Raw genomic sequence first — 144,179 nt, 5'->3', positions numbered from 1 at the left:
ACCAGAGACTGTCCCGCTACCCCCTATCCCTTCCGAGACTCATTGAGCCCGTGCTCTCCTTGTACATATTTGCAGTGCTAACCTGTTTGATAAAGATTGATTCCTAAGGACACACGGTGTGGTGTTTCTGTGTCGTGTGGTGCCAGAAGTACGATCCTCGATACGAGATTTCTCCTCCTGAGGAGTCTCCCGCCAGTGCCCGGCTACGATACTTTGAGGGTGGGTCTCAGGGTAGTCAGGACCCCCTTTCCGGGCTCCTCTGAGATCACCGTCTAACATTGGTGGCAAGCGACGGGATTCGGGCCCATCACCGAGAGATCGTACCGTGAACGACGGACGCACTACCGACAAAGATGGCAGAAGGAAACGCCATGATCCCCGCAGAAACCAACGCCAACAGGGTGTTCCAGGTGGAACAACTAGAAGAATACACACACAAAGAACTAAAGCAATTCTGCAAAGAACTTAGAATCGCTACCACCGGTCTCAACACCAAGGAAGATTTGCAGAAAGCACTGAAAGCCTGGGTGGAGGCCGGGGCCTCCCACCCGGAAGACACGGGGGAGCGCCCGACGAGGCCGAACCTCCCCAAGGCGAAAGCAGCAGCAATCAGGTGCGAGGCATCGTACCAGACGGGGGCCTATCCCCGGAAGAACTTGCGGACAGAGAGAGAAGCCGCAATCACGAACTCGAGTTAGCTAAACTCAAAATCGAAGGCTAATTAAAGTTTGCGGAGAAAAAGCTAGCAGTAGAGCAAATGCGCGTGCAAGGCGAGCTAGAAGAGAAGAAGCTCCAACGGGAACACGAAGGAAGGAAGCTCCAACTAGAGCACGAACGCAGCTTGAAAGAAATCGAGCTCAAGGCCAGAAGCGAGGAAGGGAGGCCCCCGGGAAACCGAGAGGCGACCTCCCCAGCGGAGCAGAAGGTCCACATCCCCAAGGACGTGGTCAAGGAATATTATAAAAACGATGACATTCAACAATGGTTCAGGGCCTACGAGGTCGCCATGACCTCCCATCGGGTCCCGCAGAAGGACTGGGGGGCAGGGTTGTGGGGACGGTTCCTGAGCGAAGGAAGGGACACCCTGCTTGACCTACCCCTCTCTCTGCAGACCTCCTACAGCCACATGAAAGAGGCTCTACTCACAAGGTACGGTCTCACCCCCGAGATGTACCGTCAGCGATTCCGGGACTGCAGGAAAATCCCGGGCACCACCTGGGTGGAATATGTAAACTTTTTTAGTCGGGCCTTCGATGGGTGGGTCAAGGGCAGCAAAGTCACCACCCTTGAGGAACTCACCGACCTCCTGTTGTGGGAACACCTGGCTGCGAACTGCTTTGTGGAACTACGCCAGCATCTGCTTGACAGCAAACTCACCGATCCCAGGAAGCTGGCAGTGGAAGCAGACCGCCGGACCAACACCCGGGTCACCCGGGGCATGGTAGGAGAATACCCCCGAGCCAGTCACGGACCACCCCGCCAGAGAGGAGGGGGGAACCAGGGAGGCCAGAGAGAGTCCCAGCCTAGCCCCCCAAAGACCCAACCTCCACCTTTCCCAGCGCCCCCCCCACCAGTAACCGGACCCCCCGGGAGACGGGGACACAGGGTAACCGTCACTTGTTTCCGTTGCCAGAAGCCCGGGCACTACGCCAATGACCCAGAATGCCCCATGGCCACCCAAAACACCCCTCCAAGACAGATAGCCAACATAGCTCTGGGGGAGGAGGTTGAGGAAACCGGGGAGTGGGAACCCGCAGCCATGGCCCTAGTATCCCTGGGAGATAGGGAGATGGTCCCTGGTGGCCTCCTGCCCTCCAACACGAAGAAATACGGGCAGCTCGTCAAGATCAATGGCCACCAAATAGAGGCCCTGCGGGACACCGGGGCCAGCATCACCGGTGTCCTCAGGCACTTAGTCCCCGAGGAGCAGATCCTCCCCAACGTCTTTTGCCCGGTAATTTCCGCAGATAATAGAGAGAGTATGTGTCAGGTAGCTCTGGTGCCGTTTGAGTGGGGTGGAGTGATAGGTAAACTGAGGGTGGCCGTAAGAACCTCCCAGCCGGTCGACTGCCTCTTAGGGAACGACCTGGAGAGTTCTCCCTGGTAGCACGTCGAGCGCAAGGCCCCCCTAGAGATGATGGGGCTCCCAGAGTGGGTGTGCGCCACCACCCGATCTATGTCAGCTCGACTTCCCCCCCTGGGAGAAGTCGAAGACGCCCCGACCGAAGAAGTCAGAGCAGTAACCACCGAGGGTCCTCCCGTCCCCCCATCGGAAGGGCCCGTCGCCAGCGATGAACCCTCACTGTCCGACACCGCCCCGGTCCCCGAGTTGGGCGATCTACCCGAGTTAGCCCAATGGCGCCACGAGGGCGGGCCCACCCAGGAGGAGTTTTGCCGGGAGCAAGCCACTTGTCCTTCCCTGGTTGGACTACGGCGCCAGGCCGAGGGCCAAGCCGCAGGCGACCAAACTGGAACGCACCGAATTTATTGGGAGAATAACATTTTATACAGTGAGCAGAAGTCGGTGGAGCTGGGATCCGGACGGGTGCTGGTGGTACCCCTCCGCTTCCGAGACTTCCTCCTGGGCTTAGCCCACGACGTCCCCCTCGCCGGCCACCTGGGTCAAGACAAGACCTACAGCCGTCTCGTGACCCATTTTTACTGGCCTAGAATGAGAGCAGCTGTAGAGCCCCACTGCAAGTCCTGTCCCACGTGCCAAGCTAGTGGGAAGAGTGGGGGGAAGCGCAAGGCTCCCCTCCAACCCTTCCCGGTCGTCAGTACCCCCTTCGAACGAGTCGGGATCGACATCGTGGGGCCACTGGACCCCCCCACCTCCCAAGGTCACCGTTTCATCCTGGTCCTGGTGGATCACGCCACCCGATACCCTGAGGCGATCCCCCTACGCACCGTCACGGCCCCCGTAGTGGGCCGGGCCCTGATGGGGATCTTTTCCCGGGTAGGTTTTCCCCGCGAGGTCGTGAGCAATCGCGGCACTAATTTTATCTCGAAGTACATGACGTCCCTGTGGCAACAATGTGGAGTGTCCTACAAATTCACCACCCCGTACCATCCCCAAGGGAACGGCCTAGTAGAGAGGTTTAACAGGACTCTGAAAGGGATGATCACCGGCCTAGAAGAGCCCCTCTGGCGTAAGTGGGACGTCCTGCTCCCCTGCCTCTTGTTCGCATACCGAGAGGTCCCCCAGAAGTCCCTAGGGTTCAGCCCGTTTGAGTTGCTCTATGGACATCCCGTCCGAGGCCCCCTCAGCTTGGTTAAGGAAGGGTGGGAGGCGGCACCCCAGACCACCCCACGAGATGTGTTCCACTATGTTCTGACCCTCCGGAACCAGACCAGGAAGTTCCGAGCACTGGCCGAGGCCAACCTAGAGACAAGCCAAGAAGAGATGAAGCGCTGGTACGACCAGAATGACACTCTGGTCGAGTTCCAGCCGGGCCAACAAGTATGGGTCATGGCCCCGGTGAAGCCAGGCACCCTCCAGGACAGGTGGACCGGGCCCTACAAAGTGATTGAGCGGAAGGGTCAAGTCACATACTTGGTGGACGTCCAGTCGCCTCGGGATCCCCTTCGGGTCCTTCACGTGAACCGCCTCAAGCCTCACTTCGTGCGGACAGAACTAAGCCTCCTGCTGGCCACCGATGACCGGGCCGAAGATGAGTCCGATCCCCTCCCGGACCTCCTGTGTGTCAAGGAGCAGGATGGCTCCGTGGAGGGAGTGAACCTCTCCCCAGCTCTCACTGCCCAGCAACAAGAGGACTGCCGCCAGCTACTAGGACAATTTGCCGACCTCTTCTCCCTGATCCCCCGAGTCACCGACTGGTGCGTCCATGACGTGGACACCGGGGACAGCCCGCCGGTGAGACACCGAGCAAACCGGGTCCCAGACCGGGTCCGGTCCTGCATTCAAGCTGAAGTCTCAAAGATGTTGACCATGGGGGTGATCGAGCCATCTGACAGTCCCTGGGCCAGCCCCGTGGTCCTGGTCCCGAAGGCAGCGGCCCCCGGTGTCGCCCCCGAGCTCCGGTTCTGCGTGGACTACCGGGGGCTCAATGACGTCACCCGAGCCGATGCCCACCCCATTCCACGAGCCGACGAGCTCATTGACCGACTCGGGGCAGCCCGGTTCCTCAGCACCTTCGACCTCACCTGCGGATACTGGCAGATTGCGCTCACCGAGGGAGCCAAGGAGCGGTCCGCCTTCTCCACCCCAGATGGGCATTACCGCTTCCGCGTAATGCCCTTCGGAATGAAAAATGCCCCGGCCACCTTCCAGCGACTGGTGAATAGAGTCCTGGCCGGGCTGGAACAGTTCAGCGCAGCCTATCTAGACGACATCGCTGTTTTCAGTTCCGAATGGAGTGAGCACCTCCAGCACCTCCGGAGGGTGCTAACCGCCCTGCGCCAGGCAGGCCTCACTGTAAAAGCCAGCAAGTGCCAAATTGGGCAAGGATCAGTAGTCTACCTGAGGCACCAGGTCGGGAGTGGCCAGGTCGCCCCTCTACAGCCGAAGATCGACGCCATCGTGGCCTGGGAACCCCCCACCACCCAAACGGAGGTCCGAGCCTTTCTGGGCCTCACTGGCTACTACCGAAGATTCATCAAGGGGTATGGCAGCCTTGTCGGCCCCCTCACGGAACTCACATCCAAAAAACAGCCAAAGAAGGTGCAGTGGACGACCGCCTGCCAGGAGGCGTTCGATGCCCTAAAGAAGGCCATGTGCACGGCCCCCGTCCTCCAGGCCCCCGACTACTCCAGGGAGTTTGTAGTCCAAACCGATGCCTCCGAGCATGGCATTGGGGCCGTCCTGTCCCAGGTGAATGACCAAGGCCTAGATCAGCCCGTCGCCTTCCTCAGCCGGCGGCTGTTGCCCAGAGAACAGCGATGGAGCACCATTGAGCGCGAAGCCTTTGCCGTGGTCTGGGCACTCAAGAAACTACGCCCCTACCTGTTCGGCACCCATTTCAAAGTCCAAACCGACCATCGGCCCTTGCGATGGCTCATGCAGATGCAGGGAGAAAACCCCAAGCTACTGCGGTGGTCAATCTCCCTCCAGGGGATGGATTTCACCGTAGAACATCGCCCTGGTACGGACCACGCCAACGCTGACGGCCTCTCCCGGTTCTTCCGCCTCAGCGAAGAGAACCCCCCAAGATGATGGGCAGTTCTCTCCGGCTTTCAGCTGGGGGGGACGCGTGTTGGACCCGGCCTCGTAGCATGGCTCTACTTGTCCCCGCACCACCTCACCTGGTACCTGCAGCCCCGAGCTCCCGGCCTAACCGATCCTTTCCACCAGAACACACGCACCCGACCCGGACATCCTCGTCCATGGCCTCTCCCCCTTCGGCCACCCCGGGCCCGCGTGCCCACTTCATGCACCAAGATGGCCGCCCGGCCCCAGCGCGACCCGGGCCTAGAGGCGCCACTCCGGCTGGAGGACATCACGCTTCCAGGGGATGAGAGAGGGAGGAGCAGTTTCTGTCGCACCTCTGAACTCCCCTGGGGCGACGGGTTTCGATCGGCCCTCCGGCCTCCCTGAGAGCTGGCTCCATGCCTGCTGGGTGTCTGGGACTCCTCCCGACCCGGCCCAGGAAAGATCACAAGACAATGGCAAGAAACCCCGACAAGCGACCCCCAGGTGACAAGACCCCTGCCTGCACAGACTCCGGACATCAAAGGGGGGGTCGACCTATAACAAGGGGTGCTCTGGGACTGTCCGGCAGATTCGACGCTGGAACAACGAGAGCCTGCTGACGCGGTCGCGGCTCCTGGAACTTAGAACCACCTGAGCCCTGCTGAGTCACTCGCGGCTCCCTGAAGATCGTAAGACCTCCGAACTGTACCTGAGCCCTGCTGAGTGACTCGCGGCACCCTGAAGATCGTAAGACCTCCGAACTCGTACCTGAGCCCTGCTGAGTGACTCGCGGCTCCCTGAAGATCGTAAGACCTCCGAACTTGTACCTGAGCCCTGCTGAGTGACTCGCGGCTCCCCGAAGATCGTAAGACCTCCGAACTTGTACCTGAGCCCTGCTGAGTGACTCGCGGCTCCCCGAAGATCGTAAGACCTCCGAACTTGTACCTGAGCCCGCTGAGTGACTCGCGGTTTCCACAGACTCCACCGGTCCCGCCGGACCCCACGATAACCAGCCTACCCCCCAGCTCGAGGATTGTGAGCTGTGCGCTGGGTACGTCCTTGCCTTGAACCTTTTACCAGAGACTGTCCCGCTACCCCCTATCCCTTCCGAGACTCATTGAGCCCGTGCTCTCCTTGTACATATTTGCAGTGCTAACCTGTTTGATAAAGATTGATTCCTAAGGACACACGGTGTGGTGTTTCTGTGTCGTGTGGTGCCAGAAGTACGATCCTCGATACGAGATTTCTCCTCCTGAGGAGTCTCCCGCCAGTGCCCGGCTACGATACTTTGAGGGTGGGTCTCAGGGTAGTCAGGACCCCCTTTCCGGGCTCCTCTGAGATCACCGTCTAACAGTATTCTCTAAGCTTGTCTGAAGGACTGGGCAGAGGTAAGCTGCTTGGTTAACGTGTGTTATAATTCTGTAGTAGGGCAGATTGTTCGCTGTTCTCGGGAAAGCAGGATTCTGTGTGTATGTACTACATTTTCTTGTATGAATGTGTGTGAATGTATGAGTATTTAATTGATTTTAAAACTCTTTGGAGCAGTCCTAGAGGAAATAGTTAATGAATACATGCTAGAAGGGCAGAGTAGAGGATGTGCTACTGTGTCAATGAAAGTATTAATTCCGTACTGAAACAGAAGTGAGTGAAAGATGGGATTCTTGTGAAATAGATTTTCTTTACTATTCTGTGGTTAGCGAAGCAGACAATGGAGATGTTTATATGTTGTAACTAATAGATTTTGTAGAATTTGACACGAAGTCTACTGAGAAGGTTTTGTAAAGGAGGGGTAGACGAGTGACAGGAGACAGGAGACAAGAGCGACTGCAGTGACTGCTGACGTCATACAGACCGCGCTCTCATTGGATAGTGGATCAGTACAGTGCTCGCGCTAGGATTGGTGCATTGGTGTGAGCCGCGCAAGGATTGGAAGGGATACAGAGTGACGTAGACGCTCCAGGATTGGTGCGTTAGTGTGAGTCGCGCTGTTATTGGACAAAACATCGTACTAGTTAGTTGTAATACGGAAGGGATTAGAAAGGTTTGGTAAACGTTAAAATGTATTACCAAGAAGAGAAAAAGAAAAAAACCTTGTTCGGAAAAATCAAAAAATGGTTTGACAAGGATAAAGATGTTAAAACAAGAGAGGGTGAATTGTTACCTCCATCAAAAACGACTGCATCCTTCATGGCTGCGAAATATGGGTATCATACCTGTATATGGTTGGAGAATTGGGTTAGGTATACTAAAGAAGATGGTGTCTTAGCATTCCCAGAACATGGTTCATTTAATCTGGCCGTGTTGAAAAATGTACGGGAAAAGATGTTGTGTCTTGACCCAAGACCAAAGCCGACACAGTTTGAGGCTCTAGTGGAATGGGAAGAGGAAGTACATGAGCGAGAAAAGCAGAGGTCTGGAGGAAGTTACAGATACATGTTTGGAAGGAGACATGATCGTGAAACTCATCATGATCGAATGAAGAGATGGCGGGATGCTAGTATGTCAGAGGGATTATATCCTATGAGAACAGTTGAGGAAAGGGTTCCTGAGGCAGAAGTGAAAAGATATGGAGTTAATGAATATGAGGATGAGGTCTTGAATGACAGGATTTACAAGAGACCACCTCCATATAGACCAGAACCAGAGGAGATCAAGAGGATAAGAAAACCTAACCAGAAGTATAGGTCACCGGAATGGACGTACGTGGCACTGTCTGAAGGTGAAGAGACAGAAAGTCAGGGAAATCCAGAGGAGGCCATACGTGAAGTGGTTGAAGAAGGTACAGGTGAAATCCTGAAAGTAATCTTGACTGACATTGGAGAAAAGTCGGATACTGAGGATGATGTTGGAGATCTAATACAATTTGATGTTGAAGAAGTTGAAGTGAAGAATGACAAGTATCCAAATTGAGTGAACAGAAGAATTCACTTGAATTGAGTGAACAGAAGAATTCACTTGGAGAAAAGTGAAAAGAAGAAAGTCTGAAAATTAATTGTTTGAAAAATCCAGAGTTCAAGAAATTTTAGTAGTGGAGTAGTAGAGGCTAAGTCAAAAGACAAGGTCAAAGTAGTAAAATTGCTAACATAGAAAATAATCAAAGTAGATGTGCCTTCTTGAAAAGATGGTGTAGAATGTGCTGTTGCTGTACTGCATTATTAATGCTGTTATGGGGTGTATTAGCTTTGTTAGTTACTTTTAGAGTTACAATAGGTACATTTGAGATGCATACAGAGAATGTGACTGATGTAGGGAAGAGTTCACAAAGAGTAGTTCCAACTAGAGTTAGTAATACTTTCATACATAAAGATAGGTCAATTAATGATTTTTCTAGTAATGTTTTTTCAAAATTGTTATACGAATATGTGAAAACAATGGAAGTTAGGGATTGCTACGTATGTATGCAGTTACCTGCATCCGTTTCAGAGGGTGTTACTTATCACCATTTACCAGCTACGTATGGAATTTCATGTAGTGTATTAAGTAGTGTTTTTTATTTGTTAGGGAAAATAGATTATGAGATGTCTAACAAAGATAGTATTTTTGGGCACTTGCCTATGAACAAAAAACTGAATCCAGCTAAAGAAGCTAACATTTTTGGTGAGATTTTTATTGAGAAAGAAGAATTAACATTAGATTACATTTTTAAGAATAATTTAACTTGCAGTCTGAAAGAAGAGGAGAAAGCTTTCCTAAACATGGTAGAGGAAAGGAGAATGAGCATGCATGAGAAAGCAGGGAAATACAAAGTGAGTGAGACAATTTGGGACATTGAGATGGGAAACGAATTGAGAAATGGAGCTAGTCCAACTTTAGCTCTAGATGCACCACAGAAGGGTAAGCTGTGCATTACAAGAAGGAAATCCCAATATGATACATATTTTGTTGGGACTAGTGAGTGTCATGATACATACTTCATTGCAACAGGATGGGGTTTCAGAGGTGGAGAAGATACAGTTTTATTTCTTTGAATGCTTATGGAATTCGGAAACTGTCAACAATGGTGGATCGCTTATCGACAAATACCGCTGGAGGGTTTCTTTTGGTGAATACGGAATTGATTGCCGTACGTGCCATGTCTATGCAAAATCGACTTGCCCTTGATATTCTATTGGCTAAGGAGGGTGGAGTTTGTGGAATGCTGAAAGTTCAACATTGTTGCACTTACATTCCTGACGAAAGCAAAGACCTGAAGGTCTATATTAAAAATATTACTGATTTGCATGAAGAATTAGTACCACTAGAAGCTGAAAGTATTTGGACTAAAATAGCTAATAAAATAGTTGCTGTTAAGAATTTTATTGCAAAAATAGGTAGTGCTATTATAGGTAAGATATTGTTTCCTTTGACTTGTATAATTGTTGCTTTATTGATACTAAGATTGGTGTGTGTGTGTTGTAAAAACAACGGAGGGAAAAAGAAATTAATTAAAGGAAATAATGAAAAGAGAAATAAGAGGTTGAAAAGAGAACCACAAGAGATAGAATTAGAAGAATTGAGGGAGAGTGTTTATTTGGAAATAAAGAGGGATGATGAAAGGGAGTCTGGTGTCTAGTGTTGTGAAAAAGAAAAAAGACATTTCCAGTTTCTCCTAAAAATTGGGATTAAATTTTACAAAAATGTTTTTTTTTTTGGGTTGTTTATTTGGTGATAAAATCACCAAAGGGGGGATTGCTGGAGCAGAGTTTTCTGTTGAAAATCTATTGGGTTTTTAAAGCTCTGGTTTGTCTATTGTCGAGAAAAAACTAAAATTATTAATTTGTAATTACTAATTATTTGTTTTGTGTAAATGTTCTGATTAATCAATACGTACTAATAAGAGAAAACTACACGTGGGGATGCGTTTGTGTGCTTACTAATAATGTGCATGTTTATTAAATAAATGTTGCTGAGTGCTGTTTATTTTAAAGCACAAAACGGTTTTTAAATGTCGTGTACTAATGCTTTTCTTGTGTTGCAAAGGCTAGATAATTACATACACATAAGGGTATTAGTGGGGTCAACACTGTTTAATCACTATGCTGTGGTAACGTTGTTTTTGTCTCTTTTAATTAAGATGGTCTGTTTTGGCCTATCGAAAAATGGCTGCTGTTTAAAGCCTACATTCGAGTGATGAAATTTTGATGAGAAGGCCTTGCTGAACATGGTCGAGAGTCATCTGACCACAGTCTTCGCCTGGTTTAAAATTTTCCGTGAGGACAGCAGCTCTGGGCGAACATCCAAGTGCATCCGAGTGTCCTTGGAGGACAAGGGAGCCACAATGAACTTTGTGATCACAATGCTGGTTCCGAGGAAATGCGAATGTAAAAAGAAACATTTTCAAATTTGAGTTTTCTTCTTCCGTCTTTTTATTTTTGTGATTTTTTCTGAGCGGAGATTTTCCAAATGTAGCGATGCTACATCCTTTCCTGCTCGCTCTGCTCAGCGGTTCAGCGGATATCTAAAACATTTTATGTTGCCTTCTTTTGTTAGATTTATTATAAATATACTAGACTAGAGAGGGTCTGTGTCATTGCGTTTTGAATTTGGTTGCCACTTCTTCCCAAACTTGCGTTGGTGAGGATCGATGCTGTGAGGACGGCGACTCAGGAGACTTCTACTGAGAGACTTGTCCTGATCCATTTTGACATTTAGCTAGAATAGGTAATTATGAGAATAATGATTTATTTTGAATTGATTTTCTATTTGAACTAATTTTTAGATAAAGTACTATTATTTTAAAATACAGTGTTGGTGGTTATTTCTTGTCAATTATTGAGTACTCTATTTTGATTATTGTTGTTTAGATTGTTGTTTAAATCATGACTCAAGACAGTACCAATTAGGTCTTATCGACCTTGATGCAGATGCAGGGTGTTTAGAAGGGTTTTCTTTCAACAGGTTTAGTGGTAATAGAGTAATTGAGTGTATGTTAGTGAAATGGGCCCAAGTGTATGGTGAGTGTATGTGCGTGTAACTGTGAATTTACTCTATCCGTGGAAGTAAGGATGATTTGTATACCCTGATCTGGATCATCATACTTACACTGTTGGGGTGGGGGTACGCTCCATGCATTCGAGGTGAGGGTACGGGTCGTACTTACACTGTTGGGGTGGGGGTACGCTCCATACGTACGTGGGTGGGGGTACGTGTCGTACTTACACTGTTGGGGTGGGGGTACGCTCCATGCATACGGGGTGGGGGTAGGGTCCGTACATATCCGTCCCCACGCTATGTGATGCTTTTGCGGCCCGTACCCAGGCCTTTGCCACGTGGGTACGAGCCGTCCCACCATTGTTGGGGTGACGTGGGTGTGGGCGTGGTACGACTCGTACCCACGCTCTTCAGGCGTGGGTACGGGACGTACCTGTCTGGTTGTGTTGCCGGTTCGCGTCGTGACGGACTTCCGTTGTGGCGGTCGCTGGCTTAGCTGGACACGCCCCCACCCCCTCGTAGTGACCAGGGCATGGGAGTCAGGTATGTCCAGGGCATGTATGCTGTGTGACTTTGGTGGGGGGTTTCTGGCCTGCCTTGGTCCTGCCACCCCCACCCCACCCCACATTCCCCCCTCCCTTAGTTGTTCTGACCTTCTGCGGCGTCTGCGTCCGAACCTGTAGATTAGGTCGACTGCTATGGGGGCCGGGATGACAAGTAGGTTCGGGTCCATGTCTGTCCGTCGCGTATGGGTCCTCCTTGTTTGCGTCGTCCTGTCTGTCCGTCCCGTACTTGTACTCCTTGTTTGCGTCGTCCTGTCTGTCCGTCGCGTACTGGTCCTCCTTGTTTGCGTCGTCCTGTCTGTCCGTCGCGTACTGGTACTCCTTGTTCGCGTCGTCCTGATTTCCCGGCAGTTTTTGGCAGCCGGAAAATATTCACCGTGCGGGATGACGTCGGTGCGAATCGTGATTCCTGGTTCGTGAATGGCAGGCTGCGAGCGTCCCGACGTCAGGTCGGCGCTTTTCCGGATCGCATTTGTAGGTTTATTTTGTTCGGTCGGGGTTTTTTACGATTCGTACGGAAATGGTGTTCCCGTGCGAATCGTAATTCCATGTTTGTATATTTTGACGACCGGGTACGCGTCGGACGGAGAATATGCTCCGTCCGACGGTTCGTACCCGGTTTTTACAGGATCGTGATCTGCGCCATATGTTTATCTGTTTGCCTCTCATTGTTACCTTAAATGTTAACGTTTTCTCCTCAGTACATGATGCTGGTGAACTCTGAAAGTGGAGAGCCAAAAATAACTATCCTAGCTGGCTTCATTTGGCTTCTCCCAGCTAACTTTTTAAAAAAAAACAAATTAGTGTGAAAATGTGCTTTTTACTGGTTCATTCTGTCATAAGAATATTTTTTGTTTTACCTATAGAATACATTATTTAAAATGTCAACAGAAAAGCGTTTTTCACTCTCCTCTACCATTAGATCCCATAAGCAATTCAAAAGGCCTGTACAAGACTGCAAAGATTCACACTTGCATGCTTGCATTGCAGTCTGACACGCACGTATTTAAAGGCAATGTCTCATTTGAGGATATGGGGTTAAAAGGCTAAGAATTTCCAACTTTTGACATTGGTCTCGGTGGAGTAGCCCATTGAGAAGTGGACTGCATAGGCAATTTAAGAAATGTGTGAAATTTATATAATTTGCTTTCCTGTAATTACATGCAATTTTAGGGAAATTGTTAAAAATTGCCTGTAATCATTAGGCCTGGGCGAAGCACTACGCTACGCTCGCGTAGTTTGCGAAGTTCGCGCTACTTCGCACTACGCGAACTGCACGTAGCACAGTGCGAACACGCGTAGCGTAGTGTTGCGTAGTGCTGCGGTCATTTTTTGCTTGCTCGCGGTCCTCAACGTCAAGTTGGCGACCGCGAGCAAGCAAAATGACATCCTGGCGAGACTTTTTCCTTGTTCGCGATCGCGAGCATGGAAAATAAACCTCCCGGCGAGATTCACAACGCGAGAAGGTCAGGTTTCTCATTGCGAGGGGTCGCGTATGCTCGCGACCGCTCGCGATGAGAAACTACCAGTTCGCGTTGAGAAAGCTGCAGCTCGAGGAAAAATCTACTTGAGCAGCAGAAAACTACAGCTCGCACTGTGCAAGATGCTATTTTCAATGATTGCACAGTGCCGGTTGCTTGTCCGCACTGTGCAATCATTGAAAACAACATCTTGCACAGTGCGAACATGTTACTTCGCAGTTCGCGAAGTGCCACGCGTAGCTCGCGTAGTGCGAACTTCACTTTGCGTAGCTTCGCGAAGTGCTACTTCGCGAACTACGCCCACCCTTAGTAATCATGAAAAATGTGAATCTGCCAATTAGCGCTATATTTTAGCGCCAAAAAAAAACAAATTTGCAAACAAAAGCTGCTTGCATTCTGGTTGTTTGTGTGTTCACGTGTTATAATTTTCCACAAATGGAGGTATAATCATGCGACATGGCATAATTACACCTCTGGGAACAGCTTTGCCACTGGAAGATAGATAATAATAATGGATTATAATTTTGATGAACTGCAGTACACTAATCTACTTCCTCCAACTCGTTACTTAGAAGATCTGTTGTATAAAGTCTATAACCATGTGGAAATCCTCTTACTTTTGAAGGAAAATAACATTAATAAGTGTGAACTGGAGTGTGATAGTGGTAATACAATTCTCTGAAGCTTTTGCTACTTGGTATTAGTCAACAGTACAAGCAAAATATGACTTCTAACCACAGGCTCAGCTCCTCATCTCCTAAAAGCAGGAAAGATCCCGGAATAAGCAAGAGCTAAAATGAAAAAATATTTCAAAATCTAAACATCAAAAACAGCCTCATCAAGAAGCCTACCCCAAACTTCAAGCAAGTTCAGTATTGACACTAAGGAAGAACACTTAATTCTCTCCACTTAAAAAAAATCCCAAAATAATTTTGTGAACAAATATGTTAAGTATAATTAATCAGCAATCCGTAAATATTATGGAAATGAGGACCCTGTTTCAGATGAAAACTTGATCCGAAATCATGATAATATAGTATATTCTCGGCAGGCTATCTCAATCAAAGTCATGGGTAGTAAGAGCATACTTTTTTGAGGTATCCTCTCTCAATCTCATTGGACAGTAGCACCTTGTTGCTCTTCATGCCCTCATCTGGCTTGCCTTGGGAAGATATCTCCATTATTAGAAGAACAAGAATATTTGCTGGTTAGCCAACTGGTATATAGAAAAGAGAAACTCAAGAGAACAAGTTGGTCAGCTACCACAGAGATAACAATGAATTCAGGCCCTTCCTCAGCATCCTCAATGCTTGATGCAAAGAAAAATACAAGGGAACTTATAAAACCCTAATAAGTGTTAATATAAGTCAAGTTACTCAATCTGATTACCCCAAAAATATTTTCTTAGAACTGAATGTAAATATAATTCTCCCCAACTTGTAAATACCAGTCAAACAGGGACCTGTGAATGATACCACAGGAAGGGAGCAAATGCTCAGACAAGGCTCAGGCTGATGCAGGGGCACTCAAGATCATCCTTCAGCTTCATCTTCCTCAGTTTGTGTCCCATTGTCCGATTCCAATAAAAAAAGAGGTTTTGGATACTTTGTTAATACAGGAAACTATACAGCTATACATTTAGACATTTTGAAAGAAGAAAAAACAATGTAAAAATAATAAACAACATGTTAGAACCGGGGGTCTCTAGTTGGCTGAGGCAGTTGCATTAGTCCAAATAGGGACCCTTGCTTCTAGTCAGGGAAAGGAGGGACACCCTCTTAGATAACCCCTGCTCAGCCCCTGGTAGCTTGGCATGGGCAGCCAGGCTTATATTCAAGGCAATGTTTAAAGTATTTGCAATCACGCTCCCAGTGACACAGTGATAACATCACAAATGGACACCACACTAATGTATGAAAATAGCGGTATCATTATCAAGAAGAAAAATACGGTAAGACCACACGATAAAAATCCAACATATGCGTATTCGTAATATTTCACTTTGCCGGTTATTAGGCCAACAAACACTTGTAGGTTCTTGCGGTATTAATTTACAGTTCAAGATGTTCAAATGCAGTCCTAATGCAATGCTGTGCAGTTCGCAATGCAGTTCGTATCTTCAGACTAATTCAGTTCTTAATGCAGGAATAATGCATTCCTCAATGCAAATAATCAGGCAGTTCGCAATGCTAGAATAATGCAATCCTCAATGCACGTGATTAGGAAGTTCGTAGTGCAAGAATAATGCAATCCTCAATGCACGTAATCAGGCAGTTCGTAATGCAAGTATAATGCAATCCTCAATGCAAGTAATACGGCAGTTCGTAATGCAGGTATAACGCACTCCTTAATGCAAGTAATAAGGCATTTTGTAATGCGAGAATAATTCAATCCTCAATGCATGTAATCAGGCAGTTCATCATACAGGAATAATACAATCCTTAATGCAAGTAATACGGCAGTTCGTAATGCAAGTATAACGCACTCCTTAATGCAAGTAATACAGTAGTTCGTAATGCAGGAATAATGCCAGGCAAATCGACGCGATTAACGCGGGCGCTCCAACCACAGACGGGCAGGTCTGGGCCACTCGAGGGAGGTGTAAAAAGAGGCGTGGCCTCGGACCACCTCCCTGCAATGCAGCTCTGTGGCACTGACTGGAGGTACCTGGTGGGTAGTTGGCCCCAAGGACCCTCAGGATTCAAGGGCATGTTTGGACAGTGGTATAGGGAGGGGGCGGGGCCTTATATAAGAAGTTAGCAATCCTGTGGGACTTACTGGTGGTAATAAAAGGGATAGTTGGCCCCCAAGGTTGATTTTGGGGCTTAACTACTCCTCCTGTTACCTCCAGCAAATCCCACGCAGTGGGATTGCTAAGAGATGTTTCGGAGGCCATGCTCATCTTTCTCCACAACTATGGAAATGGGACTGGTATGTTATAGTTAGAAATTAGCATTTAAAAAACCTTAGAAATTCACTGAAAACAACAGTAAATCTGAGTGTGATTGATTCTTTGCCTGACTGACTAGGTGTGTGAGTAACTCCATGGATGAGTGGCGGTGTGTGAGTGTCTGTATAGGTGTTTGAGTGCATATGATAGTGTTGTATTGATGAGTGACTGTATGTATGAGTGATTGAATGGGTGAATGAGTGGATGTGTGTGTAGACCTAGGAATCAGTGAGTGCGTATGTAGTAACTGGTATTGGTTTGTCGATGGTTTTGAAAATGGTAGTCTGTATTTTACAGTGGGTGTATCAAAGGTTATATTAGAGTGTGAGGAGGTGCATCAGATTTTCACGTGGATGATGTCATCAGTCACTGACCATATCATGAATGATGTAATATGTGACGTCATCAGCAGTGCATTGCGGGGGCGCGAGTTATAGTTAGCTGAACTAACTATAACGGCAGAATTTCTATGGTTTTGTAAGAGTGAAATGTCCAACTAACTATAACGTCCCTGAAACCTATGTTTTTTTCAGTGAATTTCTAAGGTTTTTCAAATGCTAATTGCTAACTATAACATGCCTGAAACCTATGGTTTTTTCAGTGAATATATATATATATTTGTAATTTGTTCTATAATTGTAAAATCATAAAATAAATTAAAATTAATAGTTTATTAATTGTTTTTAATTAAATATATATATCTATTTATATATGGATATTAATTATTATGTACGTGTGTTTAACTTTTTTAATTATGTTTATTTGTTATATTTGTTAAAATGTATATCAAATCAAATTTTTTAAAATCAATATTACTATTTATTATTTTTAATATTTATTATTTTATTTCATATATATAAAAAATCAATATATTGTACAATTATTTTTTGACATCGATTTTGTTTTCTGATATTTGTGTACATACCTGTTTAAGTACAGGGAGTCAATATTTTTGTATTCTATATTTTTAACTCGATATTTTTGACTTCTATATTTATTAGGTCAATATACTGTCAGTGAACCAAACAAGGTTCAAAGTCAAAAGATAGTGGTCAGTTTCAGAGGATAGATTCTGCAAAAGCACTATAGTCTTTATCCACTACACTCCAGAGATGTTGTTAGTGACGCTTTAGAGTTTTAGCAAATAAGGTCAGCTGATTAGTGCATTGGAAAAGAGTTATTGGTTTCCACTATTATTTCCTATAGGAGACAGAGGACCACGATCATTGAATACAAGTCAGTGCTCGTTTTTTTCAACCAGATTATATAGTGAAAGTCCACATTTCAGACAGAACATTAAATATCTTTTTTATCTTTATTTTTAAAGTGAACCTGCTGTTGCATGCTGTGCGGTAGCACATATTCTTAAAACACAAGCATGATTTCTAAATGTAAGTGTAAGAGAATTTCTCAAAAAAGTATTTGGCTAAGATTAAATTCTTGAATGCAACTTGTGGCATATTACTGTGGAACTAATGACTGCTGGTTCCATGGACATGCTGAGTTAAAGTGCATGTTTATTAATTTAGCTGTTCCTGCTTGGTTTCTAACTCTCAATTGTGCTGAGTATGCTGGGGGTAATATTTACAACTTTTTGAGAGAAGCAAACTCAAATATTGCTGGTAGCTATGTGAAAACACCTGGAGAATTGTGTTTCATTAATCAAGCAAATGTCTGCAGGTACTTCAATCACAGATTTCAAGTAAAACATGTATTTATCTGTAATAAAAAATAATCCTCTATTTGTGAGGTTGTTGACTACTTCTGGGGGAAGGAATTCCAAGCAAGAGAAGGCCCACACTTTCAAATGTTATTGTAGGTAAAAGATGCAGCAACATTTTGAAAAGACAGAGAGGAATCTGTTTTGTCATTTATCGAGCAATATGTAACTTTTAACTTTACAATTCAGTCTTATATTTAAAGTCTAAGACAACAGGTGTAGCGATTTCGGCCACTCAAGACAGAACAAAATGGGACATAATACATCATATATTGTGTTGGTTTACCCAGACCTGTCATTTCTAAAGACAGAGTAAACAGATTCATGTCTGCTGTCAGATATTGTGCCTGATTCCGATCTCGTCGGAAAGCAAACCCAATGACTCGTGTTTGGAATGCTTTCTGTATAACTCATGTCAGGGGAGTCCAACCGATCAAGTACAATGCATTTGAGTGCATCCATATACGATTTGGTCGGACTCCCATTGACTTCAATGGAAGCCTGTGTACCAAACGCATACACAGGCTCCCATTGACAAAAGGGGTGGTTGGGGATCATCATGCAACCTGTGGCGGGCACCCCTTGGTGCCTGCCACACTGTGCATGGTCTGACAGGGGGGACCCATGGATACGCCCACGTGCATGATTCAGAGGGCCCCGGGTGACGGGGGGACTGCAACAGGCCCCCAAAGACCGATTCTGGCAGCCTTTTCGATCCAGGCAAAATTATTCTTGAAGGCTGTCGGAATCGCTCATTGCACTTGCTCGCTTGGAAACCCCACTCCATAGAGCTGTACGATTCAGCTCCGGGGGGTTCTATCCTCCGTATGCCTTCCGGAACCGCTTCGGTAAGCGCTAAGGGTTTCCAGGCATCATACTTGGTCGCTCGGAATTAGGAACGAGTCGGTCGGAAACAAGGACTCTGAATCGGAGCCCTTCCGATCGGAATCGGTCCCATAGTGTTACCAGTAAATCACCACTAATTACATATAATATTAAATGTAGTGAGGCTTCCAAACTTATCAATGGATAAAACCCTTTCATTTTATCTTTGTAGAATGCAGATATCGGCAAGTTTTTTGCATATAATTCCATTGCTTTTAAACAGTATGTAAATTCACATATAATAAAGTCTAAAAAGACAGAAATTAAATAGGTTTGGGCTAGGATCACTGCAGAAAATTCTTCATTCAAGAAATTGTACAACATTATCATGAATATGCTCTCAAATACAGATTGTCTCATAAGAATTATATGATCACTTTAGTGATTCAAGTTCATATAGTAAGAACAAGAGCATGCTTTGGTTGAGTTATGTCCAGTAGCAACACTAAAAAGAGTCTTAAAGTAGTTTGCAGAGATACAGGTTCTCACTCATGCAGGCACTGACAGTAATGAAATAGTTCAAACTGACATGTTGGACACTTATTACCCCAAACAAAGTGTACACTTAGATAACATATGTCTTTATAAAGTGCTTCAGTTCTATAATATAGAAACAATACTGAATACAATTTAGAAGCAGGTCACTTTGTAGTTTCAGGCTGCTATGGTACTAAACTAAGTTGTAAAACATTAACAAAAAGAGTTTTTCTACATTGCTTTTTTTGCAACTGTTGAAACCATGGCTTAATGAGGAGGAACTGTTAGCTCTGTACAAGTATTATCAAGATGCTTTTAATGTAATGATAGACAATATTCAGCATCTAGTCTTGCCCAATTATATGAAAATGCTGCATGATGAAGATCAATAGGAGGAGATGATTTCAGCTCAAGTTGACAAAGAGAATTCTGAAGGAAGTTAAAGTTCAGACATAGGTAGTCAGGGTTAAGTGGTCAATCAATTGCTGAAAATGAGGCAGCAATAGATGCAAATAAAGTAGAAAATGTTATGGATCGGGTCATAAATTATTCAATTGATTAGATAATCATATGTCACAAATTAATTAAAAACAGGTTAATATTTTCAGAAACAATACAACTATTGATCATGAGACTGTGTATGAGACATCTGAATGTACCTGTATCCACAAAAGGACAACTTTTTATGTATTGTAACAGCACCAGTGTATGACTGGATGTGTAGGATTGTCTATATCTCTATAACTGGATCTGGAACTGGCTGGATTGGTAAGTGAGTAGGTGCATGAGTGTGAGTATATGAGTTAGTGGTTCTTTTAGTGGCTCTATGGGTGAGTTTACGTGTAATTTGCTGAATGGATGAGTAAAGTCATGTGTGAGTGTTTGTATGGGTTCTGTGAATGTGTTTATTAGTGATTGTGTGGGAGTGGGCGTATGACATTTTTTATGGGTGTAAGTGGGTGTGTCAGTGTTTCTCTGGATGATGTCATCAGAAATGTAATTTGAGATGTCATCAGTGATGTAATTTGAGATGTCACAAGTGATGTCACTGACCATGTCATGAGTGATGCAATCTGTGAGGTCATAAGCAGTGCATTTTGGGGGTGGGAGTTATAGTTACCTCAGCTACCTATAACTGCTGATTTTCTCTGGTTTAGTACTAGTGAAATGTTAGCCTAACTATAATGTCCCTGTATCCTTTTTCCAGTGAAATTCCAAGTTTAAAAAAAAATTCTATTTCCTAACTAAAACATGCCTGTAACCTTAGGCTTTTTCGGCCAATTTCTAAGGTTTTTTAAATGCTTATTCCTATCTATGACTTTGCTATAACTTTTGGTTATTTCAGTAAAATTCTAACTTTTATTATTTGACTTCATAGCTTAAACTTCCCTGTATTTTTTTCTATAATTAGATAGCAAACATTACATCTGCATGTTGCACCACTTATTGTTGTTTTCATCATCTATTTATTTAAAAAGTACATTAATCATCTTATTTCAAGATATTTTTGATTTTCACAATGATGTTGTGATTCCCAAGGACACAATCGCAAAGTGCAAAACACGTATATAGTCATATTTTACAAAAAGTTTCAGTGTAGCTGTTAAGTAAGATACTAAATTAATTTCCCCTTTGTATTCGTTTGTCAAAAAAAACCCCATCAAAAATGGATTTTCTTAGAGGCGCAAATCCGATCTTATGGTCAAGCTACACGGCACAATGCACAACCGACTAACTAGAAGCTATGAGTGCTGCCGGTGGGAGGGGGAGGGACACACAGATGGGTTATCGCACAGTATGTTGCATTGTTTTGTCTTCTAATTCTCAGACAAAATGCCATGGTAATGCTCAGGTATATACTAACATTTGTATGTTGGCTTTATGGTCATTGCTGTGGCAGGAAACTTAATAATGTTTGTAGTGAAAAAAATGCATTTTCCTTCTTCACAGCAACACTGGAGGTACCGATGATATCAGTAGTCATGAGGGCAAATGACACAGTGTAAAACAGACAAATAAACATATTTAACACAAAGTTTGAGTCTACTACTAACATACAGCCTCATGCATCAACCCAAAATCCAGTCGGTAAAATACCGATTCGGTAATAGCTCCCGGTATTAAGTAAAAAATACCCAATCCCAATGCATCAACCCAAAAGCAGAAATCGCTATTTAAGGAATCCTTAAATAGCGATTCTTTAAATAGGGATTCCTTAAATACCGATTCCTTAAATAGCGATTGCATTTAAGGAATCCCAAAGTGAGATTCCTTAAATGCAATGCATCAAAGTTAAAAAATTAGCGATTTCGCTAATAGGGGGAGCAAATTACCATGAAGATGAACTGCATGGTAATTTGCAAAAACTTTGAAAAATGCACTTTTGTGCATTTTTCAAAGTTTCATGTTGCGCACACACATGCCCTTAGAGCATGTGTGTGTGCAACATATGTGCACATATCATTTTCAGGGGTGCAACAGGGTGTCCTTTTGACACCCTGGCACCCTTGAAAGTGCTCCCGCTATTAGCGATTCGGTAATACCGAATCGCTAATACAGACTGGCTTTACATTCATTCCTATGGGCCTCCAAGCCCATAGGAATGAATGGGTAGGTATTCCTTATTACCGATTCGGTATTACCGATTCGGTAATAAGGAATATTAAGGAATCGCTATTTGAATAGCGATTCCTACATGCATAGCCTTTTGCTATTCCTTATTAGCGATTCCTTATTTTTCGCTAATAAGGAATCGCAAATGGCATTGTTGATGCATAGGCCCCATAATGGTTTAACTTTGAGTTAACAAAACCTTTGTAAAAAACAATAACTTTTAACATCGGAACTCAGGAATAGGCCATAACTACCAGACACCCATCCAACTACCCATTGTCACCCAAACTGACTTTGAAAATTGTGCTGGTTTATAACTTCTTTTGGCTATTTCTATAAAAAATAAATGACATCAGAAGGACCAGAGGAAGATTTACAGCTGGTTGAAGTTCACATGAACAGTCTTCTAATGAAGAACCAGCAATGTAGAAACAAAGCATATCTTGGGATTTTTTTCTCAATTCCATTTGGTAAATCGAAGACCACAAGTAAATTGGTGAGGAGCAGCATATGTGAGAAGACATTTTTTCAGGTCACGTCAAAAAAATATTCAGGTGGTACAAGAAGCATGTCGTAACACTTGAAAACATGCCAGAAGAAGCACCTTAAAATTGCACAGATGAAAACAAGGAGAGAGATCATCAGTCTGCAGACATCCAGTCCTTGCTCTTGACAACAAATTTCCAGATTAAGTGGAGAGAAAATGCAGTAAATTATCACCGGAACTAAAGCATGTTGCTGCCTTCTGCAGTCTATAGATGTAATTTTGCGGAATATGAAAAACTATACTTGTTATTTTTTTTCCATTTTTATTGCAGCAGTTCAAGCACTGTGAAAAAGTGTCAACAAAAAAAATGAACATTACGCAACTAAAACAAGATACAATGGTGAAGTGGAGAAGAGGCTTCTTAGATGCAACTTAACTCCTTCCCTGATCATGATGGAACCACTCCGTCATGAGCCACGGGCGCCGTGTGCTCATGACGGAGCGGTTCCGTCATGCTGCGGCCGTTGGCGGCCGCTCCGCCCACGCGGGACTGATTCCCCGCCTGTGCGGGCGATCAATGCAAGTGGGCGGAGTCGTGGCGGAACCACTCCGTCATGAGCACAGCGCGCCCGTGGCTCATGACGGAGTGGTTCCGTCACGAGCATGGCGGCGCCGCAAACCCCCCAAACCCCCCAGCGCCGCGGCAAAATTCGGGCCGCGGCGAAGGGATTAAGGCTGCTGGTATTATAGTACCTCCATTTAGTTTTTATCTGTAGTAACAGGATGTAGTCTTATAATGCTTTATAAATTTCTTATCTCTGGTTAAGAAAAGTCTTTCATTTATAACAACTTGCTGTAGACAATACCCCTAATAGGCCGAACAAAATCTCAGAAACACATAGTTCATATACATGTCAGCACAATACCAAATTTTGTTATTTTAAATTATCCTTAGAACATCAGTTCTAGAAATAGCAGATATGGGTTTGGTAACTTTTTTCGTAGTCTTGATTTAAAAGACACTTCTATGCCATTGCACTCTGTCCATCCTCTTTGACATCTTAAATATATTGTATAGTGTGTAGAGGTTATATGAATTCTTCATGAAATATGAATGCTGTAGTTGTGAAACTTCTTTTTGAAATGGAAATGTGTCCAGCTACAAAGTTTGTACTTTCAGTATTAATGTAGTACCATCCACCCTGCATTGTTGTAGCATGACTATGATATATTTCCCATACCATTGTAGTAACAATATACACCCAAGTTCTGATCTGTAGTTTGGACATGTCATACGTTGATTGGCATTTTTGGTTACATTTTCAAAGCCCACAGCTTTACCATCTGGTAACGTCAAGTAGAGGAATTGTTTCAAATTAGTTTCAGTGCTAGAGGTGAATTCACAATGTTCACTGTTATGGTTACCATTTATAAGTTAAACCAAATAATTCATTGATATGCACACCCTCTTCCTCTAATAGTCCTAGCATTAACATAAAAATGATTGATCACCCTGCTAAACATTTTGAGAAAACACTACTAATCCAGTACATTACTCTACCTTTTAGCACGTTCTGCAGCTCTGTTGGTGGTATATTGCCTGTGTTTGCTTCCATATTGACTATAGCCTGAAATGGAAATATACTTTAGAGAAGAGTTGACTCATAACCTTTTAAACCTTGAGGTGGTTCTCGAAAGGGAACCACTACTAACTTGTTATGCACATTTCTAGCAGGCCTTTTAGTATCCTATAATTTATTGAAACAGTATTTACATATAACTTTCTGTATGGACAAGACAAGTGTTCCTCTACAAATTAGTATGCACCAAACCTTTTTGAGTTATCATTATTTTCTTTTTTCCCTTTTTAAATACAAGTCAACAGTCCGTGTTTCAATTTTTTATTGAGTCTGTCAACAACAAATTGTACATACTCTGGAGTTTTAAGAACACAAGGTGTTACATTTTGTAATCACTTCTTCAAAGCTATCATCTTTAAAACCTGTGGTCTGTTCTATAGCTGCTCCTGTTATCAACTCTTCTTTTTCTGTAGTATCCTGTTCTAGACATAAGAATCATCACAAACTTTTTCTACCACTGCCACAGTACCATGCAAAAGTGCTCTATTCATTTCTCCTAAAAACAAAGCAGGAGTTTTTACATAGTACAGCCTCCTAACCAAAGTTCATATTGTTGAGAGGTGTACAGCTTAAATCCTGAAATGATGAAAGGTGCTACAAGGTAGTGAGTGTCCCTCCAAATATGTATGCATCCTAACCTTGCAAGGATCCAATCTTTGTACTTATTTTGTGTTTTAAACTTCAACTTGGAAAGACATGTAGAGATTTTCTTAGTATAACAATGGATTGGTGTTGAATACTACATACACTACCACAATTCCATTTATATACAGGGCCTGACTACGCCTTTCTTGTACCTCTTCTGCAATAACGTGTTCTACATTTCTAGATACCATCACCTTTATCACTATAGGAATGCCATTGTTCATTTCTTAACATCATCCTCTTTCAATAATAGCGTTAACTCGTGTTTTATCATGGAGATAGCTTTCTTCATTAAAGAGAAGGCTCTGCACTAGACGTATGTATCAATTCTCCACTAAAAAATGTACAAAAGTTACTTCTATTCACTAATCATCTGGTTGTGTCGCCTCATGTACAACACCATTTTGTGAAGATTCTTCATTCTATTTATAATCAAAATGAATAGCTTCCTCTTCAAATAAAGGCCTTTCCAACTACTCCCTCAACTTGTTTATTCTGTCTCTTCTTCTTCTATACTTCTTCATATTTCTCAGTAGATTTACAACCACTTTGCTACAAAACATCCGGGCTCTGATTTCCTTAACGCTAAACTCATATTCTTTCACATAGTTTTCTTTTTATATTCATCATTTTGTAATCTTTAGAGGTGTCCAAATATATTTTTAAGAAATTACTTTGACCTCTTACCAGTAGCTCTTTTTCTTTCAACACTTTTTCTGCATTTTCCCCCTTTTGTGTCTCATTAATGCAGAGATACTGTAGATGTTTCTGTTGCCTTTTTCTTCTGAGATTTAGTAGGCATTCTAACTGTCTATAGTTATATAGGCATTGTTCTGTAAAAAAAAAGTATATTTTAATTGTTACTCTAGCCTACGTACCAATTACTTTACTACTGACTTACACATAATACAAAAACAGTTGTTATGTTATGTTGCAGTTTTAAATATACAGATCAAACTAGCTATATAACTACAAGCATTTGCTTCAATAATCCAAACCTGATGCAAAACATACAACTTTCTTTATTAGTTAGCTTATAACATTATAGCACCCTCTCCTACAACACAGCTACACAATATCTAAGCTCTCACTTATACATGGTGAGAGACCAGTTTATCCCTTCTGTAGTAAACTTTAAAATAAACATCAACCAAAGTGTAGATGTAAGTACAGTGCCTTAATACTGTACATCCAAAAACACGATATAGGAGCTATTTTTGTGCCTCTCTACCACTGTGTCACTGGTGGATTTAGTATCTCAGTACTTTTTTACTTAGATGTATCAGAGTAAAATTTTGGGAAGCGATGCATATAGAAATCTGCACATTAATCTCTATCAGAGCATATAGCTCACTAAGTCTTCCGCCTACAATCAAAAAGTATGTGACAGGTTGCAGACATAATTCACCAGATGGTTCTAAATAACTACATATTCCTGACTAAAACCTGGAAATACATACGTTTCTGGTTGAGTACACCTATACTCACTGAATGATTGAAGAAGTGCACAGGTAGTGCCTCGGTGATTCCCTTCAGGATACAGGTGGTGCCTGAGAACTCCATGGGTCGCTCCTTATCTGCATAGTTACTGCCTGCGTGTTTCCATGAGGATATCACTGCCATCTGGGACTTTGGATGAATACATCAGTAGTGCCAGAATTATTAGTTAAGTGCATGACTAATACCTTGATAATTCAATACATGCATAGATAATGGTTGAACGATTAAATGAGTGCAACTCTAGTGCCTGGATGAGTGCATGAGTGCATAGATAGTATATAAGTGATTTATAGAGTACATGGATAGTGCATACATGATTGTTTAAGAACATGTATAGCACCTAGCAGATTAGATGAGTGCATGAGTATCGTTTCAGTGATTGGATGAGTACATGGCTGCTGCCCATGTGTTTTTGGTTGAGTGAACAGGTAGTGCCAGGGTGTATAGAGGGGTGCATCAGTAGTGTCTGGCTAAATAGATAAGTGCATAACTAGTTTCTGAGTGATTGCATGAGTCCATTATCAAACCCTGAGTGACCATCTTTCCAAAAATATATAGTTCTCCACATCTTTAAGTAAACTCTGAGTCGGTCGTATATATAACTATCAGCAACCAGAAAAAGCATATCTCACCATCGAAACATATGCAAACTGGTTATATAAGCTAAAAACCACATTGACAAACACTTCCTAATACATACATAAAACATATTACTACTTTATAATTCATATACAGGCACAGCACATTTTCTTATCTTTTATTACACTACTTTTGTTTAATAATGTACTAAAAGTGCTACAATTCCCAGAATGCAAATAACATAGGGGGTCATTCCGATGGCGGGCGGACCTGAGTCCACCCACCATCGTTGCGGTGCTTGGGACTGGCCGCTGGTGGCGGTCCTGCTAAGCTCATTACAAAATGCGCCTGCCACTATGGCGGGCGCACCCAAGGCCCTTAACATTGCGGACTGTGCTGCTGGCTGTAACACCGTTCCCAGCGGGAAAATGGCACGTAGGGTCGTACCACCCATACCACGCAGTGCCTGACACTTTGTGCAGGGAAATGTAGGGGTACCATGGGTATCACCCTGTGCACCACCACCCTCCCCCCACACAAAGGGTGCCTGCAACAGGCCCCCAAATCCATTCTCTGCCAGCCTTTCCATGGCGGTTTCCCCGCCATCGAAAGGCTGGCTGAGCACAGCATTGTGATCTGACGGACGGTACCTGCAAGGCACCGCCACCATTCACCTCCATCTGTCCGCTCCACCAGGCACTCGTAACGATTGCCTGTGGCGGAAGCGTGGCGGGCGGTCTTTGCGCCCGTCACACTTGCGGAACGATTCCCCTCGCCATCGTAATGTGGTGGGGGAAATTGCCAGTCCGATGGCGGATGGCCCGCCACCGCACGGCTGGCAGTGGCGGGCCTTCCGCCATCATAATCGGCCTCATAGATCTGTCTGTTCTGGACATGATGCTTAGGCGTTTAAAACATTGTCATTTTTAAAGGCACTGCTCATTGTAACTTTCAACAGTACTAACATCTTAAACACATACCCTCTGCCAGATACAGTTCATCTAATATTCTTTTTTAATATCACTGTGATACTATTTTTTATCAAACTCCCATATATATCCTCATTTCTAAAATAAATGTTTTAAATAATTAAAAGGTCATGTACATACCAATGAATTGAGTTTGTAGATTATATTCATGTTTTAGCTCTTTCTGGATAGTTTTGAAACGGTTAAGATTAGTAAAAACTAAGCACAAGAATGGTACCCCACTCTCATCGAAAACAACTATAAAATGACAAAACTCTTCAACTTTCCTGTCTATTATCATGAGAAAGGCAGCAAATGAGACATGTCTTCCATTTTAGACTACTCTATCTCCACATGTGAATGGTAAGCATCAGTTAACCCTTTCCCTCTCTTTCAAAACGAGATTCCTGACTATGCATTTTTGCTTTTTTTTTTCGCGATCATCGCAGAGTAATCACAAAAATAAACTACAGTCCAAACCTATATTTAGCTTTAAAATTTAAATACTGCACAACACATTATTACATATTCCTGAATTGAAACTTAGTTTATCATTACTTAAATTGTGTAATAACTTCTATTCTTAAAAACATTTTTCTGTCTCTTTAACACCCTTCCTCCTCAATGCACTCTTAGCTCAGTGTATCTAGCAACCCAGTGGAACCAGTAGGTCACAGGTTCACAGCACATTCTAGAAGGAACATGCTACTTCCACAGGAGATACAGCAGGTGTGGTTTACTCCACAGATTCAAAAGCATATCCATGTCTGTGTTACATTTCTTTTTTTGAACAACAGCCAACAATAGGACTTCTTGCTAGTTCGTCCAACACACTACCTAATTGTATTCACTTACATGCTGACAGCATCCAATCAAATAAAAAAAAATATTTTAACAAAACAAAACACCTATATTTTAATTGCTTTTCATTTGGAAAACGACCTCTTTCAGCTCCAGCCTTCTCCTGACTGCTATTGCTCCTTCACTTCTAAATGCTTAGAGTGTGGATTTTTGGCCACAGCTATGGCTATTGGGCTAAAGAGGCTGCAAAATAGAGAGATATTGACAGGGACTTTGGTTTGCCAAATGTGGAGATAACTTTGTTTGGCGAGAGAGGGTTAAAATTTCATCAGTAGCTGGCTTTGGTTAAAACCATTGTGGATTGCCGTGCTCCTCACCTCATGATTGTGCACTGTGGTGGCATTGCCCTAGGCACATTGACTGGTTTAGGGCTGGAAATCCTGATGAAAGATACCTTTTCAGAACGGATGTTGCTTTTCCCTCACACTGTCTTGGTGTCCTCTAAAATATGCCAAAGACAGAAATGGAAGTGGCAGATTGACAAAGCCAGGAAACATGCTGATAAAACTGTTTCTGCATTCCTCTGAGACCATAGCATGGGCTCAATCTATAACAATAACCTGTGTTTTTACATGCATGGAATTTATAGAAATGATGGAGTGCATTTACAAAGGCAAGAGGTTGTTTCTAAGAAAACTGAAACTCTGCATGCGGTCTTATGTGTAGCTGTAATATACACACAATCAACACAAAGGCTCTTGTGAGAGCCACCTTAAACCCTGAAATATTGTTAACTTTCTTAATAAGAGATTATTTTTTGTTGCTGTTGGCAATCTTCACAACGGCGTTGTGATGGTTGCGAATAAGTTGCGAAATCACAAAACAAAAGCTGACATTCAACGGCCAACAGCACATGCAAAATTAACTAAAAAAATTCAAACATTGCACCAAGCATAATACTATGTACATGCTTCTTTAAAAAACAGGTTTAAAATCATTTTATTGTACTAAGTTTCTTGAAAAATCATCTTTAACACCTATTTTCTGTTTTTGCGGTTATTCAGGGTATTGTGACGACAACATTAACTGGAATGATTGTGCCTTCTTCATAAATTGTATAACACATATATGCACACATGTTATGGTATTTTGCACACTAGAGGTTTATTTCTGTTCTGTCTAAAGTCATGTTTGTCTAGTGAGTTTCGATAAAACACATCTCTAAAACCAATTTTATGTGTTCGCGGTGACACCGGGAGTTGCAATGATGTCGGGAACTGCGACGATTTTGGCACTAGGGGTTTATTACTGTACAGTCCAAACTCATTCTAGTGAGTTTCTGTAAAAAAACATCTGTAAAACCTAATTTCCATTTTCGCTGTAATGCCGTAAGTCGGAAGGACATCGGTACCCATGATCACCGTGAAGACATCGTGGAAATGAAAAGCAAAACCAGGAATTCAATAGCCACCACCACATTTAAAATGTATAACTATATAATTGATTCTGATTGGGTATTTGAGAGGGTGTGGGAGTGTCTGAATAGGTATGTGAGTGGGTACGTGATTCTTTGGATATATGAGTGGATGCATAACTGTCTGAATGGGTCTGTCCATCAGTGGGTGTGTCAGTAAAAGCACAAGTGTCTCAATGCATCAGTGTGTTGGTGTGTGAGTGTCTGAGTGAAATATGTGAGTAGGTTCATGAGTCTGTGACTGTGATCAGTGTGGGTGTGAATATAGATATAGATATGTCTTAAAAATATTTCCACCAATATTCGCGGTGTCACGGTGATAGTCACAATGCCCCCACGATTGTACATGGGGGCCCGCGCTGGCAGTTGAAGTATCATCGCAAATATCATACGCGATTAAAAAAATCAATTTTGGACACATAACTTGTGTCACTAACACCCCCATTTCTAAAACGTGTTCAGAGTACCTCCACTCTGACCCCTTATGTTAGCCATCACAGAAATTTTCAGCTCTGAAAACCGGTCACAATCGATAAAATGGTAGCTGCAATTTTCTGTTCAGGTTGTATCCAGCCAATCAGAGCATTCCCGCTGGTGTGTGCATTCACGATTTACCACGGTGTCGCAAAAAAATATCCGGGACCATCATGAAAGCACCGCGAAATATCCACGGCCGGAGATATCACAATCTAGTATGGTTTTAATTAGGGTTGGGTGGTGAACTTCGCTCTGTTCGCGGAGTTTTCTGCACTCAGCACTCCGCGGAGCTCGCGAAGTGCAGAAAACTCCGCTTTGCGATGTGCAGTGGTTTATTTTTCACTGCTTGCGATTCCGAACGGTAAGTGTGCGAGTGCAAGCTGCAGCTCGGGTAGAATTTCTACCCGAGAGGCAGGAATACCAGCACAAACTGCAGTTCGCACTGTACTCTGCCACTCGCGGAACTTCACAGAGTTTTTTTGTAACTTCATGGAGTTCCTCGTAGCAAAGCTCTGCGAACTCCACCCAGGCCTAGTTTAATTTCTCAAAAACTACTGAACGGATTTGCACCAAATAATAAAAAGCACCATCTGTGTAACAACATCTACCTTTCTGCGAAATTTGGTGTAATTCTGTTCAGCGGTTCGGGCTGTAGGTTTGACAAAGGGTTCCTATGAGAAATAACATTACAAACACTTTATTAGTTTGGGCCCCTATTTCTCAGTCGCCACTGCACAGATCACCTCCAAACTTTCCATGACAAACTGAACCTACTTAGAAACTTTTGTTGGACAATTTCATGAAGATTGGTCAAACAACTACAGTAGGTATATATTTATGTATATTCCTTGCCATAGCAAAATTTCAGCAGTTGCATTTCTCACCCACACTTTCACAGAAGCACATTTATATTTGGCACACCTGACCATTGTAGTGTATGTACTCTGCAGAGACAGTCAAAGGACTGGATGAACATGAATTCTGAACCTATTTATGACCTACTGATGGTTACTATGATAACTTTGCTTTGTCTTAGGCTTGAACTGCAGACTTCTCAACTGTGCCCTGTCATAAACACTTACAAGCAACCTGAGCGCTCACAGATATGTAGGCAGCTCTTTTTTCCTTACAGCACACAAGAGTAATATAGTGCTTGAAAATAACTACAGAAACATAACATTCTAGAAAAAAATAAAGCACAAGGAATTCAAAAGTGAATACAATGTGGAAAAAAAACAACATGGCTGTTCTCAGGCTGAAAGGCCAATGTGCTTTTTTCATTAACTGAAGTGGTGGTGAGGCAGGGGGTGAGGGTCAAGGCAATTACAGGTAGTGCTCCACAAGCAAGCCTCCCTCTCCAGGACGATACCACTAGTTTTAAGGCTCTTCAGAGGCCAAACACAGTAATTAAGTCTCCATTACTATTATTAGCAGTCCTTTTTTATTAGTAGTATGAGACTGGAACAGAATATAGACCAGGTACCAGAATAAAAGTACCCCCATTTGTGAATAGTAAAAAAAAGTGGGCCATGTTTGCAAATGAGGACAGTTTTTATCTTGTAAAGACATGTTGTATTGGTTTTTTGCAAGGTATTGAAGACTGCATGGAATCATTGAAAAAAGAAAATGTGCCTCATGTATGTTAGTGTATTGAGCACTTTTTCAGTTACTTGCATGTTATGTTTCAGAGTCCAGAGTAGTGGATTGATTGTCACATTATTCATTTTATAGGTACTTATTTGATATATTAGTGTTGTACCGAGCGGGTTTGCCTGAGTTTTAGTGAGATATGAAATTTTATGATGAGTACACAGTGAGTTTTGCGCTAGTTTACTATTGTGAGAGCTTTTTTTCACCTATGCTTTTGGTTTAGTACGTATTGGTCTCTAAACTTTTATAGTCATGGGGTACATTTTTCTTTTTCACAATACACATGGATTTTGGCATATTTATCCAGCACAAGTTTTTAAGGTTTCTTTGCATGATAATAACTTTAGTGTTTTCTCTGATGGCAGTTTCATATCAGCATTCATCGAACTTAAGGTTATTATGTTAACTGAATGTTTTGGTGGAGGATACACCTGTTGACATTTTGTGATGGACGTTATGCATGTGACACTTTGTAGGGGTGTTATTGAGCAACCTTTTACTAACAGTTGATTGAAGACACATAGTTTATTGCTGGTTTTGATGTGTCCTTTTTCAACCTTATATTACAGTTACCTCTGGTGAAGGGAGAGTCCCGAAAGGCATTGGGTTTATGTCATCATGGTTACTTGTAATAAATTATTAACCACTACATGCTGCAACAGCAAACCTGGAGTAGTGTTTCATACAACCATTGAAGATTGGAATCATCATGTCTCCAAAAAAGTACTGTTTAAAATATTGATGAAAAATGGACAAGCATTTTAGAAGAAAACTGGATTATCAATGCTGAATTTACTGGTTCACGCCAGATGGTAGTTCATCTTGGGTCTGGTGCACTGTGTGGGTACCAGCTAGCAACTTGATATATTTGTGTGTTTGTGGGCAGAATTCTCTCCAGGGTCGCACACCAAATTCTGCCTTGGCAAATCTTGTTGAGAAAGTCGAGTGCATTCTATCGCTTATAAAATTGAACTTTCTAAAATGGAAATTTTCAAACTGTAATTTAAAATCTTACTTCAAAATAAGTGTGGATTTTTAATTAGGATTCCACAGTCACCAAACATGAACTTGTTACCTATTCTAATTTAGAAATTACACTATAAATGAAAATAAGTTAACTCCAATGTTATCTTATGGAAGAGGTATATATGACTAACTTGCTTTTGGAGGGAAATCTTTGTGCATGCGCAAGAAGGACTAACTTGTGGTCTTGCGGAACAGCATGCCTGGCATCTGCTTACCTGAACTAAAAAGAAAGCCGCTTACGTTAATGCTTTTGCCCAGAAAAAAATATTAACATGGGATAGAGTAGAAGTGGGTGGGGAACAGTGAGAATTATATATTTCATGAAATAACATCTGTTTATGATTCCTTTATCAATAGTGTGCATTTGGGCCTGTTCCGCATATGACATGGAGAGAAAATGGAGTCAAATGACGATGAGTTGCTCATGCTCAGTAGACTCGGAATATGACCCAATGACCGAAGAATGTGAACTGCTGCCAAATATCAAGGACAGAAGATGTGGGAAAGTGAAGACATGTATGCCTCATCTATGGAGACCGCATTGGAAATTGCAACAGTATATGAATGTGGAAGGAAACATGAATGATCTAAAGGGGAAGGGTTTGCGAGACAATGGTACCTTCGTAAAAAAGAATATGTCAGCATAGTGTGATGAAAACTCCCCTAGCCCTGTCCTATCATATTCTGTTTTTTATTAATATTTGCAACTATTGAGGGTGGGACATGCAGAAATGAACACTATAACTAGAGTGACTTTGGAATGTTATAATAAATGTAGAAGGGAAGAGAGGTTGGTGATGCGATTGCCACGCCAAGAGAAGGTTGCTGCTGCTGGGTTCGAGAGAGGAGAGAGCAGTCTGGGAAGATTCAGATCCGAATGACAGCCTGATTAGATTAGAAGATTCTGGAAGAAAGTGTAAGAGAAGGATGCGCCGGGTTTATAGAGAAGTTTAGTAAGTATCTGTCCTGTCCTGATCCTGTCTTATAGTCTTTGTCTCCTTATTCTAACTCAGGGGACCCCCACCCGTCCTTTGGCCAGAGGGGTAGTTTTCAGTATTTCAAATAGGTAAATATTATTCTGACTCTTATTTTGCATATTTCAGTGCAAATGTATTTTTGCTTCTGAACTCTTTTGTCTCTTCATCTATCCACTCCTGTTGCATTGATTTGTTGAATGAGTTTGTGTCATTGGTTATATCTACTAAATGATGTATTTCTCCCATGTGAACATGATGGCGTTTGCACTGTGAATTTGTATTTAAAGAGCGTTCACTTTTATCTCTGAAATTCTAGAGAAAACTTATGAATCTTACCCAGAGTCTGTGCTTATTTCACTAAGATATATGAATTGATTAAAAAACTGTTAATGTCACCATCAGCTAACTCAACTAATGGTCCATCAACCAGATGAAAGAGTGTTGATCTGTGAAAGATTAGTTAGGCTATATATTTTGTTTTCGCAAATTTTAAGACTACAGGTAACTAACTAATCGACATCTGTGTGAATTACAAAACTTGACCCCCAGTGGGTACCAGGGAAAAGTGATGAAAGATTGGGTAAATGTGTATGGGCCTTGTTGAATTTGTGTGGAGTATTTATCCCAGGCGCACCCGCTGGATCAGCATAATTAGTGCTTACAGGGCCTGGGCACATGTAGTGTCACTTTACTGTGAACTTATAAGTAGGGGTGGAAGAAGAAACATGAAAACTGTGCGAGATTCTGTGGAGTCCAGTGAATGGCCGAATAGGCAAGTCGCTCTGCTGGCACTGATTTGTAGTACCCAGAGCATATTCCACACTGCTAAATCAGCTCAAATGGCACCATGTAGTGTGCCAGAGGGAGCTACCTGTTTGCTGCCACTTGAAAAGATTTTCTACTTCTGGAGCAGCTTTCTCACCACGAACGGTCACGACCACCCACATTGAGAAAATCTTATTGGGTGTCATTCAGGAACCAGGCAAATTATGCTAAGAGATGCCACTTCATGATCACGCATGCCAATTTACTGTTGGGGAGCCACATGCGGAACTACGCATGATTTATTTATTTATTTTATTTTTAAAATAGCGCTAACCAGACCCTGGAAGGGTATCAAAGCACTTTACAAATGTTACATCAAATAGAAAGTGCGATAAACTAGAAACATTATATGAGTAGCTAACAGGAAACATAAATGTTGTCAATACTCGTTGTAGATCCAGAGGGTACTCAAGAGTGGGTTAGCCATTCGCACTTCGGTCAAGTGTAGATCCTGGTTGGTGAACAGCGTCTGATTAGTACCCAGCTAAATCAAGTGTTGGGATCAGGGTAACGTTTTTTTTATTAAAAGCAGTTTGACTTCTTTTTTGAAGAAAGTGCTTGAAGTGTTCATTCTGATTTTCACGGGGCAGGGCATTACAGATCCTAGGTGTTGGTCTGCAGAAAGTAAGGTTGTCTTTTTTTTTTCTCCAGAAATGTTTAAGGTCTCAATAGCAAGGTGTTTGTGCTTCTCGACATTCTGCCACTGCCTGATAATTCCAGTTTATTGGCTAGATACCTTGGTGTGTTGAAGTGCAGGCTTTTGTGTGTCATGCAACCAATTTTCAGCTATGTTCTTGCCTTATAAGTGAGCCAGTTCAGTGCCTTTAGATCAGGGGTGATGTGGTTGTTCTTTTTGGAGCCAGTGACGAGTCTTGCAGCAGTGTCGAGGGACGCTCTTAGTGGAACCAGTCTGTATCTCTGCAAACCACATAAGGTTATATTCCCACAGTCTCTTCAGGGTATCACTAGAGCTTGTGCGGCTCGGCGGGGAGGAAGGGTCTTAGTTTTCTAAGAATGTTTATATGAAAGTTTGCTACTCTGGTAGCTGCGCTGATGTGCTTCTGCATGGTGAGATTGTTGTTGAGGGTTGTTCTCAGTGATCTTGTGGAATCTATGATGTGTGGTGTGCAGTTGTAGGCTGTTTCATCCAGTCTTTAATGTCACTGTGTCATTGTGATGGGGCAATTAGGAGGAATTTGTTTCCGTGCTATGGTCCTGACGGAAACCTCATTGGAACTGGTCAATAAGGCGGAATTGAGCGATGTGGCTGCATAGTTGGCAATGGACGCATTTCTCCAGTAGTTTTGCTAGGGCAGGAATAGTGGATATTGGATGGTATTTATCTGGGATTGTGTGATCAGCTGTGTTTTTTTTAGAATAGGGGTTCCCGTCCTACTTTTAGGCAGTTTGAAAGCATTCCCTACAGTAGTGAAGCATTCACTATCTTTGTTCAGAGGGGTATTAGAGAGGTGTGATCTCACTGAAGATGTTGACTGGAAGAGGGTCCTGGAAGTGAATTGATGGTTTAAGCATTGTTAAGTTCTTGAGAATGGCATTTTCATCAAAGGTTTGAAAGTGTTCCATGAAGCTTTATTTCTGAGGGTGAGTCCGTGTTGGTTAGGGGTTTGTATAGTCTGCGGCATGTGGGGGATATATGGAGGTATCATTGTGAGGTGTTCCTCTGCTGTTTGGAGGTCCTTTTCTATCTTTTTAGATTTTTCAAGGAAGTAGGAGGCAAATATGTTGCAGTTTGGTTGTGAGTTGGGACCTAATGTGGAGGCATTGGGTTGTTGAGAGGATTGATGTTTGATAATTTCGAACAGTTTTCTTGAGCAATTTCCAGCATTTTTTAATTGAGCTTTGAAGAAATTTGCTTTTAAGATTCTAATGTTGTTGTTGTAGGTGCTCCCCGTGATCTCAGATGCTTAAGGTGCTCTATGGATGGTGAGGACCTCTATGCCCATTTAGCTAGTCTCAGGTTGCGTCTGTGTTCATTTAGGCTCCCATTGTATCATAGTTTGGAGTCTTTAGAAGCCAGTCTTTTCAGCTGAAAGGGCGCAACTGCGTCAAGAATGCTAGTCATGGAGTTGTTATAGTGAGTCGTGAGGTTGTGGACATCTATAGTACGCTTTGCTGAGGCTTGTCAAATAATTGAGGTTAATGTCACGAGTGTTCCTTTTCTATTGTGTGGGTTTCATAAGTTGGGGTTTATGTGCCTTTGTTGGTTCGGTGATAAGGAAGGTGATGCAGTGGTGGTGGTCCGTCCAGTCACATGGGATGATCAATACAAGTTTGATGGAGTTTATCCCAGTAATGACAAGATCCAGTGTTGCACCCAGGATGTGCGTCGGGCTGTCACAGATGTGGACCAAGTTGAGGTCAGCTAGGAAGGTTTTTAGGCTATTAACTGTGGGGGTCGTTTCAATGAAGGTTGTAGTCTCCGAGGAAGATTTGGGAGCAGTGTTGCCCCACATTGATAGAGATGATTTTCAAGATTTGTTTGATGAATGAGGAGTGTCCGTCTGGAGGGTGGCAGATCAAATGTAATTTACATAGGGGACTGTTGTTGCTCACAATCTTAGTATTAGCAAGTGGAAAGGTGGATGGTTTTGACTGATGCACCATAAGGTTAATGCAGTGTATGCAGGCTATGCCATCCCCTTCTTTTTGGTGTGTCTGTTCTTAAAATGCCATAGCCTGGAGGGACTAAAATGTCAATGATTGGTGAAGAGTCATTCTTTAGCCATCTTTCAGTTAGGAGAACTAGGTAAAGATCATGCAGAAGGATGAGGTCTGCAAAGTCTGCTGCGTGTTTCATGGCCTATCTGCAATTTAGGAGCATGCACTTCAGGTGAGGTTTGGTGTTCGCTGAGGTTTTCTCTGTGGTGGGTACTGGTTTGAGGTTGTCCTTGTTTACATGTCTAGAGTTTGGTCTATGTTCTCTGTGTGGGGTTGAGGCAATTGTTAGGATGAGATTCAGGCTATGTGGAAGGTCATGGTGTGCAGTCTTGTGCTTGAGGAAAGGGATTGGATGTCATTGTCGGATAAAGAGTCCTTGGTGTTGACCGGTCTAGAGGAGGCATTGGGGTAGGGTGTGGATTGCCATCTTGTGACAAGGAGTGGCATGATGGTAGCTGACCAGTTGTAAGTGTTTGTTGGTAGGTGAGAATGGTATATGTTATTATTAGGGTGGATTGTCCTATTACTAGCAGGTATCTTTGAGGGCCACCTGTTGTAGGCCAGCTCAGTTGTAATGCTCACTAGATTCTGTATGTCAGATTTGAGTTGCTGTAGTTTCTGTTTAATTTTCTCCAGTCTGGACTTAATCTCGGTGTGGTAACAAGTGGATGGGGTTTGTGGCATGGTGTTCTGAGGTGTGTGGTTGATCTGAGTTTCGCTGCTGTTCAGGTTTTTGCCAGGAAGGGTAGGAGGGGGAGAGGTATGTGTGGTGGGGCTTTTGGGCTTTTGGGCTTTTAATCTAGGCTCAGATGTGTGAAAGTGGTGGTGGATATACGTTTGTCATTGTGTCGCTCTGTGGCCCTTCTAGTAGTGGTGAGAGGGCATTAATTGGTGTGGTGAGTCGAGGTTGCCTCTACACCGTCTGGCGGAATGGTCAGTTTGGTGCTGTATGGTCTGATTGGTATGGTGGTGCATGGGGGAAAGGGGTGAACTGTATATAGTGGTAAGGCTATGAGAAGACAAATCTTGGGGCTCCCGGTCATTGAGTGCAGATCTGAGGTGATCTAGAGAGGGGTCTGACCTATTAATACGTATCTCCTGTTTGATGATAGGGAAGAATTTATTGAATAAGTCAAAGCTGTAGTCAGATGACTGGATGAATATAATTCCATTGTTAAAAACGGAGATGATTAATTTTGAATTGATGGCAGGTGAGGGGTCTATTGATTGTCTTAGGCTGTGTGAGGTTTGCCTGGCTGTAGAGATAGATAGCACCGAGTGAAGGGTTTTTCTCCATTCGGCTTTTTCATGTGTGTAAAATATGAGATTGTTAGTTATGGTTCCTTTAGATGTGCAGAAGTATGGGTTGGGTATTAGTGTGTCTGGATGCATTTTGAGAAGCCTGTGTTTATGGGGGTTGGAGGCACTATTTGTTAGATTAGGTGGGTATTTAATTTTATGGGTGTTGCGGCCATCTGATTGTAAGATGATGTCAAGTGAGAGGTATGTTGTGGGGTCCATGTCTGATGGGAGATAGCGTGATCCTCATAGGGTTGCAATATTCATAGTAGGCATTGGCATGTATGAATCTAAAGATTTCTGCTGGACTGTTAGGTAGATGGGTATTCGGGAAGTAATTGCATGCATCAGTGACAACTCGCCCTAAACTATATTCCAGCTAGGAGTCCTCAGTTGGGCCAGAGGGATGAAGGTGAGCACTTGCAGTATGATAGATGTAGGTGGCTTGTCGGGAAAATGGTAAATTGGGAGGCAGAATCATCCTAACCCTTAAAAGGTGGGTATTCCATTAGCATTTAGGGAGAAACTGAGTTGGGAGGGTTTGGGCTGTTCTTACCTACAGGTTTTGTGCAGATAATGCATTCAGTGTAGGATGAGCCAGTACTGTTCCAAGACGGCCAATACTTTAGACCAGGGCTTTTCTACTTTGGTGGAGTGCCCTTAGTCCTATTTCCCTTTTTGCTTTTATGCATGTCTAAGTCCTTCTTTTTATTATGTGAGTCTGGGAAAGGCCAGTCCTATATCTCTGAAATACAGTGAAGATGCTGATCTGCAGACCTCAATGTGTGGGAGGGTACATGACACACAAAAAGTGAGGCCATGTAGTTTTTCTCTCTCTTGCATCATGAAGCGCTTTAGGCATTAACATATTGCCTTAAAAAGGCACCTCTTTACCATAGGCAAACATATGGAGTTTGTGCAAGTATTTTGAGATTGATGATTTCCAATTAAGTCCTAGGACTAAACTGGCTGCCCCAATCTAAATGATATGAGCTTTGTGACACACATCTATTAGACCAAGCAATAGGAAGTTGTAATTGTCCAATCAGGAAAGTATTAGTAATCAGATCATTGTGACTCTTGATGATGTTAGTACCACAGACAGTATTCCTAAAATTACCCACAAAAGATGCGTACATGTATACACAAGCATGTATTTTTGCAGCTTGCAAGTCAAATTGAAGTAAAATATGTTCTCTAAATTTCTGGTCTGTTTTATTGGAATTGGTTGTACAACCACTTTTGATGACCAGTGACACCATGGATGGATTTCAGAAGATGATAATGTTTCATTGGAGACCCCATTTAATAAGAGGGAGTTAATCCTCATCCATTTGGTACATTCTTCAATACAAGTGAGTAATTGGTGGGAATCTCCATTCAGTTTAAATATGGACTGTAGGTCGTCTGCAGTGGTGGAAAACGTTTGACCAAAGAAATCAATTTCTCTCAAGAGGGGGTCAAGTGTCGATTAAACGTTGGGCTCATCGTGAAGGACTGTGGCAACCCTACCAAAGTAGATTTGGCAGTAGATTGAAACTCCCCTTGTATGAATGTTTGCTTCGTCTCATGCAAACCATTCTGATGATGATTTGGTATCATCTCTTAGTCAAATCTCTTAGAACTCTGAGAATGGTGTCTTCAGATACACTCTTGAAAGAGGACCATATCCCAACCTAGTTATTTTTCATGGAGGTCTTAACCATAGTTTACAGAACATTTAGTCTTTTTACAATTTTTTCCTGAAAAAGTGTGAGATTTCATTGCATAGTTCTGACGATGGTGTTGCATGGCTTATTGATTCCCGAGGATGGGTTAGATTTTTATGAATGATAAAGACTTCTTTAGTGGGATTTTTTAAATTAATGATTTGATGTGCTAATATTTAGCTCAGCTTTTCTTATGCATTTTTTATTCTGTGAAATTTGAATTGTGTGTGCCTGTCTAATGTCTAAAGCCTCTTTGTTTCTCCAAACTCGTTCTAGTCCCCTACATGCCTATTTAGCTGAACAGAGCTCTTCTGTGAACCATGGGGCTATGGATCTATTCCGATTATGAGTCACCCTTTTCTTCTGGAATTAGTAGATCTAAAGAAGATTTAATGCAGTCATTAACCTCCCTGTTTTGGGTCCAGAGGATTCCATCAGGGGCAGTGTTTGCTAGAATGTTCCCTTTCAATTTTCCATTTTTAGAGGTGACCAGGCTCTGGCTTGTCTATTTGATCTTGCTTCTGTATTCCATATAGAGTCTCCTGAACAGCCAGAAAAAAACAAATTAGTTTGTGGTTCATCTAGTTATAGTGAAAGTTTTGGTTAGGTTTAAAAGGTTAGGATGACCAAAAATCAGGCCAAGTGCATGTTCCATGTTTAGGAGAGAAAGCTTTAAGGCAAGATGTGAATCAACTAGTTTTAGGGGGTGATTACGAATTTGGCGGTCAATAGGGCTGCCAAATATGCAGTCGCGCACCGGCTGTCCGACTGCCATATTATGAGATTGGCAATCGGCCCGCTGCAACCGCCAGGGAATTGCCATTCCCCGGCAGTGTTGCAGCAGTGTGAGACAGTAATATGCTGCCAGTGCCATTGTGGCACCGCCAAGTATGCTATAAGTTTTCTCACTGCCAGCCTTTTCATGGTGGTGGGCCGCCACAAAAAGGGTGGTGAACTAAGGGCCCCCTGGTGCCTCAGGCCATGGGGATGCCTCCAGGGGAGCGCATTTTGTGCCCCCCTGTGTGCATGCTCCTCCTTTCCTGTACAGTCTTGACTGCAGAGCCCATGCCATGCAGGAACGGGCTTTGGCATTCCCATTGAAGTGCCTTTTTTAAAGGCACAGCTGTGGGAAAGGACCGCTCGCCAGACAACAAGATAACTCGTAATCTAACGGGTGGGCAGTAGTGAGCTTTGGAAGTGTGGCAGCCCCGGCCCCGCTCCCTCAGAATCAGATTCCCATTCTTCTCTGTCTTGCCCATCATCAGTGTGCATGTAAAAAACTTCTCAGATCATCAGACATTCAGTATTAAGGAAGCACATACCTAATTTCTCTAATAGTGAGTTAGTAAATGGTGTATTGGGCCTGGTGGCCTACGTATCTAGATGCACTTGACTTCCTTTGATTCTGATGGCATAATTGTAATGGTCATGTATTCTGTGATTTTGATGGGTGGGGTGATGTAGGTTGCTAGGCTGAGATTGTCTTTAAATGTACACTCAGTAAGTCCCCCTCTATTTTTTGGGCGATTGATGTATTTATGGCAAATGTCTGCAGGAGTCACTTGTTCTATCTCTGGCATCAAATCATCACTCAGCCAAGTTTCTGTTATAAAAAGGCAATGTTTTTTCAAAGTCTAAGATGAGTTCAGCTTTTTCTACATTTTCATTAACCAATGATATAATATTTAGGAGGGTGGATGCTAATGTATGAGATATTTTAGGCTTACTTCTTTGCCTCTGTGTTTCCTTTTGATCATTATTTGTATTAAATGGGTGAGGTTTTTATGTTGAATGTTCATTCTACACATCTTGTATATATATCAGTCAGACTAGAGAGAGGAGCATGGCGTAAAAGAACAATATCTTCCCTGCGAACCTCTAGTTTGTCTGAAGTAGGATTTGTGGTGCTGGTCCCAGTCCCTGCATGGCTTGCCTTTGGCGCTCATTTAGGGGCATATGTATGAATTTGTTTAATAGCGATTAGCAAATCGCAAATTGGTAATTGCAATTTGGAATGTATAAATAAGTTTTGGTTGAATTAGCGTATTGGTATTCATTTGGTGCGCTGTTTAGGGAATTTCAAATATTGATTACCTAAATAGCGCATCGGCTGACAAATAGCGAATGATGCTTCTGCTTCTGTCCATTGACATCACTTACATGAAGTAGTTTACAATGGAACATAGGAGAGGATTGCTGCAGGGAGAGTGAGTGACAATCATCTCTCAATCTCCGAGGATTTTTCGTCCACCCCTACATTTCTTGAAAATGTCAAGCAAAGGATACAGACGAGACTGTGGCCAGAAAATGAAAAGAACTGAAAATACTTACTGAGTAATGTGTCTCACACCATGATAAATTACTTGGAAAAGCATCCCTTACACTGTTAAATTCTCCCAAAAATAAAATATGGAAAGCAATGCAGCAGAAAATTAATGCAGTGGGAATCACACAAAGATCCATTGCGGTACGACCTCAGATCCATGACAAAGGAAAAGGTAGAAAGCCTTCCTACTGAGGCCAGAGCAGCTGGTGGAGGTCGACTCACTGTCCCACAGGCCACTGCACCCGAGGAACTTATGGAAACAACTTTGGATCCAGAGTGAGTGAAAGGTTTTAGTACAATTGATACATCGGAGATTTCGGGTACCTCTCAAGGTAAATTATCTACTAGACTCTAATAACTATACCAAATACTTATTAGGTTTTGCCTAAACCCATTAAATATTACATAGGATTTTGTAAATGTGTATATATCCTCCAAAAAATACGTATAAACCGCTAAGATTTTCACGCTGCTATCGATGACCACCAATCTTGCTGCTATTTTGTTCATTTGCACAATCAGTTCTATTTACCTCGTGAATTGTTTGTATTGTACTGTAATTTGCATCCCACTTTTAACTTTGTTTCGGCTGTTTTACTGTAACACTCGTTTTTTAAACATTCTCATGTTTTTACCTGTATTGCACTGAATCTGTCCTCTCGGAGGGGTAACTTACTCAGTGTTCGGGGAAACAGGAAGTGGGGAATTTAATCTACTGTGACCCGCCATTTTGTCATAGCGCGGTCTAGTTGTCACTGCGACGGAGGGGATAAAACTGCACGCTGCGCTAGCGCGCGGTAGAACCGCTAAGATTTTCACGCTGCTATCGATGACCACCAATCTTGCTGCTATTTTGTTCATTTGCACAATCAGTTCTATTTACCTCGTGAATTGTTTGTATTGTACTGTAATTTGCATCCCACTTTTAACTTTGTTCGGCTGTTTTACTGTAACACTCGTTTTTTAAACATTCTCATGTTTTTACCTGTATTGCACTGAATCTGTCCTCTCGGAGGGGTAACTTACTCAGTGTTCGGGGAAACAGGAAGTGGGGAATTTAATCTACTGTGACCCGCCATTTTGTCATAGCGCGGTCTAGTTGTCACTGCGACGGAGGGGATAAAACTGCACGCTGCGCTAGCGCGCTGTAGAACCGCTAAGATTTTCACGCTGCTATCGATGACCACCAATCTTGCTGCTATTTTGTTCATTTGCACAATCAGTTCTATTTACCTCGTGAATTGTTTGTATTGTACTGTAATTTGCATCCCACTTTTAACTTTGTTCGGCTGTTTTACTGTAACACTCGTTTTTTAAACATTCTCATGTTTTTACCTGTATTGCACTGAATCTGTCCTCTCGGAGGGGTAACTTACTCAGTGTTCGGGGAAACAGGAAGTGGGGAATTTAATCTACTGTGACCCGCCATTTTGTCATAGCGCGGTCTAGTTGTCACTGCGACGGAGGGGATAAAACTGCACGCTGCGCTAGCGCGCTGTAGAACCGCTAAGATTTTCACGCTGCTATCGATGACCACCAATCTTGCTGCTATTTTGTTCATTTGCACAATCAGTTCTATTTACCTCGTGAATTGTTTGTATTGTACTGTAATTTGCATCCCACTTTTAACTTTGTTCGGCTGTTTTACTGTAACACTCGTTTTTTAAACATTCTCATGTTTTTACCTGTATTGCACTGAATCTGTCCTCTCGGAGGGGTAACTTACTCAGTGTTCGGGGAAACAGGAAGTGGGGAATTTAATCTACTGTGACCCGCAATTTTGTCATAGCGCGGTCTAGTTGTCACTGCGACGGAGGGGATAAAACTGCACGCTGCGCTAGCGCGCTGTAGAACCGCTAAGATTTTCACGCTGCTATCGATGACCACCAATCTTGCTGCTATTTTGTTCATTTGCACAATCAGTTCTATTTACCTCGTGAATTGTTTGTATTGTACTGTAATTTGCATCCCACTTTTAACTTTGTTCGGCTGTTTTACTGTAACACTCGTTTTTTAAACATTCTCATGTTTTTACCTGTATTGCACTGAATCTGTCCTCTCGGAGGGGTAACTTACTCAGTGTTCGGGGAAACAGGAAGTGGGGAATTTAATCTACTGTGACCCGCCATTTTGTCATAGCGCGGTCTAGTTGTCACTGCGACGGAGGGGATAAAACTGCACGCTGCGCTAGCGCGCAGCGGACGCGCGCAGCGGGCGCGCCGCTGGCGCGCCGAAGGCGCGCCTAAGGCAAGCCCGTCTGCGCCCGTCCGCGCCTCGGACGCACTGGACCCTGCCGATCATTATAGTAGAGGTAAGATACCTCCAATTAACTCGGGGCCCCGCGTTATGTACACTGCTAATGATCTTAACCTCCTTAATAATGTGGAAAACTGTTGTCCCCACTCTTTTTCAGCCGGCCCCATGGTAGCATGGAGTTGTGACACATGCCACTGGTCCCTCCCTCCCCCTCAGTGCACTGTGCTACATCCTCTGTCAGATGATCATGCAACCGCGCTAAATATACCCTTAAACTCTTATTCCAATAAGGATCTTAGATTGATGCTTTTAAATACACGTTCAGTAAGGCAGCATGAATATCAAATCCAGGATCTTCTCTCTGATTCCAAACCTGACGTGTTATTTATTACTGAAACATGGTTACATGAAGGCTCCAACCCTACTATTGCTAACGCCATTCCCACAGACTACCTTATCGCCAGGAGTGATCGCGTAGGGGGACGTGGAGGAGGAGTTGCAATTATTTATAGAAATATATTTACCTGCTCAATACTCCCCAAGCTGGATTTGGCGAAAACAGAAAGCCTGAGCTTTCTTCTCAAAATCTCTCCACAGTACTCTATTGCTGGGGCTCTGATATATCGGCCGCCTGGGCCGGCCACCAGTTTTTTAGAGAGTCTGCAGTTTGCCATTTCCTCCTTGGCTGCTAATTATGATCACTGTCTAATCTTAGGGGACTTTAACATACATATGGATGCACCCCATAACCTAGATCCTACTAAGTTATATGACTCCCTAAATATGCTCCATCTTTCCCCATATGTCACACAGTCTACCCATGATAAGGGACATTTATTAGATCAAGTTTTTTCTAATAAACCTATTGAAATGGACACACCTCTTCCTGTAGCCTGGTCGGATCATTACTTGCTTACTTTCAGCATTAAAATACCACTTGCTACTATGGCTAAGGTCTATGTACCACGTACTAATAACTTTAGGTCATTTAATTCAATGACCCCGGACGCTGTTGGATCCTTTTTAGGAAATCATCCCCTTGTTTTTAAGGACAATCTGGTTACTGATGTACCCTTGCTGGAGAATTGGCTTGAATCATGCGTCAATAGTCTGGCCCCTCTCCAAACCCGAACTGCCAACAGAGGTAGACCAACTGCACCCTGGTTTACTGAAAATCTTAGGAAAAACAGGAGTCACTGCAAAACACTTGAAAGGCTATGGCGACAAGACTACGACACTTGTACTAAGCTAGCCTATAAGAACGCCTTAAAAGCATATCACTGTAATATTCGTATAGCTAAAATGAATTTCCTTAATACGAAAATTGAACAGGCAGCCAATAAAAGCGCCGAACTCTTTAGGGTTGTTAGAGACTTTACGTCCCCCACTGTTGTAAAAAATCCTTTTACCCCTACTAAAGCGTGGACCGAGGATATTGCCCTATTCTTCTACAATAAAATTGCCTCTCTCGAAGCTTCTTTCAGAGAGGTGCGCCCTAATCGCGATCTGGAGCCGGACCGGCTCTTCCAGCAACCTCCCCCTGCCTCTAACTGCCTACTTCATATTCCTGCTATTCCTTTAGAGAACTCCTTACATCTTCTTCGTTCTCTAAAGTCTGGCTCCCCAGCCGATCCCTGCCCTGCAAAAATCCTTGCCGCTATTGCGGAAGTTATTAATCCTGCTGTCAATAAAATTTTGAATCTTTCACTTTCCTCAGGGACCTTCCCGGATCAATGGAAATTGGGTAAAATTCTTCCCCTGCTAAAGAAACCCTCTGCAGACCCCTTACAGGCTAGTAACTACAGGCCCATCTCCTTACTTCCGGCTTTATCTAAAATCCTGGAGAAATATGTCAATCATATTCTTGGAGAATTTATAGAATCTAACAACATTCTACATTCCAGTCAGTCGGGTTTCCGTGCTAACTATAGCACCGAAACCGCTCTTCTTGAGATCTCTGAGTTGATAAAGGTCACTCTGGACACTGGCGGGCGAGCAGTGCTGGTCCTGCTCGACCTATCGGCGGCTTTCGATACCGTACCTCATGACCTTCTCCTTGATCGTCTCTGGAGATGCGGTATTGGGCACTCCGCCTTACATTGGTTCAGATCCTACCTAACTAACCGACAGCAAACTGTCTGGTCCCCCCCTTTTGAGGCCGACATTAAAGCTATGAATGTAGGAGTCCCTCAGGGCTCAAGTCTGAGCCCTACACTATTTAATGTGTATGTTGCTCCTCTGGCACAGTTGGCTGAATCCTTTGGTGCCAGAATCGTCTCTTATGCAGACGATACCCAACTGCTATTCACCTGTGCCAGGGGAGAAATCTTGGACGGGCAATCCATCAACCGCTGCCTCTCGGCAGTTTTCAGCTGGTTTAACTTTAATCACCTGAGATGTAATTCAGACAAATCAGAAATGATTTTTTTTGGCGGCGCACCAGTTGAAAACTGGCGTGACTGGTGGCCTTCAAACATGTCTCCGCCCTCAGACCTAGCTACCACAGTCAAGAACCTGGGGGTGAAACTTGATAATAAGCTTTCCATGAATGCCCAGGTTCAGTCTGTGGTGGGCACCTGCTTTGGCTTACTCAGGATGATGCGAAACTTTCTTCCATTGCTTTCTCAGTCACACAGAAAGACAGTTGTCCAGGCTTTGGTACTATCTCGCCTTGACTATGCGAATGTTTTGTATCTCGGTTTGCCTGAATATCTCCTGAATCGCCTCCAGGTGGTTCAAAATGCTGCTGCTCGGGCGATCTATCTGGCCGATCGCCGCACTCATACGACCCCTCTTCTGAGAACTCTGCACTGGCTCCCGGTACGCAAGAGGATTCTCTTTAAAGCTTTGGTACTGGCTTTTAAGGCCTCCCATAATATTGGCGCACCGTATTTAAGGGATCGCTGCCAATATTATGTACCTTCACGTTTGCTACGATCCTCTACTGCCCAACGACTTTGTACTCCCAGGTTTTTTCTTTCCCGTCAGGGTGGCCGTACTTTTCAGGTACTGGCGTCCGCCCTATGGAATAATCTTCCTTCTGACTTACGCCAGGAATCTGATCTCTTGCTTTTTCGTCAGAAGCTAAAAACATCACTGTTTCCTTGACTTGGGTCTGTGATTTATGTTTGTTGAATATCTTGTTGCGGGTTCTACGATCAGCGCCGGGACACTCTCGGGAGTAGCCGTGCGCTTAACAAATACCCAGTAACATTAACATTAACATTAACATTATAACAAATGGCCCACACATAAATTGCAGTGAAGATAAATAATTCTTATACATTCACAGTGCGTCAATGGAGATGTAGTACATTCACTATAGCCTGATGTGATTTTTCTAAAGTTTATTTTTTCAACACAACAAAATTAACTCATATCATTTAGCCATATTACAGAAAATAATGATTGTATTTTCAAATAGCTATCCATCCTCATGGGGGGGGGTGTTTCTGAGGGGCTTGAGGATTCCCAAATTCAACTTGATGAGCCACTGGACGATGAGAGCCACATCACAAGCCCACAATGGAAACCAATGAGTCCCACAGTGCAAGTAACCCTACAGCCTGCAAATATAGAATGTGCAGGAAGCACACATAATGTGAGCCAGGAACCTGTAGTCAGGCCAAAAAAAACATGGGAAAGATATAGATGTCGTACTCGCCATGTGGCCTCTACTCCATCCCATGTAAACAGTGATAGTGGTGAGATCTTACATTTGCCAGTGTTTGGTGGCTTGGTGGCATAATGCTTAAAGTTTAGCACCTGCAACAGAGAAAAATAAAGCTGGTTAAAAAACCTCCATAGTTCATTATCAGTTGTTGTAGCATAAAACATTATACCCTCTGCTGCTCCCAATGCTTCATTTTTAATATGTGGCAGCAGCTGTTCTTCCTCAGTTTCAGAGTCAGATACAGTAACTAGTAAGCCTGCGGGAGTGCTACATTGTAGAGAATTGCACATATGGCCACAATATTGCAACAGATTTCTGGAGAGTACAGGGCACCACCACTCCTGTGCAGGCATCTGAATCTACTTTTCAGTATTCCAAATGTGCACCCAATCAGGCCTCTGGTTTTCCAATGTACCACACAGCAGCGACGCTCGCTGTGTGAGAATGGATTCAAATATGGAGTCTTTATCCATGGGGGTTTGGCATATGCACTATCACCTGAAATACTAATGTATAGTTTTAAACATTGCAGTTACAATGTTAGTGTTGCTATATTGCAATCCAAATGTAACATAGGCTTGTTACCCAAAATATACGTTTCCTCAAATTCTCCTCTCTGTAGGCTTGCACGAAAGCCACTATATCTGAATATGAATGAATCAAGGTGCTACTTGTAATCAGTGCTTCAGTGCAGGGGCGGCTTCTCCATGTGGGCAGAGGAGTGTCGCCCCACTGTGTTTTTGCTGTGTGAGAAGCAGAAACATAAAATGGTTTTATAAATACCATTTTATGATTCTACGTCTCACACTGTGAGAAAGCAGAAGGGTTTGGTTGGGGGCGGGCGGGTCTGCTTGAGGGCAGGGGAGGATTGGCTAGCCCAACGCTGTGGGCCCTGACCAAACCACACCAGTCATGTGCACTCTCCCTTTCCTCCATGTAGGCTGCATGCAGCCTTACATGAAGAAAATGGCCTCCCCATCGACGCCTATGTGTTCGGTGTCCCAACCAATCACAACGCTGCCATTGCTGTGTTGTGAAATCAACAAGATTTCACTCAGCCACTTTTAGGAGGCGTTCCTGCGACGGAACGCCCCCCCCCCCCCCCCTGCGCAGGAACGCCTACTTCTGGCGCAGGGCTTTACAACGTGACGCATCTCCCAGATGCTTCATGTTGTAAATACCCCGGAGCATGGCACTGGTTTTGTGCCGCCGCTGCGTCACAAAAGTGACGCAACGGCGGCGTAAAAGAGGCGCAAGGGGCTTGTAAATCTGCCCCATAGTTTTTGGGCAGAAATCCCTGCCTACCAATATTTGTAGCTAGAAATCTGCATCAAAACCCATAGGTGGTTACTCTTAAATGCCCATATATCATGCACGGTACACCCCCTAAATGGAAAGTAGTGCAAAGATGATTTGCACTAGAAAGGAAATGCCACCACAGCACTGTGCTTCGGTTTAGTGTCACTTTTGTGAAGCAAACCTGCTGCAAAGTGTTAATAACTACATTTGAGCCATTTTTGGGATAAACATTACCTAGTAGGTATTGCATGTGGTGGTTGATCAGGTCACACGAACATTGTGATATTGTCAGTTTTATGGTGATGGCCCTCCTGGATATTGACCGGAGTACCCTAAATACACAGTGTACCCCTTTTCAATGAATGCTTGCTAGAAACTTTGCATAGCACAATAGCTTACTTCATGTTCCATATGACAGTCAATCTGTTCGCGGGTTTTGCTTTACTGAACTGAAACAGCAGTTCATTTCAAAGCACGGCTAGCATGAATATTGCTAAATATGGAACAGCGGTGAGATTTACTAGCCGAGGTAATACATTGCACTATTAATTGCTTTCGCCCTGAACAGTTCTCTTTAAATTGATTGCACTTTTCATGGACATGCATGTTGTAAATGGTGCTTAATGAGAACAGAAAAGGAATCTGCAAGCTTTTTAAGAAGCAAATGTTAAAGTTATTGCTATATCGTTAAAGGTGCAATTTTTCCTGCCCTCTATGATTTACCAGAGTTCACCTAAATCCGATAATCCGACAAGGACATTCACTTTGTACTTTAATTTGAGTCAGAAACGGGAATAAATCAAGTCAGTTCTCCTCGGCTGCGAATTTGTTAGCCTAAATATTAACAATTTATCACAGACCCACATTATGCAGAAAGTCATTGTATGGCATAAATGATACCTGAGCATGAGGATAAAATACTTCTGTGAATTTTAATTATCTTATTATCTTTCATCAGTTTCATATGTTACCAGTGCTCTGTTGCCGCGCCACTGGGCTCGAGGTCCAGAGGTGCTTCTTATTCAAATGTGAAATGTCTTTTTCGCCAACTGCACATGCATTCAAAAAATTGGCAAAATATTTACGTTGTGATAATGCATACTGGCAAAATATTTACGTTGTAATAATGCAAACCTACAAAATATTTACGTTGTAATAATGCACACTGGCAACATATTTACATTGTAATAATGCATATTTTCAAGTATATCTTTTTTTAATAAATGTAGATGTGATTCAGAGCATCTCACTGAAAGAAATCATGTTGTATGCATTGCATTTCAATCTATTTGAAGCTTGCTTATGCCTGTTTTTAATATGGTGCCAAAGTAATAGTTATTGAAAAGAGGTTTGTGATTTTGATATACACCCACTCCAAACTTTGTGGTTTCTCTAATACAAGAGGAACATATCACTTTGTCCTCTGTGGGTGACTGGGGTCAGGAAATTAAAATTACAACAATTTGAATAGCGTCTCTTTGAGGAAACCAAACAAAACATATAAGGCTTACTTAATATCCGAGGATACCATAGACCATGGGACTCCAATGACTGCATTGATCAGAGTCTATGTTTGCAGACCAAAAATGTGAACTTAAGGCCCCTCCAAACATGGACTCCAGTTGCAAAGGTCTGTCAGCATCTTGATATTTATTGCTTGTTTGTGTTGTGTTTGCAATTATTTTCCTATATTATAATGTAAAGGGACTGTGTTTTGGGGAGGGAATATACTTCTGAGCAACATCTCTCTGGCTCTGCTTACTGCCTGATTCTCTCTCCCATCTCCCAGAGCTAGTCTGTTTGTGCAATGAGAGACTAATTGTCGCTGTGCTGCCTCACTTCCTGGCTCCTTGACCGCACCGCCATTTTGGAGGTCAGCAGGCCACTTATTGTCTTGTCATTGGAGAATGTCTATATTAATAAGATACCAGTATGGACGCGCTACCATTAACATGTCTGCCAGCATCTTGGTATTTTTTACTTGCATGCATTGTATTTGTTATTCTTTTACCATATTTTATCCAGGAGGTCTGTGTTTTTGGGAGGGAATACACTTTTGAGCCACATCTCTTTGGCTCTGTTTATCGCCTGATTCACTCTCCATTTCAACACAGCTTGCATGTTTGTGTGGAGAGAGCCTAATTGTTGCTGTGCTACCCCACTTCCTGGATGCTTGCCCGCATTGTCATTTTGGAGGTCAGCGGCCCAGTCTTTCTCCCGTCATTTTGGAACGCTTTTATTAGGCAGATGCCAGTGCAAACGCAACGCATGTGTGCTTAAGGCCCGCCAAAGACAAGACCAACTGCACCAGTCCATTCCCGAACATCATCAGGACCCTGCCTTGCCTGATAAAAAGGCCAGGTTTCCTGCAGGTTTTCTGAATTCTCCTCACCTAGAATTGCTGAGCCCCTTAAGGCGACTGGTTCATACTACCCACTGTGTAGGGGGAGGGCCCCACTCACATGCCAGCATCCTCTCCACCTGTCTGGCTTTCTTTGACCTTCACCAGTGTCTCTGGGACTAAATCTTGCCCAGCTCTGAAGTCCATTGGCATTTACAATATTAGGTCACTGCCCACGCACATGATTGAAATCTGGGACCCTCTATCTTCTCTCTCCCGAGATGTCTGCTTTTTTACTGAAACTCGACTAAACTCGACATCCCTTTTCAGTATTATCAAATGGTCAGACTCGATAGAGAATCCAGATCAGTGGTGTGGTCATTGTGTTTTGGGACTTTATAAAGGTTCACCTAATTGATTCATTTTTATTTGATCGGGTGGAAATGTGCCTTTTTGAATTGAGCTGGTGGCTGAAGTCCATTGGAAGGGTGCACTCATTTACCTCCCACCCCGGGCCAAGAAAGAGTGTAGTCAACTTTTAGCCGAATGCATAGCTCCTCATGTGTTGGCATCCAACAAATTTCTTCTCTTGGGAGAATTTAATGTTCATGGGGAAGTTGCCTCAAAGCCAGAGGCAGCCCAAATTTTCACTGACATGGAAATATTGGGTCTTCGTCAGAGCACAGTTAGCTCTACTCATGTGGCTGGTCACACTTAAGATCTATTTTTTACAAACTGTACTTTTGGAGAGCGAATGCCCACTACCTCTGAAGTGGACTGACCAACATCTAATTGAATTTCAGATAGCCAAAGCTGTTGTTACTGACCAGTCTGTCAAAGTCAGCAAAAAAGCCTATAAATCTTGGAATACAGTCTGAGGAGACATATTTTCCAAGTCCATGTAGAAGTTACCAAGGGCTCTGACATCAACACAGCACAGTCCGACTTTCATAACGCTCTCTCTGCAGCATTCAACAGCATGTCCTAATAGTGAAGTACAGCCATTTTCGTTTTTTACTATGGCAAGGCTACCTGTTCTCCATAGGCCAGAATGGGCAGTTTGATTATTACATCGTATAATCCTAACTGACTCAGGGAACATGGTAGAAATTCGAATTTAGTATGCCTGAACTCAGAATGATAAAATACATATTTTAGTAAAGTTGGTTTTAACATTCTGTGTTTGAAAATACCACTTTTAGAAAGTAGGTATGTTCTTGCTTAACTGTCCATGCCTGCCTCTGCTAGGTTGTGTATTGTGTGTCTGGTTCTGTAAGTGACAGGGGTTGAGGATTCCAGGGGAGAGGGTGAGTCAGCATAGGGCTGAATAGGAAGATCTGCATGTAGATGGGTGGAAGGAGTTGCACCTGGGACCTGAATAGGGCTGTGCCTTACCTCCACAATGCTGGCTCCACCTCCTGTGGTGTGTCTGATGTCTCTGCCCTGCACTCTGAAAGGAAAGAAGGCGTCAGGTAAACAAAGTGCTCCAGGACTGACCAGAACTGGTTTGGACTAGGCAAAGGCCTCTCTGCCTTCAGAGAACAAAGAGAAAAGAAGTATAAATATGGGGACCCAAACCCCAAGATTTTAGATCACTTCTGGAACAACAAGAAGAAACCTCTAACAAGCAGAAGAACCAAAGGAAGCTGTAGGAGTTTGACTGCCCCCTGCCAGTGTGCTATGTTGTTGGGTTGGCCTGCAGTGGTGTCTTCATTGCCAAGGAGAGTAGAAGAAACTTTTACAGAACTTCATCATCTTGCAGAATATTTCTCCAAGGGCTTGAACTTGTGCTTGCCTCCTGCTAACGTCTCAGGGACAACAGACTTCACCACCAGCTCCCCTCTGAATTTCCTTGCTGAGAATTCTATCTGCAGAAGCCTGCATGTCGCTGGGAGCTGGAAGCACGACGCAAAGAGAAGAAACGTGTTGCCACCGCAGCTGTAGTCATCGCATTGCCGGAGAAGCGTGCCGCCACCGCATCTTCCAGAAGCGTGCCTTCGTCGCAGCTGTCTGCTGTCGCATCACCGGAGAAGCGCGTCGCAACCATGAGGGCCGGAGTCACATCATCGGAGAAGCGTGTCGCAGGGCCTGTCATGGTTCCAAAGTTCGAGAGTCACCGCAAGGCTGCCAGGGCGTGTCGCACCGTCTCAACGTCGTCACATCAAGGGCGCCATCTTATCGCACCGGATTGTCGCATCGCATTGAGGCGCCATCTTACCGCATCGCAACCGGGCTGCAGTACGAGAATCTATGCATCACCTCCTCTCCGGTAAGGATCAAGATGCCTTCCCTACTCTGCGCAAGCATTGAGGCGTGGCGCATCGTCTCCCCTGAAGCAAGGAACCGACGCATCTCCACCACTGCGAGCCATTTGTTTATTTTGCATTACGCATCCAGGTACTTTCGTGAGAACTGTGTCGCATTTACCATCAACTTGAACTAAGTTACTTCTACCATCTTTAAGTCAATTTTGAGTATAGTATTGTGGATTTTTGTCGTTTGTGGTCTTGTGTTAAGTCTATGTAAAGAATACCTATTTTTATAAAACCTGTGTGGTGTCCATCTGTAGTGTTTTCACTGTATTAGTGTATGTGTTCACAAATGCTTAACACACTGCCTCTGAGATAAGCCTGTCTGCTCGTGCCAAGCTACCAAGGGGGGGAGCAGGGGTTATCCAGTAGTGTAATCCCCTTTCCCTGACTTAGAAGCAAGGGTCCCTATTTGGTCAAAGGTACCTACCTCTGCCAAGTAGAGACCCCAAGTTCTAACACTAACACTCTGATTTATGTCCCCCAAGGATCTCTTCTAGTCTATCGACCATGATTGCACCTACCATTCATTTCTTTTTTATCCTATCCCTATACATGGCCACACTACCAATTGCCTGGAAGGGTGGACTGTTGTCATCAATATTAAAAAAAACAGTGCAAACCCAAAGATCCCATCCAATTATCACCCCATATCACTTATCCCACTATAGGGAAAATCTTTGGAAAGTCTAGTCAATAAGCAGCTTAAATGCTGTGTCCCTGCCATCATTGTGCGGCTGGACTTGTCAGGATCCTTCGATACCATTTCTCACACAATACTGATTCGCAGGTTGTGTGAGATAGGCATCTATGGCATAGCCTTATTATGACTTGTTGAGTTCCTAGATAGCCAGACACAGATGATTACTCTTGGCTCTTTCAAGTCTCGCACCATTCCCATCTACAGGGGGGTCATCGCTGAGCCCCATATCATTTAGCACTTCTGTGGCCCCCCCTCACCCAGATTGTTAAATCTTGTGGCTCCAATGTTTTATCATAGTGCCTGTGTGCAGTTGCTAACTGCCATGCTGATTGGGCAAGTGCACCCACTTGCCAGTCCCTAAACCTTCCCTTTTCTGCATATTAGTCACCCCTATGGTAGGCCCAAGGGCAGGGTGCATTGTAGGTATAAGGTAGGACAAGCCCTGATGTGTGTGGCATGTCCTAATAGTGAATTACAGCCATTTTCGTTTTTCACTATTGCAAGGCTACCTGTTCTCCATAGGCCAGAATGGGCAGTTTGATTATTACATTTTATAATCCTAAACTGACTCAGGGAACATGGTAGAAATTCGGGTTTAGTATGCCTGAACTCAGAATGATAAAATACATCTTTTAGTGAAGTTGGTTTCAACATTCTGTGTTTGAAAATACCACTTTTAGAAAGTAGGTATTTTCTTGTCTAACCATCCAAACCTGCCTTTGCTAGGCTGTGTATTCCTTGTCTGGAGTTTTGAGTGACAGGGGCTCGGGAATTCCAGGGGGCTGGGGAATTCCCAGAGACAGGGCAAGTCAGCACAGGGCTGAATAGAGAGATCTGCATCTATATGGGAGGTAGGAGTTGCACCTGGGACCTGAATAGGACAGTGCCTGCCCCTCACAGTGCTGGCTCCACCCCCTGTGGTGCGTCTGATGCTTCTGCCCTGCACTGTGAAAGAAGAGAAGGAATCATGTCAACAAAGTGCTCCAGGGCTGTGCTTTCCCTCCACAATGCTGGCTCCACCTCCTGTGGTGCGTCGGATGTTTCTGCCCTGCACTGTGAAAGGAAAGAAGGAGTCATGTAAACAGAGGGCTCCAGAACTGGTTTGGACTGGGCAAAGGCCCCTTTGCCCTCAGAGGACAAAGGAGGTTGGGGTATAAATATTGGGACCCTGCTCCCAAGAAATTAGATCATCCTGGAATCAAGAAGGAACCTCTGCCAAGGAGAAAGCTAGAAGACTGAAGAAGAAGGACTGACCTGCTGTAAGGCTGACCCAGGAACAAAAGGACTTCACCCCCAGCTTCCCCCTGAACTCTGCTGTGTGAGTTCTGCCCTTCCTAGAGTGCTTGATCCCATTGTGGGGCCTCTGGAAGTGTGCCTGCTGTTGGGAAGCTGACCAAGAGAAAAGAAGTAAAAGATCTGCAACTTTTTCACGCATCGCCGGCTTAGCGAGACAACTTCCGTCACCGCGAAGATCGTCGCAGCGCCTGTTGCCGCTGCAAAATCAATGCCGCATTCGTCTTCGGAGCGCATTGCCCCCGGAGAGGGAAGATTCCCGTCGCTGCGAGTATCGTCACAGAGCCTGCCGCCGCTGAGTGAGATCCTTGCACCGCCCATTAGCGGGACGCATTTCTTCACTGTGAACATCGTCACAGAGCCATCAAAGATCGTCGCACCGCACATTAGCGGGCCGCATTTTGTTGCTGCGAACATCGTCGCAGAGCCAGCGAAGATCGTCGCATCGTGCCTTTGCGAGTAAATTTCTACTGGAGAAGCAACACCTTGGAATCCATACAAGTATCACCTCACTCCCCATACAGGCCGGATTCATCGCACACGCCCGCTGTGTGCAGCGGGTTGTCGCATCGCCTCCCCAGGGTCTCAGGACTGACGCTGTTGCTTGTTTTTCAATGCCTGAGCGCCGCTAGGAACTTTTATCGCATCACCAGGTACTGTTGGCTAAAATCGACGCTAATGTGGATTATTTTGCCGCTAAGCTAAGAACTCTTTTGAAACCATATTCTTGAACTGTGTATTTTGGGTTTTTGTCGTTTTGGTCTTGTGTAGTTTATATAAAAGTACATTATTTATCTACACTGGTGTGGAGTCCATTTGTGGTGTTTTCACTGGGTTACTGTGAGTGTTGGTACAAATACTTTACACATTGCCTTTGATAAGCCTGTCTGCTTGTGCCAAGCTACCAAGGGGGTGAGCAGGGGTTATCTAAAGAGTGTATCCCCCTTACCCTGACTAGAAGTAAAAGTCCCTATTTGGACAGTGGTACCTACCTCTGCCAACTAGAGACCCCCAGATCAAACAGGTCAACTATATAGAGAAGAAGTTAGAGAGGCGTTTGTGCTTGGGTGTGTTAACAATCTAGGAAGCGGACTTTATACTGCCTTGACTGGCCCGCCACATCTTCCACGTGACCCTCCATGTGCACTGCATTTCAGTCCTGCAACAACAACCTGTAAGCCCTTAATCTCCAGTTTAAGAGGGGAAACATCCTCTTCAGTTGTCATGACTCTTTCTACCACGTTTTGGAAGTCTGGCTAAAGCTGATTTATCTCCATGGACATTGTATCCGTTTTTTATAACAGTTGGGAGTCCTGTATCGCTGCCAGGATCTCTGCTGTGTCAAACGCATGGTCTGCGGGCTCCTGGGCCACCCCGGGCCACCTTGGGCCACTGTGGGCCACTGTCCTTTATCTTATCTTGAGGGCCTAGGCTTGGGAAAATTCACTGAGAAATAAGGTTTACTTGTGCTGCTCTGGGGCCCTTATCTTTTACCATAGTGCAGTCGGTGCCCTCCAATGCTCTTCAAAGCCCAGCCACCCCGGAGTCAGTCGCCTCCCCATAGAGGTATGTGCAGTCCTGTTGTGTCCCTCTGGCCCTTCCAACTCTCTCCAAGGACCCTGCTGCCATTCTCTGGTCCATCAGCTACTGGGTGGATCACCACACGTGGAGACATCCCCCTCAAATGCTTTCAGGGTGAGACCAGGAAGACCAGCTCCAGTAACTGGGCCCCTACATCCGCATCTACCCCTCCTCCCACCCCCAGGGTGAGTGCTGGTGCCCCACGGAATGATCTTAACTCTGTGTAAGAATGCTCACTGTGTTCTGGCTAACTTTACGCTTCATCACTAAAACGTATATACTTACATAAATACTTACACCCTTGTTTTCGCATATACAAAATCAACAGACCTGGGACACCAACAGTGTGCTCCTATGTGATTCTATTCTATTTTGTTGACCCTCTCCTCAGTGGCGTAACAAAGGCCCCCACAGCTCCCACTGTGCATAGAGGCCCCCGAGCTCCAGGGGGCTGCCTCAGCGCAGTACTCTGGCCTGAGAGCTCCTGAGTAAGTCTGCAAGGGGAGCTCTCCATATACCTTGTAGGGAGCACCCTCAAATTTCGTAATGCACCTTCCTCCCCTTTCTAAGGATTCGATTCACAAAGGAAATTAGGACTTTGAAAGTTAGGAGGTCAAGTCTCTGCACTCACGGTAGAATGTCCGCACTCGTAGCGGAATCTCCGCACTGCAGTGATCATTGTAGAGATTCCCCCACACAGTACAGCGATTCCGTCACGAGTACAGCGATTCCAACATGAGTACGGTGACTCTGCCCGAGTACAGCGATACCACCATGAGTACGGCGATTCTGCCAGGAGAACGGATTTTCTGCCACGAGTGTGGAAATTCTGACACAAGTGTGGAGACTCCACACTCGTAACCTTATGAGTCGTAAGTCCATCTGTGAAAAAGGCCTTCTATTTCTTCATCTTTCATTGCTCCTCATGCTCCCCCTCTCATTCTCTTGGTATCACCAGCAACCCGCTTCCTCAGTTTTTATTTCCCCAAACCTATCTCTCTTTGATGTGCCTCTCTTCCCAGAAAAGATTCACAGTTTCTCCAACATCAATGTGGAATTAAACCCAGAAATTGCAATATTGTGTGTATGAGTAACTTCATGTTGCACGAATACTGTAGTATTTCAAGTGAGCCCCTGAAAGTCCCCTTACAAATGGGGGAATTAGAAATTATGTCAGAGTTACTATACCTACATGCGTTGGTCATTGTGCTACAATAAACACTCCATGACCCATGAATAGTGTGAAAGGCCAATTCATTAGGACATGGTTGTGCATCAATTACTTTGTTAACCATTAACATCAACGTGTAGCTTAGACAACAATCCTCCAACATCACACGTCCAATTACTTCTCAAAGCAACTTTCAACCCCAACAATCATTTCTCATGCCATCCTTTCCCGACAAGGCTTTTCCTCCTGCGCACAGTTCTTCTTCTCCCACCGAGGGTGTGGGAGAGCCTGCATGTGACTTTACACCCACCAAGACTTCCTCCCCTCCTGCTAAACCTGCAACCCGTCCTTAATTTTGGTATAAGAAAAATTGTAACATTAGACTAATTCCCCACTCCTTTGACCCTCTCACAATGTAGGGTGGGTGGGTGTACAAATTAGATCTATACCCCACTAGCCCCTTCCCTGGTGATGCACAGGGTCCAGAAGAGAGCGGTTGTGCCTCACCGGACCCTTATATGCAAGTCAGATGACCCGCCCCTCCCCCCCTGAGCAACCTATCCCCACCCATGTCCTGTTTAGGCACGAATTCTCCCGGTGAAAAACTAGCCTGCGTATTTCTTTCCCCTGGGGCCGTCATTCTCCAGCTAATGAGATGTCCAGGTGAGAGAACTGAGAACCCACTATGAATTCACACTTACTCATTTCTACGCCATTCTGACAAAAACTAATACCTTCACATTTTGGAAAATTTGTAAAGGTCGCTTGTTGATTACGGTACAGTTATTAGGATGCATGACAAATGCAGTGTTGATTAAATTCATGCTCATTTACAATGTGGAAATAGCGAAATCAATTTTATACAGAACATTTGGAGGGGATGAGTTCCAGATAACTGATTATGTTTCTAATTATTTTTTATCTTGCAAATTAATTTATCCCCCCAAAGCACTGCCATAGGAGATGCAATCTTAGAGTATAAACAAATTAATCAGTTGTGACAGGTAATGCAGAAATCGTAGCAGTTCATGGAATGGAAAATAAAGTCAATTGTTGTCTATCATTCCTATTTGCACAAAGAAATATTAAAGGCGGTGCTCATTAAAAGTTTGCAAGTCCAAAACACGAACAGTAATACCCACCCGGGGTTAATTCATAATAATGCATATTAAAACACTTGTACTGCATAGGGCTTGCACACCATTAATTTACGCCATTCAAATACATTTTCAAAACAAGAGAATAATGTATTGTGTAATTCAAACATTCTTCCAGCTTGTTGCACATATAAGTCATCATCATAGCCTTTTCGCACTCAGATAACCTCAGTCCCAGCTTTTTAATTCTGCCGGCTTGCTTACTTGCTTCTGTCGCCAATTCAAAATGAGTGTGTACCATAGTCTTCACCCCACAAACCTAGCACTCGTAAAGCTTTCCTCAGCACAACTGAAACACAGACACTTTAGAACCATCTTTCTGCGGGAAAGGTACTCCTGCCCCCAGTACTGACCCTGTCTCTCAATTAACGACTCCACCAGTGCACAAGCTACAAGGTGTAAATACTGCTGGTGCTGGTCTAATGGATTCCATTTTGTGTAGCCACTGATCATTGTCTAATTCCCCCCAATTTCCTTCATCATCGTCCGCCAGTCTAGTTCTAAACTCCTCATCCTAACACTTCCATGTATACCCACTAAAGATTTGAAGATTATCTGGGCCTTTCTGTTAAATATAAAGATGTCTCGTAGACGTGTCGTGTAGAAACAAGTTGTTGGTTTATTCATAAGGTAACAGCTTCAGATAAAGGTAACTGGAAGATGGTAAAATCCATGTAATGCCCCCCCAGGAGCAGCCTCCCGGCTGCTCAGCCTGCACACTCCAACTGACACTCTAAACCACACCAGGCACCATTGCATTCTACAACATCATCAAACATCCAACATTCCAAACATCACCAAGCACACCAGCACTCATCCCATCTGAGCAGCAGGGAAAAGGTAGTTAAAGAAGAGGAATGGCAAACACTAGGTTATAGCACATCTCCCTTCCTTAGGGAAACTAAACACAAATAATGCCAAAAAAAAGAAAAGACATTTAAATGCATTAAGGCACTAAAGAACAAAATTACTTTACTAATGTAAACAAGGATAAACATCCTGGAAGAAATAGGTAGGAAATCCATTAAGCAATTGAATATACATAAGGCAATCGAATCCAGATAATACATTAAAAAAATTACATAGGGCAATCAAATCCAGTAAATACATTAAATAAATGAATGCATGTAAATACCTTGAGCAAAATGAATTGAAAATAGAGTCAGCAAATGAATTCATGAGCCCCATCCCCCTCCCTTAGGGAAACTCATTAGTTGGGTACCCATCACCCACAAACTCACAGTAAGAGGTGAAACACACCTCCCTACAGGGGAATGCACCTCCCTATGAAACTGAACACCGTAATAGGGGAAACGCAGCTCCCTATGAAACGAAAACACCGTAATAGGGGAAACACACCTCCCTATAGGGGAATACACCTCCCTATGAAACTGAAGAAAACATAATAGGGGAAACTACTTCCCTATAGGGAAACACTCCTCCCTAAGAAACAGAATAAGACCATAATAGAGCAACACAATGAGACTCCCTAATAGGGGAAACACACCTCCCTATAGGGGAATACACCTCCCTATGAAACTGAACACAGTAATAGAGGAAACACACCTCCCTATGAAACTAAAACACAAGTAATAGGGGAAACACACCTCCCTATAGGGGAATACACCTCCCTATGAAACTGAACACAGTAATAGGGGAAACACACCTCCCTATGAAACTAAAACACAAGTAATAGGGGAAACACACCTCCCTATAGGGGAATACACCTCCCTATGAAACTGAAGAAAACTTAATAGGGGGAAACTACCTCCCTATATGGGAACACTCCTTCCTAAGAAACAGAATAAGACCGTAATAGAGAAACACAATGAAACACAGTAATAGGGGAACACACCTCCCCATGAAACTGAACACCGTAGAAAAAAAAAGGTGTTCATAAGCATACACAAACCATTACAGGACATAACAAGCATTATAATTAAAAGAGAAAGTCCTAAACCCCGGTGAGCGATCGCTCACTCGAGTAACATCCACAAAGTCATTTGTTGCAAAATTTTGGCACTTATTTTGGAGACACATTCATTGTAGATCAACTGAAATACCATTTATCTCGAGGTAAAATGGTCCACTGTATCTGGGCTTGTCCCACGATGTTGCCTCATGACTTGCTAGCTGCGCTCAAAATGTTCACCAGATACTCTTGATGCCTGATGCCAGATGTTCTAATTTCATAGAGTGGAGAGAGAATACTTTAAATTAACTGTTGCACTTGAAGACCATCACGTAGAAGTCAAAATATAATAATATTGAGTGGTTGGCAAATTAAACAAGAACCACGCAATGATGTTTGTTGCAGTGTACAAATCCAAAATGGCTGCACGTACATGACGCTGAGCTGGGTGGCTCAAAACGCGTCCTTGCATGCAGGCGTCCACAAGAAGGGATACGCAGGGAACAGCAAGGAACGTCACACAGGATCCATGGCAGCACACAATGACGAAGGCAAGACTCCACGCGCAGTGAGAGTCATGCGCAGTGCTGTATTTTTAAAAATAGACACAACGGTTAAACTGTAAAATGTCCATGAAGACCTCCCCAAATACCAAATGGATCTCGAATGTGCCCAGGGTCACACAATTTGTGGTTGGAAATACCCAAAAGTGAGGCAAATAAATTCACAGGCTGTATTTCCACCCTTTCCAAAGCAAATAAAGAAGATGTAACTGTATTGTTCTCTCCGCAAAATAAAAACTTGCTCCAGCTACAGGCATTGCGGGCAGGCTCCATCCAAAATACTGTGCATACACCAGCAGTAAAGTCAACACCAGCCTCTGCATCTTAAACAAGTGTGGCATGTAAAGATGAAGGTCACTCAAGATTATTTAAGATGATTATCAAGTTTATTGTAAGCAATAGATCCCATCCACCAGAAGCTCCTCCTGGGATGAAAGCCAAGTTCCAACTGCCCTGCTGGCGCTTACATCATCCTAGCACATACATAGATAAACATTCTTAAGCACCTGGCAACAGGAAAGGCATCTTAAGATACCACGCATCCCCGTTCTTTATAAAGAAAGTAGGTGAGTTATACCAGAAGAGCAAACTATGCAACAAATCAAAAGTACTTAACATCTATTTAACAAAATCTTTTAAAAATGTGGGTGGAATGGAAACTGTTGGACCTACGAATGTCCTGAGGCACTCGAGTTATATCATCACATCTGGGAATATGATGACCAGCCAACAAGTCTTTCCTTACCACCACAACCCTGTTTAAGTTCCAAATGCGGTGGTCAGCAGTTTTTACAGCATTATTAAAATTTTTGATTACTTGAATGGGTTTCAAAAATCTTTTGTCAGACTTCCTTTTGTTTGGATTTTTTATGAGAACCCAATCCCCAATTTTTACATCTGTCTTCTTTACAGATAATCATGGGTTGCGTTTTGGGTTTAGCTATCCTCTCACTCAGAGCACACTCTACACAATCTCTTATTTTGCGTTCAACCTGTAGATCCATCCCTGGCCACCAATAGTTAAGTCTAAGTCTCTCTTTTGTCTTAGAAATTCCTTGATGTGTGACATGTGCAAGAGATATAAGTTCTAGTCTAATGGAATTCGGAGGAATAAGTCTCAAACCCCTGAACAGCAGACCATTGCGTTCCGATAACTGGTCTCTGACGTGCCAAAACTTCTCTAACTCTATATCATTTTTGTGTTTTGTCACCCAACCCTTGTTGACAGCTTCTAAGACTTTTAGTAATTCGTGATCCTGTAGTAAAGCTTTTTCCCACCTGTCCTTGTCAATAATGGATTCTTCAATCGCACAAACCATATCATCATCCTGTTCAATTTCGTCATCAAGGATGACCTCGCTTTTGACAACAAGTCTGGACAAAGCATCAGCCACCTTGTTTTCCACCCCAGGTAGATACTTCACATCAAAATTATAATCTTGAAGACCAACAACCCATTTTGTAATTCTACCTGAAACTGCGTCGATACCCTTATTCTTAAAAATCTCACATAAAGGTTTATGGTCAGACCTGGCTTCAAATGTACCACCCCACAAAAAGTTTTTTAGTTTTTTTATCGACCAATAAACAGCGAGACCTTCTCTCTCTATTACGGAATAGCGTAATTCTGCGCCCCGCAAACTTCTGGACAAGAAAAGAATGACCTGTTCATGAGAACGATCCTTTTGTAAAAGAACAGCTCCCAGTCCCTTCAGACTTGCGTCAGTGATCAAAATTGATTTTAAATGAATTCACGACCTTTGAGCAGCAAAGCCCTCATAGGTACACACAACGAAGCAAAACCATTTATAAACTTGTTATAATATTCGGCCATGCCCAGGAAGCTCATGAGTTCTTCCTTATTCGTTGGAGAGGCTAGATTCTGTATGGCAGTAATTAAACTCTTCTTTGGTAACACTCCCCCATCAGAGATAGTGTGCCCTAAGTATTCAATTGAGCTTCTCCTGAATTTGCACTTTTCAATTTTCACTGTCAGATTAAAATCATGTAACCTGTTCAATACCAGGTAAAGTCTGTTTTCATGTTCCTTCGTGTCACTTCCAAAAATCAATATATCATCCTGATAAATCCGGACACCTGTTAGACCTTTTAAAACCCTCTCCAGCGCTCTTTGAAAAACTGAGGCTGCTGATACAAGCCCAAAAGGGAGTCTTGCAAAGCGGAACGTACCAAAGGGAGTGACAAATGCCATTTGATCTTTAGAAACATCATCCAATCTGATTTGGTGGTAAGCTGATCTCAGATCGATGGTACTGAAGACCTTCGCACCTTTTAATAACATCAACATATCATTTATCTTTGGTAGGGGATAATGGTCAATGACAACATTCTTATTTAATTTGCGAAGGTCCACACACAAACGAAGAGATCCGTCCCCTTTCTTGGCAGCGACTGCCGGAGCAACCCATTGAATTGCCTTTACATCCTCAATTACCCCTTCGGCTTTGAGTCGCTCCAATTCTAATTTGACCATTTCCCTGACTGTAACAGGTACATTCCTAACTTTGCAGCATACAGGTTTAGCATTATCCATCATACGAATGTGATGAAAGTACCCTTTGAGGCAACCTAATTTATTCGAAAAGACATTCGGAAATCTATTTCTCAAGACATCAGAAAATTCTTTGTTTGTACTGTCTTGAACAACAGAAATCGAATTCAACACAAAGTTGTCTTTCAATATGGTAGGGGGCGAAGGGTTAGGATTCAACATAACACCAAGGTCCCTCTGGTGGAACCAACTCACAATGCTATCTCCTTTTTGTGAAATGTATATTTTGCGCTGGTCATCCTGTTTTTATACTCAATAAAACCCCAGAAGTACCCGAACAGCTTAATGGGTTCACCACCATATGCTAAGGGTTTTATGTCACGGCGAGAAACCTTTACTTTTTCCATGATATCTTTGTTAAAAAAATCCTTCGAGATGATGGTTATCTTTGCACCTGAATCAAAAATAACCTTAGTAGGTTTCCCTTCAACTAGGATTTCATCAATAGGGCAATTTTTCGCTTCTTCATTTTGTACAACCTGCACTTGGATTTGACCACAATCTACTTCATCTTGGCATTGATAATTGTCATCAACATCATAATAGACTTCACTTATTTTCCCTTTATAATTCTTCCCTTTACACATGAAAAGTGTCCATTCTTTTTACATTTACTGCAAATTACCTTCCACCCTGGACATTGCCTGTCATTTGCAAAATGTCAATTTTTCCCACAACGGAAACAACTCACATTAGAAAAATCAAATTTCTTGGGTGCTTCTTTTGAGATTTAATTTTTTGCGATTTCTTTAGGGTTAGTAGTTCCTCTAGGAATAGTCTTGACAACCTGAATAGAGCTTTTCTCTTTGCTTTCGCCATTTTTCTTTATGACATCTACGCATTTTAGAGAGTGTTCGATCCTTTTTGCAATTACAATAACATCTCCTAAAGTTGGCTCATCCTTTTGCCACAACTCCTCTCTGACGCGTTCAATGCTGCAACCCAGCATGAACTGATCTCTTATTCTTTCGTCGAGAGTTGCAGCAAATTTATATGAAGATGCCAACTTTCTAAGAGACGTAACATAGTTCTCAATACTCTCATCCTCCAATTGGGTCCTCCTACCAAAATCGTACCTCTCTAAGATGGTACTGACCTTGGGTAGGTAGTGTTTGTCCAACTTGGCAATGCAGATTTCATATTCATTAAGGCTACGATCATCCAGTTCAGGAAGGTGGTCGAAAACCTCTTGGCCTTCTGAACCTAAACAATGCAAGAGTAAGGCAGTTTTCCTCTCTGCACTTAAGGAAGAACCACACACTCTTGCGTACCTCTCAAAAACCTTTCGCCACTTTTGCCACTTTATAGGGGGGTCTCCCGGTGATGACAAAAAGAACGGAGGTGCAGTGACATTTTGCATTTTGTTAAACTTATCAAATGATTTACCAATGAGAATTTGTGTTTAATATAATAACAGACAAAAATAAAAAATACAAATTTTGAATTTGAAATGCAAATATTAGAATAATAACTTTTTGGAGCTGAGAATAAAGAAAGAACACCTTAACTTACATCTGTGTGCATCAGTCTTATGGTACAGTCCACTTTTTACCTTTGACCTTTGAAGTGTGTGTATCACTGAGAAGATACACAAAATTTCCTTAAATATGGGGGTCAAAATCTGCCATTAAATTGTGGTTCATGTTATAGAGCGCTTCTTCTTTTGTCATATGCGCTGCTGCATTTATGAAAATATGAAGGTTAGAAGAACAAGCTCCGTGAGATCGTGTATACTTGCTGCCACGTAACGCGAAGAAAACAGTGTATCGAGGCGTTACCTAGCAACCCAACTCTCACGAGAGTACGGACGTGAATGACGCAGTGCGTCAGTACGTGGATTCCTTGTCCGTAGGAGGAGCTAGCAGGGAATGGCGCGCGGCAGAAGAGGAAGAGCGCTTTCCGTGTTCGAAACGATCGCGAGGTAAGCGCAGGCCTAAAGTTTCAAAAGATGCATCCAACGTTGTTGTGAGTCAAATGCGAAATCGGCAAACACAGTCCCCTCAAAGTTGAATCTTGGCTCAGCACATGCCAAAGGGGCGAAATCGCAAAGGCAGCAGGGATTCACAGGTCATAATCTCGCATCCTATAGAGCACAGCCACATCAGGAGCCCGGGCTTCTAAATAAAACAAGCAGATCAAAGCAAATTCCCCAGAACTCACAAAGCAGAAAGTTGATTACTGGCAGGGCCCCAAGTGTGACAAAATCAGCCAAAGGGTTATCGTGTTACATCGAGTGCATGTTTTGCGGGTAGATTCAAAATGAGTCAATAAAAAGTAGTCAGGTGTCCGCTGCAGATCGTCACAAAGCAGAGTGACAGGGCAATCAGAGTAAATCGTACCTGTAGTGCAGTGAGTTGTAAAGGAGTTCTTTTTTAAATCTTCTTTAAAAGTTGAAGTATTGTTGGGATCTTGCTGTAATGGTGAAGCCAATCCATAAGGGTGCAGTGAAGCCAATCCATAAGGGTGAAGCCACCCTCGTCGCCAAATGTAAAGATGAAGGTCACTCAAGATTATTTAAGATGATAATCAAGTTTATTGTAAGCAATAGATCCCATCCACCAGAAGCTCCTCCAGGGATGAAAGCCAAGTTCCAACTGCCCTGCTGGCGCTTACATCATCCTAGCACATACATAGATAAACATTCTTAAGCACCTGGCAACAGGAAAGGCATCTTAAGATACCACACACGGCACTCCAGCGGTGTTGATTTTCCCAAGATTAACTCCTTTGACAGGAAGCAAGGAAGAAGCTCCACATACAGGCTGTACACAATAGCCCAGGGGACAGCTCACAGCAGCTGCAGCCACAGAGACAAACAGTGGAGGGACCTCCTTGTTAAACTCCTCACTTCTCAAACAGCGGGGACACAGGCCAAAACTGTCTAGTTACAACAGGCCAAAACTGTCTAGTTACAAGGCAACCGGTAGAAGAAGGTCAAACGCCCTAGGCTGCAGGCTGTCCTGTTGATAAAGGACACTGGTGGGGCTCACAAGGGCGTTTCTGTAGTATTACCTTTTTCTTTGGGTTCCAGTTCATAAGTTTCAACTTCTTTTGTCAGCTCCTTAGATCCATTAGCAGGGTATACACAGTTTTCCTTCAGCAACACGCAGGTCCTTATAAAATCATCTCCAGTGTTAAATATAAAGATCTCTTGTAGACGGGTCGTGTAGAAACAAGTTGTTGGTCTATTTACAGCTTCAGATAAAGGTAACTGGAAGATGGTAAAATCCATGTAATTCCCCACCAGGAGCAGCATCCCTGCTGCTCAGCCTGCACACTCCAACTGACACTCCAAACCACACTAGGCACCCATGCATTCTATGACATCATCAAACATCCAACATTCCAAACATCCCCAAGCACACCAGCACTCATCCCATCTGAGCAGCAGGGAAAAGGTAGTTAAAGAAGAGGAATGGCAAACAGTAGCTTATAGCACTTTCTTATCATGTCTACGTACTTTTTCACCGCTGTGCACCGTGCGGGGTACTTCTCATAAGAGACACCTGTGTAAATGAAGAACTGTCTATGGACCCTGGACTTCTTTGCTAATTCATACTCTTCTACTTGGGACCCCTCTTTTGTTCTCACTTCTCTGTGTGGCCATTTCAAACCTTTTTATGTTCCCCCTTTCATATACTCTCCTTTGTGGTGGCCATTAAATGCGCACCCAATGGCTTTATTCTGAGTATGTGAGGCAACTTTTTTCACTTTACAGTCCTTTCTCTCTCCTCTTCTCCCCTTCCAGCCCTTCTCCTACCTTTTCTTCCGCCCCTTTCTTCTGTTCCTCTTTACCCCATCCCGTCTCTCCTCGCAAATTCTTTCTCTGACTGGCCCTCCTATACCTTGCCCTCATTCTTCCCTTAATTCTGAGCTTGGCCATTCTGCAGACACATCATTTGCCACCTTCCTCCATTCTCCCTGTACCCACACTTTTTATCATCATCTCATGCCTCAGACCTCTTACCTGGTGTCAGGGTTGGGGCCCGCACCAGACACTCCCATCCTGCCAGGGTTCTCACCTCTAGAGCTTTTAGTTTACCTCCTCCTCCAGCTTCCACCACATTGTGTTCAACAGACCACCAATTTCCACCATATTAGTGTTTCCCTTTGCCCCAATATGGGCTAAATCATAAACCACCACCTCCACTCTGCACCGCCTATTCCTTCTGTCTATTGTCCCTCACTTCACCTCCCTCCCATTCCTCCTCTAACTCTGTCATACCCTCCAACATTTCTTCTCTCCCCACACCGCTTGTCTCTAGAATCTCCCTATTCCTAATCCCTTATCCATACAGCAGCCACAGATCCTGTGCGGAGGAGGCCACACAATACCTTCTCTCGACCTTCTGCTGAAGGGTCCTCGCCGCAGCCCAGTCAACTGATTTTAGCTGATCCTTCTCTTCTGCTCGGTGTTCAGGAGCCTCATCCAACCCTCCCGGGTACATCAGCTGCTCCACTCACTGCAATGCCTTCAGGCACATATACCAAACTCCCCTTTCTACCAAGGTCCCCTAGCCCTTCCCTCCCCCTTAGTGTAATTTACTTTCACTAGATCACCCTGCCGCAGTGCCCAACACAGCTCACAGTGTATTTCGAGTCCTACAGAAAGACACTGCTAATGGCCTTTTGTTTTCAATGTTATTCTGATGCTTGCCCATCACGCCACCATTGCTCATTACTTCATTCAAGCATTGCAGTGACTAGCACTGTTGCTTTACCCCTGGGTGCCTTTTCCTGCCCATCTAAGCCTTTCGCCTGCTCGTCTGGCGGTTGGGACTGTCCATAATCTCCAAGCCATGCCTCCTCACTGGCATCATGGAGTCTCTGACGCGGCGCTCTCAGGGTAGAGCTGCTTCTCCTGATGATCTGTGCCCTCTTGCTGCCAGCATCTTCTGCTCGGGCCCACTCTGTGGTTCCCGCACCTCGTGGCGGTGGCCTTCCCATGACCGCACGGGCACATGTCCCACCAGAGGAGGATCCACTGGTAAGTCATGTCTGGTGCCCGCCTGGTGCTGCTTGATGGACTGCATCTTATCCCAGCCAGGCCGCCTGCCTCTGTAAGATCAACCCTTCCCCATACCTTCCTGTTGCTCTCTTTTGAATCCTTTGTTGCGGCAGCGAGCAGGCCACCACCCCCACTGCTGTGCCTCTGGAGCACCGGGCAGGCACAGCCTGCTGATATTTCCAACAGCGCCCCTGGCACTAACAGATCTTCCCTCCCAGCCTTGCTAAGAGTCCTCAGGGCCCCCTCAACACTCCGTCAGTTCTTCATTCCGCCTTCGCACTGAAAATGTGACTCCTGTACCCAGCTCTGTAAAACCCCTCCAGGTGGCGAGTTGCCCCCCCCTTCACACCTGCTTCCAACCAAACTGCATTCCTGTTAACCCTTAAATCACCTCTGACAACGTGCTTTGGTGCCTTAAAAGGTCGCAGTTTATTTAAAATCACATGTTTATACAATGTTCTAAAATTCATGGTCATATCAACTGTTCACTTAATGTCCATGCTACATATTCACATTTCCTGGTTTTTGCACCCATTTTCCTCGCAGTATAGACCCAGCCTTCTCAATTTCCTGGGAGTGGAGGGGCTCCCTATCTGGGCTTCCGATTCACGGGTCTAGGCTTCAGCTTGCTACCAACTTGGAGGGTTTCCGTCTTCTCCATGGGAAGGGGGGGTGGTTGTGCTTCACTAGGGCCCGCTGGCCCTCTTTATCCCCCCCTTGCCTAACTGGCTCTCCCTCTGATTGGGGGGGCCCGTGCTCGCCTTGGGGGGATCAGGCATGTTAATGGGTGAGGGAGAGACTTCCCGCCGCTGACGGCATTTGACCCGGGCCCCCGTCGGGTCCGGCTTTGTCTTCCCGGCCCGGGTTACTTCTCAACTCACCGCCCACTTAAGTATTCTTCCCCAAGTAAAAACGAACCTCACCTACCCCCACTGTCCTGCCCTCGGCCAAAACTAACTGTCCTGTCCGGTGCGTCTTTTCAACTGCTAAAATGGCTCCCCACTCATATGTCGCACTCCCTAAGCTCCTCTCCTCCTCCCAACTGGACCTTGCAGTTCCCAGGACTGCACCATTGTGTCTGAAAAGACCTCCAAACTTGACTACCACTGAAGCCCTCCTTTATAAGTCCCTTGCTAGTAGCAGTAAGAATGTTCTAGCAGCATTAAAGAATGTTCTCCGGGCCCTATCACAAACTGCCTTAATATTTGTTAGGCGCCTCTGGCTTGTGGTATGTGACTCAGGTGGTGAGCAATTATCTTATGTTAAAACCCACACATCATCTACATCAGTGGTTTGATATTGAGCACTTTTAATATTAACAGTGTTGGCAGAAGTAGTCTGCACTAAAATAATTTTTCAGGAGACAAAGCCGAACAGCAACAATCTGGCAGTCTCTGCACTGCAACTATGGATCATGTTATCAAATCCAATTTCCTGCAGGGTGTTATGGCCTCTGATTTCTATGTAGGCTTTATTTTCTAATTGCCTTTGCTTAGACACATGGTGTTCCCAGCTGCATTATCAGACAGTGCTGCCCTCTGTGCACAAGCTGACGGCATAGAATGCTCCATAAAATGAGGGATGACACGAGGAAATTGGTGCTATACCCCAAGCTCCACATATAACCTAGTCATTTCTGTCCTTTTACTGGCGACTTAGTCCTCTATTGTTGTTGATGCGAGAGTTTTATATAGCACTGGCTAGACCCGGAGGTATCAGAGCGCTTTACATTAGGAATCACATTATTACACAGTTAAAAACAGTTACAGGTTACATCGGTTATACGAAACACATTTAAATAGTATGGAGGAAGGATAAATAGGGCTGTTAGGGGTAAGGGGGAAGGGTGTAGGTGGAAGGAGGGAGATAACGGCAGGAGAGACGAAGGAAGATCTGCTCAATGTCCGGCTGGGTAGGTCACGGCCAAGGAGGGAATTCACAGCCCATCTCCCCTATAGCTATCAGGGTAGCTCCATGGGGCAACGGTCAGGTAGCAAGGTCTCAGCGGTTGAGGGAAAGTTCACAGGGTAAATGTACTGAAGGGTTTGCAGGATCCAGGTAGGATAGGGGTAAGAGGGAAGGGTGTAGGGGGAAGGGGGAAGATAACGGTAGGAGAGACAAAGGAATGTCTGTCCAATGTCCGGCTGGGTAGGTGACGGCCGAGGAGGGAATCCACAGTCCATCTTCCCTATAGCTATCGGGGTAGCTCCACCGGGCATCGGTCAGGTGGCAAGGTCTCAGCGGTCGAGGGAAAGTTCACAGGGTAAATGTCCTGAAAGGGTGTGCAGGATACAGGTCGGTTGAGGGCTAAGATCAAGGTCTGGTCGATGACCAGACCTTGCCATGTAGGTCCATGTGGGACCTTCCATGTAGGTCTGAAACCAATGACTGCTGTTTCAATCTATTTTGCGGCCTTTAAGCTGAGGAAGCAGACGCAGGTCAACCCTTGGGGTGTAACTTAGACCTCCTGTGACGATCGGCGGGAGGCGCCATTTTGAAGTCAGGCGTGTTTCAGAAGGGACACTTGAGGAATAAAAAAGCGTGTAGCTGGTGCGCTTGTGTCCTCTAGATCTGACCTTGAGGCTTTGCCCTTCTTATACAACGGTGCACTAATGCGCCTAGAACTCCTGGATGCGCTATACTGCACCACTGGGGAGCAGTTCCTTCTTACAAGGCCCAGTTCAGAAGGCAACTCATTTTTTGCAATAATGCTTTGTTCGAGTAAGAACACATGCATTAACTGCATATCTAGCTTGGTAAAAGAAAATGAACATTTCTCATCCTCACAACTCACAAGTAATAATTCGTGGTGGCGCTGTCTGAATGACTTAACATACATAGCAGCCTTCCTTTTAGGTTGTAAACAAATTATAGTGCAGACTTACAGAACATTAGGGCAGGCTGGCAGGTTCAAGGGATATAGTCTAGGGGCCAGATTTCTATAGGATGCCTTTGCCTTTATGTCACTCAAAGGCAAATAAAGGGAAACATAATCCTTAAGTCAGATTTACCAAGTCATGCAAAGTCACCTTGCGTGGCCCTGCGTGGTTTGGTTATCTGGAATAAAGCAAGGCAGTGCAAGTCACTGCCTTGCATCACTATGCACTGGGAAGGCATTATTTGGGCAGCCCATCGGTGCTCCCACTCACCCACCCATGTATATTGGCACATTACATGACTCCTGGTGGTGGCTCTTCCATTGGGGTTTGGGGGCATCGCCCTACTGCTTTCTCGCAGTGGAGAAGCAGAAACAGAAAATGGTAAAACTACCATTTCATGTTTCTGCTTCTCCCACTGCAAGAAAGCAGAAGTGCCTGGTTGTGGGCAGGTGTGCTTGAAAGGAGGGGAGGCGTGGCTAGCCCACTATTGTGGGCCCTGACTGTTTGGTTGGCCCTCTGGGGCTGACCAAAGCAGTCATGCGCACTTTCCCTTTTCTCTTTGTAGGCTGCCTAAATAGAGAAAATGGCCTCCCTTCAGGCGCCGGACTGGGCGTCGTCCTCAACAATCACAACATTGCAGCGTTGTGATTGGCATGGGGAGGGGAGGGAGGAAGCCTGCTTAGTGACGCGGGACCCGGCCAGGAGCAGCAGGAGCTGAGGCGGCAACGCATGACTCTGGGGGAAGGTATGTTTTTTATTTTAATTACAGTCCCGCTCCCCCCTACCCACACAACCCCCGCCCCGGACTGCAGAGGCCATGATAGCGATCAACTGTTATAAGGAAACTACTCACGGAGAATCACAGGAGATTTTACCAGTATGAGTTGACTCGGGGCAATGGAACGACTGAAATGGGTGTGATTGAAAGAACACGTCCAGTACTTCATTTTGTTGTTTTATGTTTTAGAGCGATGGGTGTGAGTGGGCGTTAAACTCTGGTTTAGATGACATCCGTTGTTTCAGAAGCTTCACACGAAAGAGTTAATTGTATTTAGAGAAGAAATCGAGTTAACAAATTATGCAGGAACACAGCACTCCTAATTATTTCCCTACAAACATTTTCCCAGGAAAAGTCTGGAGACGTGCATAAAGAGGCCATGAGCAAGGGATAACAAGAGAGAGTTGGTGCGCAGAGGCTGATTCGCCAATCTGCCCCCCATGTCTCTCCTTCCCAGAACCACGCAGATGGTCGTGGATTTGAGCGGGATGAGGTAAAATAGCAAAGTGTTGAACTCCTGCCAGGCAGAGTGCTGTGAGGTATTTTTACAACCAGAGTCTGGGAACTGATTGTCAGATGAAAGGTTTGTGTGCTTAGCCTGGATCCAGTGGAAGCTTTATTAATCCCCACTTCAAATCAGCAAATGCCATTAGAATGTAAACCAGTCCAGAAAGGAGCCCCGAGTGTGTGGTGGGGTGTGTGCGGGCCATGATGAGACGGGCAGTAATCACTGTGAGGGAAGGGCAGTGCGGGCCTCTCTGGCGCTGGGTGTGGGGCAGGAGGGGACGACCGGGGGATAAAAAGGGCTGCGTGGGCAATGCTTAATTTGTAAAAAACAAAATAAGTTGCAGACTCTCGTCAGGAGTCCACTGCAGCTAGCTTCACCGATTGCCCCTTCCAGCGCTGCCAATGGCACTAGCAACACAGCTACAAGTGTCCCCCTCCGCGTGTTTACTGGCAAATGCAACTCCGCACTTGGTGAAGACTACACACTATGCACAACCAGGGTGCATTATATTTTAGCCTTGTAATTTGATTTCTCCGTGAGAATTTTTTTGTCATATGACAATCACTGAAATAACATCAGTTTGTGTGTTCTGTGAGAGCAGCTGGGAAGGAGAGATGAGGCGCCCTCTACTGTGAGAACAGAAAAAAATAAAATATAATTAAAAATGAATCACCCCTGCTTGGTGTAGTCATATTTACATATTGCAAAATGAAAACACTGCAGCGGGTTTTTGTGCCCTTATCAGTATGTGTGCAAAGGTAAATTATGCACATCTTTTCCCACTTTGCAGCAAACTTTGAAATATTATAGTCAGAGAAGCTTGTGGTGATTAGTGTGATAGGCATGAATGCAAATTTGGAAAAAACAAAATATTTACTTTGAAATACGCAGTCTTCAAACAAGGTGGACCCCCGACTCTTTTCAAACAAATGCCTTAACTTGAGGTATAGCGATGCGTATTGGCAAGCCGATTAAAACAGCGCTTTATTGTGAGCATAAAACTCTGTCTTCTGCACTCCAAGTATGTTCCCTCACAATAGCCTAAATTAGAACATTGTTGGCACACTCTTGGTGTATATACCCGTTTATATTCTCGCTCATTTCCTTAAAATTATCCTGACTATCCGGACACGGGACACCCATCTACGGCCATAAAAAGTCTGTCTTGTTTTCTAAACAAGAGCCGCAGTGCTCCTAACAGCCTTCAATTTGAGACCAGACAGTGAAATTCTTTTCTTTTGTTGGATAATTTTATTGAGAAGTACATGTCAGTTTATAAACAATACATTAAAACAAAAAGCAGTGTAAACAAATCAATTTATGGCCACACAATAAATTACTATGAAATGTTAACTTCTCAGATTTCTAAATACAAAAACGATATCAAAAGATACAATATCTGAGATACTCACAAAACCTGGAAAGGAAGGAATAGGAAAGGTGCACTAGAGAGGAGATGATATAGATAGTATACGTTATGTAGTAAACCATATATCATAGATAGTTGGAAGATAGTAGCGATAATATCATAAAAAATATAAATTCAAAGTGAAGATATTCCCACTAACTCAACAATTTCCAATACGTGAACAGTAAGTCCTAATTCAAATAACAGTGTTGCTGGGTAAAGCATTAACAGTCCTAATGATAACATCAACAGCATAAATATAAATAATGATGGTAATGAATTAATTAGGAAATGAAAAACTGATTCCCTTGTTGTAGTTCCTAATTAGAAGAAAAATCTGAAATATTGCCAGAAATATTACCAGAAATAGAATATTTATTAGCTAGAAAGTGGTTCCAAATTTGGGTGAAAGTTCCAACATTGTTCTGCAATCTATAAATTAGTTTTTTATGTGATGCTATTTTACACATTTCAATAAGCCATTCTTCATGTGTAGGGCATTGTGGTGTTCTCCAATGTCTTAATATACACATTTTTCCTATAGTGAGTGCAATAGCTATCAATTGTCTTGTTTGGTTTGTGAGATTTGGGAGATCAGTAACATCATGTAATAGAACTAATTTGTCAGTTAAAGGAATGGACACTTGTATAGCTCTGTGTAGAGAAGCAGTTATGGAAGACCAATATTCCTTGAAAATTGGGCATCAGAATAAAATGTGCAGTATATTGCAGTCCTCTGTTGCGCGCCTCCAACAGGTAGACTGGTGTGGTAAACCTGTTGACTTGAGTTTTTGTGGTGACCAGTACCAGTTATGAAGCATTTTGAAGGGAGTGCATTTCATTCTGGCCCCTCTGATTCCCTTTTCCATGTTCATAATAACATCCTCCCATTCCTCATCGGAATAATCAACAGTAATTAACCCTTGCCATTTGACATGAAGTTGTGCTAGTAATGGGTATGAGTGGAATTTATGCACTATGCGATTTTAAAATTCAGAGACTGGGCCTTTGAATTTCCCCCAAATGTTTAAGTATTGTAACACTGGGGAGTCCTCAACTATCCAAGGAAATGGTCCTAGTCTACGAAATAGGGATTGTTTTAGTTGTAAGTATTTCCCCTCTTGGGAGGTAGGGAGTTCAAATTCTATCTGAAGCATTTCAAAGGTTTTAAGCTCACCTTCTAAAGTGAGTAAGTGATCCAATTGTAGAATAGCTGCTCTCTCCCATATATCCCAGGATATAGTCGGTTTACCTATTCTAATATCAGCGTTATGTCATACGGGGTCCTTTCGATGCAGTCTTTGGTTACTCTTAAGGAGTTTGTGGGCATGTATCCAAATCTTAAGCATAAATTGAATAATAGGGTTGGACGTTTGTAAAGCAGGTGATTTATGAGCCCTTAAGAGTCACAGGGAAATTGTTACACAGATGTGGACTAAGCTGGTGGTCTGGAACAGAGTTTTGTGAGAGGTCGAAGGTTTCACCCTTCTCGCTCCCTGTTCCTTTATTTTTCTGTAACAGCAAAAAATATGTTGCAAAAGAAGCAATGGGAGCGCTGTTACCAAATGCAACCTTTCAGACAAAAATGTGGACACTGCACATAGGAATGTTTACACATTTAGCTTTACGTAGTGGTATGGATAGGGCCTACACTTCTCGTCTCCATACATGACATGAACTTAAAGTGGGTTTAAGTTAGCCCCTTGCATATGACTGGCTAACTCTAGCGTCTATCTCAGTTGTCTCATCTTGATTCAGTGGTCTTCTTCCTGTGTTTGTCCCACACAGGAGAATTTCAGTCTTGCACTGTTTTGATGGATGAGTTGAATTTTTCTTTGGAATACTAGGGACCTTCGTGGAATTCAAGGAATGCCAGCTCAGTTTAGTACAAACCATCACTTGTGAAAGAATAGCACACAGTGGCACAGATGGACAGAGCACGTGGTAGGCCGGTGTCTGAAATGCATCCCATTAGACTGACAGTTTTGCCAGTCACTGTCTTTGTTAGAACAGATTCACAATTGCTTTAGTAACCTTCCTGCTTTCTCAAATTTGCTTGAAAATGCACCATTTGCCCACTCTTTTTTCAAACTTTTCGCATGGGGAGAACACCCCGACCCCCCTGTAGGAGGTTTGGCCTCGCTCGCTGCACTCGCTCGCCACAGTGCAGTACGTCAATTGTTTTACATCCAACACTTTCAAATATCACCAGCCGCCACTGGGTAAACCTGAGAATGTGTCAAAATTGTATGACTTCCCAATAGAGATGCAACCATGAGATATATCTATATTTTGCCTAGTTGATTTCTCTTTTTAAGTGTGCTGCATATTTAGAAAGAAGAAACACCATCTAAGGAATGTTTTATGAAGGAAGGAGTCCCTGCATTGTCATCAAATGCTATATTTTTCCTCACAAGGTGATTCTCAGAAATGGTTCAGAGTTCTTGCAAAATTCTCTTCAGATCTCACCATTTGTAGGATTTGGTCTTACCTGCCTTTTTTCTGTTGCCTGCCTTGGCTGAAGAAGTGGTTTAGCATTGCTAGCTGTTTACAGAGCACCACCTATATATTATTTCAAACCGTTTCCTTTTGAAAGACTGTTCCCTTTCTGACACAGGTGGAATAGCTGGCCAGTGACAGTGGCCAACAACAGAAGCTCTTAGCCATGAGGTGAAACTACCCATCTACTGGACCTCTGAGGCATCAGTGGCCATCCTCTCACGGGCATTCAACTCTAGACCAATCACAGGAGTATGAACTTTGTGGTAGTTGGAAGGAGACATAGATAAACTGTTACAATGCAGCCCCCTAGGCTTCTTTATACTTTCTTTTCAACTATCATTTGCAAGTGTTAGGGAGTCCATGAATAGTCTTTAGTGCTTTATTGTCCTCTCTAAGCCCTTGATTTGTGTGCTGTATTAAAATTGCCTCAAATTGATCTTGGTGATTTATTAGTGTTTGCCGGTGCGCTTTATATGTAGCTTGGGTACAACCTCAATGTGCACACCCAGACGAGAAAGAGGGACGAGGCAGTAATGGCCGAGTTAATTGCTGATCTAGATTACTTCAAGTCCTAATCATCCTGTTGTCACACAAGAGTCCCCACCCTCTTTTGTCAGAGGAGAATTAAACACCTGGTCTTTGTTGGGCTTGGTATTAAAGGAGGTTGTGTGGACTATAATCCACGCATTATGAGAGGAGGTTAGCAGACTTTCAAGAACTTAAAATATTGTGTTGGAACTTGAGAGGCAAAATCTGTTTGTAGGGTGTGTTGTGTAGGGGCTGTGACGAAGAACCCTATGACCTTGAGTGATGAAGATGCCTGCCAAATCGCATCAGAGTATTTATGTAGCTCTAGAAACTTTGAGTTATTCATGTGTTGCTATGCTCTTTATCGGAGTTAATCAATTGGATAGATATGTCTCTGTGTGGGCATTGAAAGCAGTCAGATCATCAATTAATCTAATGTCTAAAAGAAGTTGATTCATAGTTTGCAACGAAGGCTTGACCAGTTTTGCCATCCATCTGTCAACCATAGACATAATGGCACCCGTAGATTGCAAATGTCTAGTTGAATGGTGCCAAAAGAGTGAGAAGACATCCATGCAAGAACCTGTGCACTAGTGTTAGTGTGCAAAATACAATTTAGGCCAATGGTCACCAGAAGGATGATTTAAAGTTAGCAACTCCTGCCATGAGACGGCAATTGCTACGGAGGTAGCCCTTCTGCTTTAGTAAAAGTTGTCTACTTTAATAGCGAAACATTTATTTCCACAAAAATATAGCTTGAAGACCAGATGTGCGCCACTTCAGATGAAAAACATTCATGAATCAGGTCCACCCAGCTGTAATGCTGACATGGTACAACTGTCATTGACTATATTATTCCTGAAGAAACACCCTTAAAGAGGGGCAGAATCTTCAGGATAAGTATCACTAATGCCTCTCTGATGCCATTTCTACTGGTCCTGCATCAGCCACACTAGGCTTCCCAAGGACAGAGCAAGAGGTGACTCCATAATCAAGAACCCGTCTTTGCCAGTCTTTCAATCAAGTGTGGGAACCAGGATGATGACCAAAGGGATATTCACATTTTGACAGAATTCTTGTTAATGACAGCCCCTCTAAATGTTATGTTATGTCAACTGCAGTTTGTATAGCGCGTAATAACCAACAGGTCTCTTAGAGCTTTGAGAAGACCAAGGTCCACCAGCAATTCCCGATGAGCACTAGGCAGATGATTTAGACTGTGCCCACAGCCTCCCGAATGAGCCCATTTATTTAAAGATGCAAACTTCAACAGAGTAATCTGGTGGCTCTCCCTGGCCACTGCATCCATGGGATATCCATTTCTGCTTCCAAGGCGTTGTTCTTAATGGCCTGATTTAAAGGAGGCTTTAATGAATAATCCAAACTAAAACCGCATCATCAGGGTGAGTGAAATAGATAAAAAAAATAATTGCTGCAGAAAGGGAGTATGCTCAGTAGCTCACCAGTACTAATCTTTGGGGCTTATTTACAAGCCCCTTTCAGTGTCGTTATGTCACTTTGTCACATATTAAAAGTGACGCACCGGCAGCGCAAGGGGCTTGTAAAGCAGCCCCTTTGATCCTTGGAGCAGCCCTCCTTTAGTCTCTCATAAGTGAGTGAGATGGCTTCATAGTGCTGGGTCCTTGCCTTAGGACTCACTGGATGTGATTGGGACTAACATGCAGGCAAGGATGTGAAAGCAGGGCAGGCTAGTAGAGCATCTGCAAGGAACATCAGGCGTGTGTTGCACTCAGTTCCATGTTCTTGAAGCACTAACGGCAAGAGGGTACACTTAGCTTTCTGTCTAAAAGATGTTCAAGAGGTTAGAGACAACCCCAGTTTATGGTCAAAGTTCAGGCATTAAGGCAAACCAACCCCACTGACCTTCACAGTCAATACACCCTTTAGGTTCAAAGAATCCTTCCAACCAGACTGAGCCACAACTTAATTCCTCAATGAGGGGTTTGAGAATGCCCTTCCCATGAGTGGAATATAGGGACAGCCACTGGCTATTTGCTATTGTATGACACAACCACGCATGCCTAAATCTCGCATTCCTTAACCACACGGTCTTTACACTGACAGCATCTTTACCATGCATGACTTTACCACGCGTGCCTGTACAGCAAATTTCATTGTATAGGCATGAATGGAAAAGGTATATGTTTGGTATAGATCCCGCCCCTGTCCCCCCTACCATGAGCCCTAAAACTCAGCCCTCCTGTATTGTAATCTACCCATCTCAGCCCTATTAACTACCCAACCCCCTACAAGCCCTAAAACCCGGCCCCCTTAGCCAAAAGAACTACCCAGCCCTAAAAACTATTCCCCATCCCCACCCTGAGCTTAAAAATGCAAAACAAGGAGAAATGCTTTTTTTCTCCTAGTTGGTGTTGTTTCCATGTGTGCTGCATTGTGCAGCAACCATAGAAACAGCAAAACAAAATTGATTGTTTATGAGCAGGAAGGTGTGCCTTTCTGCAGATAAACAATCATTGATAAAAAACAATTCTTTGCAGCTTAAAATGTGTGCTGAATTGAGGAGCACACACAGAAGTTACAAAGCACCATTACTGATTGTTTATGTGCAGGAATTGACACAATAATTCCCCTGCAATACAGACACCCTAGCACTATGGTGCAAGGGTGCATGCGTAGGCACTAGGCACATAAATTAGTGCAGGGGGAAACGTGGGGCTGCACCGTGTTCTTTTGAATAAGGTGCAGCCCTGCGTTTCAGAAGTGGCCACGCACTACCACTTCTCTCGTAGATATGCCCCTTAGTTTCCACATTTGGGGGTCCATTAGTATGTCGGGCGGATCGCCACCGCCATGCGGGCGGGGGCGATCCGCCCGACATATTCCCCCGCCCGCATGCAAATTTCCCCCACCACATGACGGAAAAACCGTCCGCCGGTTTTCCGCCTGGTTGATGAGACGACCGGGCGGAAAAGCTGTTAATATGGTGGCGGTGTCTGATAGACACCGCCATCCATATTAGAATACATGCGGGGACATGCCTCCGTTGCCGCCACGGAAAGGCATGTGGTTCTCAAAATTGGGGTCCTGTAGCGGGCCCCCAGGGATTCTGGGGAGTAGGGGGTGCACATGGGGGAAAGCTACGGTACCCCCCTGCATTTGACAGTACAACGTGGTAGGCACCGCGCGGTGCCTGTCACGTTGTACTGTCAAATGCACAACTTGCATTTTTGGCATTGCGGCGGGCGGTGCTTTTAGCGCCGCCCGCCGCAATGTTAGAAATGGGGATGCGCCCGCCAGTGTGGCGTGCGCATCCTAATGGGATGTGGGGGACCGCCGCATGCATTGCGGGCGGTCCCATTTCCCGGGGGCATGGCGGGCGTAATGACCCATTGATATTTCAAAGTAAAGCACACTGACACAACTTGGTAGAGTAGGCTACAGAAGAAAGCAAAATAATTAAAAAAGAATAAAATGAAAATCTTATTTCATCTACCTAAAATCTTGCTGGCACATAACCAAGAATACTTTTATACACAAAAACATTGGCCTGGCAATCTTCCACTGGTCCTCTTTCCATACCAAATTCACTTTTATCTTTGTCATCATCATCCCCATTGATGAGTTGTTCCCACTAAAGGTCTGATCTTGCACCCACATTCTGAACAGCACTTTAGTGAAAGCTAGACCGTCTCTTTTCGTAGCTACCAGTCCACCTTTCTCCACAGGTGGGGACTGTGACTGCACTCTCAAGCTGGGAGTTGCTTGGGGAGTCCCGGGTACCCACACACATGCCTAACTGACTGTGCACCACCTCTAAGTAACACACATTTAGTGTACCTCTTGACACTCTCTTTGTTTCTACCCCCACAGCTGTAATATGGTGCTGACCCGGAGGCAACACATTTCCTCATTTGCCTGGAGCTATGCAAATGAAGGCCTTCTTCCTTGGAATGACAGCAGCAATGAGTATTACAGAAAGGATCACACAAGCATCTGCAGCCTCTTCTGTAATACCATAGTTCCTCGGGCGCAAAGGTTTGAATATGCCTGTTGCACTCCTGGTACATTTTGTGTAATACAGCCCCAAGTCAAAGAAATCGTATGGCATTGAAATAATACCATTCTCTCTAATCACATTCTTTGTTCCCAAGTGTCAAGGCTCACTGCTGAGAATTCTCTTGTTTCTTTCTAAAACCTTCTTTTCTTTCCCTAAAATCATAACTAGAACCACACAACATGGCCAAAGCCCTTCTCCAGTATCTACACCGTTCTTTTGCAAGCTCCTCATAGCACTGTAGCTCCAAGATCACTTGAGCTGACTCAACCTCCTGAAAACATAATAATTATGGTTACAACTTAGATGCAAGAATGAAACAGCAACTTTGCAGTTTGTTGATAATGCAAATCAAATCAATGGCATTGGCAAATTCTGTTGCCATTAATCACCAGAGCTCTATTACCTCACATTTGATATCTCTGAGTGGATCCTCACAGGTGCTGCTGTCCGATAAGATATTTCCTTTCACCCATACATTGATGGTGCATAAATATACCATACGACTTTTCTGCTAACTGACATCCGTCATTCTTTTACATTTTATTTATTAACATAAAGTGTTATATAGTGTGAACCTCATAAAAGGGGTGACTTTACACCAGGGCAAATGATGAGTTACAGATATTGTGAGAAAGTGGATTATTAGGTGTGATTGATGGAAGTCCACCATAATTAAAAAAGTCACTATCTTGTCAGGTACCGTAAAGGTTTTGGTAATTTAAAGCTGAGCTCAGTCTTTGGTAGCTGTTTCACAAGGCAAACAGACCTAATTTAACAAAATGCAAAACGCATTCACGTCTACAAAAACACAACACAGTGAATATCTCACTCAATTTTATAACAAAAATGAATAAGTTAATGTACAAAATGATACCAAAATGACAAAAAAACAATTAGGGGAACTAGAAATATGAATTTTAATGTTTAAAGTTTTAAATGAAAATAGCACCAAAGAACATTAAGTGACAACTGGTGGTGGTTCACCATAGCTTAGGTGCGATTTGAGTAGGGCTGGGTGGAATGTTTCATTCCACCCATGGAATTTGCGGAATTTAGTGACTCCATGTTACTCTTGTCACGCTGGGTTCCATCCAAATTCTGCCAATCGCTGCATGGTGGAATTGTTCATGAGGCTCCAGAAATGAGAGCATGATTTGGCATCCCGAGTGCCATTTTCTAATGTGGGTGGTAGTGGGCGGTCGCGAGTGATCATGGTTAGAGAGCTGCTTTGGAATAGATTTGCTGGCACACAAGAAGATTTTCTAAATTTTCACAATGTTCTAAATTGCATCACAAGCAGCACAACATGCATATTTTCTGCCCGTTGGTGTAACTCTGCGGAATCTTACAGAGTTTGTTTGTAACTCAGCGGAATTCCTCAGGGTGAAACTTTGTGAGTTCTGCCCACCCCTAGATTTGAGGTTTGACCCGGTCTGAGGTTTTAGGGCCTAATTACAAGTTCGGCATTCTGGGAACCGCCATACCCGCAGTTGTTATTGACCTTCCCGAGCTCGGCGGTCCGACTGCCGTATTATGAGATTGTCTGATTGCCTTTTCAAAGCCTGCCTGCAAATAGCAGACACTACCAGCCATCCACAAGCTGCCAAAGCTGCAGTTGAGGAAAAGCAGATGCCATAGGGTGGTATGGAGGAGTTCCGCGGCTGTACATATTACAAGTTAGTTTTCTGATGAGATGACCGGGGTAGTGGAACTGCCGTCTTCAAGCCAGTGGAAACAAAGGATTTAGGGTGGGTACTAACCCCTTTCCTGTTCTTCCCTTCAGAGTTCGACGTGTATCCCTTTCACCAGGTTCCCCCTTTACAGCAGGATCTTCACTTGTATTTCCCTGATTGCAGGGAAATACAAGCATGTCCTTTTTGTACCCTATACCAATTGTCTGGGCTGCCCACATATGGGCCAGACTCCAGTAATGGGTTGGTGGTATTTTTCCATATGTATCATGCATTTGTGTGCATTCGACACGTGCAGTCGAAATGCTCACACAGGCATAGATATCTGAGGAAAACCATTCAGCACTGCCGCAAGGCCACTGCAGACACACCGCCGGCACTGCGGGCAATCAACCAATCATTCAGGGTTCTTTTAGAGGAAGGCTAATCACCGGTTAGGGTTTCAACTCGTAATACGGTGGTTGGAAGATCACCGCCACTGTGGCCTTCTAGAGGCCTCAGTGTTTGGGCAGTCGGTCTACCGAACTCGTAATCCCTTAGTCTTTTTTCTGAAAGTCAAATTTATTTCGCCACGGTCCATGCATGATAATGGCGGTGGAGCGGTGGGGCGGAGTAAGGGAGGATTTCGAGGGACGATGCAGAGGGAAAATGAATTATTGTATTTAATTTTCCCTCTGCATCGTCCCTTGAAATCCCCCCTTACCTCGCCCCACCACTGTCACCTGCATAGACCGCGGCTGGTTTAGGTAGGAAAAGGTCAGAGCAGGAGAATAAAAAATATGCACCTAGGACAGTTCACACGCTGGCCAGATACTTTTGGCACCTTCACGAGGTGAAGTTTTGCCCGTTCAAACTTTTAAACTTAGTAAAACTTAGTCACATTTTGTGGGAGCTTGGATTCCTCCAACAGGGTAAGGCTGAAATCAGTAATTGTACAGACCTTTACGAGGCTGCATACCTTCTTTGTGAGGTCCATCTGAAATGCTTTTGCCACTCTGGAAAAGCTACGTGTGGGAGAAACCTGAATCTTCAGCCCAGCAGCGACGTGCCCTGGTTAGACCTGCTTACAGGTTTCTCCAGGTCCTCTGGAGGTCTTTAGAGGTAAAAAATGGTCCCCGTCTTTTCAGGATTTTAGGAGCTCACTTTGAGACATCCAAGGGTCCAAGGGCCTCAGGAACAGCAGCTGGGGATCAAGATTCACTCCAGCAGAAGACACCAGAAGGGTTGATGGTGTCATACCCCCGTCCCTGAGCTGTTTGTTTCCCTTTGTTGTTACTGTTTTCTAGTTCGGCAGGTGATGTGTACTCTGCTGTGCACATTTCACTGGTTTCTAGTTGCCGTGTGCTCTGCTGTGGAATTTATTGAAGCATTCTATGTACTGTATGTTGAACAAACATGTGGTGCTGACTAGTTAAAACCTTCTGTTTCTTGTTGCCCTCAATGTTACCTGATATGCTTGTTTGTTGTTTATTTGTTCAACTGCCCTGCCATCTAATTGAAGTCATCCATTTCCTGCCCCAGTGTCCTGCCAGAGGCAGCCTTCTAATTTACTGGAAACACTTACTAATCTTTGGGAAGGCTCCAAGGTTTAATATGGTTTGTTTACTTAACCTTCTACTATGTGCCCCAGTCCCCAACTGGAGGCAGCTTTCTAATTGACAGGAAATGCTTAGCAATCTTCAAGCTGGCTACAGATTAACACTTGCATGACAGGCTATACAATTCCTCAGTCTCCTTCATCTTGAGAGTGCTGTGTCTCCCATCATCACCATCTTCAGGTTCCGAGCCCCGCGCCTTCAACAAGAATAACCTGGACATCTTCACGTAGAAGATGGAGGCCAGTAACCTCTATTAGAACTCCATCCCTTACCCTGGACCCTAGTCAATCAGCCAGCACTGCCGGCACTGCTGTGCCCTCAATGCCTTGACTACGGCCATCAATTTGCCGTTTTACATTCCAACTATTCCATCATTTTCAAAGACCTCACATTAGTGCACTATACGGGTGCTTCTAGTATTGGTAGCCCCTTTTTTCATGGACACCCTACAAATTTGAGTTCGAATAAGAAAGCCTTGGCTAAAGGAAAAGGTCTAATTTAGTGAAGTAACACAATCTTATGGGCAGAACAAGATTTCAGAATAATCTGGGCAGAGGATAAAGGATAGATTTATTGCAGGGGTCAGTGCTCAAGGGCCCTTAACATAGGCTTGAATTTCATATAGTAATTCCTCTTTGGCATGTTTTATTAGGGACTCACACCTCATGCGGATTTTAAAGCATTCATGTATTGTTACCTGAAATGATTGTGTTCTTATTGCAGAGTACCTCTCCTGAGTGAAGGAGCGTGCCTTTAAAACTTGAAGGGTCCTGCTCAAAAGAATGAACACCCACCACCATCCTTTTCACAGGAGATCCTGGTACACCAGAACCATCACTCTCCCCATCTCTCTCTCTCTCTCCAATCCCCCTTGTCCATTGGATTAGCCACTGGTATCAATCATTTCTTCCGATACTAAGGATTGACCTCAAGAGGAAGTGGTGGAAGATCTTCACTTTCACAGACGGTCTGGGAATTTAGGTGAGTTGCCCAAGGTGTGACACAGGGGAGGCCCCTTTGCTGGGTTCCACAGGAAAAGGGCTGCGTGTGGCTTGTTGTGCCCCTGTAGCTTAAATGGAGGTCAGGTAACTGAGTCTCGGAGTCCACTTCATTGCTGTAGTTTCAAGTAGGAGCATGTCCAGCCCTTCAGCACTCCTCACTAGTCTCAAATAGCATCTGCAGTTCTTCTGTTTTTCCGCAGGTCTAGAGTGCTCAGAAGAGAATATCCAGTGGTGCCACATTTATGCATGGGACTAGCTTATGTGTGGTGGTGACCCTTGGCCCTTGCCCAACAAACAGAGAAAAAGTTCCCAGGAGTAATCTGCAGCAGTTTCTGTGTACCTTACCACAAGCAATCCCACAATGCTCTCACTGCCCAAATCCATAATGGTGAAAGCCTTCCACTCTTGTGCAGAGCTTGTGTGCCCACCCCAAAGGTGTGGCCAGGTAAGTAAGCAACCCCTCCTCTGTGATTACTTCAAGACAGTTCTGGTAGCAGTGGCCTCTCCACTGTGATAGGACCCTGCCTCTCTGAGGGGACAAATGAAAGTCCTGCCCAGGGGTCAGCTAACATTTGCCTATGACTGGTGAGGAGTTTTCAGAATATAATCAAGTTCCTGGGCATTGCCCAAATGGCCATCCTGCCAGAGGATCATAAACACCTCCCCACACCCAAGCCAGTTGCTGTTCTGCGAGTAGTTTTCACACTTCATTCAGGGCTTATGCACTCAGAGCCTGTAGCTGATGACTTTAGGAATGCAAAAGGTAACTTTCTAGACAGTCCTTTTCTATTGATTAAAATTCCAACTTTATCAATGAAGTGGGTTTTTAATAAATATCAAACAGAGTCCAAGAATTCAATTTCTAACATATTTCCTAGCCGTAGATAGCATTATTAAATGTTATATTGCACCTCAGTTTTTTCCTATGGAAAAGCCAGCCTTGCTACAATTAAAGTAGCTTTTGGGGATTATTCACTGTATGTACATGGGTAACATTCAGTTTCTACCTCTCCTACTTTTAAATACCATGTGCCCTGCCTCTTGTACAGTAAGCAATACATGGATGGTGACATCTATATTTACAAGGATGGTTTAACCCTGTCAAAAGGGTTTATTGTGACAGCTTGATTGCAGTTTTTAACCTGCCGCAGTCTGGCTATATTGAAGCCATGTTTACACTATCAATGTAGTGGATGACACAATAGGTGCGGTAGTTCACTAGTGACAGTTGATTTACAGACCCTGGGTACACTTTGTACCACATATTAGGGATTTATAGGTAAGTTAAAAATGCCAATTAGGCATATAACCAATTTTGACTTGTTTTAGGAGTCAGAGCACATGCACGCGAGCCTGGTTTGCAGGGTCCTAGCGCACAGAGTAAAAAAAAAAACAACAGAATCAGTCTACACAACATAGGGGTAACAGTGTAGAAAAGGGGCACTTTCTAACAAATATCATGAGAGAGATTACAAAAATAACAGAGTGCAATATTGAGAACATGATATCCATCTTTCAAAGACATTCCAGGTTGCATAAGTGATTGTTATGAAAATATAGATATAATACAAAATAATGATGGAGAATATAACACAAGGTAGCTATTATGGTTGAGATTTACAATTGCAAATTAAATTAAAATAATGGGTACCCAAAGTTAAGACAGAAACTATGGAGACCAGTTAAGTTAGTAAATTGATCATGGATACCAATTCGCCAATCCACAAAAAAATAAATACATTAAATTAAGAACTAATATAATTTCATTTCCCCGCAGTTACCTTCCTACTCGAACTATTTATTTACAAATCATGTCAGAAATATCATGGTTAGTCTGCATGTGTGGTTTGATTCAGTTGATGCAATAAATACCTACTAATCTTTGGTTAGACTGGAGCTTGGCTTGGCCTTAGCAGCTCTTTCACTTAAAATTAGAGGTGGGGGTGAACTCTGCTCCACCAGCTTTGAGGTGTTCTGCAAAAAAAATAAACTCCATCGCCGGCAGAGTGGAGTTACCTCCTGGCCCCTAGAAGTGCTTCTTCAGGTGAGAGGACAGCTTGGCTGACGATTCTGTTTCTTTGCCACACTGCATCTCCCCCTGGCCTGCATGCAGTGGACATGCCAGGTTGTTGTGACTGAGGTGTGTGCTTGCATGGACCATGCAGAGTCACAGAGAGGCCGTTAGCCACCGGAGCAGGATGAGCATTGGGAGAAGAAGATGGTGTCCACCGGTAAGTAACAGCAGGGTTCCCCGGCCTGCCCACCATGACCCATTTTTATGCTGTCTAACTTGCAACTTAGTGAGTGTCCCTCGATTAGGCTCCAGCCTTCCGTGAACCGCTACAGAAATGGGCAATCTGAACAGAGTCTCTCTGTAGACATTGCCTGGCCTAGAAGGAGCAGGACCCCCAAAGGCGATCTTGGCGGGTGGAGGGCCTGTGAGTTGACTCTAGGGAACCCGTGAGAATGACCGGCAGCTAACACCACATTGAGGCCATCAATCTGCGCTTAAGCTGCCATCAGCAGCACAGGTGGGTATGCGCTACCAGAATCCGGGTTAGAGAGGTCTGCTCGGTTCTCCCCTATTCACGCCCTACTCCAAGCTCATCATCAAACTCGGAAAATAAGTAACCCATCTCCATATGTAACCCCACCGCTCCCATCACCACTTAAGTATGCCCAGCTTTCCTCAGACCTCTTCCCCTAATTCTAACTTACCCAAGTTTAATTCCCATGTCCTCTGCATGACCCAAACCTACTACTCTACCCTAACACGGAACCCCAGAGATTTGAGCAGAGTTTTTCTGTCACTTCGTAGAATTATAGAGTGAAATTCCACCTACTTCACCCACCCCTACTTGAAATGCTGAGGTATTTCCCTTTCCCAACAAGCTAAACTCTGTACTGCACCTTATGTGCAATGTGCACTTATGATGCGTCTAGCAGAAGGAAAGCAGTTTTATGTACCATATACACTTACCTTCATCTGGTGCTAGATTTTCTTGGCGTACACTTTGGACCCAGCAGTGTTAACTCAGTTCCTTCATCCCAGGTTAATGCACTAACCTTACAGGTCACAAAAAGCTAATTGAAAAGTCATTCATCAGCTCAATCTTTGCAGGCTATGCCACAGTGGAGAAAAGAATACCTGGCATATGCATAATAGTGAAAAATATTGCGTACATATAAATGCTATTAACAAAATACAAACGTATCAAGATAGTAACCATTGGAGTAGGAGGAGGTGGTGCAGCAAACTACATGTTAATTCTTTTTTAAATATTCCATAGGTAGATAATGTCCTGATAGCAAGAGAGAAGGGGTTCCAGGTGCTGGGGGCATCTCCATTGAATGATCTCTACGGTGCTTTTTATCTGTGGAAGGAATGAATACTTCAAGCATGATGGTCTGTGGGCACCACAGCTGTCTACGGTCACCTGAGGTGGACTATTTCTCTACTATATATACTGGAAGGCTGGAGTGAAGTGAGCTGTGGATAAAGTATGCTCATTTATCAACACTTCTTGCATCAATGGAGAACCAGTTCAGTATGACTACATTTGAAAAGATATGATCAAACTTCTTATTGCCTGTGGCTAGCTTAGCTCATCAGCTACATGAAGATCAACTAAAAGAGGGGCTTTCAATAGTTTGGGGGTTCATTTGAGTGATGGGTTTTCATAATGCAGCCTTGGTAGCACTAGGTTTTGAATCAGTTGTCAAAAATTGCTTTCAGTTATGAGGGGTTTACAACCTGTTAGGACCCTTAATTGATGCATTCATTCATATGATTCTGCAACGCTTCGAGTGCAAAGTAAGTAATTTTATTTATTCATTTCTTTATTCTCCACTTTCTGGTTGTACGTCACACTCCACTACCATCCCCACCAAGCCCCGCTCCCACCTTGCCACCCCACAGCGTTACCTGTGCGAGCCGCCACTGGTCAGTATTCAAGAGTGAAGAAAGAGGATGAAAGGACCGACTACTACAGGATACCATTACGAAATGCGGGGGAATTATAAAGAAAATCTGCATATTTATGGGCAAGACAATGGTTTTTGAGGCATGATAAGAGCCATCTGACAAACCCATTCTAACCTCATGAATTAAAAAAATAGTTGAGTAATTTACTATCTGGAATACATAGTAAATCACCTGACATTATCAGAACTGCTGATGCCAAATTGAAACTCATTAAGGAAGTAATTTTCAGCTTTGAAATGTTTCAACAATTTTTCCACGGATGTGTAGGTTTTAAACTGGACAGAAAATGTTGAGAACCTTGTGGTCTGTGACTGAATTTTTCAACGCATTGAGAGCTGGCCTAATTTTAGATGCACAGGGATTGAGCCTTGTGAGAGAAAGGTGTTAATTAGGTTTGTCTAACATGATGAGACCATAATGTTAATCCATTTAGGAAGGCTTTAGGTTATAAAATCAAAGGAATTTAGAAACATTTTGTTTTGACTGCAGCATTCAGCATTTTTTAATGGGACACTATGTTAATGGTCATGTTATCTTTTTCACGTTATCCTTCAAGAAGGTGGCACACTTTTCAAAGTTGTCTGTGAATTAGTCACTGTTCCCTTCAAGATTAGATTGAGTGGAATTATTTACTTGAATAAAAAGTTGGCTAGCGTGACTCTTGCTTGCCTAATCTTCCAGATTTACTAATGTCAGCAGAAGGATTATAAGTAATAAAGTAAAAAAAACATTTTTTATTGTTTAGTTAAATAAAACATTAACAATGTTGGCATAATAAAAACATGATACAGCAGGTTTCATAATTAAAAGAAACTTGATTGACATATCATAAAACGTTAATTCCTTTTGTCGAGATAGTCAAACAGTATACATTGATTATTAACTAGAAAGCTTAAAAGCGCAGTCTTCAGTCTTAAGATGGGACATAATGAACATTTATGTGGAAGTTAATTAGATAAGTAGAATTAGGCAGTTGATCCAAAGTGCAAAATGAGCAATTTAAACACTGGCCTGGTTTACTAAAACCCTAGGGGGCCTATTAGGATGGCGGTGGTGCTGGGAACGGCCGCCAGTGGTGCGGCGGTCCCGTTCTGGCAATTAATCACTGTGGCAGGCGGTGCACACAGCACCACCCACCAGAATACTGTGGCGCACACTGTGCATTTGCATGCACAACGTGGCAGGCACTGCGCGGTGCCCCCCCCAACATGCTGGAGGCCCGCAACGGGCCCCCAACTGCAAAATCCGCATGCCTTTCCGTGGCGGCGTTGGCTGATCCCCACATGTATAGTAATATGGATGGCGGTGTCTAACAGACACCGCCACCATATTCAAACCTTTTCCGCCCGGTCGACTCATCGACGGTCTTCCCTTCCGCCATGGTATCCCCCGGTAAATTGCATGCGGGCGGTGGATAGTGATGGGTGGATTGCCACGGCCATATGGGCGGTGGTGATCCGCCCGCCATTATAATAGACCCCAACGTGTATTTGCTAACTGGAGTTATCACACAGATTTCGATCTTACATAAAAGCAGAACAAATGCTTTGTCTAAGAGTTGAGATTCAATGTGCAAAGAAGAACGAGGTAGTCACAAGCTCCATTCTTAGTTTTAGACATTTTTTAAATTGCGTGCTGTTGCTGGCACGTAAAGTGCATGGTGCATTATAAGATGATGATGGATAACTTTATTTGCATGGTTGATTAAAACCATTGCAATGGAATTGTGAATTTTTAAAGTTGTGTATTTTCCTTAAAAGGAGAGTGAAAGGAGGGAGAGGGGACAGAGAAACATAATTAAGTGGCATGAAAGTCGGGGCTTGTCTTTCTAAAATAAAGAGAACAGTATTCACGATTGATCTCTAAGCAGCCGGGGTGGTGTTTTACTTGGTGGCCATTGTACTGCAAGATTTTAGTGCTGGGACCAGACCGTTCCGAAGTTCAAAGTGATAGGGTCAGAGCTCAAGAGTAAAAAACATAAAACTGAAAGAAACCAAAAGATAGTAGCAATCGGCGTTCCAATTGCAGTTTTCTGCAGCTGCACAGCAGGTGTTCTAGATTCTCTTACGCTTTCTCACATAGGCGGCAGGTAGTCAGTGTTTGTGATAATTTCCAGGGTGGGAGGTGCAGCAGAGTCGATAGAATGACCATTTGAAAATGAAGATATTGTTCCTTCGTCCTCCTGTTAAATCCTGCACCTAAATAAGATTGTGGGGAGGGCTTGATGTAGCTCTGCAGGATTAACCATCCGTGGACCCATTCTTTGAGCGCTGCCTTGTCTTCCACCATAGACAGCCTTTTCACTGTCTTGTTTACTAGTTGTTTGAAACTAATATGGGTCCCTGAGACCTCCCAAAGATCCGCAAGGTCTGAATAATTTATCAAAGCTGTCAAATAGGACACATTCCTTCTTTAGGTGTATTTCATTCCATAGGTGGGCATTCAGTTTTCCATGGTCAGCCCTTTTAATTCTGTGCCAGCACTTGACATAAGCACTTTTGTGGTGATTTCTTGGATCTGCAGACAAAATTCCAACCTGATTTTGGGGGGTGAGGCATATTTAGGGAGATTAAATATCATTCTTACCAACCTTAAGACTATGCTGTCCAAAATGCCCGCTTCTCTTCCCCTCAGGCACTCACTCCCATAGTTTGGGATACGCTTTGCTTGTAGTACCTGGAGCAGTGGCGTGAGGCTTGGGCCGGCAGTATTCTGTTTGATGGTTTTTAATGCTACTGCGATTGAGTTGCCTCTTCTCTTGATGGTTTCTTTTTGTGCCTTGACCATGCCTTTGTTATCTATTATCACTCCTAGGTATTGATATTCCTCAATAACCATCTGTGACTAAATGCATTTTGGGGGGGATTTAGTCACATTACCTTGGATTTATCTAGGTTGATGCTTATACCATTTTTAGTAGAATAGCTGTTGGTTGTGTCTAGCAGATGTTGAAGACTGATCGGGGTTCGGCTGATCAGTACAAGATCATCTGGAATTGGAAAGTGAAAGCCCTCCTATCCTGGGGGCATGAGATTTGTCTTTGTCCAATTCCGATGTTAAATCAGCCATAAACAGGTTGAACAATGTCGGGCCAGCACACACTCCTGTTTCAAGCCCATTGTGGTTGGTATTCCCTGGACAGAGAGTTACCATCCCCTAGCTTCACTTGAACTCAAGTGTCAGTGTGTAAAAGTATCAACTGGTTTAGGAGAGCAGATGGTATATTCTGTTTATCGAGTTTGGCCCAAAGATTATTCCTGTCTATGTTGTCAAAAGCCGATGAGTAGTTGATAAAAAACAAGAAAACTGGTAGATTTGCTGTTTTGACAGTGTCTATTAGTAGAAGCAGGGTGAGTATGTTCGTTGTAGTTCCCATACCCTTTCAAAGCCCATCCGGTTGATGGGGATGAGTGATTGTGTGGTCGCCCAATCTGTAAGGTCACCCAGGAGAAGGCCGGCGTAGTGTTTGGCGTCGTTGTCAATTAATGCTACCAACATGTAGCTTTTTGCTTTGTTCTCATCACCTCTCTTATATATTGGTGATATGATGGATTCCCTCCAGGAATCCGGTATGCTTTCTCCTCCCGAGATCTGTTCAAACAGTGGAAGTAGTGCAGCCACCCAGTAGTGCGGGTCTTTTTTTAATAGGATCGGTGGAATCCCGTTGGGACCTGGCGCACCCTCCGGCTTGCCTTTAGCTATCCTGTTCATGGTCTGATTAGTTGAAAATGAGAGACAATCATTTACTAATGGATTAGCTAGATCAGGCAGTGTCACTCCAAGAGTGTAGTTGGGACTAGACTTCCCAATCCTAAGACCTTCCTGTTCTGAGTTGAAATGTTGCAGAAGGTGGGTTGCACAGGCTACGTCCTTTAGGTGTGAGTTGACTCTTTGTACGTTTCGATTCTCTAAGCGGTTTATTGTACACCAGAATCTTGTGCTATTGTTAGTCTTTGAGTCATACATTAGCTTGGCACACAGCTTATCATCCGTCTCCCTTTTTGCTAGCCAGATTACCTTTTTCTTGTTAGTTTTTTATTGAGTTAGCTCCTTCTGAATGGTGGAATCTGGACCCATTCTTCGGGGCCTATGCAGTGTTTTGTTTATTGATTTCTTGAGCTCCTGTAAGTTGGAGTTCTTAGGGATAGAGAGGTGATTATGTTGGTTGTCCGGTAATTGAGGGGAGATCCATTTTTGATGAGTTTCCCTAGAGGTCAATCTGGGCCCTTCTCTCGCTGAGTTCATTTCTCCTAGTTTTTGGGTAAAAAATTCCCAGCGTTTTAACACATTTGTAGCTGCCTCTCCAGATTGTCCCAAAGTGCCTTTGCTGATGCCTGCAATTTTTATGGATGGTTGGTTTTACATGTTATCTTCATGTTAGTTCACTGTATAAATGGAGTCTGGATGCTCCACTGGCTGGGCTAGTATTGAGCTAAATATATTTATAGTAATTTCCTGTGGTGGATGGTCACTTTGGTCTTGTGTCCCTATCTGAAAGCCTGCAATCTTGCTGATAAGTGGTAGGGTTACAAAGGTGTAGTCTGTTGGCGTACTCGCAGCAGCATTGTGAAATGTAGCTGCCGGGGGTTGGTCTCCCGGGAAATGCCCATTGAGTGCCACAAATCTCCAGTGTTCCATATCCCTTATTCACTTCCTAGCTAGTCTTGATTGACTCCTCCATTTGCTCTCTTCCTGGCGGGGATGTTCCAGGCCATAAATTATTCTTCCAGTAGTTCATCCGCTCTTCAAGGCCCTAATAGATGCATATTAAAATCAACTGTCAGCAGAATGTAAGACGTTGATTCTTCTGAGAGCAATCTTGTTATTTCGGATCCCAAGAGTTTGACTCCACTTACTTTATCGCGTAGGTGAAGAAATGTTTTTAGCACAATTATTTGTTGTTTTTGATTGCCATCAACTATATCCACTCTGAGAGCTTTTATTGCATTTGTTGAGGTTGTCTTAATATCTACATCCTTGGTTGCCGTTATGCACTTGATTGACGAGTAGATTGTTAGTCCACCCTTCAGGTGCCCAAATGTGGCACCTTTTACTGCTGTTAAATGATGTGTTTTGAATCCATGTAAATGAAAAGGTTCGTCTAGCCATGTGTCTTGTAATGGAATGAGATCGAAGTCTTTTAAGTAAGCCAGTAGCTCTCTGTCTGTTGTTTTGTTTCCTAATCCGTTAATATTCCAGGAGCAGAGTCAAAGCTGGTGATTGCCCACTTGAAGTTGTTTTGTTCTGAGTCAAGTGCTTTTGCCATATGAGTTTATTGTCCTGGCTAGCCAGGCCCAGTCTTCCGATCTGGTCACAAGGCTCCGATATTTTAAATCTGTCAGCAGTACATCCATGCTGCATGCCCCTTTAAGCACAGATTGAGTCTGCTTACCCAGAGATGAGTTGCATGAGGCTTCTTGCTCGTGCCTGATTGGTAGCAAGGGTTCTGGGTAGCCTGGGTTTTTATAGAGCAGTATTTTAGTTTCCCAGGTCTTTAGTTGGTCCTCTTCTTCCAGAATTCTCCTCACTGTTTCATCTGAGGACCACGTTGCCTTTGTTACTTCATGATCTGAGAGTTGTTTGAAGATTTTAAACTCAATTGTTTAGGTCACGTGAACTTATGTCTGCCAAGCTGCTGATTGATTGAAGTAATCGTAGAATATTCCCCCTATTGTGGATGTCCCCACGACCTCTGGATTTGCAGGAATGAGCAGAATAGTGCGGTTTTTAAGTTGTGTCTGGTTGTTAAATGAAGGTTTAACCTGGGTGGCCTGCCCCTCTTGGGGTGAGAATTTGGGGAGTCAGTATGTACTATTTGGTCTTCCTTGACGGTAGGAATTATTTTCGTTATAGAGACTGGGTATGCGTGCCTGTCGTTAGTTGAAGTGACCGGGATACTGCTGTTTGCTGCCTTTGTGTTGCAATGTGATGCTTTAAGGGAAAATTCGGGCAGCTCACCTTCAGCTCCTTTCTGCTCGGGTTCTTTGACCCCGGTGGTCGATGTGGCTAATTGACTCAGCTTGTTGGGGTCAGTAGTCTGCATATTTCACTGTACGCTAAATGTTTTCTACTTGATCTTGCACTGCCTGTTTGAAAATAGGATGTTATGTCCTTCTTCCTCTTTTTTACTTTCCTCCTCTAATTTCGACTATGCTTTGAGTTCTCTTTTCCTGCGTCGTTAGTTGACTCTGGTAAATCTGTTTCATGTTTTATTGGCCGTGCTTCCTCAAATTGCAGCGGGCAATATGTGTGCTCTGGGTCTCATATATATTGCTTGCCTTATAGTGTCCCTTATAGCCTAATCCCCCTTCAGCACTGGGTTTCTCACTTATGTGATCTGCTGTCGCATTAACTGTTTTTGTTGTTCTGGAGTTTGAATGACAAGATACCCGTTTTGCTTTGGGGGATCCTTTAAGGGTCCTTTCCCTCGACTCTTGTTAGTCATCACCTCTATGTTGGCAGTTGAACCCTCTATGGAGCCATTCTGTTGGTCCTCTTGGGCAGATGTACTTGCTGTATTTGTTACTTTCTTAATGTCTGCTAAAAGTTCCCCCATTACAGCTGGGAGTGTTGAGAGTTTGTCTAATATGGTGACGCGAGTGCAGTGTGTTTGTAGTAGTTGCGTTTCTACCTGAGCCCTTTTGATCAAGTTATTCATATCTGATAGTCTATTGTCGATGTTAGAGACATGAGTTGCCACGGAGTTAAGGATAGATAGTTGAATGTCCATCTTGTCGGAGTGATACTGCATTGATTTTATTGATAATTGCATGGTATTTAGTAAAGATGACCAGAGCTTTTCTGTGCCCATTTGATTCGCTTTTTTAATGTCAGTTTGGCAAGCAGTGCTAGGTTCCGCCAGCGCCGAGCCTGGAGTATATAAAACTTCCAGCCGTTCCAGTTCATGTGTTGTACGAGCAAAAGTATTGGCTGCTTCACCATTGAGATCCTCTGTACTTCCCATTTCTTGGTCCCTGTTATCGGCTGCTGGGCAGTTTGATGTTTGATTAAGTGCTAAGCCAGAGCTGGAGCAAATAGTAGTAACTGAGTTGTCATGCTGTGATTCCATGTTTTCGTTGCTCCATAAATTCTGAGGCCCACCAGGTCTGATTAAGGTGTGAAATACTTCCTGGTCTTTCGCCGGACATGTGCGACATGAATCACTGACACAATATCGACTGCAAGAATATAGACGTTAAAAATATTGGAGCCGAAATATCGAGATCCAGAACATCGACATCCTATCTACATATTGGTAAGTACAAAAATATCGAGAAAAAAAATATTGATGTCAAAAATATCGTTGTTAAAAATATCGTTAGTTATTTAAGTTTAAAAAATAATGTAAAATAAAGTTAATACATGCAATTAAAATAAACATAGGCAATATTTTTTTTTAATGTTTACAAATTAAAAATTATATATATATAATTGTTTTATTAACTCATTTTTTTTTTATATATATGTTATAAATACATCTATACACATTAAACAATAATATAAATAAAAATTAAATAAATATATATAACACATTAAAATAAATATTTTTTTACTCTTTTTAATATTAATGATATACTACATTAATGAAAAACTCAAAACAGTGAAACACTATGGGGGAGGATTCCGATCCGGGTCGGAAAGCACTCCGACCGAGCCGGATCCGGAGTGTTTTCCGACCGAGCCAGAGTCCTGCAGTCCGACTGAGCGAGTACGATGCGGCCGAATGCTGCCGGACTCGGTTCGGTCGGACTCTCATAGAAGTCAATGGGAGCTGGTCGTACGATGCGTACATGGGCTCTCATTGACTGAATGGGTACGTCTCGCACAAGGGCGCCCCTACAGTGGGTATGCGTCAGTGCCATCCTCACCGTACATGTCTCTGTTGGGGACACCCATGGGTCTCCCCTTGTGTCCGAGTCGTAGGGCTGTGGGTGACAGGGGGGGGGCCGACGCGGACCCCCAAAGGCAACCACCCAGACAATTTGCGAGCCGGACACTCCGGCTCGCACAGGCTGTCCGACGCGTGCATCGTACTGGCTCGGTCATGAATCGCATCCATTGTACGCCACAGTTAGCTTATGACCGAGACGTACGGAGCGGTTTGGACCCGGAAACGACTCGGTCGGTGAATTTCATGTAGCTCGCATCGTACATGCTCGCTCGTGCAGCTGTACGAGTCGGACGGAAAACAAGCGTACGGCTCGTGGTTTTTCCGGGTGTATCGCGTTCGGTGCCATTCCGACCCAGATCGGAATCGGCCCCTAAGGAAAATTTTGGATAGCGTTGGGATAAAAATTACTATTCCCACCCCAGTGAGTGCAACATTAGGGAAAGTGTTGGATAGCGTAGGGGTAAAAATTACTATTCCCACTCCAGTGAGTGCAACAGTAGGGAAAGTGTTGGATAGCGTAGGGGTAAAACTTACTATTCCCACTCTAGAGAGTGCAACAGTAGGGAAAGTGTTGGAAAGCGTAGGGGTAAAAATTACTATTTCCACCCCAGTGAGTGCAACAGTAGGGAAAGTGTTGGATAGCGGGTGGGTAAAAATGACTATTTCCACTACAGGGAGTGCAACAGTAGGGAAAGTGCTGGATAGCGTAGGGGTCAACATTACTATTTCCACCCCAGTGAGTGCAACAGTAGGGAAAGTGTTGGATAGCGTAGGGGTTAAAATGACAATTTCAACTCCAGGGAGTGCAACAGTAGGGAAAGTGTTGGATAGCGTAGTGGCTAAATTAACATACTTATTAATTAAATACTTTTTGTAGAATTAATAACATATTAAAATTAATTAATTAAGTAAGAAATTAATAATAAATACCAATAAAATTAAATTAATAATTACTTAAATAGAATTAAATTACTTCCCACCCTATTTCCCATAAACAAACAACCCACTACACATAAAAAAGAACACAATTAATTGAATTTGCCATTACTCTATTAATAAAAATTAATTACCAATTAATAATAAATTAATTGCCAATTAAAAAAAATATATATATATTAATTATAATTAATATATGTATCAATTATTCAATTAATAAAAATTAACTACTAATTAATAATTAATTAACAATAAATTATTTATCAATAACAATAAATTAACAAATATTAATTCTTTTATAATTATTACATTACATCCCACCCTATTCCCCTGTAAACCCACAACCCGCTACACATATAAATTAACATAATTAATTTAATTATCAATTAATCAATTAATAACAATTAATTAGCAATTATTAATTAATTAACAATGAATTAATTAACAATAACAATAAATACATGAAATGATAAATTATGTATAATTAATATAATGAGAAATTAATCAATTAAATAAAATTAATGACCAATTAATATTTAATTAACAATAAATTAATAATCAATAAGAATAAATAAAAAAATATTAATTGATTAATTATAATTAATTACTTTCCACCCTATTCCCCTATAAACTCACAACCCGCTCTGATACTAAAACGCAAAATGTGGTTTAAAAGAATTACTAATTCTAAACATTTAATACATATTTTTAGAAATAGTTAAAATACATTACAAAAAATTGTTAAACATACATATAAAATACGTACTTATCACATAACACTAATAAATATCGATATTATTAACAACAACATTTTTGCTTACGATATTACTTACTTCGATATTACTAACTTCGATATAAAAAAAACTATATTACTTACCGTAAGGTCAATATTCTGGTCAACGACATTCTTGACATCGATATTCTGTCCCTACGGTATTGTGAACTCGATATAATTGTAGGTCGATATTATAACTTCGATATTTTGACTGCCCACCGTGCGACATAAATCCTTTGGCTCCTGTGGCTGAGGATGCTCGTCAATAATTAGTTTCTGTTCCTCTTTAAGTAAAGCTCCATTGTTTGTTATTGCAGAGCTGTGTACAGTGCTTTCTATTGTCATTGTAGGTACCTTCCTGTAAGATATAGATGAGGAAGTTGAAGTCGAGGGGGATGTTTTAACTTTTTGGACTTTTTTAGTGGTGGGACTTGTGACAGTTGGTTCAAGCAGTAGCTCCAAGCCGGACTGGATCAGAACACAGAGAGCATTACCTTTGTACTTGTCGTTTGCTATTATCAAGTTTTAACTGTGTGCTCCTATTGTAGAATATGTAGAGTAAGGTTCAATGAAGTTTTCATTTGCTGGATCAGTGTTAACCTTTATTTAGAGTGTCCCTCCTTGGTAGGCACTTGAGCAGGGAGGGTTTTTAGCCTTGTTTGTGTTCTCCTCATTTGTTGGCCCAGTCTTATCTGCTTTAAGACTTAGTTGGTCTGCCACCACAGGGACATTTGTTACTTGAGCATAGCACAGCCCCTGCATCCGTCGTAAATGAGAATTTTGTGTAGATCTTGAGCTTGTAGCTACTTTCTGTAGTTTTGGTGGGCAGAATAGGGTCTACATCTACCAAAATCAATCAAGTGGTGGGGTGTGCCACTCGCTTCCATCGTTATGTTTTCCTTATTGACGATTTAATTGAGACTTTTGCTCTTTTTTTCCTTCTATTGAGTATCGATTTAACCGTCTGACTCTCTTTCCAAGATCTCATCTTATTGCTCCCCTAAGGTTCTTGACTCCTCATATGCTTAGATGAGTAGCATATTCTCTGCTTGATGTTTGCTCTTTTTTTCTTTTTTCAGGTTGCCTTTTACTTGCTTGACCTCTTATTGTAACACTACTGAGTTGCACCTGTGTTACACCTGAGCTACACCTGTATTACACCACTGTTGGTGTGATGTAAGTGCTGAGTCGGCCTGATCCAGCTACTGGTATGCTGGGATTTCCTTTATTTTTCTCCATTTTCCACAGTTCTTGATATTCTTGATTTCCGGTCAACCACTCTATGCCCCTTTTTGTGTGCACTTACAAGACTTTTCCTGCTTTTGTGGTTTGGAGGGTTTCAGGGTGATGCTTGAAATTGTCGGACGATTTCCCTCCTCTCACCAGACCCACACCGCATGCCTGGAGCAAGTAGCCGGTAACCGTTAACTAATTAGTACACATTTTCCGGGATATGGCAGCCGTGCCCCCAAACGCCTCATGATCGTCTCTACTTTCAGCCTGCCTTACCCTGCTCCCCTGACTTCCTGCTTCTGAAGATCTTGCTGGGTAGCCTCAGTGCTCTGGATTATTGAGCTTTGTCCTGCTGTAAGCATAAGAGAAAAGCAAGAGGCCCCTCCCCAGTACTCTCCGTTACCTGGACAAACATGGGGCTGGCTGGGCCAGGCTTTTCCAGTTCGCCACCACCTCCTCTGTGGCCCTTGTCTGCCCCCAGAGAAGAGAAGAATGCGGCAAATCCAGCAGATCTGGCAAATCTGCACCAGGTCTTGTGGTGCGGTCCTGGGACATGTCAGCTACGAATAGAGCACAAATGAGTGGGGCACAACCGGATTGTCCACAGGCTGCACCAGGTCGTAGCGGGCCACCTCTGTGGATCGCTGGGGCTTACGCCCTGTGAGGGCTGAGTACTGAGTACAAGTAGTGCTAGTGGAACTCGGCAAGGGGTGCCTTAGTGCCTTACCCCCTTGGTCTTGCCGCCTTAGGTGCAATGGGGACCAAGTAATGAGGAACAATGGGGCGGTGCGGCTAAACCCTAGGCGGAGGCAAGGCCAGGATGGGCAGTTTTCTCCGATGCTCCTCCCCCTCCCCCCCCCCCCCACCGGGGTCCTGTCCTGCTTCCTTACAGCAGTTCCGTGAAGCTGCAGCCATGAACGAGGATGAACGGGGCTGAGGGTAAGGTCACGAGTAAGCCGCCAGCTCCAACAGTTCCACAACGCCAGCTCCACAGCTGGCAATGCTCCGCAACACTACCGACGCACAGTGATTCGACCTGCTCGACTCAAAGGATTATAAGGTCTTCATTTATTTGTTCTGGTCTTTGCATACTACTATTTGGACTTTTTTCTTTTCAATTATTTAGGGCTAATTGCATCGACCACGATGCCAGACAGCTGCACTGATTCCGCCGTACTCGCGCTGCCCAGGACGATCTCGAAATCCAGGAAACACGCCAAGTCGCGACCTCCAGACCCGGAACCACGAAGAACAGACACCGGCGCTGCACGGAGATAAAGTCCTCCCTCCGTCCAAGAACACGAACCTGCAGAAAAAGAAAACAAACAAAGTAGTTAAGCAGCCTCCTAAGGGCTGCGTCCGGATGCTGGGAGAGCGCGGGACAAAGAGACCGAGTCCCACGCTCTCCAGCCTTTTATCATAATACTGGGGGGCAGACCAGTTCTATCTGGCCTGTCCCCCCCCGACCCGGAAGCGCATTAATCGCTTCCGGGCCATGGGTGTCACCGTCGCGAGCCAATCCCGGACACGGCGTGCCCACCGCGTCATGGTGACGCGGTGGCACGCGCCGCCGGGTGCACAGGCGAGGGTGGGGGGGAGGGGGTTGGTGCCCCACCATATTTACGGCGGGCCGACCTCGGCCCCGCCTTTCTCTAATCCCTTTCAAGATTTAGAGCATTGGAAAATCCAATCCAGGAAACACGCCAAGTCGCGACCTCCAGACCCGGAACCACGAAGAACAGACACCGGCGCTGCACGGAGATAAAGTCCTCCCTCCGTCCAAGAACACGAACCTGCAGAAAAAGAAAACAAACAAAGTAGTTAAGCAGCCTCCTAAGGGCTGCGTCCGGATGCTGGGAGAGCGCGGGACAAAGAGACCGAGTCCCACGCTCCCCAGCCTTTTATCATAATACTGGGGGGCAGACCAGTTCTAACTGGCCTGTCCCCAGCCCCCCCCCCGACCCGGAAGCGCATTAATCGCTTCCGGGCCATGGGGGTCACCGTCGCGAGCCAATCCCGGACACGGCGCGCCCACCGCGGCACAGGCGAGGGTGGGGGGTCGGGGGTCGGTGCCCCGCCATATTTGCGGCTTGCCGATCCCGGTCCCGCCTTTCTCTAATCCCTTTCAAGATTTAGAGCATTGGATCATGAACCTACTGACTTCTTCGTTAGACAGGATGGACTCTAAAGAGGAAGTTAAATAAATGGCTAGAGTCTCACAGTTAAGGTTTATGATAAGATAGTCAAGGGGATAAGGACATAATCAATTAACAGACATTGATTGCTCATTCTTAATATTCCCTTATGTAGTTATTTGTAGGTAGAGACCTGAGTCCTCTGAGTTGGTAGGTGTATTACTTACATGTAATATTAATTATAATTTAATTAAAAAGAGTTCTGAAACATGCCTGGTTACCCCAAAGTTGACTACAAAAAAGATATTCTTATGTCTTGAGATTGAGTTATCCATTAGAAATTCATTAATATCCTGGCTATCAGAGCCAATCGCAAGTTCAAACCAAATAAAACTCAGTTTTCTTTATTCAATGGGGAATAGTTTCATTGCCTGATTAAAGAAAGTCTCAGCCCCATATAGCTCAATGACTTCTTCCTAGCAGCTGCTTCCAATCTCTGAACTATTACATCTGTCCACACTTTCCCTAATAAATGTAATTTTTCTTCATGCCAAGTGAGCCTCCTTTCAGGAATTAAACTGTGGGGCGGAGCTTGGAGCCCGAGAAACATGGCGGCTCTGAAGCGAAGGTCCTAGCGAGGCCGTGACATCAGGCCGTCTCCTTGCCGGCTGGAGGGGCTCTTGGAGTTCTAGAAGTGGGGCACTAACCTGAAATTCATCCGCTATCAGGGAATGTCACCCTGACCATGAACCTGGTGGTGAACAGTGTTGAAGCAAACCATGTAACACAGGCTGCAATTATGCGGATAGCTCCCACATACTATGGGGAAGACAGGCCTACCAGGGTGCCCTGCATGTTATCTCTGTAGGTCAGCTTAAGAGGACGCTCTGGGGCAGCGTGAACAACAAAATACCTTGTGCCCTGAGCAGGTGACATAAGTGGAAGACAGCCAGTGACAACCACTCCTTAGCAGAAAACTCTTGCAAGCTTGTGGCTGTTGGGAGCAAGCCCTGACTCAGGAAACATCAACAGGAGGAAGGGAACGCTTTCCCCTCTTACTTTCTGAACAACTGTCTCATACACAGTGCTCCAATACCTTCAGGTCGAGTTTGCGCTATAAACTGCAAGAAAAAAGGGGGCATATTTACAAGCCCCTTGCGCCTCTTTTACGCCGCTGTTGCGTCACTTTTGTGATGCAGTGGCGGCGTAAAGCCAGCGCCATGCTGCGGGGTATTTACAACATAACGCATCTGGGAGATGCGTCACGTTGTAAAGCCCTGCGCCACATGTAGGCGTTCCGGCGCAGGGGGCGGGGGGGGCTTTCCGGTGCAGGAACGCCTCCTAAAAGTGGCTGAGTGAAATCTACAAGATTTCACTCAGTCACTTTTACGGCCATGCTGCGTCAAAACCCTGCGCCTGCTTGAAGCAGGCGTAAGGATTGACGCAGCATGTTAGGGATAGGGCACCCCCGAGCCTTGCTGGAGCTGCGTCGCGCTTACGACACAACTCCAGCAATGCGCCACCTTTCCGACGGGGATGCGTCACGCATCTGCCCATCCAAGAGCCACGGTGCGCCTCATTCTAAATGCGGCGCATCAGTGGTGGCGCACGGGTGGGCAGATGCGTCGCAACTCTTCTGGCGCATCTCTGCTGATTAGCAGAGATGCGCCAGAAGTCGTAAATCTGCCCCGAAGTTCTGAAATGATGATATTCTGAAGGAACTATCGTCTCTTAGAAGCTACCTCAAAGGCAGTGAAGGTGGTGCTGCTGCAGAGTCAAGATGTTTTTTCACCCAAGATGAGGACAAAAGTGGAGAGCCCGATAGGGACTGGTCTCAGCACCTGCTCTTTTGCACTGCCGGTGCTGAGCACCAGCAGGTCCTATCCCATCTAAAACCCTGGTAGTGCCTGTGCTCGCGCATAGACCTGCAGTGGCCAGCACAGGTAAACCTGGTGGGATGCTGGGGCAGGGTGGGAGGGGGGGAAGTCGACAGACGACAGAATAGGTATAATTAAATAAATAATACCTATGTGGTCATCTGTTGACATCCCCCCTGCCTCGCCCTGCCCAAACACACTTACCTGTTGCGGGCGCTGCTGGCACAGACCCTCAGGCCATTAGATAATGCAGCAGGCTCCACCTGACCCCCTTAACCACTGCTCACAGTAACCCTCACACATGGCCAATACTCTCCGTAGAGATTAACCAAAGGAGCATTACTTTAACAAATACACAACACACCTGCTATGAGAAATCAGCATAAATATCCACAGACCTGCCTGACCAAAGCCATTTCAGCTCACACTTGCCCTTGCAAACAAGGCACATGGTGAACCCTGGTGATTCTTTGCAAATGTAGAAACCTGTCACTTGCTTTTTTTTGTGACAACAAGGAAGGTGCATCCATTCTTATGACACAAGACACCACGGAGCTGCGCCTGACTGCGCGAGGCCGGGGCGAACACCACCTGAGAATGGTAGAAATCGGTATAAGGCAGACAGAAGAGTGGTGTGGGGGCAAGGAGAAGAGGGCGAAGCCGCTCTCTGATTGGATATGGAGAAAAATAAGACCAGAAGGAGAGGGACCTATATATCAGTGTGCTAAGCAGAAGTTTTGGATTGGGTGATGCAGTGATCGAACTATTACAATTCATGGCCAGTTGGAATTCACCTGTGGTGGGTTGCAGTATGGTGCAAATTTCCCAAATTAGTATGTATGTATGTTTTGGCTCATGGATAACAATTTAACGGAATGTGAGCTACTGCTTTGACCGACGTGAAGCAAGTGACCCTTTGGGCTGGTCTGACTAAAAGATTTGTCTTCTTAGAAAAAGCCTATGTTCAGGAGGTGTGAACAAATCAATGACAACCATGCCCCGATCACGAGTGCGGAGCATAAGAATTATGCATGTATCACACAAGGTAAACAAGGTCACCACGAAGTAAGGGGCATATTATCAAGCGGCAGCGATAATTATCACTGGCCGCGCTTAGCGTGAAATTTTTTTCGCCGGCTATCGCTGGAAATTATCGCCATGCTAGCGCTGTATTAACAAAGCATAGCGCAATGGCGATAATTATTCCAGCGATAGCGGTGTTTTCCATGGAACATCGCTGGGTTTCCAGCGATGTTCCATGGAAAATGTCGATAACCTTGCTGATATGACCCTGTGGTCGTATCAGCATAATCCACCCCCAATGTCAAATATACGTAAATCCACATTTTAGCAGATGTTAGTTTTTGGGGAAAACCGCGGTTTTCACCAAAAACTAAAATGCGTGGACCTCCTTGTAAATATCGCCATGTGCACATCAGCGATAAATTGCATGCAGTACTTCCCAGTGACGCCCACTTTGCATGTCAGAGATGCAAAGCGAGGCGTCTGGAAAACGGGTGATAAGGCCCTTGTTGATATGCCCCTAAATTATTTACAAGGTGAATTAAGTATCTCCTATTCCACAAGAAATTAGGACTAGCACTGCTCTTCTGTGATTATTACATGAAATTATTTGTATATAAGTATTTACTGACATAATCCTTGTGTTTTCTTCTTATATTTCTCCCATTGCAATTCATATATATATATATCCTATATTAATTTATCTCAATGCACATTTTTTCATTTATAAACATATGCTGCACTTAGTTGATGTTGCATTTATTATCGTTTCCACGTGCGTACTGTATAACATTTTATTTATTATAGTTTGAGAGTGCATCAATTATTCCTATATGTATTCACGATTTAAAATGTTTTGTATAAGCAAGTGAAGGTGCACCAAGATTAATATGTTAATCACTGCATTTGACATCATTCATTATGAGGCCTGCCTTTTCAAAATAATCAAAAAAGTGTATTTAAGCTGGATACTGAAAAGTATAAGGCAGCAAGGAAATCTTTGACTCCCTAGGAGACTTGCTTTGAACAAGCAGAAGGAGTGAGCATCCGTCGTGAGGGGCATTAGTAGGCTTTTCATAACCAGCAGGGCCTTATCAGCTTTTTGGGTAAACCATAAGGTGCTGATCGCAGAGACAGAAAACTACTTACTTGATACAAAACAAACATGTCTGCTCTTCTGCTATGGTATTTAGATGAGAGGTTAACTCGTACCAACCCATTTGGTGCTAAAATGGCTCAGCTAGTGGCAAGAAGGGAGCAGTTGGAGATCAGAGACTGGTCTTACCTGTCCATGCAAGGAAATTCTGAAACACTGTCACAATGCTGGAATTCTTTTGAATATTTTCAACCACTCTCATTGCACTATTTTGTTTATTTTTATAGTTATAACGGTGTACATTATTTGCACTAGAATACAAAGCTCATTTTAATAAAATGCTAAAATATATTCCTAGGCCCATATTTATCATTTTTTCGTGCAACAGAATGCAGCAAGAACATTCTATGCACTGCGTGAAAGGGAGAGGGCAGGAAAGTGCCATATTTACCATGGTATGGTGCATTGCTGTCCTCTCCTTGCACTGGTGCACTGAGTGCAACCTAGCACCAATGCAGGCACCCTCCTTGTTGCACCACTGGTGGAATGTTGTAAAGTTCAGACGCAGTCTCAGGTCTACCAGTGTTGGTAAATCTGGGAATGCGTGGGTGGATGTGTGGGAACACCCACGCGCCACTCGTGTAGCTCCTCCACAGTGTAATGCAAGACAGCAACCTGAGCTGCCTTGCATTGCACCAGCTATGCCAAGCCATGCAGGGCCATGCAGAGAGGCCATGCACGGCTTGGTAGATCTGATTCTAGGTTTTGTATCACCCTACGTCGCCTTGCATGAAGAAAGAGTGACACAAAACTGTGATAAATCTGACCCCTAATGTCCATTCGTGATGGCGTTCCTGTATGGTCAAAAGAGATTTGGATTCCGCTGACAACAAATAGTGATCGTTGCCCAGAATGTGTCAACTTCATGCAATGCATGGGTCGTTTGTGGTTTCAGTCCTGTGGGTGTTCTGTCTCAAGTTCGTAAATTGGCATCAAGCCTGCACTTTGCCAGAGGGTCTAGAAAACCTATTCCTGGGTCATAATTTGTATGAGAAGAATAAAAATGAGTTAGGGTATTAGCGCATATATCGTTTGGCAGATTTTACCTGTTGAAATTTAATTGGGAAAATTTGCTGCAGTGTAGTAATGACCATGAATTTCAGAATTCCAGTATGTGCAATACAGGAGGTAGCACACATATTGTCGCATGTCAGTCCACTTGTGATCAATGCCCCAAAGGTTTCTTTCACACTTTCAGACAGAAGAGACAGACCGGAGAAAGACTCTCATCAAGACGTATATTTGTCTTAGTTATTTAAGCACGATTGATTATTGGATAAAGATTAGGAGCTGAGGCGATCAAGCAAAGTGGCAGCACAGTGCTCAGGGGTCATTATTACCGTCTTGATCGCTTTTCTTCATGATCACATTTCTGGATCACTACATCATCAAACCCCTTAATCACTTCAGGACCTGTGCCTTGTCCGCAATATCTCTGAGCTCGGATCTTGCCATGGTGTAATAGAGGATCTCAGCTAACCGGAAGCATGATGAAAGGAAGGTTCTCTTGACTTAGCCTCACTCACTATTGTGGGCTCCCAGTCTCTAGTCTGAGCCTATGGATACCTGTGCCTATTGGGTTTCCACAGTGAGGAAACTTTGATTAGTGATTAACCCACATTGATCCTTGATTTAGGCAATTCCAAATGAAGTTTTCAACCATAGGTATCTGCGGAAGTGATTTGCATTATGCAGTATCTGCAATTCTCATGTTGAATAAAACCATTGTTAGATAAAACCAATATCACTCACTTGGGAGTCGCTTTATCATCAATCTCCATACTCCATCTAATTCAAAAGAAGTCTCTAGCTGCGTGGACAGTGTAAGCATAACCATGTGTGGACAGCTCTTGAACCTCTGCATTGGGCCCCTGCGTGTGATGTGAGACCATTTCAGTCAACATATTAAAGTGTCTTTATTGGAACACAGTTATTTTAGATGTCAACATTCAATCAAAGTCAACCAGAATGGGAACAAGGATAATCTGCTGATCTGAATCTATGTATACACAAATAAAGACTGACAAAGTATGCTGGTAAAGTCAAGTAGAACAGGCAGCAAAGCACTGAAATGCACTACCTTGGACACTAATGGGTGTTGTGCACCATCTTAAATTTTGCAAATTGATGAAGACTAGGGCCTCTAGTACATAGTCTATAAATATGGGAGTGTAGGTTGATGTGGTAATGTGATTTCTGTCATCAATTACCACCAGGAGCGGCCAGTGCAGGCTAGAGCAGTGGGGTGGGGTGCGGGGAACTAGACAGACGACGACCAGGGAAAATTAAATAAATAATTTGTTTTCCGTATCATCATCTGCTGGGTGCCTCTCCACCCCGCTCCATCGTCCTACTGCTCTTACCTTCACAGGTGCTCCTGATTACCACTGAATCTAGATGTTTTCCAGTAAAATTAGGGACTAACTGCTGATAACATTATAACAACAGGCTGTTCTCTTTGGCAGCAAAAGGCTACCCAAGAAATTTGAAACAATGACTGAAGGGTATGCAGTATTACTGTCAGATCTAAATGAAATTACTGCAATTACTGCAGACAGAAAAAATGTTCAAGGCCTTGGCAACCAGGCACTTGCAATACTGCATTACCAATGTTTTCATGATGACACCAATAGCTCGCTATATAGTTCTACAAAACACACAAGATGATGGACGGAATGTTGCACATTGGCAAAACATTCACCCCAAGTCACAGATTTGGGTTTAATCCATCGTTATTTTGCTCACCACGCCACCCCAGTTCAGACATGGCCATATGCAAATCAGTCTTGACCCTGTGCCTCATGGGAACAGTCCAGCCCGAACTGCCAAGCCATTTCTACCCTGGACCGGAATCAAGCATCCTAGGACCAGTTTCGGGGTTTCACCCCACTTCAGCCAGGATAGCTTGACTCCAGTGGCGTAGTGAGCACGGGACCCACGTCTGGGCATACCCTTCTCACATAGGGCGAACAGCAAAACACACAAGATGATGGACATGGCCATATGCAAATCAGTCTTGACCCTGTGCCTCATGGGAACAGTCCAGCTCGAACTGCCAAGCCATGTCTACTGGAATGGCATGGTGAGCAAAAAAGCGATGGATTTAGGCCCAGATGTCTGTACTGGGGTGAATGTATGAAATTGTTCTACATTCTGTCCATCAACAGTTCTTTTTGCATTTGTCACCCCGAGTGGGACGGGTATGCTTAGACGTGAGTCCCGTGCTCTCCATGCCACTGGAATCAAGCTATCCTGGCTGAAGATGGGTGAAACCCCGAAACCAGTCCTAGGATGCTTGTTTCCAATCCAGGGAGGACCTGGCCTGGCAGTTCGGGCTGGACTGCTCCCATTGGGCACAGGGTCAAGACTGATTTGCATATGGCTGGGTCCAAACTGGAATGGCATGGTGAGCAAAAAAACTATGGATTTAGGCCCAGATCTCCGTACTGGGGTGAATGTATGACATTGTTCTGCATTCTGTCCATCAACAGTTCTTTTCTCTATATAGTTCTTGCAGTTAATAAGTACTCTTTTTAACATTGTCTCATTGAACGTCAGTGTATCTGGACTTAAATGAAATAACAATGACATAAGTGAGGTTTTCTGGTCTTTCTTTACTACATTTAACTCCTATTGCCCAGGGACAACTTTCAATATCCTGTGACCTATGCTAGCCTGCTATTGTTGTCTTTTTATTCCTTTATTTTCCTGTCCGTGGGTATTACACATGCTATTATTGTTTGATGAATGCACTTAGGGCAGAGTTTACATTGTGCTTACATGAGGGCATCATGCTAACTTCTAAACTGGACCTGATTCACAAAGCCTCTTCTGTGGAGCTCTACTTTTACTCCATTACCTCCTCACAGGTCCTCCTTGTCCCAGTCATTACAATATGAGGCGGTCCCGCCTTCTGACAGGCACTCTAACACGCTGGTATTTTTTTTGTTTCGATAGAATAATGACCCTTTCCACCCACCTCCATACCTGCTTGTTTTCCTGTCTAATGACAGGTAAGAAAACAAGCTAGTTTTTGCTATGATTGTGTCTTTCTTTGTATGCTTTGGCTGCACGACATTCACCTTCCTAGCACGGTGTTTGTTGTCTATGTCCTTCTGCACTGCCCGTGTAAGTACTTGGCTGGGACGGGGAGGATTTGCAGCAGTCCCTTGATGGGCCAATCAAGTGTTGAGTGGTTTCTAGCAGCACTAGGACCCCGCGGCCATGTCCTCCGTGCGTGCGGCTGAATTGGAAGCAGCAGATCATCTTGAAGCTTTCCAAGTCTCGTTGCTTGTGCCTTTGTCGCTTCATTACAGGTATCCTGTGACCATTGTGCTCTTAGCACAGCTCACTTCCTGCTTTGTGCGGCTGCCTGCGTGGTTCCTCTGGTTCCTGCTGGTGTTTCTGTGCTTGCACCTGGTTCTGGTGTCTGGTGCATGGATGCATTTTGGGCCTACGGCCATACCACCCTGGATCACATGCTCTAATCTGCACTCAGAAGCTGAGCCCTGGGTAGTCCATAGTTAGGAGACCCCCAGAATACCTGGTGCTGTAGGCTTATGGGCATTTTGCTTCTAGGTTCTTCTTCATGGGATGGTCATGGTTGCTGTTGGTGCGCCTCAAACCGGTTAAGACGGTTGTGGGGTGTTGCTGTGTATATGGCCAACTCCCCTGACTGGATGTCTGTGCTGGGATGTTTCCCTGCTCTCCTTTCTTGAATTGCTCTGCATGGCATTGTCTAGGACATCCTGGAGTATGCTGAATGGTCGTCAATGTCCTGTGTATTCCCGTTGCCTCTGCTATTGGTATGCGGGATGGTGCAGCTTGTGTCCGTCAGTCGATGATCCTCCTTGGGGTTTTTGAGACCTTGTGCAAACTCCCCCTGACAGCTCCTGCTCTATTTCTTTTAGGCTGACGCAGGCCTCGTTGGTACTGGGATGTGTGCCACCTAGGATTCTCAGGTGCTGTGGGCTTCCTGGTAGCTTCCATGTCTTTAAGGACTGGGTGACCCAGCCCCCATGTGGGCGTTCGGTGGTGTTGGTGCAGTTTTTCTCTGCAGTGTTTTCAATGCTTTGTGCTGCAGTGGCAGGGATTCGATCCCTGTGGCCTGCCTATAATGTCTAGAGCCAGTGTGGGAGTCGTTGCTCCATCAGTTCCCATTTGGTAGTCCTCCGTTGTTTGGGGACGGATTGCACATTGTGGTGAGGTGGTCAGCTGCTGGATTTTGCTATGATTGCCTTTTGGATTTTGGGCTGCTGTTGCCTGTTTTCCGCACTGCGGGCCCTTCTGCTTGAGCGAGACTCAATTTGCGGTGCTGGCTCAGTTCCTCTCTGGTTTTTTGCCTGTGGGTTTCACTGTGGCGTCAGGAGGGAAAACTGTTTTTCGTTTGCCCTTTGGTTCCTTGGGCTTTTTGCGCTTTCGGTTGTGGACGCGTGGCTCTTGGTCCTCTTCTTCCTGTTCAGGACTCCTGGTAGGGGTGGCAAAGTGAGCTAAAGAATGATGATGGATTCAACCCAGATCTGTGACTGCGGGTGAGTGTTTGAAAAGTTTCAGCACTCCGTCCATCATCTCCTTGTGTTTGCTTTGTTTGCCTTAAGTTGGCAGGGTATGCCCAGACGTGGGTCCCTTGCTCACTTTGCCAGAGGATTCAAGCTAGCCTGGCTGATGAGGGCAGTTAGCTCGAAACCGGTCCTAGGATTCTTGTTTCCGGTCCAGGGAAGACATGGCTTGGCAGTTCGGGCTGGACAGTTCCCATGAGGCACAGGGTCAAGCCTGATTTGCATATAGCTGTGTTTGAACTGGGGTGGCAAAGTGAGCTAAAGAATGATGATGGATTCAACCCAGATCTGTGACTGTGGGTGAGTGTTTGAAAAGTTTCAGCACTCCGTCCATCATCTCCTTGTGTTTGCTTTGTTTGCCCTAAGTTGGCAGGGTATGCCCCGAAGTGGGTCCCTTGCTAAATTTGCCACTGGATTCAAGCTAGCCTGGCAGATGAGGGATGTTAGTCTGAAACCAATCCCAGGATGCTTGTTTCCGGTCCAGGGAAGACATGGCTTGGCAGTTCGGGCTGGACTGTTCCCATGAGGCACAGGGTAAAGCCTGATTTGCATATAGCTGTGTCTGAACTGGGGTGGCAAAGTGAGCTAAAGAATGATGATGGGTTCAACCCAGATCTGTGACTGGGGGTGAATGTTTGCAAAGTTTCAGCACTCCGTCCATCATCTCCTTGTGTTTGCGGGGTTCCATGTCTGCCTTTCTCTTTTGGCTCCAGATTCTGTGGTTCCTGGGCATCTGTCGGTTGTGACTGGCCCGGCGTTGGCCGGTTTCCCATTTTCCAGGGTCGATGGTCCTGTTGGTTCCATCCTGTGGTGTCGCTCCTCTGACGGAGTTGTCATGTTGGCTCCTTTCTTTCTGCCTCTGTGCGGTTTGGGGCATCCCCATTTCCTTGGGTATCTGCTGCCAGGTTGCTTTGTTCTCCTTGGTGACAGTGCTGCTCCCCTCCTCTGTTGTTGCCAATGTGCCTCTGTCGTTGGGGTTCTGGGGTGCTCCTCCGTTCTCTTCTGGTTCCACTTTCCTTCCGGGCCCTTTCGTGCTTCATGGATCCTTCCCGATTGCTGTACATGGTGCATCTTCAGTTCACTTTTGCAGTCTGTCATTCCACTGGTCCTGGGGGGCAATTTTGCCTGCTTTTGGCTTGGTGGGTGTTTTAGTTTTCACGTCTTTTTTCCCTGTAGCCAACCTGTCGTTCTGCATCTCTCTCTCTCTCTCTCCCTCTCTCTCTCTACTGTTTCTGCTTTCTTAGTTCGCTTTTTGGTCTGTCGCCTGCTCCTCACCCATACTCTAAGGTTTTGGCTTGATCTGTTTGGCAGCTCCGTGGTTATTTTGCTGTGTTGCTGGGCCTGACCAGTTGTTTGGTTTGTGCTTCCATTCTCTGGGGCAGTCTCTGCTGATGGTGGAGGCCCCATTCTGCTTGGGCAGTTGGGTTTCAAACTGTTCTTTGCTCCGATTTTCCTGCCCCAGTTTCAGTTTCGTGGCATGTTGTTCCCTCTTTGGGGGGATGTTTTTGACCTCCCAGCGGGGTCTTTAGAGCGTTCTCTTGTCCCTCGCATTGGCTCCTCATCGGGGTTAGCTGGGGTCTATGGATTGGTCTCTTCCGCTTCTGTGGTGGTTCTTGGGGCTCTTTTCTTTCTGCCCACTTTCTTCCCTTTTTCTTTTGTCCCATTAAGATCTTGCCCTTGGGGTTTCTTTTGTCCTTCTCCTGCTCTGGTTCAGGATTTGGGGTTGGTGGCTGTACGTTCCCACCTTGGTGTGGAGGGGTTGGTTCCACCTCCCTCCCTCACTGTTGGTTTACAGGGGCCCCTCGGGGTGTTTTGATGGCAGTGGGCCTCTGGTCCCTGTGCTCGGGATCTTCCTCTCGTTTGTGAGAGGTGCCCTGTTTTTGGGGGGCAGGCTTGGTGTTTTCAGCTCCGGTGAATGGGAAATTCTGGTGTTCTGTCCCAGCTCTGTGGTAGTGCTCTTTGGATGTTCGGGGCTGCATGTGCGCCCCTCATCCTCCTATGCAGTCTCTGTTTTGTTCCTTGAGGTTGCTGCCTCTTCTGACGTGGGGGTTGTTTTCATTTTGGGTCTTCCTTTTTTCTCATGCTAGCTGTGTGCACCACTGTCTGCCCTGCTGTGTGCTGGCCAGCTCTGGCTTGGCTCTTGTGAGGTCTTTCTTTGTCCTGTTTGGGGGTTTGTGGCTGGGTCTCTTTGCCTCTCCCCTTATTTGCCCTGTTTCCAGGGTTCTTTTTTGAGGTAAATGGTCCTCCGTCTTGGTTTCATTCCTTTCCCCTTGTCCAGGGGTGCAACTGTTGGTTGGGGCAACTCTTGTGTCTTTGTTCTTGTTGTCACCTTTAAGTCTTTTTCATTCTCCTGTTTTTCTTCGTAGGTCCCAATAGCCCGTTCCCCTCTCGGTGAGAATGCATGGCTGGCTTTTGTCAGTCTTTGGAGTTATTTGGGTCTGGCTCCTCCTGTCTGCGTTCAGTGGTGCTCTCTGTGCTCTGTTTCCCCTTCCTGGCCAGTGCTGTGGGCGTTTTCTCTCCTGCGGGTCTGTCGGGTGGCCTCTTGGCTATCGCCTCGCTGTTTGTTAAGCATTTTCGACTGCAGATGTTGCATGCTTTCATAGCTGCTTTTGCTGTGGGTTTTGGGTCAGCAGCCCTTTCATGAGCTTGTTTTTGCAGTGGGGTTCCCTGCTATGTCAAGCTTTCTTTCTAGTTACAGGCTTGTTACATCCTCATATTGTAATGGCTGGGACGAGGAGGACCTATGAGGGGGTAATTTCCCATTACTTACTGGTTATCTTCATTACCCCAATTAAGGTCCCCCTCGTACCAGTCATGTCCCCTCCCCCCCCAACCCCTCTGTTGTTGTGTCTGGTCTTGTTTCTATCAGACATGGAAGTGGGTTGGAGGGGCCTTCCTTTTAGCAAAATAAAAAAATACTACCATGTTAGAGTGTCTGTCGAGAGGCGGGATCACCTCATATTGTAATGGCTAAGAAGAGGAGGACCTTAATCTGGGTAATGAAGATTACCGGTAAGTAACAGGACATTCTTAGATGTTACTTAGGCCATGTAGTATTTGTGAGGCAGTAATATTGTGCTTGGTGTTAGAGATACTAGGTTCTTCTCTCGATCTGTCCTGAATATTGAGTGTGGGAGCTGTGAGAATGTGATTCATGGAATGTTGGGGTATAGATACTTCCAGATGCCTGACATCAAAACACATTTTTGAGGATGAATAGAGCCCTGGGAGGAGCTATCAGGCTCTGAATATAACCTGAGAGCATAATAAATATGAAATACAGAATTTACCACCTGCCTGAGTGGCTTCAGACTCATGTGTGAACACCCTGTCCTTTACCTATAACAGGATCACTGACACCATGTAAATAGACTTCAATATTTACATAGGCTCATACTGCTGATGGATTTTAATTAAACGCATTGTAGTATTATGAAAAGCAGCTCCTATGGGTCCATTATATTCCTTTCATAAGAGATCAAAGCGAAAATGAAATGGAGGTTTATTTACCAGATGAAAGACCATTTACAGTGATAGGATTTATTTTTCACAGTGTGGTTGCACTGTCTCCTTTGTGCTGGCCGTTGCTGTTCCCTTCTATAAATGATGTTTTTCATCTTAATTATTAACACTTGAAGTTGCACCTTGCACTACACGTGTATCTTTGTATTCAATTACGTCTTCTAGAGACAGCATAATAGAGAGCCCGAGGTAAATAGAGAAAGGCAAACATTATGCAAAAGTTAAGTAGGAGAAAAAGGATAAGTTGGTAACCAGATAGCTGGGGTGAGGCATGCTTGCAGAGTCCAAAGTGCTAGTTCCCCGATGCATAAACGTTTAACCGAAGTGTTGCTGTAATTTACCCATTATTTCCTTTTCTGTTTTTTAGTTGGGAACAAGCACAGACTTATTAAGATGTTGGATGCAGTAGTAAAATATAGAAAAATCATATTTGGAACTTTTCCATTTTTGCAGGAAATTAAATCACAAGTAAAATCCCAGAAATTGCTCCAATTTCACAAAGACACCTATAACATTAGTATGTACATATATGGTTACATGAGATGAAAGTTGTCAAAGTAGTTTCTATACAACAGGTGAAAACTGTACGATTACAGTTGGGGGGCCAAGAAGGCACGGACTGTCGGGGTGGAGGCGCAGGATGAAAATAGAGCTCGAAGTAAAGGGCCAGTAACCATGGAAGGATACAAATGACAACATGGCCGTCATGAGGAGGGACTAACAAGCCTTAAGCCAATCAGAAGGCATCATTTAGGAACTAAGGCGATGAAAAAGATGGGCGGAGAGTAGGCGTAGCTTCCATGGAGCTTCCACGCCATACTGAATATTCCATGCCCCGCAAAAAGAGCAGCGTATGCACGCTGCCGCTATAGGCTCAACCTAATAAGGGAGTAACACCAAGGTGCAACCTCAAAACAAGGTCAACTAATTGCCTATATATTCCATGTGGATTGCTTTATGAGTTATATCACTCAAAGGCTGACTCTATTACTAAGACCCTACTATGAGTATAGGCGATATTTATCACACATGATAAATAATAAGGATACCCCTGGGTACATTATTTATTGAGTGAGATAAATTCCACCTATTATAAATTGTTCGGGAATAACGTGGATTTTTTAGTTTAATGCACCAAAATCCAAATGTTACTGTATGGTTTTCCGCATTCGATTGCGACAGGTTTGACCTGAGTTATTTAATGCATCCGATAATTATCGATCGCAGTAAACAGACCAATTTATAGAGCATAGAAAGCAGCAATCGCAGAATTTATTGCATCATCTTTTATTTTTTGACATCAAATCAGTGGTCTGCACATAACCAATGCATTTCATCCTGGACAGCCTTCATTCCCACCGTGTTTTTGCTACTTTCTTAAGTGTGTTATTGTGAACATCAAGAAAAGGAACCAAGGCTGCTACTTGTCACCTGGTTCACAATACCCTTTAGATGTAGATCATATAGCATTTATGCTAGCATATCATATTGAAATGATATAATGTGTGATACATGTTGTTAGAAATAGGGGTCTCTAGTTGGCAGAGGTAGGTACCTTTGTTCAAGTGGGAGCCCTTCTTCCTAGGCAGGGTAAGGGAGTTACACGCCAAGAATAACCCCTGCTCACCCCCTTATCTCAGAGGCATTTGAACATAACCAACAGTAATACAGTGAAAACAATACAAAAGGACACCACACCAGTTTAGAAAAATATCCAATATTTTTATATATCCAAAACCAGACCAAAACGACAAAAATCCAACATACAGTACTTAAAAATATGCACTTTGCAAGAATAAATTTAAAAATGCAGTCGGTAGCTCCGTAAGGTGCTACCGCGATACTGAATGAATGGATATATATATTTATTTGCATAATTACTCAAAATCATTGCAAAATTGCAATACGATATCAAAATTACTGTATAAAAACATGTCTCACACTATTATAATACATGTATCAAATCATATATTAAATAGCAAATAGCATTCGAACACCGGTCTCGGACCATTTGTGAAATGTGGGTTTTACCCTAAAATACATGGCTTCAAATTCAGTTAAAAAAAAAAAGAAATGTCTGTTTCCCTTATGTGTTCTTGACAAAGAAAGTCACTAAGTGCAGGACCACATGGACCTTTTTCTGGAGTATCCACAATTGCAACCACACAATTTTCAGCTGTGCTGTTTTCAATTAGGACCCTCCCTGTCATGCTCATGAATTTGCCAAATTTGGCCAGATCCGAGGGCTCTGTGCAGGACTGAAGCAGGGCCACTGAGTCAACACATTTCCTGAGCCTATGCCTTAAAAACATTGGTTTTAACAATTTGTGTTGGTGTTGCGGTAGGGCAAAGCAGCAACATATTAGGTGTACCAATGATTTTGCACTGCAGTTGCACAAACTGCATCTGGTTATATTGCTCAACGATTTCCAGCCCGGGTTCAGTTCCTTTGTTGGCAGAGGCACTAGGCGCGCCCATTGAATTTCTTTCAAGCACTTCCTTCCTAGGGGGTTGTTCGTGTATGGCTGAAGTTTGTGCGACTCATGTGCTTTACTTAGGCCGACCAACCCTCTGATGTCCTTAAGTTTGGCTATGTCTTCGTTCCTTGATATCTGGGTGATTTGATTATTTAGCCCCTCTTTATTGCTGGCTAATTTAGTTACTCTTGGGACCAGGACGCTGTGATTAAGCCCAACTCAGCCACTGTCTCCAGACAATACTTCTGCCATGGGTTCGGTGCCCCTGCAAATATGGTTTTCAATACCTTCGTAAGGTATTCTTTCTGGGCTTTTACTGTCTTAAACTAGAATGTGTCCAATGTTCTCCTTCATTTGTATTTTTGTTGTACTAGGCCAAAGTCAAGATGGATCAAGGCATTTTGTGTGTATTTGGGGAGCCCGAAAAGCCTTTTATAACAACGGCACTGGGCTTTTTCCATCATCCTTTCCATTTTACCTGGGAATGCGTGTGCTGCGTACCCAGCAACAGCGAGCAGTTTAGATTTTGTTACTCTCAATATAGGTTCCGCAGTAGGGCTGTGTAATTTACCTTGCAGCTTACACAGTGCGTATACAGTGGCTTGTATTTTGGCTTGCATCTTAACCTGGTACAAGGTTGCCTTCCCTTTGTCATTCAGCCACGCTCCTAGGTAGTGGTATGCTCTTTCTGTTGCTATGGTATTACTGCCAGTCTCCACTTTCTTCACGTATTTACCAAACACCACAACTTTAATTTTGTAGGGATTAGCCACAAGCTCATTTTCCTGGTTGTAGATGTTTAATGCATGCAAACCTCTTTGTAAACCTACTCAGGTGTGGTCGAGAATCACCAGATCATCGGCATAATTGAGCACATGTAGTCATTGCTGTCCGATTTTTGGGTTTGCCAAACTTGCTCCTTGGAGGGCTTTCCCCAGGTCTGCCGTGTAAAGGTTGAAGAGTGTTGGTGCTAGATGGCAGCCCTGCTTTAGGCCTCGGTCAGTTGGCAGCTTGGGTGTGACCGTGTCCCCCGCCGGTTTGATTCTCACCCAAGTGTTGGTGTACAATGACATAATTGTCTTCAGTAGTTTACCTGGGATCTTCCAGCTGGACAGTTTGTGCCATTGCTTACTTCAGTTTACCCCATCGAAGGCTGCAGAATAGTCTACAAAGCATGAAAATACTGGAAGATTGTTACTGGAATTTGCCTGTAGTACCAGGAACGAGAGAGCCATTATGTTATCTATCGTAGAACAGCCTTTGCGGAATCCAGTTTGATAAAAAGGTAGTATTTCATTGTCCTCGATCCAGGCTAATAATTCCTGTAACTGGGTACTGGCATATGCATTACCTTTGATGTCTAACAAGGCAATAAGTCTATAGTTTTTTAGGTCTGTTTTTGCTCCCTTATTATATATTGGCTGTAGTAACGAGCCATGCCAGGCATCCTGTACATCCCCCAAAGCTCTGCATTGTGTGTACAGAGGTGATAGTAGCTCCGCCCACCTCTTGGGGTCCTGCTTGAACAGTCCGCTCGGTAGGCCGTTAGGTCCTAGGGCTCTGTCCCTTTTTATCCATTTTATGACCTTTATGATCTCTTTCGGGTCCTGAGCTTGCCCCGCCTCAATTGTCTAGTCTTCTTCCTCTCTTTCAGCCCCTTCTGGCCTGGAAGACTGTCTGATATTTTGGTCTTTGGGTTTCATTGTGTAAATTTCTGCTGTATGGGCCAGCCAGGCTTCTGCTGTAACTGCGTTCTGCCTGTCCATTTTTGTGCTTTCCATCTTGGATAAGTACTCCGAGAATTGCTTCTGTTTGTTGGGTATGCATAAGTCAAATAGCTTGATCCATTCCTTCTCCATTGTCTGGCATTTTTGTTTCCATATTAGGTGTTTGTGGTTCCGATAGGCTTCTTTGTAAGCTCTTTCAGCCCATGGGGAAGCACTTTTTGGGTATGCCCATTTGGCCTGTCTGAGAGTGTGGGTGCTGTTCTTCAGCCTTTTGTTATGTTTTCTGATTCGTTCTTGGTAGCCCTCCATCTAGAGTATTTCTTGCCCCTTTTAACAGGGTCACCCGCAGTTCTTTAATCCAGGTGGCCCAGCTCAGAATGGCTGGGGAGAGACGCTTACTATATCCCTTTCGTGCTAATCCCAGCTTCCAAGAATCCCAATTCGAGACCTTGAAGTGATTCCATATGATTCTCTTCACTAATTTGTGCTTTTCCCACTCTTGTGTGTTGCTCATGGGCACCAGTTCTTTACGGCATTTGCACTGGAGATTGAATTCTGCGATGAGCAGTGCATGGCCGGTTGTGTCATGTCGATGTATCCGGAAGCCCAGAATTCTATACAACATACTTTTCCTGATGACGGTATAGTCAATTGTTGTATGATTGTTGAAGCTCAAGAGATTTGATTAATTGGGGCTATGTTGCTCAGCCCAGATCTGAGCTGAGAGTAGACCAAATGACCTTAGGAAGTTATTGAATGCTCTTCCAGCCGGTATGCATTGTTTGTTGTCCAGATGGTGAAGATTGAAGTCCGCAGTGATGATTGGGTCCAAATGGGTGTATTCACAGAGTACTTCCTCTAAGATTGCAAAGATCCATTTGGTGTTTGCTAATTTCGAAGCCCCATTGTGGTTGAGATATACATTGATGATTAGGAGCTCTTTTCTGGATTTACCAGTCCATAGACTGTTTATCACAATACACTGTGTGGTGTCCCTTGGTTTCCCAATCTCTTTAATTGAGACCTCTAATGCATGTTTAACGTAAATTGAGAGGCCACCCGAGGGCCTGTCATGAGCATGTGGTATCCTAGCTGGCACATGGATACCGGCAAAGCCTTATAAATGGACCTCCTTTGTCGCCCATGTTTCCTGTAGGCAAAGAATATCCCCCTCCTGGATCTTTTCCATTGCTGATGTGCTGTTTCTGGTGCTTAAGATTCCTACCACATTCCATGTTATGAGCCTCAGACTTGGCTTGTGAGCTCTATTTATCAGTCCCTCAGCATTTCTATGTAATGGAATTGCAACTCCTGCCTTATTTTGTGCTTTAGAGCTAGGAATAAAGCTTATTATAACCTCTGTGCAATGTGGTGGCTTTGCTAGATGCATTTCTTGACGGGGGCTTGTGCCAGCCTTTGACTGCTGTATTTCTTTCAATTACTTTTCTCTCACTATGGCCCTTTATTTCACTAATTTCATTTGTGAAGTTGTGAAAGCTCGATAGCATGCCTGAGGGGTGAGTCCATTTTAGGAAGTAGGCTTTGTGTATTTAAACCGTTTCTTTGTTGTTCGGTCAGGCCACTTTCTTGTATGTCTAGCACATTTGGGTATTTTTTGTCTTCTAGCTCCCGGAGCACTATGCCCCATTTTTCAAAACTGGTCTTTTCCAGTAGAACCTTGTCTGCTTGGGTAATTGTCTTTCATGTTGTTAACATGCTTTCCATGGCGGGCTGCTGCTTTTTCACCTCAAATAGAATACTGAGGAGATCTTTGCTCGTTATGTGAGCCAACGAAGGGATGTGATGAAGGAATTTCAAGATATTTCCCCTATTGGGAGTGTCTATCCTTCCACATGACATGTACTGAGGGCAAAACATGACTTTCTGTGAAGCCGATGTGTGAGCCCTGGAGTCTTCTTCAATGTTTGGTTGTGCTTTTGAGGCCCTGATTTCTATTGAGTGTACTTGGATTTGGTCAGTTGATGGTTTATCTCTGTTAGTCCCTACTACCCTTATGGGCTTTTCCTTTAGTACCATTTGCTCTTTCTGCAATGCCTGACAGGCAGGGTCTATGCCCTGGGGTCTTGTTTGTCTCGGGCTCCCTCCAATTGCCTCTTGCGCGGTCATGTGATCGTGTTTCGTGCTCCTCATAACTGCCCCTTGGGTTGGTCTTGGCTTTGTTTGATCGTGAATTTGACTAGGTGTTTGATCCATGCTCACTCCGTCATCCTCAGAGGATGTTGGATCATGGACTTGCGTGTTCCGCATTGAGGCCCTTCTCTGTTTTTCGAAAATTGGAAAGAGCTTCATGCTGTGAGGTATTTCGATCTTGGTGGTTGTCTTCCCCGTCTTTTCTTCAGTCTTTTTTTCTCGCGTCCAGACATAGGCTTGTTATCCATGATAGTAGGGATGGTGGGCTTTATGCTGTTGGTGGGCCTGGTCCTAGGGGTCTCTTCCGCTGTAACCATCCATTGAATCTGGTTTTTGGGTCTCCATTGAGGCTGATTGTTGGTATTCTTGGAGTTGGAGTTGGCAGTGATGTTAATGTTCGGACTGCTAAATCTGTTTGCCCTGTTCGTTCTTGCCTTGCGGGGACTCTGTTGGAGGTTGGCTGTTGCTCGGGCCACCACTGGACTTGCTTTTGTTCTCAAAGTTATTGAGCTAGATTGTGTCCCATAAACCTCCATGCTCTTAGCCGTGGCCATCGTTTCGGCCTTTGTTTCTGAATTAGTATTTAGTCAGTTGTTTGTTTTTTCAAGTCCGTAATCAGTGTTGTCAGGAATTCCGGCAGCATTGAATGTTTTTCCACAATAGCTCTACAGTGGCAGTCCTTTATGTTCACTCATTTCTCTAACATTTCCAGCTTGTGTTTGCAATGGCCAAGGCTATGGTTTGCATTGTGTCCATTTGGACCTATAACTTGTGTGACTGTCAGTTGAGGGCATTCTTGGCTGCTGCCAGTGTGTCTTTGATCGAGGACAACCAGTTGCCTTGTTCATTAAGCTCATCCTCTCTGGTCTCTATTCCATCTTCCTGCTTGGTTTCGGGTGACCTGTCGGTTGAGATGCTCCTGACCGGTAACCAAGATGCTTGCTGTTGCTCTTCGTCGAGAGACTGTGCTTTGGGGCTATCTCTGTCTGTGTCCTCCCACCTACTTAAGTTCTGGGAGCGGATTTGGTGGGGGGTCCAATTCAATCTTGTCGCAGACCACTGCTGCTACTTTGGGACACGGGCCTTGTTTGTCGATCCCCTGCACCCTGTCCTCTGTCATGTGGAAGGGGCTCTGGCTTGGCGTCTTTAAGAGTGACTCACTAAATAACTCCCGCTCCATGCAGGGCGTGGCTGTCAGCTCTGAAGAGAGTGCTATCGCACTGTTGTCTTCCCCACTTGTCAGTAGGCATATACTGAAGATGGGCTCTTTGGTGGTGATGTCCGTATTGTGTGTACCCCAAGCTGTACAGTCGTCAGCTCCCTGTCTGTCCTCTAGACCCCCTGTAGGCATTGGAGGTGTGTCCTCGCTGTCTGGGGGGTCTGTTGTTGCTCATTTCTCACTGGTGTTTTTCCCAGACGCGACTTCAGGGTTGCCACCCGGCCTTGTGTCTACTCTCCTGTAGTAGTCATCCAAGGTATATCCCCCATTTGGGTGCTCTCTGGGGCTCCCCCCTTCCTCTTGGCTGATGTCTTTTGCCCCCTTTTACCATGGTCACCACTCTACATTGCAGGAATACTCAGGGCAATTTTCCATCCAACTGTGGAGATGCCCGTGGCTTTGTGTTTGGGTTGTTGGCAGGCACCACCCAGGTTTACTCTTCCTAGGTCTGTTGATCTCTTCGGAGGGTATTCCAGGTAATAGTCAGAGTGCCTCATTGGGCTCAGGTGGAAAGCTTACGTGTGAGCCAGGGAGTGTCTCTCCAGCTGAGAGGAGTCCTAGGGGCTCTTTTTTGTCTCCGGTATGTAATTATGTTACTGTGACACTGGTGTACTGCTGTACAGACTGTTGCTGGGGGCGGGAGCACACCTTGGCTGCAAGCCGCACCCGCCCCTGGGCAGGCCACCTCCGCGGCGCAGGGGCTTTACCGTCACAGCACTGTTTCAGCACAGTGGCCTAATGTCGTTGGCTTCCCCTGTGTCTTGCCTTAGTTCTCTGCCTCGCTGGGTCTCAGACGTGTGGCCACAGCCCTTCTCTACATAATTTCTGAATTCTGGCTTCAGTCTGGGCTCTGTAGGGGCTGTTGTGTCTTCTACTCTTGCATGTGTCCTGTAAATGCTGAGACTGTCGCAGAGGTTGTCGCTATATTGCTAAGTCGCTGTCTCTCTGTTGTATATATACTTTATAAATATTTCTGAGGCTGTGGCTGAAGCTGTAGGTTGTAGCATATGAGTCCTTGCCACATTTGATCCGCTGTCTCATTCCTCCAACTTCCGATCAACTGTTTCACTCCTCCCTCCCCTCCGGAGGGCACAGTGGAGCGCTGAGGGTGGAGGGAAGAAGTGATGATTTTGTTGGCAGATTTTGTGACCTGAGCTGGGGGGTGCTGGAGGTTTGGAAATTGAAGGGCGTGCACCAGCGAACCTCTCCCTCTGTAACTGTAGTGGCAGGGGGTCACAGGAATTGCTGGGGGCCAGTGGCAAAATGGAGCCTATGGTGCTTGTGGCGGGAATGGCATATAAGGGCAAAAGACTCAGGGCAGACTCAAGGCAGAGCAGGGACGATCGCAGGTCAGAGGAAATGTGGTGCGGGACTGCGCGAGCTCAGGGCAGAGCCAGCACGAGAGCGGGGACACAGCACAGTGGACCGACCCACCCTGCCCCCCTCTATTCACAATTCTGACCCAGCCCTGCCAAAGTGAGCCTGGACGCTCATCTGCATAAACGATCCCCGCTCTCTGCTCTGCGTCCTGGCACCGGCTCCAACCTGCACCATCCTCTACAGCTGAACCTCACCTTTGCCTGCACACATCACACACGCTGACTCTCACACTTCCTCCGCTGACCAAACCAGTTCAGAGCAGTGGTAGCAAATCCCCACAGGTGAGTCAATATTTCTCATAATCCAGAACTTCTTCCAAGGACCGCAATACTGAAAACAACAGAATCCAACAGTTCTTGCTGACCACGTCCGAGCGGGTCAGCAGTAGAGTCAACAGACTCATAAACAGTACCTTTTTCATTACAGCCGATTCAGCCGGATGTGGTAACGTAACCGTCAAATGTAGGAGTGCACCGTGCATTGTCCTCAAGTCGATGTGCCGGTAGCGTCTCGGTGATGGTCGTCCTTTGGCATCGGTGAGACCAGGTCTGTGGTGCGGGGTGAAGGCGATGCTCGTTGCAGTGCTGACAGATCACGGTGCAAGCAACAGATCCGGTTGTGGGAAGCTGGCATTGGTCGGCCCGGACTGTGGTGTGGGATGGGGTGGTGCATCATGTGATTTACGAGCGGTGCCCCCAAGCCACGATGTGGTGACGGAAGTCACAGTCAGCATGCAGTGACATGGTTGGTGAGACCAGGGTGGTAAAGTGAAGTGAGGCGGTGCGGAGTGTGATGCCCACAGGTCAGGATACAAGCAGCGGCTCGGTGGCAGCGCAGGTGGTCGTCGTCATCAGTGAGACCAGGGCTGCGGTGCGAGATGAAGCGGTGCCCTCTGCGGTGCCTTCAGGACATGGAGCCAGCGACGGAGTTGGTTGCTTTTCCCTTCTCTGTGGCAACTGAAACAGCATTTCCAGAAGAGGCACCCAGAGGTTGGTGAAGTCTTTGCAGTCCTTGAGACTTCAGAAAAGGAGGCAATCTCTACTTCAAGCCCTTGGAGATAATGAGCACAAATAAAGAAAGTTCACTTCAGTCCTTTGGCTGCCCAAGGCAAAAGAAGCAACTGCAGACCGAGCCAACAAAGCAACAACACAGCAAAGGGGCAGTACTCCTCCTGACAGCTCTTTCAGCTCTTTTTCTTTGCAAGTTCCTGGATTCCAGCGAGTTCTAAAGTTCTGAAATCTGGGCTCCAATATATATACTTAAAATGCCTTTGCAGAGAATGCCTGTGTTTAGTCTAAACCAGTTTGGTCCTCTCTGGCTTCCTAGCAGGAGGTGGAGACAGCATTGTCCAAGGCAGACAGGGCCTATTCAGGCGCAAGAAAATCTTCTCTCCCCACTCTAAATACAGACCATGCCCATTCAGGTGCTAGTGCAAACTCCTCCCACTACTCTCAATGCAGCCCAGGTCTATTCAGCCCAGCCCTGACTCCTTCAGGAAAGGCAGGACACACATCACCCCCCATGGCTATCTGAGAGAATGCGCATCCCCAGACCCTGTCACTCCACAGACAGTCAATCCACAAACCCAGCAGTGGCACACAGGATGGCTAAGCAAAGTAAGAAAATACCAACTTTCTAAAAGTAGTCTTTTCAAACACAGAACATAAAAATCATCTTTACTAAAAGATGAATTTTAACATTTGAGTCCAGGCATACTAAACTTCATCTCCCTATCTTGTCCCAATGGGAAGTTATTCTTATAAGATGTTATAAGTAAAACTTCCATTCTATCCTATGGGACAGATAGCCTTTCCATAGTGAAAAATGAAATGCACTGTAATTTAGTACCAGAACATGCCGTACACACACCAGTGCATCTCCTACCTTTAAAACACACAGCACCCTGCCCACAGGGGTACCTTGGGCCTACCTTAGGGGTGACCTGTATGTAAGAAAAGGGAAGATTAGGGGCTGGCAAGTGAATGAACATGCCAGGTCGACATGGCAGTTACAAACTGCAAGCAGACCCTACAGTGGCAGGTCTGAGATACCTTTTCAGCGCTACTCATTTGGGTGGCACAATCCGTGCTGCAAGCCCAGTAGTAGCATTTAATTTACCGGTCCTTGCACACTCAGTGCACTTTACTAGTGGCTTACCAGTAAATCAAATATGCCAATCATAGAAGAACCAATCCATAATAACAATTTACAACAGGATCACTTGCACTTTAACACTGAACAGCACTCAGAAATTGCGCCGAGACACTAAACCAGCAAAAACAGAGTCAAAACAGGGACGTCATGAAGCAAAAACATAGGGGACACACGCCAAAAATGCCTAGTCTAACACATGTGATATGAGTGCATTGATTCACATTTGGCCACAACATATTGAGGTATTAGATTTTTAAATATAGTTTGTAATCAAAATTACTTTTTATCTTACTCTGAATATCATATCGCAGGACCAGTTGTTTCGATATATTAAAAATGAAAGGGAAGGGGTGTGGTACCGCGGCCAGGGCGACTGACTCTGGAACCTGGAGATCATGGTTCGATCCCCGGTGCCGGCGGCAGATTAGCCCAGCACCATGTGACTCTGGGCAATAGCTTGCTGAATCTTCCCGACGGCCCCCAGCACCTAGAGACCCTTATGTGTGATTGTTCGCGCTTTACAAATGTGGATTATTATTATTTTATTATTATTATAAAGGCCCTTTGTCAGTTTTGAAGTATTTTTGCCCAGTGGGTGGTTGAACAGTCTATGTTGTTTTCATCCATAATTTAGTCAGTGCTTAATCTGTAAAAAACATAACTGCCAGGGCCCTTGTCACAAGGCTACTGCAGCTTCCAGCACCCGTCACCCCGCCAGTGCTGTCAAAGACAGTACCAACATCACTACTCACGATCAAACTCCTACATGTGTGATGATTCCGATTTTTCCAGGTGCACAACACTTTAAAAATGGCTTGGTTGGTAGGTAATAGTCCTTTTTAATGTATATTGAATGAATAAACAACAGTTGTGGTGCTCATTTTAAAATTAGACAGACAACCCCACCATGTGGTTGATTGTCATAAGTGTCAGTGTTGGTAATTAAGGGGCTCATTACGATGGCGGGCGGACATCAGTCCGCCTGCCATCGTTGCAGTGCTGGGACTGCCCGCCAGACATGCAGCAGTCCCAACACACATATTAGGATGCGCCCGCCATATCGGCGGGCGCATCCTGGGCCCTTAACATTGCAGACAGTGTTGCTGAATGCAGCACCGTTCGCAATGTCAAATTGGCTTGCACTGGTTTTCCCTGCACTGCGTGGCAGGCACCACGCGGTGCCAGCCGCGCAGTGCAGGGAAATGCAGGGGGGTACACCCCCTTCCCTCAACTCAGAGGGGGCCCACAACGGGCCCCGAATCCAGCCTCCGCCTGTCTTTTCGCAGTGGGATGACTGCCACAAAAAGACATTCGGAAAGGGATTTCCTAATCCCTGCGGCGGTACCGCAATGCTGGCCTGTGTTTTGGTTCCGCAAGGCGGGCGGAAAAGGACCACCTTGCGGAACTGTAGCGGACAGACTTTCGGTCCGCTGGGGACATTTCGGGATTCCCACCACCAGGTGGGAATATCCTGTGTGATGGTGGAAGGATCGTCACCGCCGGCGAGGCAGTGGCAATCCTTCTGCCATCCTAATGACCCCCTCAGCGCTGAGCGAAGCACCACAAATCACAGGCTCAAATTAAGCTCTGGATTTGAAATGTTTGTTTCTAAGTCCATGATGTATCTGCGCACCAAGCATTGCAAGGCCAGTTCTTTGTTACCAACCCTATCTTTGTGCAAAATCCTGTAAATCAAAAAGCACCTAAGCAACTTCTCATTGTTCTTATATGCTTCAAATAAATGCCTACGGTAGAATTGCAAGAATGTGGGTAGCCAGTGTAGATGATGAAACAAGATGAAGGTTTATTCTTCAGTTTCAAGTAGGAGTCATAGGTTACAGGAATTGTAAGTGATAAGGTAGCAGCCCAACCGGGTGCAGCATCCCAGCTGCTCAGCCCACACACTCTAACTGACATTCACTAAACCATGCACACATAAACATTCTATGACATCACACACACTCTGGCTGAGCAGCAGAGCAAACAATGCATAGAGGAAATACATACCAATAAGAGCAGGATACCACACACCTCCTTCCTTTTCAGGGGCCAATAACAAACAGTACTTCAAATTAGAAGGAAACTCTCATCATCATAAATGCAGCCATATAAAGAAAGATGAAATACAGAGAGAAATCACAAACACACACACACACACAAACGCACACACACACACACACACACACACACACACACACTCTTTCTCTCTCCTTCAGCAAATGGGTTGTAGGAGAGTAGGATCTGCTTCACATGTATACCCCCACTTTTTGCTGGTGTTTCACTGTTTTCGACTTTAGTCTGGCTGGGACCCTGCTATTCAGGACCCCAGCCTAGCTGCTTCCTCTCTATATTGAGTGCATGTACTTTAGATACACCACAGATTGGATCCTGAGGTACCCTTGTGAGTCCCTAGTATATGGTACACTATGTACCCAGGGCATAGGTACCCCAGAGGCCTACCAGGGGCTGAAGCATGTATTATGCCACCCCTGGAAAGCCACCCAAAATGACACCACAGGGCTGCTACTGAAGCCTGGGTAAGGTGGTGCATGCACCCCTTACTGTGATATGGGTTACCTATATCACTATATATATATATATACACACATATAAACCTATAGTACACTCCTATGGCAGGCCTTATCAATCCTGAAGGCAGAGTGCTTGGTACTTATGTGAGAGGGTGCCCCTGCATGAGCAGAGCCCCTCTGCAGCATTCGGAGACTCTTCTCTGATGCTGTTTGTAATGCAGCCTGACCATATACTCTTAAGTGCATTATAACCTCGCGGTAAATGCTAACTTTGGGATGGCTGCACAGAAACATGTCGTGTTTGGTGTCAAACGCTTTTGAATCCTACCTCCCCCTGCTAGTTCTGGCTGTGGGGGTAAAATTCCACCTGGCTGTGGGGGTAGAATTCCACCCTTCTAGAGGGAAAGACATGGTAGTACTGGGTTACCCAGTAGAAACAGAGCCCTGGAACCACAAAATGGATGCTGCAGCCACAGACACGGGTCTGGCCTCCTGCTGCTGACCGAAACTCCGGCAGGGGAGGCCTGGACAATAGGTTTCCTGTCACAGGGAGATGTAACCACCTCTCAGACAGGCTGATGTGATTGGGGTTGGGTGGGAGCACTCTCTGAGTGCTTTGAAGTACTGCACTGGAGGCACATTTGGTGTCCCTGTGCATAGTCCAGCTCAAACCGGTTCAGGGGCTTCCAGTCCCTGCTCTGGCATGAAACTGGACAAAGGAAATGGGTGTAGCCACCCCTCTTTCCAAACCCTCCAATAGGTGGGTCCCCAGAGCTAGTCCAACCCCTTCCTTAGGTAGAAGTAAGGAACCTCTGTAACCAGAACTTTAGATATCCCTGGACGAAACTCTGAAGCAGAATCCTGGAACTTTGATGCTCTACTCAAGACTAGAGGTCTGAAGAAGTCTCCCTTGGGGTCAAGGAGTGACTCCCCCGCTTGGCCGGCACCAACGAAGCAATTTACCGGTCTGCATTATCGAAGCTCCCACCAGACTCTGAAGTATTTGCAGCCCAGTAAGAGGATTTCCAGACATCTCAGAGGCCGACCTGAGTCCCCAGCAAAGCTGAGACCTGCTGCCCTCGTGAGTAGCGTGGAACCGGAACTCCTGGTCACCGTGCATTTCTGCAAGTGCATTGACTTCTCAATGACTCTTGAAGTCGTGCTTGGGCTCACTTGTAGCCCCCACCTCGAGCACTGAATCCACTGAAGATTGTCGGTCTAGTCACCCCGAGTGACCCGTGGCCTGCCATTTTGTATTTCGTCTTGAGGTCCCTGGTCCATTGACTGGTAACTTTGTATTTCCTTGGGCTTCCCTGGTTGCTCCAGATGTGCCCTGACTCCCAACCAAGTGGTGAGTCCCACAGACTTTGCTGGTCTGCACCGAAGCATCTTTCTTGTTTCTATGTGGGTTGCTGTTGCCAAGGCTTGTTGTGTCCAATCCGGGCACCGACTCTGCAGCACTCGACATCATTGGTGGGACAGCTCGAATCCAGCTCCTGGTCATCCTCGACGCCTCCTGGTCCTCGTACCTGAAGAGTCAAGCTTCACCTTCTTCACCTGAAATCACCCGACATCGTTGGGCATCTGCCTATCGCCTTCCTGGTCACTGGCTAGTGACCCAGACTCTGTCCCCTCTGCTTTCAGGTTCTTCTCATCATCGATCCAGGCTTGATCTCTTCGGACACTTTGCATCTTCCCGGCAGCAGCACTTCTTCGCCAGCTCACATTGAAATCGACGACGCGACCCGACACCAAAAGACACCTATGCACTCGGCTTCCCTGGGTGAGGTAACACGAGTACTCTGGTGCTCCCGTGGGTGCTAGCCCTAGAACTTCCTAAGTCCAAAAAGGTTTGGTCCTGACTCAATTCTAAGTGTCACTAATCTTTAAAAATCTAACTGCGATTTTCCTCATAGAAGCTAACGGGAGCTCGCGGCTGTGTTTACTCACTGCACACAGCCCCCGTGGGTCCCCTGTGTCACTACCTTGGGTGGTTCCTTGGGGTCCCAGCGATTATACAGGCTCTAGGCCTTGTGTCTAGTTAAGTCGTGGTTCTTATACCACTATTTTAGTATATGGTTTGGCTCACCCCTAGGGCCTGACGTGTATTTGTGCTATTTTACTGTAATATTTGAAGTGTAACTTATGTGTTTTGACCTCTAGTCTCATAAAGAGACTAGGAGGGTGTGTTTAGTAGTAAATATATATATTTTATATATATATACCTGGTGTGGTTATCTTTCATTTAGGCACTCAAGAGATTATAGACTGGTAAAACAAACTGCTTTACATTCCTTCAAGACTTAGCCTGAAGGCTGCTCTCCATAGCTACCACTAGGATAGCTTTCAATAAAGGTTGTCCTTAACCTATAACCAATAAGGGGTTGTTTGGACTGGTACTGGGTTCCCACTATAGCTAGTGGACAGCATATACCAGGCCAACTTCTCACATGGGTGGGCTACACATGCTCCAAACGGTGCAACACATATGCCTTAGGAATGGGTTTTGCAAAGTAAATGCCCCATCACCAGGAATTTTATGGAGAGAACCCGGGTGCAAGTCATGCATCCTGTAAAATGTAACTGTATCACGGTTTGGGCGCAAATGCCCAAGACCAGTAAATGTAAGTAGTACTTGAGGTTATTTCCAATACACCTCATGTTATGCAATGAAGTAAAATGTAAATGCTAGAAAGGTTTGAGCTTATTGTAGATGCCCATCACCAGTAAAATGTAAGCACAATGTGGAGTCAAAACTAATATGCCCTATCACATGTAATGTAAATGCAAATGTAAATGTTTGAGCATAAGACAAATGCCAATCACCAACAAAAGTCACAACTAATATGCACCCTCACTTGTAATGTATATGTAAAATGGTTTGAGTGAAACAACATGCCCATTACCAGAAAATGTAAGTAAAATTTGGGGTAGCAACATACCCCCTCAAATTGTTTGAGCTCAAAAACATGTCCCAACACCATAAGTACACCTAGAAAATAAGGTTTGGAAATAGGATCCTTGCCACATCACCAATACAAATAAAGATTTGTTTGGGATGCATACAAACAGAAATATCCCAACACAAGAAAACGCATGCAATGTAGGGGTAAAAAGCATAATCCTAATCTAAAAAAACACTCTCACAAATTCAGGTGCAACACTCTCACAAATTCAGGTGCAACACTCTCACAGGTGTATAACAATACATAGAGGTTTGCACCTTAGCTTACCAAAGTCGACAAGTAAGCAAGGCAAAGACAATTCTGCAGAAAATGCCAACCATAGTAGAATATATTGAACGGCAATACAATAAGAAGAAAAGGCTGAAATAGTAAATTAATAAAGGCGCTATCATCACTGGCGGGAACATTCAGCATAACATAAATAAATTGGCAGTAAATACAGAACGGAAATTAAACATATAATGGCATGGTGTTTTAAACTATATAACATGTCATTTGACAAACACCATACCCCAGTGAGCAGATTCTCACCCAAAATCAGATGCACCGAGGCGCTTCCCTACATCTTATAAAGCAAAGGAAAAGCCTCTTGAACTTTATGTGGTGTGCCTATCACCTGTGGAATTAAAACATATGTACAGGCACATAGACACTCAAAATATTCTCAGCATACCAAAATAAGTACAATAATCAGGTGCAAAGAAATGTTGAAATCAAAGCTGTGTGCATCAGCGTGAGTGCTCTGTGCAATTCTACCAACATAGTTTTCTGTCACAGCTTTCAAAGTTAATCAGGTCCTGTTTGTGTGTAAGCCTTTAGACTCAAGTGAGACACTGTAGACTCATATGAGGAGCATTCCTCTGATGCATCTGATGCTGGTTTCCGCCTTCCAGCTCTTCAGGAAGAGAAGGTAGAGCTCACCCTTTCAGAACCCACAGCCAAAAGTAAGCACTTCACCGTCCAGCGCATGGCAGCCCACGTGGCAATATTTTCGAATGCCGCAAAGTTAAGAGGATTCGCACATATAATGAAGCAGTCAGGCATTCCCTATATATTTTAAGCACAAAGTCATAGATAACTTACACATTTTAGAAAATGGAAAGCAAAAATGCTCACCCTCAGGAGACTCAGTCAGCAGTAAAATAGTTAATCAGCAGAGTAGATACTAACGCACCGCAATAACCGCCCAGGGAACAAGGTAGTGCTTTGATGGATATCCCAAAAGTCAATATCACGCTGACCATTAGTTTTAAATAAATGTTTCTGGTAGTTCCTGGTTTGTAAGGCATGTACAGGCTGACAGAAGGGCAATTCATCTACTGCTGTGCCTGCTGACCAAAAGAAGGTTGAACGCACTCAACGTGTGGCAACGCTTTTCCCACTGATACTGAGAAGTCAAAATCACGGTGCCACGCTTAGTTTAAAATGAACGCAGCTGCAATGAAATGCTAGAAATATTTCTTGCATTTTTCCTTAGCAGGAAGGACAGTGCAAGTCTTTGTAGGACACCAAAGTAATTGTAACTCAGCAGCTGCACTTTCAATCTGCTGTACACCTGTTTAAATGTCCTGGCCTGTAGGCTATCTGGTGGGGAAAGCCACCAGTTGGCCTACCAGGTGTATTTATTTGACAGGCTTCACTAAATTTTATTGGTAATCTTTTTGGTTTCTTATTAGTCTCTTGGATATATGTACACTCCAGTTTTAATCTGCTCTCCTTCTTTGTTCTAATACTGGCTTTTTCTTCTCTCTAGGTCCTTTGTAGGTCTCACCTAGCGTTGCAGCGCGAATGTGCTGAAAGCGCTTTGCGAGGCATGCAGTATACACTATAGTGTGTAAGCTTTGTGGAAGCTCCGCCCACTCTCTGGCCCATCTTCTTCATTGGCTTAGGTTATAAATGCTGCCTTCCGATTGGTTTTACACTTGTTAGTCCCTCCCCATGACAGCCATGTCAGTCATTTGTATACTTCCATGGCTACTGGCCCCTTCACTGCACAGACTACTTTCTTCCTGTCCCTCCCTACCCCCCTCCCACAGTCCGTGACTTATTGGAGCCCCCGCTCCCCCTCCCGGGCACTCCCGGTCATGTTCGTGCCCACCCGTACTCCCGTTTTCAATGCAATAGGTCTTGCATAAATGCGAGTCGTATTGCATTGCCAATGCTTGTTTGAACCCTCTACCACTATCAGCAGCATACTTCAGGCCCTCTCTGAAGTCGTGTATCCACATCTCTGTTCTTCATTCTTACGCTCTTCCACTGAGCCTTGTGTATGTACCAGCAGTTCTTTACCATCTCGTTTCCTCCCTGAGGACGGAGGTGAAGCGAGCACGCTTGGGCCTGGGCCAATACTTTGCACAAGCTTCCTGCGCACATTCCGGCACTGTTTTGAGGGCCCGAAAGCGCATGAGACAGTGGGGGCGGGCGCCCGTGTCTTATAAATGGCCTGATCTGGGCGTGTCTAAAATTGTTGCAAAAATACAATTCTGTATCTCGGTTTATTTATTTTTTGCCCCTTGTGTGCGTTGTGCCCCTCTTTCAGGTGCTGTTCCTCGCAGAAGTCCCAACATGGCTTCTCCGCTGGTAAGGAGATTACCCCGGCGCCTTGTTTAATACTGTGCAAGGCTAGCCAGTAGAAAATCGCAAAGCGTCTATTTAAAAATGCAATAACAGAAGTTAATCTTGTCATGATGATAGAGTTGTCGATCCTTTGAAAAAGTCCACTTAATTTTGCGACGTTATACATTCTGCAACAGTGTTCGTTTAACACATAACTAAGTACTTATGTAACTGTCTGTTGTGGCGTTTCAGAACTTGTGTGTACCCAGTTCCGTGTATCAAAGTGCTGGTCCAAAACCAGTCCTCATTTTATCACAATTACGTATGTATCCATGATGCGCGAAATAGTCTGATCATTTAGCCTGTTAACCAGCGTGCAAATGCATAACCTCTTTGGCGCCGTGCATGCAAGATCCTATTTCATAAATCTCAAAAATGGCAGTTAGTATTAAAGCCATTTTAAATAGCGGTGCGGGCCGTTTTGTGTCGCATGTGTGTTTCGGGGCAGGGAGGTGTACAAATCCTTGGTGAACACAGCCCTTTTTTGTGGATATGGCAGTTCCCTATTGTTTTCAACTGGTTTTCACATCAATGAATTTGTTTACCTCCAGAAATTGCAAAAATGGGTGACGCCTCAATCTGATGTCCATTTTTATTATTTTAACCAGCGGGATCTGGATCACTAGGCCCTTGAGTTTCAATTGAGCAATGAAACCTATGGATATTAGGGATCCTATTGTCGGAGTGTATTGCCATAGAGCCCTAATAAAGAAAAGGTAATCTTTACAACAAATGCACCAGATGTAGCTTAGAACTCCCAAGTATAGTCTGTCATGGGGATGATGCCTGTTCCTCAAAGGAAGGTTTTCTGCGCACGGCCGGGGAACAGTGTGGGTTTGGAAACGTGTGATGGAAGTAGTCAAGGTCAGGAAAGCACGTTAAGGATGCACTTAAAAGCTGGCCTATTATATTATTTGGGGGGCGAGGGGAAGGCGAGGGTCAAACTTATTTGGGGGCATATTATCGAGCCAGGCGATAAAATGATCGCCGCTTTGGCGGCAGAAAACTGCAGCTAAAACGGCGATAATGGGCTTGATAATATGCTCTATGGAATTCCAATTGAAGCCCATGTTAAATGTCCTTCACATCTAACATGGGCTTCAATTGGAATTCCATAGAGCATATTATCAAGCCCATTATTGCCGTTTTAGCGGCAGTTTTCTGCCGCTAAAGCGGCGATAATTTTATCGCCTGGCTTGATAATATGCCCCAAAGTTCTGTAACTTGCATTTCCTGTTAGCTCCCTCCCTGTAGCTCTCGTTCTGGTATAGGTGGAACATTAGCCCCTCGTGCATCAATACCACAGCCTTGGTTTTGTTAATAGTTGAAGAACAGATTTGTGTTGGTCATCACCTACTTCATTATGTGGGTATTTGTTTTTTAAAACCTTTTATTACTTTTTGTGAATGTAACTTTCCCTTTTACATTGTAAGTTGTACTCCCTGCAGTGCTCAAAAGCAGGCTCATAATGGACAACCGAACTCCTAAGTAAGCAAGATCAATCAGCCATTCATTTCTTATCATATGATACCTTTATGGCTTTTTATCCAGTCACACTGTCCTTTGGCATGTATTTCCCCATGGCTTCAGTCCTATGTGACCTCATTTAGTGGCCAATATATGGCCAGTGCCCTTGGTGTTTGAGGAAATATCATGCCCTGTCATTATGAAAATGATCAACCAGCTGTTAAGTACACAGTGGATTCTTCTTGCTCAAATGTGTCAGACGTTCAATCGTGCGCATCCACCAGCCTTCTGGACAAGTTAAGAACATTTGGAAGCCTGTACCTCTTCCAGTTAAGTGCCATCTCTAGTTTGACTCCTAATAACTATCCAGTCTGTCATACCCTCCAGAGAATCGGAGTGTATTTCCAAAATGTAGGGGTCCCTAGATATCAAGAATCCCGCCCCCCTCTTAATGGTGTAAAACATCTTTCCAGTAGATTTTAATGTCCAGACAGGACCACCATATGTGCATTGTATATACTGCATTCTTCCCTGCATCTGCTGCATGCATTGTGGATGTGTTTGAGGGTCATGTATAAACTGTACATTATCGTGTGCAAAGTTTGTTTTCTGAACACTAAAGTACATGGTATGCCAAACCCCAATGCTTGCTCCGTTTCTTTCCCTCCTATTTCATTTAATTTCAATTCCTTTATTTAATTCATGTTATCCATAAAAGTACAGTTAAAATCATACAATTCATTACTTTAAAAGGTAATTGTAGGGGGCGTGGTCTGGCCACGCAGGAAGATGGCCGCCTGACGAGTGAGCTCCGCCGCGGGATGGGCTCTTAACGGAAATATTTTATCCCATACCGGCTTTGGAGTCCTCTACACGTGCCATGTGGTTGCCGGAAGGTGGGGGGCACGATTTGAGCGTGTTCCAGGGATGTGAAGGCGCAGTCTTCCTGGTGTTAATCGTCTCGACGAGATTGTGTGGCGCTGCTTGCCTGACGCAGCCCGCCTGACGTGCTTCCTTCGGCTGCCTCGTCCTCCCCCTGAAGCCGCGCCTCTGCTGCTCATGAAGTGCGCCTGCCCCCTCATGAGGCCGCGCCTTTGTTGCTGTTGAGGAGCGCTCGCTTCCTTACGAGGTCGAGCCTTTCTTGTGGATGTCGAGTGCCCGCCTCCTCATGAGGCCGCGCCTTCGCTGCTGCTGTCAAGCGCCTTCCTCATGAAGTCCCGCCTTCGCTATTACTGCTGAATACCTGCCTCCTCATGTAGCCGCGCCTCCTTCAATTTTGTCTGCTGCATTATTTTCCTCAGCAATATTACCTCACAGGAGCCATGGTTCTTGTTGTGCTGCTGGTCTGCTACTGGTAGGATTAACTCCTTTTATAATTTCATTGTGGCGCTTTTTGTCATTCACCTCAGCCAGTCATTTTGCGCCTCACCCTCTGCAAAGTTAACGATTTTCCTGCAAGAACAATTCACGATTTGTCACTCAAAACTGACCTTTTCAAATTTAATTGGCCTCACCTTTGTGATAGTTGCAGTTTTGCGCCCTTCGACTGGTGCTGCCTGGAAATGACTCTTTTTAACGCAACTTGGGTGACTCATATAATAGCATGTCTTAATTCAATGCCATTATAGTGTTTTAGTCAGTTTTTCAGTCAGGTTATGTATTCCTTGCTATGGCTCATGGTTTCCATGCAGTTTGCAGTTCTGTTCATTCTGCAAATACAATTGTGGTTATTAATGTCATAAGTGCGCATATGTTGTTTCATCTTATCTCAGTTCTATTTATGCGCCTTTGAGCATGGCGACAGTCACACTATCTTCATCAATGCCTTAACCCTTTGCTTATGGTTTTTGGGGACCACTAAGCAGTGATTTCCCCTTCATGTAATGTACTTTTGCATTTTAGTGTCTGGTATTATTGTATTTTTTGTGATTATATACAAGAATTGTTTATCGGCAAGACGCCTTCACGCATCTTCAAAGTTTCTGTCAAACATTCTCCTCAAATGCCTGCTCCTAAGCAAGGAAATAAGTCTTCTAAGCCACTTCTTTTTGCAGAAGCTCTTAAGCAGACCATCAACATGCCAACGAAAGGTACTGCCTCCTCTCCTCCCGCTTTACCCCCGGCTCCGGCCTCTAACGGGGGGCAGGCGTCGGCGGCAACTCTACAACGTATTCTACACAAAATATCTGAGGTTAGTCGTCGATTAGATGACATGAACATCACAATTACATCATTAGCTGAGGAGACTAAATCAATTAAAGCAGAATTTACCAGCTTTCATGCGAAGATTGAATCTCTTGACTCCAGAGTTCAGACGGTGGAGAACCGCTTGGACTCCCTTCCCAACAAAGACCGAGACCTCTTATTCTTCCATAGCAAACTTATTGATTTGGAGGACAGAAGCAGGAGGGATAATGTTCGTTTTTTTGGTTTTCCAGAGCGCATTGAGGGGCAGAGTTCCAGTGCATTTCTGTGTCGTATACTTCCTCAGATGACTGGTATTTCTTTTACTCCAGCTCTGGAGATACAGCGGGCTCATAGAATTGGTCCTCCACGTGGTGATCCTGCTGCGCCATGACCAAACTAGACAACTACTATCTGCTGCTCGACTTCAAGGTTCCTTCTCTTTTGAAGGCCATCGCATCCATATGGCAGCCGATTTCTCCAAGGAAACCAATGAACGGCGAAAGGCCTTTCTATCTATGCGACCTCAATTACGTCAATTAGATATCAAGTATGGTCTATTTGAACCTGCACGTTTTCGTGTTACCAAAGATGGAGTCTCTAAGGACTTTTTTGATCCAGAACATCTTCAGCAATTTTTGGACTGCCTTCAACCTCAAGATATGGAGGTTCTCACTGCATCCTCGCAGCAAATCCCGTCCCAATCACTTCCTAAATCTTCTACTCCAATGTCAGATCGTAGCAGGCGCCCTCCCAGTAGCCCTAGACCTCGGGGTAGGGATCTTGAACGACTTCATCGCTCACAAGAAGATAGGAAATCTGCAATACCATCGGTTTCGGCAGCCACATTCCCACAAGACTTGCAAAGAGACAAGTCCCGATCTCCTCTTAAAACCCCTTCAGATGCGGACTGAATAATGCTTCCTCCTGTGGAAATAGTTATCTCCAGTCCTATTGGCAGTTAATGGTAGACTCCTTGTCCTTGCGAGTCTTGTTTCTATTGTTAATTCATTATTATATTTTTGACATATTTTGCTGTTCTTATAATATTTGATTGTCTTTTTTTTCACCTCTTTCTCACTAGCTTCTTATCTTATTCCTTTCCCTTTCACTTTGCCTTCTGCTATTTCTCTGCTTTATAATGCTATTCCTTTTTCTCCCTGCATTTATTACTCTCCATGTTACAATTTTATTGCATATTTTCTAACTGGTTTTGCAGTTACTTGGGTGCCTTGGCGCCTAATTGTTTGATTATAGTTGTATTATTTTATTTGCTCGCATGCATATTGGTATAGGATTTTTGAAATGCGCATGATATGTCTTATGCTCTTAGGCTACCTCACATTTAATTATTGTTAGATTTCTCTTCTTACGTAATGTCGCTTCTCAATTTCCATTTGGCTTTCTCTACCTTCTTCTGTTCTCTTTTACAATGCTCTTTTGGGTTTCCCTTCTATATTATTAATGCATTCCTAACTGTTTCTTTCTTTCTGTGGGGTCTTTTCCCGCGGCGGCGCTCTAGTGCGCCCAGACCCGCGGGTAACAGTCTACGGTTTCTTGTTCTTTACTCGCTACTATTTAATATTCTATAGTTTCTTTATTACTGTACTGTTTTCTAAATTTTATCTCCTTTCGTCATTACTTCTTTTATTGTTTCCTTTATGTATCTCATCTAATTCAGAGTATCGCTTCCACTTATTTTCTTTCTGTTCCCCCTTTTGTCATTTCTTTTCCTTTTTTCTTTGTCTGGTTCAACACGTTGTTTTGTGCTTCATTTTCCTCTTTCTGATTTTTGCTCTATTCTACTATGGCACAGGCACATTCTCTTAATGCAATTACTTGGAATGTACATGGCCTCACCCATTACATAAAACGGAAGAAAGTACTCTCCTATCTCCAGACCAAACATGTAGATGTGGCCCTGCTTCAAGAGACCCATTTGGATGCTCTAGAATCAGATAAACTTTGTAGAGACTGGGTGGGCAAGGTTATCCATAGTAGTGTTCAACAAGACGATTCCTCAGACACAGGCCCCCTCCGCAAATGTGGAGTAGCAATCCTCCTTCGCAAATCCCTCCCGGTCACTGTTTCTAAAACATTGTCAGATGTAAATGGCCGTTATGTATTTGCCAAACTTAAAATTGGAGAGTCTCACATTTGTGTAGGGTCTGTTTATGCCCCTACGGGTACCAAAAAAACATTCTTTCTTCAATTATCCCGTTTGCTGCTCGAAATTAATGCATCGCAATATTTGATTGGCGGAGACTGGAATGTAACGCAAGATTCCATTCTAGACAAAACTGGCCCATTAGATAGGGGCAATGCGTCAGACAGAGCTTTGTTAGGGGACATTATATCAGATATTGGACTGGTTGACCATTGGCGTTTCAGCCATCCAATGGATAAGGAATATACTTTCTTTTCATCGGCTCATGGTACATTTTCTCGTCTTGATTATTTCCTCATTTCACATAGCACAGTTCAATTCGTTACAGACTCCTGCATCCTGGAAGCGGCCTTATCTGATCACTCTCCGGTTCTCCTCTCCCTTGATCTGGGTCTTTCTAGGCCTGGACGTAAGTCATGGCGAATGAATATCCAACGCCACAGAACTCCTACTGGTAAGTCCCAACTGCAATCTCACCTTCAAAATTATCTTTCTACTAATCAGGGGTCTGTCACCTCCAGCAGGACTCTTTGGGCTGCGGCGAAGGCTACTTTGAGGGGGCAATTAATGCGTGATGCAGCAATTGCTAATAAGCAAATTGCAAAGAGACAAGGTGAGCTCGAATCTGACATACAAACTTATTCTCGCTTATACACCACATCTCCGTCTTTACAAAATCGTAAATTACTCGAACAAGCTCGAATGGCCTTAAATAGCCTTTTTACGTCTAAAGCAGAATACGCTTTACAGAAAATGAAAGGTCGTCATTACGAGCAAGAGGAAAAGGCAGGAAGATTATTAGCCGCGCAGCTGCGTCAGAGGGAAGCGGCTATGGCCATTCCGGCCATTAGATCTGCGCAAGGACACTTGTGCACAAAACCTCAAGACATTGTTAATGAGTTCGCCTCCTTTTACGAATCTCTATACACTTCCGATAATAGAATGGATTCGGATAAAATGACAGCATTTCTTGCAAAAGTGCATCTTCCTTCTCTTTCGGCGGAGGGCAGAGCCATTCTTGAGGGTGAAATAACCAGAGATGAGGTTTCTGGTGCGATTGCTGCCCTGCCTTACCACAAGGCCCCTGGAGAGGATGGATTTTCTCCTGAATTTTATCGCTGGGCAGGTCACAATATTATTGATACCCTACATGCCGCATTCCAGGAGGCGGACAGTGCATCTTCACTAGGACCCCTTTCCAACAAGGCTATTATTGTTGTGCTTCCAAAGCCAGGTAAAGATCCCCAGCTCTGCAGTAGTTATCGTCCCATTTCTCTATTGAACTCTGATATTAAAATCTTGGCCAGCATTCTTGCTTCGCGTTTGCGTAAAGTCTTGCCTTCTTTGATACACCATTCTCAAGTAGGCTTTGTACCGGGCCGTTCCTCCCGGAATCATCTGCGTTCTCTGGCCCATGCGCTATGGTCGGCTCAACATCTTACGGATGATGCGTTAGCCCTTTCGCTTGA

Source organism: Triturus cristatus, chromosome 2_1 (assembly GCF_964204655.1).
Source record: "Triturus cristatus chromosome 2_1, aTriCri1.1, whole genome shotgun sequence".
Taxonomy (NCBI): Eukaryota; Metazoa; Chordata; class Amphibia; order Caudata; family Salamandridae; genus Triturus; species Triturus cristatus.
Note: the sequence above shows the minus strand (reverse complement) of the source record.